Genomic DNA, 102,857 nt, shown 5'->3' on the forward strand with positions numbered 1-102,857 from the left:
TTGCTGAAGGGTGCAGCAGTCCTTGATGTGCGGAAGGAGGAGAGAGCTCTGTTCGCTTGGCACCAGCAACACGCAGAGTGCTTCACACCCAAAACCTGAGCCAAGGTTCCCCTCTTGAGGGATTCACCCACCATCTCTGGGGTAGATCCCACACAGACATCCCTCCAACAGCTCCGTGCTGTGGGAGCAGTGAACTCGGTGCAACCACCCGTCAGTGTAATGCTCAGTTAAATGAGAGTTGGAGGAATCTGGCCCACATAAACCTAGAGATTATACCAAAATGTCAGACAACATTACCACTAACTATTTGCTAATTTTCTGACACAGATGATCCAATTATTGTAATTGAACTGAATGTGCAGGATCCACTTACTTCTATTCCTGCACCTTATCTCCAAGGAAGACAAAAAAACCCCAACCCGGAGCTGGAGGCTCAGTTCTTGCTTGCCACCCACCATAATAAAACTTGGCGAACTTCTCTCCTCTGCTGGCTCAGAGACATTAAACAAATAGCTGGCTTGCCTTATTTGCCACCTTCTAAAAGACGGCATAGGGAGCCAAGCAGTGGTTGTCAGACAAAGCGTTTTTAGAAGGTTTGTTTTAAGGTAGGGTGATACCTCTGTTGTAGCGGGGCTACAATGTATGTGAAATACAGCTGGCCAGCTGGGGATGTGGAACAGATAGTGTATACCACGGTAAGGAAGTTTAGAGAAGTACATGTGAACAGGACTCAAGAGGTCGGCGAGGCCATCCCCCTGCTCCAGAGGAGCTGTAATCGCAAGGGTCGGGCCAGTTTTGCCACATTACTGACATAAACAGGAGCCAGTGAAGTGTGGCTGTGCTGGAGTGCCAGCGCACTGGCTGTCGCCGAAGGACGTCTCCTGTCCTTCGGCGCTGTCACTTTGCGCTGTGCCGTGGCATGACCGAGCACGGTGCCACCTGTTTATTGCTTGATATCTGAGGGATGTCAAGAGGTGCTGCCTGAGCTGCACGCAGGGTGTCCCCGGGAGGTGCACGTACCTTAAATGGAGAAACCGCGCACAACCTGCTGTGCAGTCTGGCTCCAGAAACCGCAGGGGTAAGCTGACTTGCTGCACCAGGAGGCATCAGGTCACAGAGTGGCCAAAACCCTGACAGTACTGTGGGTTAACAGTACTTAATTTGACTAATCTAGTATTATAACAGCTACTTCACAAGAGAACAATACTGCGTTTTCAAAAGAGAAGCTGGTAAAAGCAGAGAATGTGTTCTGGGAATTAAATAGTGTCGTAACATGATATGGGGTACGAGCTGATGGACTTCAGCAATTTCAGAAGAAAGCCAAACTTTATCCGGTGAAGGGGCAGCTAGGGGAAGTCTGAGAAGTCTGAATGTGAAATGTGAAGTGAAATTGTTCATATCCATTTGAAGCTAAGCAGTCTTTTACAGAATATTAAAAAACAACCAAAAAAAAGGGAAAAATGAGGAGGGAGGGGTTACCAGAAAGGGAACGTGAGTCTCAACAGTTAAAATTAATGAACCTGGGTGGGGCAAAAGTTTTATTATTTAAACAGTAACTAAAAAACTTGCATATAGCAGAAGGTATGTGAAGGTGCAGGTGATGAAGTTGTGTAGCTCTTTCAGACCTTGGTTTCAGTACTTAAAAAAGCACAGTGTATAAAAGCACTCCATACCTTGGGAGTGTTCACGTAACTTAGCTTTTTCCTGCTAAAGCAGCACATTTTTCCTATATCTGAAATGAAGTAAGAGGCTGTCATTTCACTTGGATGACTAAGAAAAGAAAAAGGAAGCTTTCTTTTGAAAACAAAACACAACCACATATATACACATCATCACAGTGTCCAGTGTGGTTAAATTTCTTCATTATTAAGTAGCTTTTATAAGTTATTTGCCTCCTCCTGGCAGGAATAAACTATAGCCACATATGCTTCTTCGTGCCATGATGCACTGCTGTGTATGCATATAAGCCCTCGGTTGCATATAGACTGGGGTTGAGAATTGAGATACAAACTCAAAGAAGTGACACTTTTTCGCTATAAATCCCTAGAAATAGCCACCAGCAGAGAGAGGTAAATAACTAATATAGATGTACATTTTTGATGACTTGGCGGAGTTTTAGGGGGCTCTCAACTGAGCGCGAGGCTCATCTATAAAAGGACAGCCTGGCAGTCACCAAGAACAGGCAAGTGGCAAGGTGGTGGCGGTATGATTCTAGATGCACAAAGCAGGCTCAGAGGGTGCTTTGTGACTCAAGTTTTCTGATGAGCAGACTTCCTACTGAAGATTTCAGCTGAATAAACCATCACTTAAGTCAAAGCAAAGCATCTTCTGAAAGAGGGACATAAACCTCTAACATTTTAGAATGAACGCTTTCACAACATAATAAAATAGCAGACAGAGGCAGTCCAGCAGGCTGCATTTATTAGGGTTTGACAAAAAGTTTTCAAGTCTTAAAATATTAAATGGTCCTGAAATAATAAGAAAAGGATTGTCTTGATTTAAGAAGTGGTTAAAGAACAGTAAGCTGAGTCAGAGAGAACAGCAGTTTTTAATAATGAGCTGCTCCAGCACTCAGTTTACAAGTAGGGTTGTTTAGTGCCTTAATGATTTATTAATCAAATCAGCAAAATTTTACAGTTACAAGTGCTGTAACAAAATTATGGGAGATAGTGCGAAGTGCTGAATGAACTTGACAGAACTGAAGGCTGATCAAATTTACCAAGGAAAGAAAAGTTGAACAAAAAACATTAGTGAAAGGAAACTTTTGATAGAACCTGATGTCTCAATGCACAGAAAGTGGTGTGAAAGACATGAAGAAGCATCTGACAATAGTTTAAAAATCAAATAAGGAAAATACATAAATTGTGTGCTGAGTCTTGTCTGCACTCCACACTGGTTGTCTCATCTTTTAAAATATTGTGGGTTTAGAAAATAGAATTGGATAGAGTTAAAAGTAGGGAATAACTTAGATTAGCAGAGAATTTGTCAAGAATAGAGTAGAAATTATTATCCAGCCTTTAAAAAAAAACTAAACTCTTTCAAGAGTAATAGGCACACACTACTCAAAGTCTGTAATTCCCTCCAGCAGTCTGTCAGATACTTTTAAGATTTTTAAGGGCATGATCTTTTCCTAACAACTGAACACTGTTGTTAAATTACGGTGAAGTAGAAAATAAAATACAATGTTTCAGGGTGTACAGCTGATTGATTGCATTAAATAATCAGAAGTTTCTAACTTAATGTTTAATTAATTTAAAAGTTTAGATTTTCTTTTGGCTTGGTTGGTTTTGACTTTTCTCTTTAAATATCAGGGACTGTCCGCAGCCAACAGCAAGGTCACAGACACGATTTTTGAGTAATGGAGTAGACACCAAGCAGACACCAAGGCCTTGAAGGGCAAAGGTTATTGGCTTGTAGAGCTGAAAAACTTGTTTCTGCTTACTACCGTACGGTTTTTAAATTTATCTTATCAGTACGTGGGGAGATTTTGAGGGCAGGTGGAAGCTATGAAGACAATTACCAGTGTGACTGTAACTGTATAAGTCACTTTACAGTACTTCATAGGATTAGAAATCATGATTTGTGTCTGTTAGTAAAAAGGAGAAGCAGCAGATGGCAGACAGGACTCTGATCCTGCAAGTACCTATCACTTGAGCACGAACTCAACATACCTTGGAGCTATGTGCTTCTTAACAGAACTGCAAACAAACTGCTAGTACTTTTGAGATACATTGCCGGAATTTTACAGCTACAGAGCTAACATGGCAAAACTCATTCTTTTGAGAATTGAATTGTTCTAATTTGCTTCTTTCTTTAATTAGGATTTCAAATTGCACAAATTCAAGCATCGGATTAGATAAGTTAGTAGTGAATTCCACTTACTCGGCACTCACTTAGAAAATGCAAGGCAATATCCTTTATCGTGCTACCTCCTGCAACAGAAGACTTGTAGCCAGAACAGATACATCTCTCACTGTTCTTGTAGATGATACATTAGTCAATGCCATTTCACAAGTGTGTAAAGAAATGATAAAAACTGACATTCCAACACAGATTAATTTTTACCTTATTGTGATTAAGATGTAATCCCAGCAATAGATCCGAACTGGTAAATGCATTAGACATTCTGGGGAGCTTCTAATAAAAGACACGGGACCTTTCTAGGAAGTAGAAACAGTTTTGTACAGTCTAAAGTTTTCACTAAATACATTCATATAACCTATACGTGCCGTATATCAGTCAAAAGGAAATAAAGCGTAGAGAGATAACATAAAGCAGGCTGCACTGTGCAATTAGTGCTTGTCCTTTTCAGCCACGGAGTAAGCACTTAAAGACATTTTTGTCTTTACGTAAACTCTACCAGGTAGACAGAGAAGGTGAAGTAGGTACCTCAATTTCATATGCTGCTTATCAAAAGAACAATCCCACTATTAAATCACTGATGTGTAACTCTATCTACAAGTTCAAAAAAAAAAAAAGCAACTCAGGTCGCCAAAGTTGGACTGTGTACTTGTTCAGCTGTCTTCAAAGTGTGCCTTCTGGTTCTGTGATCTGGATGAATTTATCAGCAAATACCCCTCCCTGTCACACCTCTAATCTTCCCGGTAATGACTGCATTTAATTGTATGAGCTGCCAGAAGGCCTCCACTGCCACGACACTGTCCTTTGGACTCCTGTCTCTCAGGGCACGTACCAGTGATCAACTGGTCAGATACACAGACCAGCATTTACACATTCAGGGTGTATTCCCCTGCATAAGGAAATCTCAGTACAGAAAAAGAAAAGGAGCATTTGGAAAGAAATGTCATTATGGCGCGGGTTAAATCCCCTGTGGAAGTTTGACCTTTGTCTGTTTATACGTTTGACCTCTTATCATTTTGGAGGGGAAAAAAAAATCTCACACAAATGGCCAAGTATTTCAAGAACAGATTTTAGCCGATGCCAAACAAACAACGTTGTGTCAGCTTATTTTTCAGCCTTCCCAGTTCAGGAATCCCAACTACTGCATTTCAGCTCTAGCGCCAGTGCGGCTAATGGCAGCTTTTCTTGCACAAGCTTATAAATTGAGCCACAAATCTTCTCCCCACCTGCCAGGTTAGCCAGCGGTTGCCCATTCCCGTACTGGCCGGCCTGCCGTGGGATGCGGCTCCGCGCAGGGCAGGCGGCAGGGCTGCTGGCAGCCTGGCCTTGGGGCGCGACGCGGTGGCGTGGGACACCCATCCGTGGGACACCTGTGCCATCTAGTGGTGCGCTCAGGGAAGGTGTCGCTGGGTCCGATGAGACTGGCTTCCCTGTGCCACCCCACACACCAGCAAACGGCAAGAGATTTTAATTGAGGGCATTTTTAAGGAGTCATCAATGAATTCCAGCCAAACTGTAGGTATTTAAAAATTCTGGCCTTTGGAGGGGCTGGTCTTGTCTCAGCCAGTGATAGGTGGAATCACAGAATCACAGAATGGTTTGGGTTGGAAGGGACCTTAAAGACCATCTATTTCCAGCCCCCCTGCCCTGGGCAGGGACACCTCCCACTAGACCAGGCTGCTCAAAGCCCCATCCAGCCTGGCCTTGAACACCTCCAGGGATGCCAGGGATGGGGCATCCACAGCTTCCCTGGGCAACCTCTTCCACTGTCTTACCACTTCTCTCATCATGTAGTGATAAGTACTGGACAGGAGGCTAATATTAAATAAATAATGAACTAATTTAAAGCAAGTGAAGCTTAGTAAGAGCTTAATAAAAGAAAAGCTCATAAAAATAAGTTAAATACGTATAGAAGTACTCTTTGCAGTACTTGAATTGCATTTTTGGCTTCACAGAAAAATAAAGTCAAATTAGTTGTCAAAAAGACATCTGCAGTGTTAGAAATCATGAGGAATGTAACTGGGAATAAAACTCAGATCATTATATTGCTGTATAAATTCCAGATTTTCCCATATTTTGAATTTCATGGGCAGGTTTTGTTACCCATAAACCTAGAGAAATGTACTGAGAAAGAAAATACAGGCAATCATCAATTTGACAGTCAGTTTGAGGAGACTATATGCATAGTACTTCCAAAGAGGGACTCTGCATTATTTTAAACATACTTCACTGATAGCTTTGGAGCACACTCAGTCTCTGAATTCCGACAAGCCGAGTGCCGCCACGTTGCCATGCTGCAGGAAAATTCCTCCGAACAGAATTGTGAAATTTTTAGCCAGACTTCTGCTTCTCACACAGAACTTCAAATAAAAAAGACTTAAGAGGGCTGTTCTAGTTTGGTTCATTTATTTAAACACTTGTCTGTAGCCTCCTAGCTAGGCAAGACTTGATTAATTTCAGGAGTCAAGGATGAGATTTTAAAAACCTCACTATTTTGCTGCTCTCTTTTTATTGTAACAGATAAGATAATTAAGGGATTTATTTTGGTTTACTTTAAGGAGTCTGAAGAGAACAGCATCTTTGATTATCAGTTCTTTTTGGTGGTTTTCCCAGGCCTTCCTGTAATTGGACACTGCACAGGTCTTGCTAAAATGGAGAACAGCTATTTGACAGTGATCATCATATTGCAGGCAGCAAACAGTTGAGGGTATACAAACAATTCCAGTAAGGACAGGTGCCAGCACAATGCATTTCTAAACTTTGGAATCAACAGCTCTGGGCTTGTTTCCGGAGTCTAGCGTACTTGAATAATAACCTGTGTTTCAGTTTGTTTCTAAATAAACAAATTACTAGACCTTTGCGAGAGGAACCAGGTCTCCTCAGTGGAGTCAGATTATCTCTTTACAGGTAGCGTAAGACTTGAAGTATACCGAGGAAGCAGGATACAAGTCTACATCTTTGCTGCTGGGTTCTATCAGGAGAAAGGAATTTTTAAAAACATCAGCCAAAAGTTGGAGGTTCAAGGATTACTTATGAGCAGATGGAGAGAGAAAGAGCCATTCCTTTCCTACATGTAACAAAGGCAGCCAATTTACAGCGGACTTTGTGATTTTTTTTGCTGTTTTCAAAAATAAACGTACAGCTGCCGATCTGAGATGCCTGCCTTTGCCAGCCTCTTCTCTTGTCCTAGCTTACAGCAGCAAATCTAGATCTCTGTCTTGAAATGTAAACTTTGATTTCCTGATGAAATTGTATAATTGTGTCTTTCTCTTCCCCAATCTCCTTGGGCAGGTCCGTGTCTTCGTGAACCAGCTGTACCAGCCGGAATCAGTGAAGGATGTGAGGCAAAACCCTGACCTGCAAGCCATCCGCATTGCCTCGGTGAACCCCATTTTGGACCCGTGGGTCTACATCCTCCTGCGCAAGACTGTACTCAGCAAAGCCATCGAGAAGATCAAATGCCTCTTCTGCCGCATTGGAGGGGCTCGGAGGCAGCACTCGGGGGCCAATTTCAACTGCGTGGATGGCCGCCGGACCTCCTCTGCCATGTCAAGTCAGTCACCCTCCTTCATCTCCCGCGAGCTGAGGGAGATCAGCAGCACCTCACAAACGCTGCTCTACCCGCCGGAGTTGAGCGAAAGCAGCGTCGGGGGTCGTGTGCTGCTTCCAGGCCCCAGTGCCAGCCTGGCTCAGTCTGACACCACGTCTGTAAGGACACTGCGTAGCTCGGAGACCTCGGACTCTTCACAGGGGCAGGACTCTGAGAGCGTCTTCCTGGTGAATGAGGTCAGGCCTGGTGGTGGGGCCAGCTCTGCGTCCAAGGGCAGCCCTCTCCAGGTCACCTTTCCCACAGAGACATTGAATTTATCAGAAAAGTGTATCTAGATAGCCGTGAAAGGCTTCAACCCTGGGGATACTTCCTGCTATATTGGAAAAACTGGTGCAATAGATAGGTGTTTGGCCTATTTGAGGGGAGAGGGGTTCAGCTGTGCTCCAAAGGGCTATTTTTCTCTTGCCATGTGATGGGTACGTTTCTTTTAGACTACTGAGGACTGTGTGGAACAGACACTGCACTTGGGCCCTGCCATCAGAAATGGTGCAAGGCAGGTCTAATGGGACTGGAAACATGAACTGCCTTATCTTTTTTGGGACACAGGAAAGCTACTGCGCCTCTGGAAATAGAAAGACCCATCACTTCCTTTTTTCTTTCTTTCCCTTTCCAAATCTGGTAGAACTGTGTTATCTCTCCCCATGGTTGCTCAGCTATCAAGAGTTTAAGCTTCTGGTACTAGAGCTGAATGTCAGGCAGCTGCTAGGAACTGGACACAGCTACTCTGAGAGCTGCCTGGGGCAGGATTTTAAAGTGTCTCACTAAAGCATGAAAATGTGAATTTTTACCATTGTATATATATCAATCAGGATTGAAAATATTTAAAAGTCTATTCTTCTCTATGAGAAGGTTTTTTATTAATACAAGGTATGTAGTAACGATTGCCAGCCTTCTCTTCCCCTAGTATTTCCTGCTGATAAAAGACATTCTTGGTTTAGATTTGTTATCCAAACTAGATTCACAGCTGATGAGGTAATTCTCTAGCTGAGAATACATAAGCACTTTCTGAGTGAAATGGGAATATCTGCGCTATTTAGGTAGAATAAGAAGACACATCCTTTCAGTTAATAATATTTCTTTTCAGTATATGTATATACTAAAAAGCCAGGTTTTATTTATGTGCTGAGAATGTTTCTCTGTGTAACACATCCGTGCCTCTCCGAGTACTTTGGCCCACGTTCTGCGCACACTTAGGCACACACTTAACATCACCATCAGAGTAGTCCCTCTGCTGCCAGGGAGACTCCTTACATGTAGAGTTAAGGACATATAGAAGTGCTTTCAATATCAGGGCCTAAAACTTTCAACCCCTGGTTAATAGTCTTAATATTCACTTTAGTTAAAGCACCACTGATGTAATAAAGGTATTTTTTCATAACATTTATCATTTTACTTTAAATAGTAAATAGAATTTTATGACTGTGTAATCTGATACTCCATCAAATAAATGTACAAAACCATGGAAGCAGAATCTTCATTTAAAAGTATAGGTTATATAGAAACATATCCTGGTCTTGCAGCCCTTGATAATCATTTGTTCCTAGAATTTTAATGGCAAACACATCACCAAAACCAGCTGTTAACCACTGACAAAACGGAGTTTTGTGTTTTATGTTGTAAGGGTTAGATCTTGTTCCAGAAACACTGTTTATCAAAGTAATTCTGTACAGGTATTTGGAGGATGTTTTGTCAAATACTAAGCATGTTATGCTGCTTAAAGTGTTTTCATGTGAAATGCTTTATTGTAATCTTGAGCCTTATGTTGGTATGTTTAAGCAGTTGTACTGACCAAAGTAATTTTGGAGACCATGATTAAATGGAAACGTTCTGCTTGATCTTAGAAGTTTGTATGAGTCTGCCATTCAGTGCCAACTCCTTACCTTAACAAGCCTCCCATCTCGGAACGCTTTGCGCTCAGCTGCTCTCAAAACATACTTTGTTCTGTAAGTTTCCAAGTTTCTACAGAGTAATCACCATTAGCAAAAGCCAGACATCTTTCAAAAATGTCCCCAAGAGCACTGACACAACCGTGAAAATTTTTCATGCAAACAAACAAAAATGAAAAACTACACTCAGTTAAATCTCAGTCTTTTTCCATTACTGTCCTTTAACAAGGGAGTATCTGAGCTTATTTGCCGTGATACATGTAGAAAGTGAAGTTAAATCTGTGCACAAATATTTGCAGCAGTAGGTGCTTTTCCACCAGTTAAGCTGGAGAACAGTATTACTCAAGGTCCTACTGCAGCTCCAGATAAAGATCTGCCTGAATTCTTTGCAATTAAACCACTTAACTATGGTCTGTTGCTTACTAGTGACCAACAAATAGAATACACTCATCGTACTTCCCAAGACAGGAAACAGTACCTGGTGGGGCCGGAAGGTGGGACCGTCACCTGCAGATACACCACCTGGACCAATACTGGACCACACCTTCGCAGCTGGCCCGACGCAGCACACCAATGTCATTGGTACTGTATGCAATGACAGAATGAATATCTACAGCGTATAATAGGTATTTAAATAAGTAACGGCTTATTATTTCTAATTGTTTGTATGTTATTTATTATTTTATAATTATTATTTTATTATTATTATTTCTCATCATTACTGAGAAATACATGTGGTCTGGAAGAACTTTAAGCAAGAATAGACCCTCTTAAGTAGCTGACCTTCTAGCTGACCTTAGCAAACACGTACTATAAGCCTGAGGTGTTCCTCCTGCCCACAGCATTGCTGGTGTGTCAGCAGTGGACTGGACACAACATCATCACCACTAACTCCCTCAGTGATGAACTCAAGGATTCCCAACCAGCCCACAGACTACAAAGTCTCCGGAGCAATACTGGGACTGCCTGCCACAACTCAATGGCAATGCACAAAGATAAAATGGGAGCATCTCTACTGCCTAGTTGCAAACACAGATGGGTGTTCAGAAGGAGCCTGGCTAAAAGGACTGGGCAAGCGTGCCTTTGTTTAGGGTGACAGATTATTATTACATCTCCTTCACTTGCCCGACAGTCCCGCTCAGCTCAGTACCCTCCTCCATCCTGACCACACACACACTACTGAATTATCTTCCTCGGCCTCCCTGAGGATGACAAGTCTCGTAAAATAAAGCTACAATTTTTTAGAGATTAATTTTCTACATGGAAGATAAAAGAAAAGGTTATTTTCCTGCTAGGTATCAGGAATAGTTTCTGTATGTTCAAAAGGGCTTCTGTGCTCATACCTAATGCTCCCTTCCACTCCGGGTGCCCAGAGATCCATGCAGCCCTGGAACAGCCTGCCTCCCACATCTGCATCCACCTTCCCCAGTCCTCTGTGTTCACAGAAATTCCCCATACCAAAATTATACCTCCCTGACTCCATCCTGCTAGTCCTGCGACTGGCAGTCGCTCCCTCACTTCCAGCAGTCTGTCCTGCCCACATGTCCCAGACCACCAGGAACTGGCTGGATGGTCACAATTCAAAGAGTTGCAGTCAATGGCTCAATGTCCAAGTGGCAAGCAGTGACAAGTGGTGTTCCTCAGGGGTCAGTACTGGGACAGGTGCTGTTTAACATCCTAACATGTCAGCAACATGGACAGCGGGATTGAGTGCACCCTCAGCAAGTTTGCCGACGACACCAAGCTGTGTGGTGCGGTCAACACGCTGGAGGGAAGGGATGCCATCCAGAGGGACCTGGACCGGCCTGAGAGGTGGGCGCGTGCAAACCTCATGAAGTTCAACCAGGCCAAGTGCAAGGTCCTGCACCTGGGTCATGGCAACCCCAGGCATAAATACAGGCTGGGCAGAGAATGGATTGAGAGCAGCCCTGAGGAGAAGGACTTGGGGGTGCTGGTGGATGAGAAGCTCAACACGAGCAGGCAATGCGCACTTGCAGCCCAGAAAGCCAATCGCATCCTGGGCTGCATGAAAAGAGGCGTGGCCAGCAGGTCGAGGGAGGTGATTCTCCCCCTCTACTCTGCTCTGGGGACACCCCACCTGGAGTACTGTGTGCAGCTCTGGGGCACCCAACATAAGAAGAACAGGGACCTGCTGGAGTGAGTCCAGAGGAGGGCCACGAAGATGACCAGAGGGATGGAGCACCTCTCCTATGAAGACAGGCTGAGAGAGCTGGGGTTGTTCAGCCTTTAGAGCTACTAAATACCACCAGACCTTTCCACTACTAGGCCTTGTTCTAGACCTGCCAGCTTTCCTGGATCTGGAAACCAACTGAAGTCTAAATCACCTGCTTTCTGAACCCAAATAGTCAATGCATTCCCCACCTCTAATCTTTCCCTTTGATCATTTACCCTCTACAATCCTTATAGCTCCTACAGTTCCAGCTCTTAGAAAATCAGCCCTCAAAACCAGGCCAGCACATCTGGCAGGATCCAGCCATCATCCATGCTCATAAGGTCCTCCCACTTCTATAGTAGCCCTCTCTGGAGAAACCACAGGCCAAGGACTCCAATCCATTTGAGAACTAGATGTTAACATGATACTGACCTACAATAAACACAGGGTGTCTGCAACCTGCCAATAAACCAAGCCCACGTGCTTCTGCTTTCCTGCGCCCCAGTTATAACTACGCTTATTATAGTCTTATAGCTATTATATGACCTCAAAATAAACTAAGAGAGCACCTGCCCTCAATATTGGTTCTTACCTCCTTCCTCTTGGTTTGAGGATCTGGGGAGCACTTATCTTGTATGCCCAGGTAGGTTTCCAATGCTGCCTTGCTCATCTTGATCCCCAACACCAATAGATACTCAAAGACAACGTTCAGGAACTAGAAGAGTAGAGGAAACTCTTACACTTGCATTGTTCCCCTCCATAACTATTTTTAAAATCCAATCTCTTAGGGAATTATCAAATTAGAGTCACTGTTGTGCTATCTGATCCACACTTTTTAGCCTCTAGGATTGTCAGAAAGGACTTATTCTCTCTCAGTATAATCTATGTTTAGTTTTTTAAAGACACTTATCTCCATCTATAAGTGCGGAATTCATCCGCCCTGTTTCAGCACTTGAAGTTAATGCCAGTCAGTCACCTCCAGGTTCCTCTGTAGTCAATGGAAATAATTAGGCACCTTGGGAGGCTGATTCAGCTCATGCTAAGATACTTACCTAACAGAAGGCAAGTGAATGGCTCTCTGAGGCTGTGTATTTCTTTCCACTGGATATAAAGGGATCCAAAGGGAAAAATTATATTTAAATGTTTAATTGTAGATTTTAAACTAAGCAAAATTAATCCACCTAACCTACTGTTGTTGCTGAGATTTCCTCTTTAATGACATTGCAACACTTCAGCACTTCAATGTATGATTCATATGGAAGGGAAACACATGGAAGCTACTGCAGCCTCTGCCACTGGTGATGATCAGTAAAAATAAATTCCTGCTGGCAAAGTGTGCTTCATAGATATCCTATTTTTTATAACAAAGGCTTTTTCCTTTGGGTCCCTCATTTGGATACCCCTGAGAGGTTTAAAAGCACTGAGCACTACCTTTTATTAGACATTTTTCCTGAGATTTTTTTTTTCTTCACTAAAACACGTTACCATGTTCAGCAGAGGCAGTAGAAGCCAACTGATTAAATGAGTAACACTCTAAAATGGTCAATGGTAACCCTCATTCTTCTTATAACCAAAAGAATAAACATGCATCACTAAGCAGCAGAGATGTCACTCTTTTATTCAAAAGAGATCCAAAAAATCCCATACATGCAAAACACGGCATGCTGTACAAAAGACAATGTTGAAATCATCAATTTTTGAACATCTTCCCAGTTTGAAGAGAACAGCGTCACAAGAACTTATCTGCTCTACAGTGCTCTACAAGACACCACAGTCCTGACAATACCTAGAATTCATAACCTAATCTAATCAGAAGGAAAACGAGTTTAGTACAGGGGATGGAAACAAACACCCCTCGAACCTGGCACAGCCGTTCTGCCTGATGGTGTGGTGGCTGCACAGCTCTCCATTAGCTTGGCCCAGCAGGGCTGAAGCCAATAGGAGTTCTGTAATCATTTCACTGGAAACTGATTCTGTGATAACATGTCCCTCTGAAAGCCGGGAGGCAGCTCTGCCTGCATGAGTAAATACATCACACTGGCACATGCATAAAGCGCAAAGACAGAAGAGATGTGTTGGATTATAGCTGAGCTCCTTTCAAAATGAAAACGTACCTTACAGCTTCTCACTCATCTCCTCTTCTAGCCAGAGAGTGTTTCTTCTTTGAAGAAATCTGCTCAAATCCTTCTCATACTAACTCTTCCTATGGCTCAACAGATTGTATTATTTAGGTTGTTATGAAAAAAATAAGATTAGGAAATTCTTCAGCTGGGACAACTGGAACAGCTGTATCTCAACCAAATGCCTACTCAGTAAGCATTTAAGATCTATTTCTGAACTGAAAGAACAAATAAAAATGTAGCATGGTGAAGTTTTATATTTCTTAATATATTTTAGTTGCTGTAATTATAATTATTCTGAATACTCAGGAGATGTTAAAAAGTGTAAATTTTTTGTGTGCGTGCGTGCCAGCACAGATCTAAAAATTCACATATACACAAAAATACATTCAGGAAGAATCTTGCAAATTGATGAAAACTTAGTAAGTACAACACAGCAATTAAGTTTTTGAAAGGGATAATTAATTTCAACAAAAAGACTGTAAGCGTCCTCTGATACTCAACTGAAAGTATGACCTGACATAAATTTTTCTACAATACACTTTCTGTTGCAAAAATCACTGTTTCTTGAGCGATGTTATTTCCTTTTAAAATGTGTTATTTTGAAAATAGATATGAAAAAGGAAAAGATGACTGACTTCAAAAGGTTTCACTTGTCTACAAAACTATTACTCAAATGTTTCCATCATGCAAAATGTTATAAAGTAGAAATGACGTGTTCCCAATCCTAAATTCCCCAGGAATTCCTCAGCTGACTATTTTTTCCAGTCCCGTTAGGAGGTGACCATGTCACCGAGACAGTGAAAAGAGAGCAGTCTCAGCACAGAGCGCATCAAAGAAGCAGGGTGACGTCATTTCGCTGAACTGCCCATCCGAGGACCAACAGCCACCTTCCCCTAAAGAAAGACGAACATTAAACAAATCTCCTACTTTATGCCTCTAAGTTAACACAATGTGAATACCCACCACAGCATCCAAAATCCGAAAACGATAAAAAGGGAGACTCAGGCAATGCTGTCCTGAAAAACTGGTTCACTAAGAACACACTTTAAATGGCAGGTCATAAGAATTAGGAAAAACAATTTGACGCCCTTTATCAGATTAGCCTCAGTAGGAAAGAAAAGGCTGACCGCAATACACTTCAGACATACATATTTCCAGCTCCCACCATTTTACTTTTGGTGATGTCTGTAGCACAGCACTCGAGATAAGGACGGGCCAGTTTCAGTCTCAGCTGAATATTCTTTCTTCTGGTGAAACATTTAGTAATAACTAAACACTCAGGGGTGTTTGGTATAGCGTTTCCTTTCATCTAATCAGAAAGCTTTTAACACATTCACCTGTGAAAGCAACATACAGGTCTCCACTGATTTCACTTGATTACAAACCTGTCGTGCTTTGGCCCCAGACGGCAACAAAAAACCACCTGCCGCTTGCTGGGGCCTTCCCAACACGGGAAGAACCGGAAGAAAAAAAGGCAGAACTCTGGGGTTGAGACAAAGGCAGTTTAACAGCACAGCAAGGGGAACAAGAAAACAACAACAACAACAACATGGACAGAGGAATATACAAACACGATTACGGAACAGATTACGGAACAGCCGCTCCCCGCCCCAGCCCGCTCCAAGCGGCTTCTGTCCCGCTCCCCCCGGGCGGCACCGCTCACACGGCGCTGGATACCTGTGTCCTGCGGACAAAACCACATGCCAGATCTATCACACACACACAAGCAAAATAACAATCCATCACTGCTTCACAGGAAACTTCCTCATAGAAAAAGTAGTCTTGATGAAAACAAAGACTTCTGATAACAGAGAGCAGCTCACACTTTAAGTGGAAGATAAATAATGTTAACAAATAAGGGTTGAAATAGATTTTTTTAAAACTTTTTTTTTACAGTGTAAATAAAAGCTTATTAATTACTGGGAAGATGTAGACATTAACTTGTAAAATTATGAAATACATAAAGATAAAAGCAGTTGTTAGAATGTAGTTAAGCATTTTAAATTACATTTGTGCATAAGATTTTTAGAATCAGCTCCTGGCTTTCTTCTCCAAAAATATGGATGGAACAACAACTCTGGTCATTTACAAAAGAAAAATAACTTCCAATTTGTCAACTTTTGTAGGCCCTCCCACTGCTTAAAAAACAAAACCAAAGCAAGCCCAATACAATAAATGACATCAGTTCTTAAAACAGCGTGGCAGCCTCTAAGGCTACCCTATCGGGCTCTGATGAAAAGGGTTTCATCAGGAGTTGCAGGACAATTCTCCTTCTCAGTAACAGTCTCTACTGTGCCTGAAGCAGACACAATCACTACTGTTTTAGCTGCCGGAAGAGCCTTCTCCTTCTCTGCGATGGCAGCACAGACTGCCACAATTTCGTCACTTTCAAAGTCGTAGTCTGGGATTGATTCTTGCGCAAGCTGTTTCTCGTTTGCCAGTGCTTGCACTGCCTCAGTCTTTGTTGCCTTCTGCTGCTCATGTAGTTTTCTTGCCCAGGAAAGGTCCTCTTTCCATACTTCAGGGTTCATTGGAAAGATGTGTAAGGACATCTGGAAGCTTCGGATTGCCTAGAAACAGAAAAGAAAAGACACAAGGATTAGGTCTTTAAAGCCTATTTCATCACTGAAATTACAACAACAACAAAAAAAATACATACATCATTCAAGCAAATACAAAAGTGATATAACTCCAGCCTGTCTCTAGTGCAACCATCCTCCCTCAGATGTAAGTTCAATAGCAGCGTCACCCCCTAACAACTGCGCATAAAACATACCTAAAAACATACCTATAAAGGTAAAAGCAAAAATAATCTGTGTTTTGATGGTTTTCTATCCCCCTTTTCTCCTATCATCAGAGGTATGGGAAAGCAAAAGCAGATAGATGTGGTTTAATGAACACAAAGAAAAGGAATGACTGGGATTTGAAGTATCACTAATATTGCTGCTTTTAAATTAGCATGTAGTAATTTCACAAACAGACCTAATACTACAGCAGTCCTAGCCCCGTGACAACCTTCTGTAACACACTTACCGAAGCAGGCAAAAACTGACAAATAAACTCCCAGCTTGGAGCTGCTCTAAGAAAGAACTACAATAATCTTATAAATAATGTAATACTAATACAAGTAAGTATAGTTGATATTGTTTCTCCTGCCTTTCAGCTCAATTGGGAAAAGTCCCACAAATATAAATACTCAACACAGAAGTTGTTGAATATAAAAAAAAGGTGACCATCTAATTCAGTAGATGTGATATTTGGCAACAAGAAGGGATTGCTAAAACACTGGAAAAATGCTAGACCAAGAATTACAACTGTGTTGTATTTATAGTTATATTAACAGTGAAAAAGTACAGACTTATGTGTATGTACACACAGGCAAGTGTGTATTTCATATTTTTGACTGTATGGTCAGTTATGGAATGGCCACCCGAGTGACAAACTCTTGTGTGACACTGTACAGAAGCTTTCCTGTAGGGTGGGAAAACAGTGGTAATATGGATTTAGATTATATTTGGGAAGAGTCCTAGCAGCTTGCATATAAAGACTTTAAAGACATATGAACAACCATCGAATTCCATATCCTGTTGGAATTTATAAATACTTACAGCATGCAAATTAATGTGAAGAATCACAACGTTTCATCTGCATTGACAGAAACTGCCAATTCATCCTTCTGCTGGCACAGATTAATATACAAACTCTGTATGACGTGAACTCAGCAGACAAGAGATATAAATCAGATTTAGGAAATGCTGATTATGCTATCAGTATTACTGTTGTTGTAATAGGCAGTCTTTCAGTTCCAGGAAAAAAAACATAATACTTTATTATTGGTCCACAGCCAGCTCTGAAGTGTAGGAGCATGCTGAACTTTAAACAGAAGGAGAAGTGCAGTTTAATTCTTGCAAGAGTGTTGTTTTATTCAACTTTGCTAGCCTTTCATTTACAGGGATAGATTAGCTACAAATAAATACTAAATCCCCTTTTTTGTATTTCTGTTGAAAACAAAATATAAACAAACACTATTGGCTTTTAAGCTTTCCATGAAAGAGGCTCCCTAATTGAAACCTGTCAATATAGTTATGGTCATGCACAATAAACAACATTAAATACAATAATTACATGTAAGGTAAAATTTAATAAGCTTAGAAGCTGCCTAAATGATTTATACAATACAGCATAAAACGATCATCTTTGTAAATCTATTAGAAAAAAGATCCTGTATGTGACGATTTTATAAATAAATAATAAAAATACAATAATAAAGTAAATTTTAAGCAAAAGATCAGAGGGATTAATTTTAAAGCAGCACTGTGATACTGAAAAATACAGAATTGACATCCACATAAAATTTCATGTTGCCACTGTAACTGCTTCCACAGCTATTAATTTCTGTTAGGACAGAAGAAAAGAAAATAGCAGTGCTACTTTTAATTCTCCCCCTGACGGATATCTAAGTCTCCTTCTCCAACTGCCTGTCTGGCATTATAGGAAAATGTGGTGGCACTAGATAAACTTGGTATTCCTAGCCTCATTTTAATGGGCAGCTATGGTCTTAGAGACCCTGCACCTAAGGACTGTGGGATTTTAAATCAGTATGTAGTCACATATCTGCTTTTGCTCTGTAAGGAAGACTAGTATAAAATCTACTGCAAGGTGTTCTCACTTGTGGAATTTTAATCTTTGAAGAATTTGCATTTTAAAAATATTTTACATTTCATATCACTATAGGGTATTCTGTAGCAAACAGCCTTTCAGTTGTCCCATGAGCAGAATCCCTTCTGCTTATTTGCAGAGCCTTTAAATACGACGGGCAGTTTTGATCAGACTTCACTTTTTATAACATGTTTTTATAACACATGGACCTAGTAATTGTCACTATACAATGAAAGCTTGTAGGTAAGAATTAGAGACCAAGGCAACAAAGGTAACCTTGTGGCTGGTGTCTACTACAGGCCACCAGATCAAGAGGAGGCTACTGACAAAGCCTTCTTACTCTAGCCACAGGAGGCATCGCGCTCACAGGCTCTCATCCTACTGGGGTACTTCAACCACCCCGATATCTGCTGTCTGTTGCACAGCGAGCTGCAGGCAATCCAGGAAACTCCTGGAGTGCATCGAGCATAACTCCTTAAGCCAGATAATAGATGGCCCTACCAGAGGAGGTGCGTTACTGGACCTGATGGTCACCAACGCTAATTGGTGATGTCTGGAGGTAGCCTGGACTGCGGTGATCATGCACTGGTGGAGGTTGCAGTCCTGAGGTATATGGGTCAGGTGAAGAATAAAGTCAGGACCCCAAGTTTTAGGAAAGCAAACTTCCAGCTGTTGAAGGAGTCAGACAATAGGACCCCCTGGGAAACTCCCTGGACAAGGGAGCAGAACAGAGCTGGCAGATCTTTAAGGATGCTTTCCAGAGAGCAGAAGAACTCTCAATCCCCAGGTGTAAGAAATCCAAAAAGGAAGGCAAGAGACTTGTAAGGCTGAGTTGAGACCTGAGGTCAAACTAAAGGGCAAGAAGAAAATGCCCAGGCAGTGGAAGCAGGGACAGGCAGGGACAAGCAGGAAGGCCAAGGCACGGCTAGAGCTGAACTTGGCAAGGGACGCAAGGAATAATAAGAAGGGCTTCTACAGATATGTCAGCCAGAAAAGGAAGGTCAAAGAAAGCGTACAGGGAGGTGGTATGAGACAGCCAGCATGGCTTCACCAAGGGCGAGTCTTGCCTGACCACCCTAGTGGGCTTCTCTGATGGAGTGACTACATCAGTGTACAAGGCAAGAACTATGGACATCATGTATCTGGACTTTTGTAAGGCCTTTGATATGGTATTCCAGAGCATCCTTTTCTCTGAATCAGAGAGGTATGGATTTGATGGGTGGACTGTCTGGTGGATGAGGTTGGATGGTTGCATCCAGAGGGTAGTGGTCATCAGGTCGATGTCCAAATGGAGATCCGTGACAAGTGGTGTCCCTCATGGGCTCATACTGGGACCAGTACTATTTAATATCTTCATCAATGACATAGACAGTGGGATCCAGTGCACCCTCAGCAAGTTTGAGGACCACACTAAGTTCAGTGGTGCAGCTGACAAGCCTGAGGAACGGGATGCCACCCAGAGGGACCTGGACAGGCTCGAGAAGTGGGCCCACGTGAACCTCACGAGGTTGAACAAGGGCAATAGCAAGGTCCTGCACCTGGGTTGGGGCAATCCCCAATATTGATATGGCCTGGGGGATAAAAGGATTGAGAGCAGCCCTGTTGAGAAGGAGTTGGGGTTACTGGTGGGTGAAAAGCTGGACATGAGCCAGCAATGTGAGCTCACAGCCCAGAAAGCCAACCGCATCCCAGGCTGCATCAAAAGAAGCGCGGCCAGCAGGTCAAGGGAGCTGTCACCGTACACTCTGCTCTAGTGACAGCTTACCTGTAGTATTGCGTCCAGCTCTGGAGCCCTCAGCACTGGAAAGACATGGACCTGTTGGAGCGGGTCCAGAGGAGGGCCATAAAATGATCAGAGGGATGAAACACCTCTGCTATGAGGACAGGCTGAGAGAGTTGGGGTTGTTCAGTCTGGAGAAGAGAAGGCTCCAGGCAGACCTTATTGCACCCTTTCAGTACGTAAAACAGGCTTATCAGAAAGACGAGGACAGACTTTTTATCAGGGGCTGTTGCAATAGTACAAGGGGTAATGGTTTTAAACTAACAGAAGGCAGATTCAGACTAGATACGTGGAAGATTTTTTTTTTATGTTGAGGGTGGTGAAACACTGGCACAGGTTCCCCAGAGAGGTGGGCTGCATCAAAATGAAACCAGTATCTTTTTTTATCCGAGAGCTCACATTGCATTATTTTTCTAATGGACTTTTATGAATGTGTCTGAATTTAAAAGTTCACTCACTATGTTTCCTCACTAACCAGCAGAAAACTTCTACACTATATATGTTACATTATTTACAGCGTATAGCCTATACGCTGAGAGTGATATGAGATAGGGGAAGAGTCCCCCTTTGCATCACATCATGTAGCCATGACAGCACCACAGTATACAGCTGGACCTAGAGAAAAGATGCACTCCAGCTGGTACAGAACTTCCCAGCCTTTTTGCTGTCTTAGTAAGAAAAGAAGCAACTTTAGCCTCCATTTGGGGTCAAGGAGACAGAAGGAAGCAGGAATGAGGACACATGATTTGCTGCACCTGAAGCAGGAGTGTAGGAGACACATAAAACAAGATAATAGAATTTTATTAGCAGGCATGTATAAAACTGAGCCTGAATATCAACTGGGACTTCACAGTACCTTCATCTTTAAATTATGGTGAGCTGCGCTGTAGCAGTACAGTACCCAGAAGGTAGTATGTGCAGTTATGTCAACGGAATTATTACATTGCATAAGGCCGCCACAAAAATACAATATAGAACACAAAAGGCTTTGAGCTAGGCTGGTCTTCCACAAGCCTGGCAACAAAACCACACAGGAAGCATTTGTGAAAAACAACAAAGTGGAGGGAATACTGGACATAAATAACAACAACCTTTTCCCTTGCTTACTTTCAGGTTACATAAGGATATTCAGTTATCTTGGTATTTCTGTACTTTCATTCTCTCACACACAATTCAGAGGATGTGGTTTACAAGTTTAGCATATTAATGTTGTCCATTTTCCTACCAGTGCTATCTCTCCTAATCCAAGCTGGGCACGCCCCAAAGTCTGCCAGGCATCCCAGGAACGTGGGTTTCTCTGGAGAGCCATTTCTGCTGCATGCACTGCTGGGAACATTTCATGTAAAGACATCAGGACCTATGACACAAAAAGAAAAATAAGAGGAATAGGAATAAGCAAATTTGAAAACAGATTTAGGTTTTCTGGGATTACCCAGGCAACCACCATTATTTCAATAACTAAGGACAGGTTCATTTCACCTAGCTTTTTCTAGTTTAAAAGTTAGTTGTCTGATCACAGCAAGTCACCCAGAATCACTGCAACAGGTGAGAGCAACAGGTTACGATAGAGGATGATTCATCTGAACTATTTAAGCAACTCATCAGAAGCAGATTAATTGCTTCTGAAGATGTCCCTCCCTCTCCCTTCCTCCCTACAAACACCATGCTCTGTAAAAGCCTAACAGAATACACTGAAGGACAAACACATTGAGAATTAAATACAATAAATAAGCAAGTATCGTTGAAAAACTCCTGGGTTATATTTCTCTTTTTTAATAGAAGAGTGGAATCTACCAAATTCAGTTACAGTGTGCATGATATAATCATAGAAAAAATCCTGGCAATTCCGCATGGAAACAACCCTTAACAATTACTATTGTATTTGGAGAGTAATCATTCTGCAACAGCAAAACCTAACTTAGACATTAAGTCACCTACACTTAAAAAAAAAAAAAAAAGTGGTTTCCGAATGTGGAAATCTCTTTTACTCAGCAGTACAGCTTAGTGTCAGCCTGTCACCATAGTATTCTATTCCTTGCATTGAATCTCCATAACCAAGCCTATAAATCATACTCAACAATACATAACATGTCTCAAACCTTGCTGTAATTTTCCAAGACCACCATGAGATTGGCACATTACCTGAAGACCTGCATCACTCTGAGATCATGATTTCAGACACCCACATGCTAGGGTGATAGATACCAGTGTAAGAAACAAATGACAACCACATTCCTATAGTATGATGAGAATGTCAACCACAAGAGTAAGACTCATGTGTGGGCAACCACTTTCATCCCAACTGACCTGCAAGCATCATGAATAATATTAGAACATATTAGGACTACTGCTGAAGTGCAAAAAGCATTTATTTAACTTTACTGTTCTACAATATATTATATAGATAAATATGAGCGTGGATTCAGGATTCAAATGCAATAATCTTGAGTATTTATTAACATAAAGTACTTGCACAGCACTGGGATGAGTACCATGGAAAAAAAAGAAAAAAGCTTTACTACAGAAAGTAAACCTGTACCCAAGAAACACACGAAGCATAGCTTCCAATAAGTCCCTTGGATCCATACTCCCACGGTTTCAATAAGACTAAATTTTTTCCAAAGACTAGGCCTATGGGTTCTCTCTTAAATTTGATTTAATAGGCTGTACACTGGAATTTAGAAGTACCTAAAAATCTTTTTAAAAGCCCCCCCATAGTTGTATGTCCTGTCCTTCTTCCTTTTTTCCTTAACAGTTCTCAATGACCATCCTTTGTAAGCAAAGTTTGGTATGAATACTACGTATTTTTCCAAAACTTTCAGTTCAGCTGCATTTTTCTGTACACGTTCTCTTATCTGCAGATCTGTGAATGGAATCAAACTTGGAAGTGGACAGGTATATATCCTACCAAGACTAAGTGATTCTGAATCTATCAGACAGCTTTTACATTAATCTATTAATGTCTTTGATCTCATAAGAGAAAACAAATCCAAGTAGACACTCACCTGAACATTTTTATACGCCCTGAGCATTCAGTATTTCTTACCAGTACTTTCTACTGCAACATAATTCCAGAACTTCTACGTAAGTATTTAAGAAATCTTTTGTAGTTTTTAATGACGTTTAGTGAATTGTGAGCTCACTAATAAAAGACAATTATTCCACTTTCATCTGTTTGTCAGCATTGTGTGTACTAATTTAGACAGTTGCTTTAAAAATACTCTTCCAGATCATGGTGGTAATTACTGTGCTCCTACTACTATGGCATCAGTTTTTCAAGGTACATTCAAACAAACACCACTACGAATGTATATGCATTTTGTCAGCACAGGTGGCATTTTTTTCAGTTATTAAGAAAATGACTCAGATATACTTGTCAGTAATTATAAAAGAATAAACTTGTTAATGCACACTATTTTCCTACACTTTTGTTTTCAGGTGAAGAGATCATCAAAATGAGCACACAATGGCAGACCTGAATGTGTGCAGCCTTACCTTGGGTTACACTACCTGTGACATTATCATCACTTTAATAAAATACCTCTGCATGGCAGATACCACTGCTACTTAAAAACTGAACCAGCAAAAACTCTATTATTCTACATCTGGAAAGCCATGCTGAAAAAGGAGAAAAAACAACACTGCTAGCATAAAGTTTTCTTCTGCACAGCTTTGACAAGAGGTGCTTAGTCCTTTTACCGGGACTGGCCACACAGACAAGACAAAGCCAGACAGGAAGCATGTGTGCGGTAGCCCCCTTTGTCGTACAACGTGCCTGTCACACGCTCAACACACTGTCACATCAAGCACCAAACCTATGTGTATGTACATCATCCCCCCGTAACAGACAGTCTAGTGTGGTCTCCACTTCACTAATATGGTAAGGACCCAAAGGGTTATTGTCACTCCTCACACACGTGCCCCTTGGACAGGGTACATTCAAAAAGGGGGAAGCCAGGTAGTAGATCATGGGAATTATATGAGTAGCCTTCAACAAAACATAGATTTCTCATCCTGACAAAAACTCACAATCATATTGCTAATTCCACAGATAGCATTTCCTGTACAACATATACTGTTGTATTTATATATTATATTTATATATACTGTTATATTTATATCAAGGATTTATATATACTTGAATAATATAATAATCTTGAGTTCAGCATGGAAAGATGTGAGGCTTATTTTCTAGGATGCAGCTACTCTGAAATACTTCCATTGCCTTTCAGATCTTCTTGCATAACTCATCACTAGTTTAAACATAGCTAGAACTGAACTCCTTGCCTCATTCCCAAATCATCTTACTTTCTTTTATCTGTAGCACTGTCATTACCACAACAGTATCATTTTTGAATTTTTCTCTTCCTTCACATAAATTTAGCCTACGCTTATGCCTTGTATGACGGCAAGGCTATTTTGCTATCTGCAAAACTGTTTTTTATTGTCTTGATTATGTTCTCTTTACTGTCGGTTTTCTTGATCCCTACATACCACAACATAATGGACCAAAGTCCATTTGACTTAATAAAAAATTAGACAATCACTGTCCTGTTCAAAGTCTTGCTCCTACTTTCTACTGCATAGAACTTGATTTTCTCCTCTCGTTTTAAGAATCTATATTGCTCGTTTCCTTTTATTTACCTCTTTTTGAATAGTTTACTCTTATTTTATTTGCTACAACATGGCATCAACATAATGGTCTATTTTTCTGCTTCTTAGAAAGACACCCCCAGGTCTTCTTTCATTTCAGCCCATATGCTTGAAATACTTGAGCTGATCAGGAAAGTATTTCTTCATTCAGATGTGTGACTGAAACATGAACCAGGAAGCCAGTGGCAGTCCCTACACCCAATCTGACCAGAATGCTTGCTGCTGCTCTTACCTTTGCTCAATTTTATCTGATTGTCACAGTAATGTATTTCCTTTATAAGTTTGTTTGCACTGAAGACATTTAAATTCAGTAACTGTTTTGAAATAGTTATTCTGTAGAAGATAGAATAAACAGAATACACCCCCAAAAGCTCGCTCTGAAATAAGCACGTTCTCTTCAAAAGCATAAAGTGAACTCTGCATGGGGAGTGTTTCTCGTTGGGAGCTCTGTTGTACTTAATACAACAAACTCTTGACCCTCTTTTAATGTTTTATGGACTACTTCAGGACAATTGACTCTGAACTGCAAGCCATCATCAGCATCAGTCCAGACCTGCATACAATTACATTAACTCATCAGTAATTTTCTGCAATCTCTTTTGATTCAAATTACATTCACATCGATTTCAGTGTGGTTTTGGTGGGGGGTTTTTGACAGCAGAGATAATTATCACCCTCCACTAGTTACTTTCTGCAAAACATTCGAATTGCTAGTAAAAGCAGGAACAAGCTTATTCTAAAAAGGTCACAAACCATTATAATAAGGTAGCATACTCACAAGTAATATTTCTTTTTTAAACAGATGTTTACTTTTTAGAGATACTAGGATATTTTTCAATGACCAGACAAATAGCATGATGCTTCACAGACAACTATCTATCACTGAAAAGTCCATTTAAATGCCCCTTCCTTAGTGTTTTAGCATCAACTTAACAGTCTTTAGATGGCCAGGCATTCAGAAAAAGGACAAATATAACCTTGCATTTGAGAGTATGAAGATATTAAGCTTTTACTTATCAAAATTATGCTGGGGAAAACTTCATAAAAGAGAAAATCCTACTTGAAAAATAGATCTTTAATCTATTTTCACGCAAGCTTGATGCAATTTTGACAGAAAAGGGCTATTTTGCCAGAATCACCGAAGATAAAGATGAGGATGTATGTGTTTGCTTATGAACACCCTTTTAAGAGCTAACAGGCTAAGATTCTATTCCTTTCCTGTTGCTCTCAAATTAATTTCTCAGATGAATTTTCTTTTGCAAACTTCATTAGCAGGATGGCACTCAAGGTTCACAGTTAAATAATCTCATTGCATATTTGATTTATTTTCCAATTATAGTGATGGCACTTCATTAGAAAACATTCTTAAAACTAATGAAACAATTAGAAAAAAAAATTTATAAAACAGAAAAAACATCTCAAGACTCTCACAACTCAAGACAATGCACATATATATAAAAAATGACTAGAGGGCAATGTCTTACAAAGATGTTCAGGAGGTGGATTTTCAGAACTTAATTACCATTATCACATGCATTACAACAACGAACATCCATGTCACTACAATGACTTAGTTTAATAGATCTAGTTTTTTTTAAAAAAAAAAAAAAACTATGGGACAGATAAGAAGAATTAGAAGAACTCAGTGGCAAAGAAAACAATTAAACATAGCAACTTTCATCAGGAGATTGACCAAGTATAAAATATCCATGCAGCAGAATGACCCATCCTGTCCTACCCACGTTATTTTGGAAGTGTTATGAATCTGACTAAGTCCTGGTTTTAGATGAGCTCACTGGCTTGAAGCTGAATCACTATATATAGATACATTCCAAGTCCAGTGAAACTGACCCCATTCCATCCAGAAACCCATTTCAAAACACTGATGAATAAAATTCTTCCTACCCATAAGCAGTCTACATTTATCCATGCTGTAAAACAATTACCGCTGTACCACACAGCAATGCTTTTTGCTATGTAGCTGTCTGGAATTTACATCAATGTTTTGAAGGTAAACTCTTCTTCTTACATCCCAGTTTAAACAAATAAACAAACAAACATTTAAAAATGATCGGCAATTATTAGGTGATTTTTTATAACCTAAACTTGTGACTGTAAGTCCAGTTATGTCTTAGGAACCTTATAATTTCTTAAGCAGGAACAGGGATGGGTGGAAGTTGATATTATTTCTTCATTGAGTTCAAGACAGGGAAACTGAATGATTTGAATACGAGTATGATATGAGTATAATAGGGTTTGGCCTTAAAAAAAAAAAAAAAAAAGGAAGAGACACATACATCTGAAATCCCAGTCCTGTTCAATGAATGCAAATTGAGAAACCAAGGATGCAGGGATGCACAGAAACTAGATCCTTAGTCAACTGATGACAAACATCCAAAAAGCTTATTAAATGGAGATAAACCTGACTTTTTTTTTTTACATTTGTATTTACTGTTTCTAAAAACATTTATAAACAATTGTATTGTGTACTTTAGGAATCCTGTCATAGTTGCACCATGTGTTTGACAACGTTATCTGAGCTCTGAGGTGGAAGTATCACTGGATGAGCGACATGAACCAGGTAAATTCTCAGGAGTGGTGTACAAAAGCAGAGTTGCCTGATTCCCAAGAGAGTTTGTTACACGTATATATGTGTATATATATATATATATACACACACACACACGCATACAAAGTAGTAGTAGTCCTTTAATACCTCTCTTCACCCAAGAAAGTCATATGTGGTCCAGCACACAAACGTTCAGACCCAAATTCAAAGAATTTCTCAAAGCCTGTTCCTCCACCTTTGTAATTCAAAGCAGCAATAAAATAATCCAGTCAATGTTTAAGAAACTTAGCCTCCGATGAATTTCAATCTTAGTGACTTAATTAATATAGGTAGTCTTCATACACTCCTTTCAATTTACTTACAATGCTACTTATCTGATATCATAATCAACACTAAGCTGTTGTTATTTATTTTAAAGATTTGTTGGTTTGGGTTTTTTTTTTTAAATAAAATCATAGAAATGAACTGTTTGCATGAACATTTACTTGCCACTCATTGGTCTTTCAATGGGGGAGCAGTTTAGGCTGGTAATGGAATATCAAGTACAGACACTGAAAGATCTTGCATGCAAAGAACAGTTTCAGTGCACCCCTAGCCTCTCCATGCGCCATAATAATCTGTTTTAAATGGATCAAAGAGTAGCTGAGAGCAAGGGAAAAAAGTCTCATCAACTTTTATGGGGTTTTTGAAGCAGTTGAGCAATTCCACAATTCCCATATGTTTTCCTGGAAACACGCTTCTTGCAAATGTCATTGACAACTGGGAACTTTAAACACTATTTCCACCCCCCAGAAATACTGAAAGACATTTGTCCTACATCTGTTAAAATACCGATCTTTAAGAACTTACCATAAATATTTACAGATTCCCACTGTGTCATTAGCATATTTATCTGAGCTGCATATTAAGCAACAGGGTATTTAAAATGTTAAGTTTGCTGCTGAGAAAGGATATATTAATGAACTGGGAAGCTGCTATATAACCCAACATAAGATTATCTTAATAAATGTAACAGGATATACAGATATTCAAGCCTGTGCAAGACACTCCACCCAATGTTCATTCTCAAAAGAAATTACTTCATGAGGAGATTTTTCCTCACTGAAAAAAAAATTAGTATAGACCATAAAGAATCTTTGCATATCACACAAAGTCATTCTTAACGTGAATCACGTCCTCTAATAGGTGACTCACATACCAAGACAGGCAGATTGTCATAGAGGCAATGCTGGTCAAGCCCTTGCTGGAGTTGGTGTACAGTTTTCTTCCAAATCTGGAGCCACCAAAACTTTCTCATTTAGCTACACAGTAATAGCTGCAGTGTTTGTGCTGGTATGCTGAATTGGAATAATATGGTCAGCTTTAAGACAGTATCATTTAAATATTAACCACAATATTTTTGGAATGAATTACATATTCCTATTTTGGCAAAAATGGATTTTTACAACTCACATTAGTGCCTTTAAAAGTAGGAAGATATCAAATTACGCATTATACTAATCTGCTTCCAGTAAGCATAAGTCATACTGCAAAAAACATCTGTAATAATTACTTGCATGTACTAAAGAGATGTCACCCATTTAAACATCAGAGGTTTTGTTAAAAAGATCCAAGAAATAATTTTATAAATGCATATTTTGTACATAAACTTCCCACGTGTTCTCATTCACAGTGTAACAGGGGTGTTATGCAATATCAGAAAGTCAAACCGAAGAGAAACAGTACAACTGCTCTCCTCCTCCGGACAGGATGCAAAGGTATGGTGGAAGCAAAGGCCTGGGATTCTAATCTTCTTTTAGCTTTTATTACTCCCCAATAGTTTCGTTAGACAGGCAAAGACATTTTACAAGATGAATCAGTGTCACACACCTGGTTTCTCAGCTCATCCTGGTCAGCAGGAAAGCCGTGTACCTTACTCCTCCAACTCACCGTTTAGCTGAAACACAGGGACTGGGGTGCCAAGTAAGCAACCACCCCTCAGTGTGAGGTATTGCAGCTGGAGCACTGATTGAAGGATGTCGTAGTAAGCATCTGTTGGCATAAGTCTCTGCATCATAGTTCGTATCCTGGTAAGCTAACCCTGTTCTCCTATTATTTCCACTGTGAAAATATTTAATTTTAGCATAATTTCCATTAAATAGAGTACTTTTGGAGAGCTAGCTTAATTCCTGCATTCAGATAATACGATAATAAAGAACTGTTACAAGAGAGCTATTCACTAATTTGTCCCACTGAGCATAACTGTCCTTTTCAACAGCTTTCTCTTAAGTCAAAAAGAAGTAATTCTAATGGCAAAATAAAGGCTACTTCCAAAACACCCTGTGTTAAGGAGCCAGCATCACAGCACATGAACCACTTCTTTCCAACCTAGACGAAATCCTGCTAGGTGGTCTGTTTTATTCAAAACAGAGTTCAATCCCTATACTATAGTAAAAAAAAAAAAAAAATAAAAATTATAGGACCAATACCATTTTCACATCTTAACAGAATTTCTTTATTAGTGGAGTTAAAAATTAAATGTACAAATGAATAGCTACATAAGTTAAAAAAAACACACAACAATCTGTAAAGCTGCTAATTAAAGTAGAATTATATTATTTTGTCTCTTCCAATAGTGCGTTATGAAAGCTTTGGAGCTCCCTGGCACAAAGCTCTGCAGATGCTAAAAATTTACATGAGAGCAGAAAGCAATGAGACAAATTTGTTGAAGAAAAAATCTTTCAAGCACTTCTAAACACAGAGAAGTCCCAGGGCCAGTGCCTGCAGGAGGCTGGGAAAAGTAACTCGGGGGAAGTACTGCTATGTGCTTGTACCATCTGTATGACTTTTTCTCAGCCATCCACTGTTGGAAGTTGTCAGGATACTAGGCTAGAAAGATCATAGAATGGTTTGGGTTGGAAGGGACCTTAAAGATCATCTAGTTCCAGCCCACCTGCCCTGGGCAGGGACACCTCCCACTAGACCAGGCTGCTCAAAGCCCCATCCAGCCTGGCCTTGAATGCTTCCAGGGATGGGGCATCCACAGCTTCCCTGGACAACCTGTTTCACTGCCTCACCACCCTCAGAGTAAAGAATTTCTTCCTAGTATCTAATCTAAATCTCCACTCTTCCAGGTTGAAACTATTACCCCTCGTCCTATCACTACATAACCTTGCAAAAAGTCCTCCTCCAGCTTTCCTGTCCAGCCCCTCCAGCAATCCACCAATACAATTCTCCCAAATAATTCAGGAAGAAAAACCTTTACAGCCATAATGTACTTCTCAAACCAAATGCAAAATCAAGTAAGATCTAAACCTTCTGCAGCTACATAAAACAAAAGCCTCCTTTAGCATTACTGTATTGAAATGATTTTATGATTATTCAATTAATTCTTTTGCAGAATCAAACTTTCTTCATTTCATAGGCAACATGACTGTGAGGAGGAGATATGACAGCATCCAGGAAAAAAAAGAGCAGCCACTGCACCTTGGAAAATAGCCAGCTTTGCTTCTTGGGTTTTGTTGTTTTTTGGAGGGGTTTGTTTTGTGTTAGGTTTTGTGGAGGGTTTTTTTGCGGGGTGAGGGTCGTGTTTTATTTTTGATACAATAAAAGAATTATAGTAACAACAAATATTTTTAAAACTAAACAATATAGCAAGATTCCTAAAATTTACGCAACACACTCAAGAACCATGATTTTACTTTCTCTTTTCCTTTCTCCAAACTTCAAACAATGTATTTTGCAGCCATATTTGAATAGCTGCCTTCCTAAAAATAATTTTTCCCATTCTAATCTGTCCAGCTGTTTGAAAGAAGCCATACATTTCTTGTTCTCATCCTCAAACCAAATTAAAATCATTTTTGCAGAAGAGCATTTTTCTTTAATACAGAAAAAAAACCAACTGTTTTTGTACCTTTGCATACAGGTAGAGACAAAAGCTTCCCAATCTAAACAAAATAAAGTATCCTGGCACTTTTGCCATCTAAGCCACATAAGGACACACTGAAATTACAAGCTGATCTCATAACTTTAGTGAGGCATTGCGGGCTGCAAGACTTTTTCCTCAAAACAGCTTTAAAATAAAGGCTCGGTGAAATCAACATCATAAGTATACCCTGTTTAACGGTCTTTTCCAAGACTAATTTATCTGTGTAATACTTAATAGGAAAACAGACTGGAGCACATCTTTTTCATACAGTATCCTGTTTAAAGTTAAAAGCATTAAGCCAAATCTTTAGAAAGAGCAGGCAGATTTTTAATGGTCAAATTTGCTAATTTATCACAGTAAGGCTCTCCTTGCTCCTCTCAATACAATTTTTTAGTATTTCAGTTGCTTTTTCCACATTGTAACATCCTAATTCATGTCTAAAGATGATGTTTATTGTGATTTTTATGGGATAATAGCATTATTTTAATCTCTGTTAAAAGATACCCTGTTGTGTTGGGAAAAATGAAACAAATTGTGCTGTAGTTTATGAGCACAACAACTACACAATGTTGCACTGTGTCTGTTCACAAGCACAATGTTTGTTTTTTTAATTTCTAAACTGATAAAGAATTGTCATGCTTTACCTGCGATTTCATCTCATAAAGCGTAGCATCCTCTGGAGTTAACTGAAGTGCTTCATCCCACTTGTGGATAGCCTCTCGGTACCTGTAGTTAAAACAGTAGTACAGTCTCACTATATTTAAAGATACTAGATATTTCTATTTATATCCTGACATTGTCCCAAATAAAGTGCCACAGCATCGCATTAGTATTAATGATTTTTCTAACCACTTCCCTGTAAGACACGCTGAACTGTTTTCAGGTACTGGCTATTTGTTCTTCTGACCAAATGGATGCTAAGTACAACCGGCCCAAAAGTGAATTTACAAATCAACATTGGAGACCTATGGCAAAGCAACGACTTAAAACTAGAAATCCTGAACTGAATCCACATCCCTCATTGTCAAAATCATCCTTAGTAAGGCATAAAGAAATATAATCTGAGCCCAACATGCCTTGTTACAGTCATAATTTAAAATTTCTTTTCAGTCTAAAAAGGCTGAAACATAGGAGTTTCTCTCCTGCATTTTTGTACTGTAAGATAAGGACATCTGAGTAACTTTGGTATATAAGAAGGAAGTTGAAAGTAAACAGAAATCGCTCAGCTTTGGGAAGGTATACAGTACCTTCATAATATGTTGCAGAAGAGTTGACCAAACAAAACCAATAAAAAGTAGGTCTTTGTCTTGAACAAAGAGGTAAAACTTGGACAAATGCATACGAGGGTTTTGAACCATACCGAAAAACTGTAATAGCATAAGACGCAGTTACAGGGGTGCAGTCTTCCAGCCCTAAAAGTAGCCTCAGATTAACATTTAACGAGTCTGTGGGATGCCACAAGTTCTTTGAATCTGTTTCAAAATCCACTTTTGCTACGGAACTGTGTAGGAACTCTTATATTTAGATTAATTTCACTGCAGATATGAAAGCAGTTACTCTTGGTAGATACACACAATACAATTACTAAAGTAATTTTCAGATGCACCTCATACTAAACAGGTTTTACATTCTCATACTCCCCGTTCTTCCTTCCCTTTCCCTTCCCCATTTTTTGGTCCCCTGGCTTGTATTACACCTCCAGGTTTTCCAGAGCAGTCACATGAAGGCTTCTGAAAGTTCTGATTGGGAATAGAAGAATAGATCGGAAAAGCAATACAACTTCAGTCAAACTCTCATTGTGATTCAGGTATTATTAGTTTTCAAATTACACTGATAAGTATGTTGTTTGAGTGCTAAGCAAAGGATGTTTCAATAAATGTTCGCATTTCCTCAAAGTTTAGATTCCAGCTGTGCATTTTGCAATCTCAGTTCATTCCCCATGGGCAGGTGTTCACACTAAAGGAAACATCACCACATTTTCTACATATGTCAGCAGAAGCCTTAAGCTGTCATTCAAGAGTTTGCAAGAACTACTTTTTGAGTAGAACATTATGATTTTGTTCAAGACCTAGCACAGACATGGCACAATAAAACCTATATGCATAACAGATGTCCTCAGCTCAGCTAGGTGGTGTCCTGGCCATGCAGCAAGGTGCAATATTGTGAGTGTAGCAAAGAAGTTTAGAAAAAGATGATTTTGGAAAACAGCAAATACAGTAACATCAGTAACCAGAAAGGGAGGAACAACACTGTCATTGTGCAAACAGAAAGATACAAGATATAAAAGCTGCATTTCAGGAATCTTCATTTTTACTTCTACAGAGGGGACATCGTTGCTCAAAGTGTCCATCTCAATGGGATAAAAACTCAGCAAGAACAGGCTACCTCTAACGGGAGCACCAAATACAAGCAAATATTCCCCCAAATTCTGTTGGGTTTTGCTACCAATTTGTCAACAGCCCGCCAACAGAATAAAGATGGCCATGGGAAAAGAGTCTGATCTAGTTAAAGATGCCACTGCTTACTGCAGGGGGGCTGGACTAGATGATGTTTAAACTCAACACATTCTATGATTCTATGAAAAGAAGTTGTCCATTCACAGAAATGCTGTGCCACATGTGCTCTGTGTATGAACAGCAATTTACTCAACTCTGCCTGTGAGCCTCAGAAAGCGTGATCCAAGAGCAGTGACGTGTGTGATCCACATCAGTGGATCCTCAGAAAGTGTGATCCAAGGCAGAAATGTCAGAACCACTTTTCCAGACTGAGAACACAACAGAAAAGGGCTGGAGAAGGAAGATTTATCTGCAGGTAAATGATGAACCGCCTGCTTGAAAAGACTGACCATTGACTACTAGTTTACAGCTTGGAGATATCCACGTGGCTGTGAAATATTGATCTTTCCAGTGCATATATTTCCTTAAGAAGAAAGTCTGATAAAACATGACTGTTCGATTCTTTTAAATACTCAGGAAAAGAGCTTCCTGAGTTTCCATTGTTGTTCCAGGAAAAACTAAGGACATCATTCTTATTAAGAGAAAATGAGCCATGTTGCTTTTTCTAGTAACACAAATTTGGGAAAAAAATCCTTTCTATAATCTCTTAATCAAAGAATTTTCTACCTCATTCTTTTGAGGGAAAAGATTATATACTGTATTAAATACCAAACACCTTACTGAAAAAGTTGCCTGGAGATATAAGATACAGATATAAAGTCAATGTTCCAGTAAATGTTTTATGAAAACGATAAGCCTTGGCTGAAATAATAAGTGAGCTAGCACTGGGGTAGTGTTGTAAAATAAATAATTAAAAACAGATAATTTTACTGCCTCTCAGTATCTTTTTTGAGATGAACTGTACGGTACCATTACCAGTATAAGGAGGGAGAACTACTTTTGAAAAGGAAAGCTTCCATACAAATATGACATCTGCTTTGGGTTTTATCAATGCATATTTAAAGAGTATTCCATTTGCAATGTCTTACGTCCCTTCAGAAAAAGGGATATGAAACCTATCACTTCAAAAGTTACAATAACTTGTATCAAAAACAACACCTCAGAAACAAAAATGAGACTCAAAAATAGCATATCCATGCACTAGTGGCGATGCGATAAACCTTCTTCAGAAACCCGTGAAATTTATCAAAGTGGAGATTAATCCCAAGCACCAGTGGGCTGGGGGCCTACTCACTGGAAAGCAGCTTTGCATATAAAAGACCTGGGGATCATGGGGGACAAGAGGTTGAGTAGGAGTCAGCAACGTGCCCTTGTGGCAAAGAAGCCCAACAACATCCTGGTCTGCCTCAGCACCATCAACAGACAGAGAGATGATCTACCTCAGCCCTAGCGAGACCACAGTCTGCAGTGCTGGGTCCAGTTCTGGCCTGCCCAGTATGACAGAGACATGGACATACTGGAGTGAGTCCAGCAATGGGCCACGAAGATGATTAAGGGCTTGGAGCATCTGCCATATATGGAGAGGCTGAGAGAGATGGGACTATGCAGCCTGGAGAATGGAAGGCTCAAGGGCAATCTTATCAAAGTGTAATAATACCCAATTTAGAAGGGGGGCAGGGAGTAAAGAACCAGACTCTTCTCAGTCGTGCCCAGGGACAGGATAAGAAGCAGCAGGCACAAACTGAAGCACAGGAAATTCTTTTTAAATGTATCTCCATTGCTGGAGATATCCAAATCCCAACTGGACAAGATCCTGAGTAACTTGCTCCAGTTGACCTTGCTTTGAGCAGGAGTTGGGGTAGGAAATCTCCTAGGGTTCCTTAGGATTATATGATACCAAGACATCAGCAACCTCAGTGATACGTGATTTAAGATGAAATATGATTATGTCTTGTCTAAATGAAAATAAATTTTAAGCAAAATATAATCTTATAACAAATAGACCCATTAATTTTTTTAATTACTATAAAAATGTATCTGATGTAGCAGTAAAGAAGTCACAAAATATTAGCAATGGGCATATCTCAATTTTATAGAATATCAAATCAGTATTTCCAGCAAAGGTAAAGCTGTAATCTGTAACTAAGCTTCCAAACTCCAGTAATATAAAGCATTTCAAGAAAAGACTATCATATTTTGAAGTATTGAATTACTATGTATGTGAGTATAGAGATACGGTATATTTAATTTTACCTACACAGAGTGATCTCAGAAAAATAGTCCACCTCATTACAGAAACCAAATACAATTATAACCAGAATTTAATTATCATTTTCTATTCTTTATTGCAATGCCATAAAAAGGAATAAATTATTAAGAACTGGATACATCAGGGATGGCTTCAGTGTAGAAGACTTGATGGATCTTGCCAATTTTTATTTAACAGCATATGAAATCCCATAGCTCCCCTAAAGTACTGCAACTGCACTCTTCAGATGTGCTACTGACCATCTGGGAATGACACAGACTTGGCACATTTTACTACCGCTTGCTAAACTTTTGAAACAAACATCTCATGCTTTCACTCTACTTTTTCAACACCACTTCTGGGAAAACACGATCTCTTGAACTCTTAAACAAAATCATTAAAACAAATTCATATTTCCACAAAAAATATTTAATTGGAGACTTCTGGTTTAAAAAAAAGCAAAGCAAACCAAACCAACAAAAAACAAACAACAAAATCCCACCATCAAAGCCTGTTCAAGTTAAACAGAGATCATTTTTTGAATCATACATGTATACATAACACTAAAACCCACCACTGCAGATCATGCCGGATCTAGAGTCCTGTAGCTTTACTCCGACAGGCTTGCTAGACTGAGACAGGGCTCAGACTGACACTGCATATATCTGAAGATATACTGAAGAGATGAGATAGTTACCAAATTCAGACCAAATGAGACAGGCCTGCAGGACAGCAGCAGAGCAGTGTCAGGAGACAGGATAAGGCATTCTTAGAGACTGGGAATTCTTAGAGACTTGGAGGGACATTCCTACAATCAGATGTTGCAGGAAGATGAGGGGAAACATGGTAAGACAGAGCTAAGGGAGGGAAGAGGAAAACAACGTTTTTAAAAGAATATGGCTCATTGTCAAATACTCATATCATATCAGAGAAGATAAACGTGAATGGTCTGTGACCACCAGAAACACCAGCCAGAACAATTTTAGTCTAGTGTAGGGTCAAATTCAGACTTCAGTGGAAGCTAGGGAAAAAGAACACTAGTCGGTAATTATAAAGAGTACATAAAATGGAAAGAGAAATGAAAAGCACAGAAGTTGATTGCAGGAATAGACTTCCCTATGATGCAGGGCAGGACTGTGAGAGAAAAGATTCAAAGAACAGATGAAAAAGGAAACTAAAAAGAATAAAGGAAAAATGAATGTAACATGGCCTTTTTGTTTTTAGTAAGTTCAGAGTTCTCTAACCCAGCTAGGTTTTTACAATAAAATACTCCCCCTGCTGAGGTTGGCGAGGGAAGTGTACAGTACTTTATAGAAGCATCTAGAGAAGACTGGTGTGCAGGAACAGGCAAAAGGAGATTGTTTGCTTAAGTGTGCACAGAAAATTCTTGTCTATGCAGCCATACAGCACCTTTAACCTCACTGGTAACCTTCACAAGGCTGGTAAGTCTTTAAACACATGAAGTACAATATTAAGTGTTCTTTTGAAGTCTCAGCAACTCTACTTTTTTTTTTTTATTGCAGACAATTCTGACACCATTGATGAATCATTACTGCAGCTCAAAAGCATAGCTATTTTATGGTAAATAAAGTGGCATATAATACTTCTGATTACGTAGGGAGAAAATTAAAACCAACTGCTTTACCACCTACTAAAGCTTCCAATAAAACATTTTAATTTAACAGGTTGATTTAGGTATGGCCACGCTAATCACCACAGGTAAAGAGGTGCATGATAATTCTTCAATGGCACCTGACCAGGTTCTCGCCCTGAAGTAAAGGAGAGAGAAACACAAACAAACTTGTGGTAATTACCCATCAAGTTGGTAAATGACACTCAGCTGACCATGGGGTAAACCAGCATGCACACAGTTAATGCACATCACAGGATAAGTATTCATCAGAGTTATTATTCTTGCACATATCAGACCCCTCAATATCAGGTTGTTGACACCTGGACACTAGTAGTCCATATAGTGAAAATAAGTCTGATTTATACAGATTAATCTTTTCCAACGCAGCAAATACAAAGTGCTGTTCTAAGTCAGTCAGTTGAATATGCCACAAAATTAAATAGCTACACAAATATTTCAGAGACTTATCTCACTGAAGAACTTCCACAGAAGAACAGATGGGAAATACCATTTCATCACATGCCAAAAGCAATTACCACCTATCACCACGCTAAACTACAAGATCAAGTTTTTAACATAAGTTCCACTCATCATTTTCCTCATTTTTATTTCAGCCACACATGTAAATATTGACACTTTTTATTACTGCATCTATTGGGCAAATACAGTTTTGAAACTACATTCATCGAAGAAATGGTATGAAATCCAATACTGGAGAAAGATGATCTCGTTATTAATACCCAGGAGTGAAAGCCACAAAATCAGGATTCTGGTGCTGTCTCTGACAGAGACAATCTCTCTCGTGGGAATAAGATTTAAATTCCTCACATACAATATGAAAAAGTGATCTCATAAAAAAAAAAATCACTTGCTACTACTTCACAATTATTTTATTGAGACCCAGGAATGGAATATACTGCAGTAAATACTTTTAATGAGAAATGGCAGAGAGTCATAGAATCACAGAACCCTAGGGTTGGAAAAGACCTCTGGAGATTCTCTAGTCCAACCCCTCTGCTACAGCAGGGTCACCTAGAGCAGGTTACACAGGAACGCGTCCACGCGGGTTTTGAATGTCTCCAGAGAAGGAGACTCCACCACCTCTCTGGGCAGCCTGTGCCAGTGCTCTGCCACCCTCAAAGTAAAGAAGTTCCTCCTCATGTTTAGATGGAACTTCCTATGCTCAAGTTTGTGCCCATTACCTCTTGTCCTGTCACTGGGCACCACTGAAAAGAGCCTGGCCCCGTCCTCCTGACACCCACGCTTCAAGTATTTATAAGTGTTGATAAGGTCCCCCCTCAGTCATCTTTTTTACAGGCTGAAGAGACCCAAATCCCTCAGCCTTTCTTCCTAAGAGAGGTGTTCCAATCCCCTAATCATCTTCGTAGTCCTTTGCTGTCCCCTCTCCAGCAGTTCCCTGTCCTTCTTGAACCGGGAGCCCAGAACTGGACACAGTACTCCAGGTGCAGCCTCACCAAGGCACAGTAGAGGAGTTAATGCGACAGAGTATTAGATAATGATGGGGAGCGAACAGTGTCTACGCTTGACAGTCTGCCCTAAGATGTCTTTCACAAACACATTTTATATTGAATTGTGAGCTGAAGCCCTGCTGCCTTTGACTTATTTTATACCTATCCTTTCAATCTGGTGAATCACCGATTCATGGTCCACCCCACTCAGATACTGCACTCATCTGTAAGGAGACAAGAAAATTTGCAAGACAAATGCAATACATCCATCTGCCCACCAATTCTCTTCCTGCTAACTGAAGACCACTTTCATTCCTGTGCCTTGTACACTGGCGCTACCAGTGTGCACAATTTCAGGGCTTTATCCACAGATGGCTGACAGCTGTTTCTCTATTACCTCATGTTATTACCCTACTGGTTCTCAGAAAACAGTCATGGAAACTAGGTCAAGAAGTTAAAAGCTGTCAAATGCATTAGAAAAGAAAAAGCACCAAAAAGTTTCTGGGATTTAGATACCATTATTTCTCTATCTTTCTCTCTTTCTCTACATGGCTTATTGCCAAAATATGATGCTCAAAGGTAGGGTATTAAGAGGGCAAAACATTTTGGGAGAGATGATACGCAAAAAGCCATAGTCTGCTCCAATTATTTTCTGAGCAGTTCCATTTCATCTAGTTGACATACTCTTGTTATCTGTACTAAATAATGTAATTCCTCTTCATTTTCTTTCCCTATACTACTTCTGGCCTCTTTACAATGTTTACTGATGTCAACATCACAGAGTAATAACGACAGAAGTTATGTAAAAAAAATAAAACACAGAGAGACAGATAAAGACAGAGGAAATATGTAATTCTCTATGGCATTTGAGACTTACAAGGGCAATTTTAATTTATTTTTCATGAAAGTACCAATAAGTTAAGTAGTCAGGTACCCTATAAACCTCACATAGCTGAAACAACTACAAAGTATTACTGTAAAACGACTATAAAGTACCAATGCAAATACTAGACAGCAAAAACCATCAAGTCTTCTGAAACAAGTGAAATACAGATGTGTAGTAAACACATCAACATACAAGGGCATAATATGCACATACATAGATTGTACAGAGAATGGATATTACCATCCAGAACTAAAGGAATGTATCAGACACTTGCAAATCCCAAGATGACTAACATGCAAATCATACACATAGAAGTGGCAAGAAGAGTGGGAACTCACACTACCAGCACTGCCGAGACAAGGAGTGGTGAGCCTCAGTGGCACTTCGCACAACTGTTCTACAAAGGGACGGATGAGGCAAGTTCATGCTCCCATTTCCATGACAGAGCCAGTTAGTCACTGACAATGCTGCTGTGTTTCTATTGATAAGTGACCTTAGAAGAACCAATATACTCAGACTGATGATTTTTGTTGTCAGCGTGATTTTGCATTCATGTAATAGTGCCTATTGAAAGAGAGTAACAGCAAGAACTGTTTGAACTATCTCCTTCAATTTCTCCCATATCACAGCATGAGATGCAAAATAAAACACTGAAGATTCAACAGACAATTAATATTTCAGATGGTTTTATTTACATTAGTAGCTGGATGGGAATATTTAGGGCATTTAGTCCACAGTATCCCATGCAGCTACCATCCGCAAACTCTAAGGAGCGTCAGTGAGTTTTCTTTAGACTGAGAAACATACTCACCTTGGTGGTTTTTTTTTCCAGTTTTACTCAATATTTATAATTTCTCTCTCTGAATCTCAATTTAATATCAGAATGTGATGACCAAAACCACGTAACTTCAGCACCCTCACAATCAGTTCAAATATATTCAAAAACTATAAATTACCCAGAAGAAAAAAGTCAGGTTAAAGATTTCTCCCATACTTACGCAGTGTTCAATGTAATCATTGTTTATACTATAATTTACATAGAATTTCTTCAGGTTTTATGACAGCAATTTATTCTGTAAATTAATTATGAAAGTTTAATATTTATTATTCTAATTTTAGCATTCATCTCTTTCCTTCTGTATGTCAACAACACTTGTGAAATTTTTTTCCAGTATTGCTTAGAATTCCTTTCTCACTTTGAATTCCACAAAAGAAATCAGCTCCTAAAATAACTAATTTCTGAAACCTCATTCATTCAATTCCACCCACAATACAGAAGTACTGGAATTCTGCCACATTTTTGAACGGCAAATACAAATGTCTTAAAATAAAGTTGTAGAGTCATTCTAAGAGAGTTTTCAAAATTCATTCTGCACTCTCCTCATCTCACATCTATGTCATTGCCCCTGCTTTGCACCAGTATAAAAGCTTTGCTTCTTAAATCAAGTCAACAGTCTAATCCAGGTTATGATGTGTCCAAACATTAATTTGTTTTAAAATAGCAAGCATCTCCCCAGTGTAATTCTCCTTCTGGCTACAGGAACATGAAGACGACAGCTTTATTTAGGCAGTAATGATACAGCTATATTATAATGGTTTCACATCATAGCTAAACTTTAATACCTCAAGTATACGTTTGGATGTTGGAGAAGCTCACAGTTCTTACTTTACAAACATTGTGATAGTCAGGAAACTGAATGCATCATAAAAAAAAAGGCATCTTTAGCAAATAGCTTCCTACCATGTTACGTGTAAGCAATACCAGGGAAGGTTAACCTTCTGATAAACAGAAGGGTTTCACTGACAGACTAGATTAAAGACAACTAAAAACATCTATGTCAACATCCAAATCCACTGAGGGAGAATTTATCATCCTCACAAAAGCAATTGCCAGGAAGAAAAAAGCTTGTATTAAAGCTTTCAGGCAAATACAGCTTCCTACAGAGAAGTCTAGTCTGCAGAACTCCTTTCAGTAAGTCTATGCTATTTAATGTATTTAGCAGGTGTCTTCCATTTTTAACAATAAAATAGGACGGTGGAGCCAGCTGAATATAAGCCATTATTCATCGCCAACATCTCTTATCCAAATAAGCTATTTTAAAAGAAATCTACAGCTATGAACTGCATTTTGTCTTAACTGTCATTTCTTAATTTTTGCAGAAGACAAAAAGCTTAAGCCAGTCTACTACATTAGATTTCTATTACCAGCTGATAGGTCAACAACAAAACAAACAATGTTTTTTAAGATTTGCCATTTAGTTGCAAGAGTCAGTACAACTCCAGAGACAGGCAGGAAAACACGCCTAATACACACAAATAATGGCAGCCTGTGAAAATTATCAGTTTGAACTGGTTTCAAAACAGCAAACTTCAGTTCTTCACAAAAACAGCATTTCTATGATTTTCAGAAAGTAAGAAAGAGGGGAGGGATGCATTATCTCTGTCGCTATGTGGTATTAGTGTAGCAAGCACCACCCAGAAACAGAAAAGTATGGTTCTTTGTCTAAAATGTTTGACGTACAGTATTTAAACACTGTATTAGTGTCCTGGTTCCGGTGGGGATAGGGTTAACTTTTCCTGGTATTCCATGCCATGTGAGCCACGCCCACCCTGAGCTGCCGGGGGAGGGGGCAGGAACTTGCTGCTTAAAAGCGGGCTGGGGCGTCCCGGGTCCGGCCGGGGAGCGGTTCCGTAATCGCGTTTGTATATTCCCCTATCCGTGTTGTTGTTGTTGTTGTTTGCCTGTTCCCTTTGCTGTTCTGTTAAACTGCTTTTGTCCCAACCCAAGAGTCTTGCCTTTTCTTACGATCCTTCCTGTGTTAGGAAGGCACGTGCGAGCGGCACGTGGTTCTTTGTTGCCATCTGAGGCTAAACCACGACAGTCCTTTTTGGCGCCCAACGTGGGGCTTGAAGGGTTGAGATAACGACAGAATCCAACTAGAACGTGGAAAAAACGGTTTTGGTTTTTTTTTTTTCTTGTATGCATTTATTTTATTAGGTAAGTAGTCACTGGTCATCATGTTGCTTGGTTTGTTCTCATGGCTGTGTTACATAAATTCCTATATGGCTTATGTACTCCCTGCGATGCTGTTTACCATGTCTGGAAGAGGGATGAGGATTATCATTCTGCTGTCCTGTGCGATATCTGTTTATGATATGATAACATCACTGTTCAGACGGTTATTTTGGGGTGTTTATGTGGTTTTGTTGTCCTGTCCGTACATTGGACACAGTCTCTCAGAATTTGTTAATAGTTTCCCCAGCCCTTTTACCTCCCTTTTCTCCTTCGGGTCAGGTATGACAGCTTTTGAGAATCTTGAATATCCTTGGGATACTCAAACTAGTGTGTTCCTAGTGCTATGTCTCCTGAATACGTTCCAGGTCTTGTTTAGGGTTAAGCGACTATTTAAGACTACCACCCGGAGATCTGCTCCGAGGCTGGATAGTCAGGGGTGGCATGGCATGTGGGAGAGCATGGGCAGGTACCTAGAGAACTACTCGCCTCCAATGGTCTGGGACTTCACCCCTGAACAATTATAGGACCCTGATAAAGTGGTAGAATATTTGAAGGGAAAATGTTGTGGCTATTCTAGAGAGGCACAACTCACCGCGCTGTGCTGGGCCCTGGCCAGTATCTACCAGGCACTGCTCAGAATTATGCAGCACCCTCAAGGGGAAGAGATGGAAACCAGACCGGCGGCCCCTGCGGCTGCGGCGGCCCCTGCGGCTGCGGCGGCCCCTGCGGCTGCTGCAACCCCTGCGGCGGCCCCTGCGGCTGCTGCAACCCCTGCGGCGGACACTGCGGCTACTGCAACCCCCGTGGTAGCCACTGCCACTGAACCAGAGAACCAACCCGTGCCGGTATCAGTTGCCCCCATACAGAAGAAGAAGTACACAAAGAAATCAGTTCGCTTAGTAAGAGATGATGATGAACCAGGGCCATCACGAGAGCAGGAGGAAGAGGCAGAACCAGAGATAATTACTCGATCCCTATCCTTGAGTGAGCTGCGGGATATGCGAAAAGACTTCAGCCGACTTTCAGGCGAGCACATTGTCACCTGGCTGCTCCGGTGCTGGGATAATGGGGCCAGTAGCCTGGAATTAGAGGGTAGGGAGGCCAGGCAGCTGGGATCCCTGTCTAGGGAAGGCGGCATTGACAAGGCGATTGGGAAAAAGACCCAAGCCCTCAGCCTCTGGAAACGACTCCTGTTAGGCGTGAGGGAGAGGTACCCCTTCAGTGAGGATGTTGTATGTCAGCCAAGCAAGTGGACTACCATGGAAAGAGGTATCCAGTACCTGAGAGAATTAGCCGTGCGGGAGATGATTTACTATGACTTGGACAATGCCGACTTACCCACAGACCCTGATGAGGTGCGATGCACAAGGCCCATGTGGCGGAAGTTTGTACGGAGCGCACCATCGTCATATGCCAACTCCCTGGCAGTAATGGAATGGAAAGGTGAAGAGGGACCAACGGTGGATGAGGTAGCTGGCCGGCTCCGGCGATATGAAGAAAGTCTCTCTTCCCCCCTTGTCTCAGCTGTGGAGAAACTGTCGCGGAAGGTCCAGCAACTTGAAGAGAATATGTTCTACTCCCCACCTGCACGGGCCAGCATCTCAGCTATTAGAAGCAGGCATTTCCCCACTCAAGAGAGAGAGTACAGAGGGTACACACCACGAGGCACCCTGTGGTTCTACCTGCGGGACCACGGAGAGGACATGAGGAAGTGGGATGGACGACCTACTTCGATCCTGCGGACACGGGTACAGGAGTTGCAAGGAAGGACAACCACAAAAGGGGATCCCTCCAGGAAAAGTGCCGCCCCAGTTTCCAGTGGGCCGTTCCCCAGACAAAGCAGAAGGCCTGATCTTGCTTCTGATCCTCTTGAAGGAACTTCCAAGTCATTTATGCAAGAAGTGAGTAATGGATACTATGACGAGTATTAGGGGGGCCCTGCCTCCGGCCAGGTGGAGGAAAGGGACAACCGGGTTTATTGGACGGTGTGGATTCGATGGCCTGGCACATCAGACCCACAGGAGTATAAGGCTCTAGTGGACACGGGTGCGCAGTGTACTTTAATACCATCAAGCTATAGAGGGGCAGAACCCATTTGTATTTCTGGGGTGACAGGGGGATCCCAAGAGTTGACTGTACTGGAGGCAGAAGTGAGCCTAACTGGGAATGAGTGGCAAAAGCATCCCATTGTGACTGGCCCAGAGGCTCCATGCATCCTTGGTATAGATTACCTCAGGAGAGGGTATTTTAAGGACCCAAAAGGGTACCGCTGGGCCTTTGGCATAGCTGCTTTGGAGACAGAGGAAGTTAAACAGTTGTCTGCCTTGCCTGGTCTCTCGGAGGATTCTTCTGTTGTGGGGTTGTTGAGGGTCAAAGAACAACAGGTGCCGATTGCTACCACAACGGTGCATCGGCGGCAGTATCGCACTAACCGAGACTCTCTGATTCCCATCCATGAGCTGATTCGTCAACTAGAGGTTCAAGGAGTGATCAGCAAGACTCGCTCACCCTTTAACAGTCCCATATGGCCGGTGCGAAAATCTAATGGAGAGTGGAGGCTAACTGTAGACTATCGTGGTCTGAATGAAGTCACGCCACCGCTGAGTGCTGCCGTGCCGGACATGCTAGAACTGCAGTATGAACTGGAGTCCAAGGCAGCCAAGTGGTATGCCACGATTGATATAGCGAATGCATTCTTCTCAATCCCTTTGGCAGCAGAGTGCAGGCCACAGTTTGCTTTCACTTGGAGGGGCGTCCAATACACCTGGAATCGACTGCCCCAGGGGTGGAAACACAGCCCCACCATTTGCCATGGACTGATCCAGACTGCACTGGAACAGGGTGAAGCTCCAGAACATCTGCAGTACATTGATGACATCATTGTATGGGGAAACACAGCAGAAGAAGTTTTTGAGAAAGGGAGTAAAATAGTCCAAATCCTTCTGAATGCTGGTTTTGCTATAAAGCGAAGTAAGGTCAAGGGACCTGCGCAGGAGATCCAGTTTTTAGGAATAAAATGGCAAGATGGACACCGTCAGATTCCAATGGATGTGATCAACAAAATAGCAGCTATGTCTCCACCAACTAGTAAAAAGGAAACACAGGCTTTCTTAGGTATTGTGGGTTTTTGGAGAATGCATATCCCAGATTACAGTCAAATTGTAAGCCCTCTGTATCAAGTAACCCGGAAGAAGAATGATTTTAAATGGGGTCCTGAGCAACGACAAGCTTTTGAACAAATCAAACAGGAAATAGTCCATGCAGTGGCCCTGGGGCCAGTCCGGGCAGGACAAGATGTTAAAAATGTGCTCTATACCGCAGCCGGGGAGAACGGCCCTACCTGGAGCCTCTGGCAGAAAGCACCAGGGGAGACTCGAGGTCGACCCCTAGGGTTTTGGAGTCGTGGATACAGAGGATCCGAAGCCCGCTACACTCCAACAGAAAAAGAGATATTGGCAGCATATGAGGGGGTTCGAGCTGCTTCGGAAGTAGTTGGTACAGAAGCACAGCTCCTCTTAGCACCTCGACTGCCGGTGCTGGGTTGGATGTTCAGAGAAAGGGTCCCCACCACACATCATGCAACCGATGCTACATGGAGTAAGTGGATTGCACTGATCACGCAGCGAACTCGAATGGGAAACCCCAGTCGCCCAGGAATTCTGGAAGTGATCATGGACTGGCCAGAAGGCAAGGATTTCGGAATGTCACCCGAGGAGGAGGTGACGCGTGCAGAAGAGGCCCCACCATATAATAAGCTGCCAGAAAATGAGAAGAAATATGCCCTGTTCACTGATGGGTCCTGCCGTATTGTGGGAAAGCATCGAAAGTGGAAGGCTGCTGTGTGGAGTCCTACACGACGGGTTGCAGAAGCCAGTGAGGGACAGGGTGAATCGAGCCAGTTTGCAGAGGTGAAGGCTATTCAGCTGGCTTTGGACATTGCTGAGCGAGAAAAATGGCCAGTACTTTATCTCTACACTGACTCATGGATGGTGGCAAATGCTCTGTGGGGGTGGTTACAGCAGTGGAAGCAGGGCAACTGGCAGCGCAGAGGCAAACCCATCTGGGCTGCTGAACTGTGGAAAGATATTGCTGCCCGGATAGAGAATCTGGTTGTGAAAGTACGCCATGTAGATGCCCATGTACCGAAGAATCGGGCCACGGAGGAACATCAGAACAACCAGCAGGTGGATCGGGCCGCTAGGATTGAAGTGGCTCAAGTGGATCTGGACTGGCAACGTAAGGGTGAACTATTCATAGCTCGGTGGGCCCATGACTCCTCAGGCCATCAAGGGAGAGATGCGACATATAGATGGGCTCGTGACCGAGGGGTGGACTTGACCATGGACACTATTGCACAGGTCATCCATGAATGTGAGACATGCGCTGCAATCAAACAAGCCAAGCGTTTGAAGCCTCTTTGGTATGGAGGGCGATGGCTGAAATACAAATATGGGGAGGCCTGGCAGATTGATTATATCACACTGCCACAAACCCGTCAAGGCAAGCGCTATGTGCTCACAATGGTGGAAGCAACCACTGGATGGCTGGAAACATACCCTGTGCCCCATGCCACTGCCCGGAACACTATCCTGGGCCTTGAGAAGCAAGTCCTGTGGCGACATGGTACCCCAGAGAGAATTGAGTCGGACAACGGGACTCATTTCCGAAACAGCCTCATAGACACCTGGGCCAAAGAGCATGGTATCGAGTGGGTGTATCACATCCCCTATCACGCACCAGCCTCTGGGAAGACAGAACGATACAATGGACTGTTAAAAACTACACTGAGAGCAATGGGTGGTGGGACTTTCAAACACTGGGATACACATTTAGCAAAAGCTACCTGGCTAGTTAACACCAGGGGATCTAACAATCGGGCTGGCCCTGCCCAATCAAAACTTCCACGTACTGTAGAAGGGGATAAAGTCCCCGTAGTGCATATGAAGAATATGCTAGGGAAGACAGTCTGGGTTAGTCCTGCCTCAGGCAAAGGCAAACCCATCCGTGGGATTGCTTTTGCCCAAGGACCTGGGTGCACTTGGTGGGTGATGCGGCAGGATGGGGAAGTCCGATGTGTACCTCATGGGGATCTGATTTTGGGCGAGAATAGCCAATGAATCAGATCGTGTGCTGTTAATTGATAAGTAACACTGTCACTGTATGTCCTCATTGCTATAATTGATATCAGTTGTACTACAAGTAAGGCACAGGGATGATGGGATAAGAACTGATCTCAGCAGCTGGCGCCCAGCAGTTTCCTCAAGATCTACATCTTTAGCCCACGGACTGCGTGCATGAGCCACACCGGGTGCACCAGTCACAAGCTCCGAAAAATACAGCATGCAACAGACCAGCACCACCCAGCATCTCACCTGCCCTGAGAGACTGTTTTAACAAATGGAGCCCAAAGCCGTGGATTAAAAGAACTCAACGGACACTTTGGAGGGATGACCCATAAACTAAGGGCATTATATGTGTGTATATATATATATATATAACAGGGGAAAGTGGTGGCAATTCATTGGAACCTGCTGGGCATGGCATAGATGGTATGGAATAAGGGGTGGATAATGTCCTGGTTCCGGTGGGGATAGGGTTAACTTTTCCTGGTATTCCATGCCATGTGAGCCACGCCCACCCTGAGCTGCCGGGGGAGGGGGCAGGAACTTGCTGCTTAAAAGCGGGCTGGGGCGTCCCGGGTCCGGCCGGTCGGCGAGCGGCGGGGAGCGGCGGAGCGGCGGTCCCGTAATCGCGTTTGTATATTCCCCTGTCCGTGTTGTTGTTGTTTGCCTGTTCCCTTTGCTGTTCTGTTAAACTGCTTTTGTCCCAACCCAAGAGTCTTGCCTTTTCTTACGATCCTTCCTGTGTTAGGAAGGCACGTGCGAGCGGCACGTGGTTCTTTGTTGCCATCTGAGGCTAAACCACGACAATTAGAAAATTAAGCATGATATTAAAAATACTGCAACTCCTCTGTTGAGATTGGGATGGATGCACTGCACTCATTGCACAAATGATTGTGGGAAGCAAAACATACAAAGTCTATCACCTATTTCGTATATGTCACACAGTTTACCAAAAGTACTTGGCAACATATTTAACAATCTCGTCTACACCTATCCACCATAAAAAAACGTGTACTTCAGGTACGTACTGCTAAAACTAGAGAAAATAACTGCTCTGCATGTAACACATTAGCACTGTCCCTTAGGAGCTAAGTAAGAGTAACTTGTTCAAGGTCCAGTGATAAAGTCAAAGAAGAATTAGACTCGTTCTCAAGGACATGAACATTTAAAAAGTGTAAAAACTGAAATGTCAGGCCTGCAAATGAAAATACATTTACAGCCATCCATTTCAAATTATGAGTGCAATACAGTAACAAAGACACACAGGCAGCAACTAGATGACAATATCACATAAATAAAAGAATTTGTCTCCACTTTCCTTGCTGTTTGGACACTTATTCTAATATCCGTTTTCCTGCCTGTTTTGTCAAAAGCATTTGTGAACCAGATCAGAACCAGCAACCAGAAAGAGGCTGTTTTTGAGCTGGCTTCTTCTCCGTCCCAGTGACAAACTGGTACTCCCAACTGGTTCCCCCCAGGGTGAAAAAAAAAAGGGACCATTGCAAAGGGGTGGAAGTGAGACACCAGGAGAGCAGGGTCACATTGACCCTGACTGAAACGGGCTTAACCAGCAATGGAACTGCAGCCTTTGACGAGATACTTGACCCGCAAACAGCCAAAGCTAGGAAGCATATATACCATGCTTTCAATTAACTCAGCCCTGATACAATTTAACAATTGTCTACAAAATGACTAAATGGTTAACTCCCACATAAATAAATTAACAGAACAAAAAGCAGTAGAGAAAGTCAAGACCCACAATAAATTTATTTTTTATTAATTTGATGACCACATGGTTGTGTACAAGACCCTACAAGTAATTTTTCTTGTGGTAGTACGCTATGTCGTGAAGTCAACTCTAAAATGATTAGCAGTCCTATAACATCAAGTGTTTCCAGGAAGAACAGAGAATGTACTGCTCCTCATTTTCCCCACACGTTATTTAAACTAACCCTTCAAAAGACCTGACAGAACAAGTCGTTTGTAAAGAGTTTTTATTCTGAGCCTTTACTGCCAATCACCCTTTCCAGTTTAAACGTGATATGCCCTAAGATGTGGAGAACGCCATTTAGGGAACAAGAAAACAAGTTAACATACGTATATAAACGAAGATCTTCGTAGCAAAACACACTGCCATATCCTACTTCTTTAGGAAACTCCTGAAACAAATGCTAATGAGTAATTATGATCCCTTAATTTCAGTACATTTTAATTTTAGAATATATGGACAACAGGTATACATCATGCTCAATGAAGATCATGCAATGAATACCGAATTACTGTTTCAAAATTAAATTCCATGAACCATAAAGACAGTTAAAACGGGGGGGGGGGGGGGGGGGGAGGGGAATATTATCTTCATCAGCAACAATTACCAGGCTTTGTTTAAGAGCAAATGGACAAAGGTATTAAATTAGGACACCACTTCATTATTTTTCCCTGCAGCTTCCCCTATGAAGAGAAATAATATTATCAAAAAGTAGTTTCTAAATACAAAGGTTTTAGTATTCAAGTAAAAGCAACTTGGTGTATTTAACAGTAGACCTGGACAATAAACAAAACCACAAAACTGTAACTTTAAAAAAATTAAATATGATCATATTTTACAGTATCTAAGTTACAATATATAATGTCATTAATATAGGGAATCCTGGATGCTGTGACAGCAGTAGTTCAGCAGTGCAACTCTTGCCAGTGTCTGTCAAGGAAAGAATGTGGAAAAAGCCCCAGGTTGTATTTCTCTGTAAAAACTGCACAGATTATTAATGTAAATTGCTAGATTTTGCTAAATTGTATTATACTATGTATATAAATAGAATTCTCTACTGAAATTATGGGCAAAATCTCTTAGCTCAGGTCAGAAATATGTTCTTTAACTTGTAGATAGTTTAACTTCTGCATGAAAGTATTGACATTAATCTCTAGCCACCATCTACCAGTACAGACCTGCCAGCACAAACTCGTTTCTGTAGGACCGCAACGGTGCCAGTTTTGCTGCCACCGTGTCTACTATGTTAAAAGATGGCCCCTGTCCCAGGCAGTTTATAACAGTAATAGGCAGCAAACGAAAAGAAATGAAGACTGTGTCAGAGATCAGCTCTGAAAACAAGCCAGATCGTGAGAGAAATTCGCAGTGGCACACTTCATCTCAACACAACACTTAGAAGGAATGAAAATACACCAGGTGCTGTACACTTGCATATAATTTACAAGGCTAGAAATATGACAGCACATGTGCTTGCACATATTTTCTTCATTAACTTCTAAAGCACAGCTCTGATGAGTGATGAAAATTAATTCTAAAACATTGTCATAAGTAACAAGAATAAAAATAATAAAATAACAATATTTATATTTTTTATATTATTTATTTACAGTCCACTATGTTACATAGATCCTTATAGGTCTTTAAGTAGTACTACAGAGGTTTTTGGGGATTAGATGCAAATATTCTATTTGGTCATAAACAAAAGCTGTCTGGAAAAAGTGCTAGGAATCAAACAGAAGCAACATAAGCAGCTAGCAATGTAAAAATCCAGAAGCTACCAATTTGTGCCCTACTGATTACTAAGAAGAAAATTCTGCCCCTCTACTGCACCCTGGTGACAGCTTACCTGCAGTACTGTGTCCAGCTCTGCGGCCCTCAGCACAAGAAGGACACGGACCTGTTGGAACGGGTCCAGAGGAGGGCCATGAGGATGATCAGAGGGCCGGAACACCTCTGCTATGAGGACAGGCTGAGAGAGTTGGGGTTGTTCAGCCTGGAGAAGAGAAGGCGCCAGGGACACCTTATTGCAGCCTTTCAGTACCTAAAAGGAGCTTATAAGAAAGACGAGGACAGACTTTTTAGCAGGGGCTATTGCAATAGGACAAGGGGTAATGGATTTAAACTGAAAGAAGGTAGACTAGACTAGATATAAGGAAGACATTTTTTATGATAAGGGTGGTGAAACACTGGGGCAGGTTCACCAGAGAGGTGGCAGGTGGCCCATCCCTGGGGACACGGACAGGCCTCTAAGCAACCTGATCTGGTTGTAGATGTCCCTGCTCATTGCAATGAGGGTTGGACTAGATGACCTTTAATGGTCCCTTCCAACTCAAACCGTTCTATGATTCTATGACTGTGTGCAGTTTAAATAATCTACAATTCTTGCACCCACTCAGAAAAATATGCACTAGATTAGTAACAGTTTCAAAACTGAACTCCTGCTTTGCCAAATAATAATAAGTTGCTGGAAAATAACCTTTGCCAGAACAAAAAGGAAATAGCTACAATAAATTGCAATTTAAATAAAAAGAACTTCTTAAATCAAACATTCTACACGGAACTTCCTACTCAATGAGAGGAGGTATCACCAGGAAACAATAACTCTATCAGTAAGTGAGGAAAAACAATAAAGCTAGCAATAAAGACTAAGTTAAAGGCAAAATCACCATGTTACTTCACATGGCAGTTTACAGGAGGGTGTTAAACACTCTAAAACACTCTCTGCACTTTTTTTTTATTCTGTAGAAAGGTTACGAGGCCTGCAAAATGAACCTAATGCCCCAACTAACAAGAGAGAAGCTGCAACATATGCTTTTTCCCAAAAAATGGGTGTAAGTCCATACTTGTTCTGAGTGTTTTCTGTTTCAGCTCATGTGTTCTGTACTCAAGAGTTACAGTTTACACACCCTTAGTCTCATTTTAGTGACCGTATCATATGTAACACACTTTCAAGGAAGCTATCAGCAATTAGTTTGTATATACATTGGAAAACATCAAAAAGTGATCAGGTATTTTGTCTAAAAGTCACGACCATCTCAATCAAGCCCCTGTTTGTACTATACAGTGTCACTTAGAGTTATAAGCCTACCTATTTTCTCTGAATTTTTTCTCTGAATGATAGACCTTAGAAAACACTCAACCTAATCAGAGCTAATAATTGCTGAGATTAAAAATTTTCATTTTATTTGGAGAACACTGGTATTGATCATTCACTCTGAAATGAGGTAAGCAGTATATGGAATAGCTAATTATACGTGGCATGCAAATTACATCCAAGACTGACACCAAACAGTTATTTTCAGCCTACAAGGAATGGTAGGAGTGATTACTTACTACGTTCTCCTAATTTCAGGATGAACATTTTGAAGTGATTTCTTCTACACTTAATTACAAAATCCAACTCTGTAAGGCTTTCAGATCACTTTTATGGGAGGGTCAACATTCTTGATGCAATATATCAGCAACCTAACAGCTCCTATTCTAGAAGCCAGAAATAAAAGCTAAATTTGCAGACTCCCAGATTACCTACTGAATCAGTCCTTTTAACTTTCTAACTTCCAAAATACATCTTTGCTTCAGATGAGGTCAGTTAGCAGAGAGAGATGGGAAGAAGATGGATCAAAGACTGACCATTTTTTTTGCGTTTCTCTTTGTACCCAAAGCATTCCACCAAAGACACATGGACTAGTGAAACAAAATGAAAAATAAATAAAAGAAACAGAAGTTTTCCACCCAGAGAGAAAGGTTCCATACTAACAACATGTACAGCCAAACTCAAGTGTGAGAAACTACCTTTTGTATTCTAACTGCATCTGTACTTTTAATGGGATATAATTACACAATGGCTGAGATTGGAATGGACCTCTGGAGATCACCTAGTCCAAAGACCATGCTCAAAACAGGGTCAGCTAAAGCAGGCTGCTCAGGTTATTGTCCAGTTGGGTTCCGAGTACCAACAAGGATGTGAAGTCCACAACATCTTCCGGTCAATCTGTCTTCTAGCAGGTTGGCCAAGCATGACTTCTCCTTTGCTAATTGATGCTACCTACTCCCAATAACCTTCTTGTGCTTCCTATGTTTCAAAATGGTTTCCAGAATTACTTGCTCCCTCACCTTCCCAGGGACAGATTTGAAGTTGATAGGCCTGTAAGTCCCTGAATCCTCCTTCTTAGCCTTCACAAAGATAAGAAACATTTGCTTTCTAGCAGCCCTCAGGAACCACCCCAATTTGTCATGACCTTTCAAATGCAGTTAAAGTCTTTGCGATGACATCAACCAGCTCCTTCAGCACTCATGGATGCATCCCATTGGATCCCATGAACTTGTGTATGTCACATTTGTCTAAACATTTCACAGTCTAATCCTCCTCCACTAAGGGTATGCCTTCCTTGCTCCAGACTCTTCCTCTGGTCTCATGGGCCTGGGGCTTCTGAAGAGAAGTCTTATCAGTAAAGATCAAGGCAAAGACAACATCAAGTACATTGGCCTGTTCTGCATTCTTTGTCACTAGATTCTCTACCCCTTTCAGCAGAGGACTCACATTTTTCATGGTTTTCCTTTTGGTGATGATACACCTGTGGAAGCTCTTCTTGTTGCCCTTTAGATCCCTCACCAGATTCAACTCCAGGTGGGCTCTATCTCTCCTAACCCCAACCCTGCATACTCAGACAGGGTCCCTATAGTCGTGCCGGGTCACATGACACTGCTCCCACCTCTTGTATTTTTCCATTTTATGCTTGGATTTTGTCAGGAGCTCCCTGTACATCCACACAGGACTCCTATCACCTTTTCTTGATTTCGTCCTCATCAGGATGAACCACTCCTGTGCTGCAGGAGATAACTTGAAGAAAATGCACCCAGCTCTCCTAAACCCCCCTTCTCTCTAACACACCCCACTTCTCCTAGGCTACTCCATAATGTAACTCTGCCCACTAAACTAATGAAATGTTTCTGACAAAGATAGCTCTTGGATCTGGTAGGAAACCTGATTATTTTCACTATATTACATAAGTAACATCAGTTTTATTGACTGAAAGGCAATTTTGACACAGCGATATTTGCCATTTGCCATGTTAGTTGCACCAAAATGAATTATCAAAACTATCTGAAAGCAATGTTACTACTTTATCACTTTCTGAACTCATTAGCAATCAAGAGTTTATCATCATCTAAACCTGAAAGACACAAGTAAATTGAACAAATACAAATGTTATAAGAACATGACAGAAAGGCCTTTCAACTTTATTTAAAAAAAAGTATTACCCTTCTGCTCCATCTGCTAAATATATTATTTTTTTGATAACACTTAACTTACCATTACACAGAACAGACTTTTTATTTACAGGAATGTGCCTCTCATCATCTGATACTGACACTTAACAGCTTCTAGTGAGAAAGACAAACTCAATTACAGCTTAAATAGTTAGGGAATCATAAACTACACATGTTGAAGTGATGCTGGCATATAAGCATCAGGTGAAAAAAGTCTCAACTACTAAAAAGTGGAATAAGTAGCACTTCACAGAAGTTTGATTTATGGGGTTTTTTTTAGTAGTTTAGAAAATTAAACTAAGTAATTATCAAAGATTAATTCCTCTGGAAATTCCTCATGAAAATTGAACCTATTATCTGGTCTTCGCATAGCACCTTGACACGTCCTTATTTAATTTGCAGAAATTAAAGGAACAAAAGAGTAAAGGCTTATTAATCAGTCTAATTTACACATGAGGTGACAAAGTGACATCAACTACTTCTTTTAACATAGATGAGGCACTATAAGCTCAGACAAAACATAAAAGTGTTCTAGTCGAAAACGTGATCTTCCCAAACCAGTTCTACCTTTAGAGACAGAGATCTTTTTAGTGCAATATGAATAGTAAATAAATATTTTCAAAAGCGAGAGTAGTATTAACTTTTACTTAGCAAAATTTAAAAAATGAATGCAAATCAATAAGATTTTAAACCCAATAGTGTCGATTTGCAAAAGAAAATGAAGTCTTTAGATGAACATTTTTTGCAAATCTTTAGGGTGCTTTGAGAAGAACTCTATCTCCACCTACTGGACCGGCTACAAAAATGTTTGTAGTTTGAAAACAGCGCCAGGAATCGGATTGCCATCTATAGAAGACATCTATATGAACATGCAGCTCAGTTACACTGAAGATACTAGTCTGACAGACGTTGTTCTTCTCCTTACTGTTAGCTCTCTACACGCCATATGTTTGAGGACATAAAACTTCATTGTTTAGTCTTGCCTAAATCTGTTCATAAGGTAGTGTCCGCAGCCAAAGACTACCTACCTACCAGTCAAAATACACTGTAATTGCAAACTGTTGTGCTCAAAATACTGAGACTGAGCACATGAACTTTTATTCTTTTGTATTGTGCTGGATTTAAAACAGTATAAGACTATCAACACAAAAAAACTAACATGGATTATGGTTGGCTTTTTGGTTGGGCTTTTTTGGGGGTGGGGTTTTTTTTTTGGTTTGTGTATGTGGGCACATCCATACTGGCATTCTCAAGCGGGATAAAACACCAGCATTGTAAGTTTCATATAAGCAAAACCAATTTCTCCTCTGGAATATTTTCCGTTCTTTCCACCAACAGACAATATTCTATTTGTTAATTGCTCCTTCCCATACATGAAGAGAGTACACTAATATGCCAATTCTTCCACATACCTGCCTTTTGTTTCTGACGCTGAGATTATTCATTCACAAGTCATCTTCATAACTACCTCTTGATCAAGTTTCTAGGTCAGAATTTCCTAAACCATGTCTTGCGTATTAACAGACCCACTGGGATAATCAACCTAATTCAACACATTTCTGGTAGTCTCTCCATCTTTCTTCCCATCTCACAAAAAGACTGAGACATGGATCAGAAACTGTTCTCTCCAGTTTTTTTGTGTGTGTCTCAGTCTCAGATGAACAGGTTCATGCACACACATTACAGCAGGTACCTCAAGCAGCTCTAACAAAAGCTGATAACCCATGGAGGGCAACTCGTGGAGGGCTGCTACCTCCAAAACAATGGACCCATGCCACTCCTGAGTTTGCCAATGGGCAAAGAAAGCAGTCTGTGCAAATTCTGACTCCCAGGAAGCCCACTATTGCTTCCCCGCAAGAAGCATCGAGACTCGCTTTACAAGCACAAGTCAATCCAATCTCACTTGTCCACAGAAGCAGACTTACTGCATACACAGAGACTAACAAACCCATGGTGAGGGTGCAACACCATCACTGCCTTCCCTTACCAAAAAATAAGGTAATGGACTAGCCAGGCATAAAGATGATAATCCCTATTCTAACTAAGTAACAGTGGACCCGCTTACAAAATTCACCTTTCATCACCAACCAATGAATTGAATCATCATATTGATTTTGCCATGCACATTACCTCGGAGTCTCCTTTCCGTAAGAACTGAGGTTGAATTTATTACTTTCCATTCTTTCCTTTATTTAGCCTCTTGCTTCTTCCCAAGTCTGTTTTCTTTCAGGATCCCCTTCTTCTCTCCATTCCACAAGTAACACCAACTAAGACAAGACCTTAGTTATCCTCTAGTGCTCAGCCTTTGCTTTTCTCCCAGGTTTCTTCAATGGAAGAGATACCATACTTTTACATAAAAGCTACACAATCCAATTCAAAACTCTTTAACTGTTACTATGCTTTGGTATTCCAGGAACCAATCTACAAGTATTTAATTATTTACGTCAGTCTGCTTATGTTGTACAAAAGTATATCCAAGAAATAGACCATGTAAGTCAAACACAAGTACAGCAACCATTTTCCACCAGAGAGAATAAACATTCCTTTCAGCCTGCTTCCTCAAGTTCCCTGCAATGATACGTCAACTATTCCACCTGTTAAAGTAATGAAAGCCTCCCACTATGAGTTTAGCTTCTAACCTATGTGAAATCCTTTTTTTTCTAAAAGAAAGATCTGCCCGAAAGTTATGCACCCTGACAGCAGCATGCTACCATAATTGCCCAAACTGTACAGAGCGTGCTAGAGCAACTGATGGAAACTACAGTTCTAAGTCAGAGCATCTGTTAGGCCTCAGATGTAAGTGTTAACACAAAAGAGTGTGATGAGCCTCCCAAAAGCCGCATTTTAATTTCTTGTTCCTTGTTTGTCATACTCGTTGTAAGCCATTCAGCGTTTCTCAGTAGCTCTTATAAGCACTTCTGATGATGTATACTGCTCACTAAATTCACAAAAACCCCTTATGTTGCTACTTATGGATGGGTTAAGCCTTTGTGTATGGTTTTCTAACTGACAGATCAAGCAAAACTCAAAGACCAATTTAAGAATGTAAAAGCACCAAAAATTACCTGCTGCTCAAAATAAACAGGCAGCAGTCTATGTCTCTCTGCCCTAAACCACACATACAACGGATTATTTGCTGCTGTTCAAGAGATTTATTGAACTTTACATAACGCACAACAACAAATGATCAAATAAGAACACCAAAATCCACTGAGAAAAGATATACAAAGTCCAAAGCAAAATGCAAGGAAGGCAAACATAGAACAGAAAATAAGGCAAAAATAAAAATCATTCTCTTTTTAGTATATGTAAATACAGTAAATATTAGTGATTACCAGATGTAGAATGAAAACATTTACCAATATTTTTATTTTTTCGAACTTGAAAACACAGTCTCTATTTCCTGAAAAGGACAGAATAGACCTGCCTTTCCATAGACCACCGTATGATTTATTTCCAGTGTTAAAAACGAAGATGTAAATAGACTCCTGATTTGTGTATTCTGTGTTTTCAGCTACTAGTATTAATGTAACCAACTTATGCAGCTACTGCATTAAAGGTAGTGATTAATACGATGGCAGCATGTTTAAAACTGATTTAGCTTAATTTGGTTTAAATTTAAAGTCAACTTTTAAAGGCTTCAAAATTTTATTCAGGAATTACAGAACTCAGGAACACAGAAGGATGCAGAGAAGTGAATCACTGCCCCCCCAAAGAGTGTTACCATTTGAGTGAACAGTAAAAAGAGAAATCATATTTAAATATTTGAACAGAAACCTTTTCTCAAAGACCTTTTTTTACTTATTATTTTTTAAATCATCAAACGAGACCACACACACAGTGTGTTTATCATCATATATAAACTTGCCTGCTTTAAACGTACAAGTTGTTCCCTCCTCCATATTGCCCAGGGAACCCTTTTTTAGGATGAAATTCCTTAACACAAAACATTTAACAGCACAGGAGCACATACTGACTAATTATCAAATTATTTCTACCAGGACAATAATGTTATCTTTGATCTGGGAAAATTAATAAAGCTGAGATGCTCATACAAGTAAAGCCAGGACAGACACAGATTTAGATGTCAAGCATTCTGAAGATTTTAAGGGCACTATTCTTGGAACTGTTTTTCCCCCCTCTAGAGAAGATCTAGCCAAATTACGTTGTTAATATGTAATTTATAGTCCCTCTTTCCCAATTTCTCACCCTCCCCCAACTCCAAGGATACTTTCCGCTTGAAGCATAAAAGGACAACAGAACCATCTTTGCAATATCCTTCCAAAATTGCTGAACTCTCAAGACTCAGTAACAGAAGGTGTTCAGAGCAGCTACCTGGACCTGACTTTCCAACAGCATTAGGTGGATTAATAGTGCGTTAGCTGCTTTGCAGTATCTGCCTAGGCACTGTACACACAGAAATAAGCTTACCCTTTAATAAGACACATTTAGAAGAGAGGAGAAAGCTACCAGAGTAGCTAAAGCATTGCTTAAAGAGTGGCTTATCTCACTGTATCTCATTCACTCTTTCAACTTTTAGAGCCAATCACTTTCTATCTCCCTCCTTCTATCATTTTTTTGATACATGAACACTCAAAAATGAGATGAGATGGAGACTTCATTTCACAGCTGCCAACACCACCAAAGGAAACAATGTATTTAGTACCACACAGTAAAGGTAGAATGAAACCAACGATCAGCTCTTTAAATAGGAAAAAGCATGTGAATGCTAGTGGTTCCAGAAGGCATTAAAATATCATTTAACACTTATTCACTCAATGAAAAAGTGTAAGATAACTTTAGTACCTCCTATTTTCAGCCAAATTTGCACCTTCTTCCTTCAGCTCCTTACTTCTCTTTACACAGTCCTCCAGGAGAACTTCCTTTCTCCTCTTGGTTGCGTGCACCCAGTTTGCATCATCCTCATCAGCCAGGTCCTTCTCATCCGCCGCTTCTGCTTCAAACTGCTGGGAAGTAGCTTTGGAAACTTTCTCGCCAATCTTTCTCTTCCACCCAAAAGAAGCCATTTGGAGAACTAGAGGGGAAAAAAAAAATAACTTATCTTCAGTAGTTAGGAAATCTAGGTTTTAAGCACACACAGGGAAAAAATACGCCTCTCATCCCGGTTCTAGGCCAGAGTGCCCTCCCCATCCCCCGTACAGATCCCGCCCATCGGCTCCACCAGGGATGTCTTGTCAGGCCACTCGGTCCACGGCGAACGACACACCGCGGGCCTGGCCACCGCCCTGCAGCGCTGCGAGCCCCGCCGGCCGTGCGGGCCCAAACGCCTTCGGCCCGGCCGCCGGCGGGGGAGCGGCGACGCCCCCCCGGAACGGGCCGCCCTCCCCGGCCGGGGCTAGGCCCAGCAGTGGCGGGGGAAGGTGGGGGAAGGTGGGGGAAGGTGGGGGAAGGTGGGGGAAGGTGGGGGAAGGTGGGGGAAGGTGGGGGCAGGTGGGGGCAGGTGGGGGCAGGTGGGGGCAGGTGGGGGGAGGCGGAGTGCCGCAGGGCCCACGGGGGGAAGCCGGGCGGGAGAGCGGTACCTGCCGCGCTCCGGGGTCCGCACCGCCCCTCAGCCCCGGCCGGCAGGAAGCGGAAGGGCAGGGCGGCAGGGAAGCGGAAGCAGAAGGAAAGCGGAAGCGGCTGTTGTGGGAGCCGGGGGCGGTAGCGCCCGGCGGAGCGAAGGGCAGGTGTAAACCTCTGCGGCGGTAACGCTGTAAATCACGGGGGTGAACGGTGCTTGGCTGGACGGTGGGATTAAAAGGAACAAACGGACCTAAAACCAGGAGCTTTGGCGGGATGATTGCCCAGGAAACTTGTCGATACCGCATGAATCAGACAAAAATGTGCCCTTTAGGTGAACTTGACTAATTACAGCATGAAGACCACCTCTCTGGCAGTGAGGAGACTCGCCTGCGCCTGAGGGCCCTCACCCGTAGAGCCTGCGCCCTCAAACCAGACACACGCTACGTTTAATTGAAAACGAGGGCGTTTTACACCAGTCAGCTGCAAAATAAGGAAGGATGAGCACCAATAAAAAGTGGATAGACAATATGTCAATTATGCCAATTTACAATGTAAAAATTACAATTCCCAATGCTGGGTGTGTTAGCTTTGCGGAGATACCCCTAGCACCCATTTCTGCGCAGAACTGCTGATAAATAGGGAATACCTCGACACTGTGTGTTATTTATTGGCTTCCGCAGCAGATAAACGATCCCACAAGTTTGGGGACAAGAGCAAGGGAAGCTGGGAATGGCACCCATGTGAGACCCACAGCACCGACCATCCCACGGGCAGAAAAAATGACCCAGGAAACATAGCCAAGGCTGGAAGTTAGGGGGTTTCTTCGTAAAAGGAAGAAAACGACAGGGTACAGGGTTTAAAATTACTCCCGAGTTACAGAGACACATACCGAGACACAAGAAGCATCCACGGCAGTGCAGGGACAGAGCAGTGGAAAAGGGGAGAGAAGGTGAGTCACCACAGGTCAGAAAGGGACCTTGGCACTGAGTATCCAACATTCCTTCAATCCCAAATTCCTTTGTTTTTTTGCAGGAAAAGGGTTCACAGGATCTAGGGGAAAACGGACAGTGAGGGGCTGGGCTGGCACCACTGGTGGCCCAACTGGGAATTCTGCAGGAAGCTTTTGTCATGTTGTAGCTTATTCTAAAATAGTAACATAAAAACAAGTGTAGTAGTCCTTATCTGTTAATTTATAACATACATAACACTAGAAGACAGCATGCACACAGTTTCAAAGAAGATAGTTCAGTATTTCATGTTTACTTAGTTTTAAGTCTTGAACCTTTAAAAAGTTATACAGTTACAAACAAGCATTTTTGCCATTCAGCTTTGTCAGAAGAAATTAACAGAGAAAGTAGGCACATCTTTGTTAAAGAACAGGACTTCATATCTTAACAATGGTAATCAACTGGTAAAATAAAATTCATTTCCAAGTTTGTATTCAACACTCAAGACAAACATGTTTGGTTCTTTTTTAAATATTGCACCACCAAGATGAATTTTTATCAATTACCTAGTGAGTTATATCAGACATGGACAATCAGGTTCATCCATGTTTTTTGAAAAAACTGCAATACAAAAGCAAGGTAATTCAAGACTAACATACTTGGCCGATTTGTGTATTTGCATAAGCTGCCTCCTTAAAATCCTGGCAGCTTTCTTAGTGAAGTTATGTTTCACAGCCTACTGGCAGATACTAGTGCGATGCTATAAAAAGGCCTGCAAGATCAGTAGGAACACATGAAGAAAGCAGCATAAACAGCAAGATCTACAAAGCATAGGAAAGTCACACAACAGACAACTGCTCCAGGTGCAACAAAGTTGTCAGTCCCCCTTTCTCCCTCCCCCATCCCCTATAAAAATCTCAGTTCAATCAGAAAGCTTTTGGCCATCAAAACTGATTTATCATACCAATAAAATTTACTTTATTTAAAACTACAAGTAGAGTACACTTCTGCTGGAAGCCTACTTTAACCTCCAGATATCAAGACAAAGGAAAAAACATGGTTCTCTTAATGCATAAGAGGGCCAAAAAAGTATATAAAAATTAAAAGCTATTTGCACCTTGACACCTTGCATTTGTGGTCAGCATTACAAGGAGCAGGTACCATTTATAAGTATTTAGTTTAACATATGCAAGAGTGATCCCAAACCAATTCCAGATGAGGAATTACTACAATTAAAAAAGCTGTGCGTTTGTTGTTTGTACAAGTGCAATATTTAACAATTTCAAAATAAAAGGGTAACAAAAATGAACACCGCAATTTATTCAGTACATCAGAACCAATTCTTACAAGACTAAAAACAGGACTTAAGAGTAGGATTTGCAGCTGGTCCCTCACGTTGGCATCTCAATCTCAGGAGTTTAAACCCAATGCTTTACTTAAGGAAAATCTTCCACCTTCAGATGCAGCAATAGAACCTTGCATTACAGGGACCGCGTGTGACACTCAAGGATAAAGAACTGAAGTTGTAACTTGTACCTAAACACTAGACAGACCACACAATTGCCCAGTTCAGAATGCAGTTACAGCAGTTCCAGGGCTTAAAGCAGCTTTATGTTTCTTCAGATTCTGTGCATGTTCGTAACAGATGAATTTCTGGACTGAAGCCAGTTGGCCTGGATTAAACAGTTCTTGTATCTGTAGCTAGCAGTTTTCCATGGATGAAGTCTCAGTCATTAGCAAGAATCCCCATTCATTTTAAGAGCCCAGGTTTCAGTGTTCATAATGACGACTTGATTTCCAGTCTTTCCCTGGGAGAGCAACTTTTGAAACTGAGTAGGTCATGAAGTTTATTTTGAAGAGAACATTAATTCTTGAATGCAAAACTAAACATTTTATGACATACACTTTACTGTTTATGCCTATTAGTACTAGATGAGAATGGAACTGTGGCTAATTATATGCAATTTACAAGAGACTAAATGTTTTTGTGCAAGTACAAGCTGTGATTTTAACATATGATGTTCAGTTTTCTTCCTGAAACATGGCAAAAACCATAAATGCAGAAGGATTTATGTTATTGGTAATTGCAGTCTACTGTTGAAAACTTTTGGATTATTAGCACTCAAGTTGTCATGATCAGTTTCCAATGTTAAACTGAAAGGTTGGACTATTTAATTTCACAATTAATTTAAATAGCAAAGTCTGCTATAAAGGTGGACTGGGAAAGCCTAACCTATGTATGTAGTTTCAACTGCAAAGTGAATTCTATAAAGTATATGCTAAGTTAACATGTGATAAACAGCTATATCAAAGTATTAACATATATGTTAAAAAAAGTCAATTTTAGATCCTGGAATAGCATGCAACAGCCCTTAGGCTCTGCTCTTAACTACATGCACTTGTTTCAAAGGAAAAGGGTTCTCAGCCTGCAGTAGCAGCAGGGAGCTGCTGTGCTGCTACAACACTAAGGACAGTTCTCCAGCGAGCAACATTTTGTTTTAGCCCAGGGGGTGCCAAGTCTTCTCACCAGTAAGTCCCTCACCATTGCTGTGGACTCAATTGTTCTACTCTGCCCACAGAATTTCACCATTAGTGCATTACAGAGCACCTTCATGCATTTCCAACTGGTTGGACTTGCATGCATTTAATCAAATTTATCAGTTGTTAAAAGTAGTACATTGTGACACTTTAAACTATTCTTTATCAAATAAGGGGGAAGAAACAGTTTTAACACATTATTGTTGGAAGATGTTGATCGTTCTGACTAACTGATGCACAACTGTAGACAGTGACCAAGTCACACTGAGGTCACTGAAGTAGTAAATGTACATTTACTTACAGTGCATCAGATGTATTACCAGTAAAAAAAAAACAAACACACAGGAAGGTCCATCTAACTTAAATGTTATATGCAGCCTAATGTGCACTCAATGTAAAACGTGATGAATGCTGCCCCAAGGGCAAGCGATTTCCTGTACCTGTATTACTCTATTGGACAGCAGACAATCAGAATTCACTCCAGCTTTAAAATATACATTAACTGCCCATAATCATTTCAATCCCTGTGCAAATTGCATTCTGTGGCTAGCTTTTTCAGCGCCTTAGTTAATTTAACTTGATTATAACTGGAAGCATCTGACTATGGTTTAGGCATGCTTATTGCTATAAAAGAAATAAGCCCATCTTCAAAATTATTGTGCAAGTATTTTAATAAGATTTGCACACATCTCAAAAAATTCTATTGTATGACTCCCTGGTCTTGGAGTTAAGTCAGCCGTAGAAGACTCAAGCGAAGAGCTCACTGATGAAGTAAGGGATGTATCTGCAGATTTTCCTTGCGCATCAGCATCTGAATCTTTTTGACAGGATCTATAGTTGCTCACAGAACCTGATCTCTGTGGAGTTGCAGTCCCAGACTTTGCTTCAGTAATTTCATCTGAGATGCAAAGGGAGAGAGGAAGAAAATTAGGTATCAGTATCAAACCAGTTTGTTATAGGAACAGCAAACATCTTCGCCTTCCCACACTTCTAAATCTTGTTTTTTAAAACTCGATTAATACATAAACAGCTTTTGCAAACTATAAATATTTGACAGAAAGCAAAAGCTTACACATATAGTAACACAGAAGCAAGTGTCCTTTGCAAATTATTCCTGTACTCTGAACAGTGTTCCAGAAATGTTTACATCTAGTTTAGACCAGCACTCGCCATATTTTCCATTAATTAATTTCAGTAGCTAATAGTTCAATTTAGGTTACTTAAAACACAAACAGGATAGCATCCTAAGATGAAGTCCAATAAAAGTTCAAACACTTTGTAGATGCCTTTTGCATTTTTACTTTATTTGTAGTCTCTTTTTGTTTTCTTTATATTTGTTATTTATACTTTGATTTTATTTGTATTTTTACTATAATTCATTGATACATCAATTGCTAGCATCTACATTAATTTGTCCTTCGCTTTTGGAAGCTTTTCTGCCATTGTATGTTGTACACTTGGGTTGCAGTAGGTTAAGTTTACTTTCTGTACAAGGAGGAAATAATTTCATCTTAAAAGTAATGTTATGCTGAAGTATCTCTATTCTTACTTTAAATACTGAACATTAGTTTGACTCTCATCTCGCACCAGTAAGGTTATTTACAGGAGAAATTAATGAACACGGGAGAGACTGCCTTTTCACATCAAAGCTACTTTAAACTACTGTTTCTTAAGAGGAACAGGGAACAGTTAACTGTGGTGGAGAGAAAGAAAGTCAAATCAGCTTCACTGTTGGAAGAGAGATAGTAAATCCATGCCCTTGGGTTCTATTTCCTCAACAGCTGAAACCAGCACTGCAGCAAGCTGCCCTCCCCCAGCTGCATGGCTCTAAGCAGTCATCTCCCCTCCCACAGGGATGGCATTTGTCCTATACTACAGTAGAGAAGTACAGGAAAGTGATTATTCCCTGTATCAAGTACCACTGGATCCAATCAAGCACCTGTATTGTCAGGAAGGAAGGAGGCAAGAACTGCACTGCCAAGTCAGATCAGATTTAACTACCATGAGACGCACACAGCCTTAGCCACCTTATACTTAATCCAGCCACATGCCAGTAAATCCTTTTCCATCCATGGCACGTTTCCCCCATGCATGTCATCTACACCATTGGCTGTAGGTAACTCCGCTTTAGTCTACTATGCCCATGAGCAAGCATTGCGGCCAGTCTGTATTAGCTCCTCCATTCATTTTCAGGAAGGTAACCAACTGGGATTTGTATGCTGTGTTACCATCACTATAAGATACATCTTTCTACAGGTTAGATCAATTGCTTTCAAGACTTCAGTTACTGCAAGCATACAACTCCTATCTCAGATTTTGTCCACTACTAGCATTGGTGGGTTGACTCTGCCTGACAGCTCATATGGGTAAAAACATTGGAAGGACAAAAGTGAGAAAACTCATGGGTAGAAAATAATCACAGTTTAATAAGGAGGAGGAAGAAAAAAGGAAAAGAAAAAAAGAAGTGATGCAAACGCAACCACTCCCCACACCTCCAAAGCAGACTGATGCCCAGCCAGTCTCAAGATTACCTTCCCCCAAAGCATAACATTACATGGCATGGAACATCCCTTTGGTCAGTCTGGCTCAGCTCTGCAGGCTACCTGCCCTCCCAGCTTCCCGGTCATCACCAGTCTACTCATTGGGTACGACAGAGTGATGAAAAAGAAAGACTAGATACTATGCAAGTATTGCTCAGCAACAGCCAGAACACTGGTGTGTTATCAACACTGTTTTAGTCACAGATCCAAAACACAGCACCTTATAGGCTGCTACGAAGAAAACTAACTCAATCGCAGCCAAACTCAGTACAGCAGTGTACAGTCCAAGTCAAATTTAAATGCTTAGATGCCAAGCTTTATCTTCACTAGGAAATGTTATTCACATGCTTACTTCAGATTTATGTTTAAATTTGGAGGGGTGAGGGTCCAAAGGCAGTTCAGCCGTGTCCCTTTTTGCACTAGTGGTATTAGTGCTGGTGCAGACACAAAATGGAGCAGTTTAGGAGTTAATATAGCTAAAAAGCTGTTATTTAAGGCATGAAGCAGCTAACCATCTGATCATAGGAACACCAGAGCAGGAAGGAATAAAGAAACACTAATACGGATCTAGATTGGCTTAAACTAATAGAAGGCAACACTTACTTCACTTCTAAACAAGTAAATTAAGACATGTTTGCATTTAGTATTATTTGCCATACAACTCCATTAACTTATGTAAGTCTTCACATACCATCAATGCTACGGAAGTCCAGTAAGTATGTCCTGCTGTCCACCTGATACAACTGTAGACTCATTTTGGAATACGCACTTGTCACTGGATTCTTCCTTCGAACACGCAGATAGTATGGGTTTACAACCTAGTACGAAAGAGATTTGAGTTAGTTACCAGAAGCTTGAGAAGCACTGCATATTGGTTTTGTCAATTCAACTCACTGGTATTAAGTGATTTCAGGATTACCTGTTGGAGTTTTGGGGGCTTTTTTGTTTGTTTTGGGTTTGTTTGGACTTTTTTTGCCAACAGGCAAACATTCCTACAGCCCCAATAGCAAAGTTAAATATGTCACCAAGACTTTTTTACCTCTCAGCAAGAATAGCCTACCCCAAAACACTTCCTCCACAGCAAGCACAAGCAGTCAGCACAGGCACATGAGATTATTTTCTAGCACAGGATAACATAGTTTCAAACTTCTAGGCTACGTAGAAGCTAGCTGAAACAAAAAATTACTGTTGTCTACTCTAAAGACCCTTTATTCTTTTACCTTCCATTCATAATCCAGTTGTTTAATTGCTCGACAAACTTCAGCCATGATATCATTTGGTCGACTCTGACTACGTATTCCCAAGTGCCACTTAGCTCTTCTTACACCTTGGTGTTTTGACTTCTGTGGATTCAGCTCATCAAGAGTATGTCGAGGACGTGGTGCTTCAGCTACTAAAAATGGCACTCTTTCGGGATGAGGGCGAGACAGATGGTGGTCATCAAGAAAAGAATCCGGTGGGCTTGTAGCCAAGTAAAAGTCTTTGGCCTCATTCATTATTCTTCTATTATCTATAATGAGGTGATAGGCAACTGCTAAAGGGTCCTGATGATTTCGGCTGTATAGACAGCTTAGCACTTCCTCTTCAGTGCATTCAAACTTCTCACACACTTCTTTTAAGGCTTCATCATCAATCATGGTAGAGCTATATGATGGGTCTTCAGGAAACAAGTATTTTGGAAGGTCCTGCTTAAACCATTCATGTTCCCTAGATTCAAAAATAAAAAAAGCCTGAGTATATTTATGTATAGCAAACCTTTTAAAATTCTTTTTAAAATAAGATTATTTTTTAGCCTGTACAACAACGACAGTTTTCAGCTCAAGTCCCCTTCTGTGCAGCACAGAAAATAAAACAGTACCTATAGGAAAGTAATCACCACCTTCACAAGATTTTGCTAGACATTTTGCGGGAGACTGAAAAAAATCCTCTTTCCTGTAAGTTTGTTGACTACCTGAGCTCCAAAAATATTTAACTCAACCTTCTTTTTATATAAATAGTATATTTTTTACTGCCACTATGTTAGTTTTGAGATATTTTCAACGGAAATTCTTATACTACCCACTTGAGTTGTCCCTCCCCAAGTGAACACCTAACAATACATAACACAATTAAGAAATGTTAATGCTGAATAACTTTTTGGTAGATATTTGGACACAAATTTCTGAACATTAAAGTCACACGCTCCCCATCCCAAACAAGCTGCCTATCATTTTTTCATTTAGAACGCCCCCGGCTGTCTTCAAGACTTGAAGAGTTGAGGGAAGCTATGGAAGCGTCAATCAGTACCTCTTTACTACTGTATCAATGGGCTTGTATTCATAAGAGGGAAAAGGAAAGATATAGAAGGAATCAAATATTTACGTTACCCAATCATACAGAAAAAAATAAAGATTGTCTTGTGTACCTAGAGTAAGCTGCTTAACTATCCAAAGGGTATGGCATGACATTAATTTTCAAAGTATTCCCACCTATAGCATAAAGACTTGTGTAGCAATTTAAGAGCAGTTCTATGGATGTCATGGTTTAACCCTGGCTGGCAACTAAGCACCACAACACCACTCACTCACTCCTCCCTGGTGGGATGGCAGGGAGAATCAGAAGGGTAAAAGTGTGAGAGTAATTTGTGAGTTTCTCCACAGCTAAGAAGCAGGCCCATAAGATGAGGTAGTCTCTTTGAATTCTTGGAGTTGGCAGGCCAATCCACCCACAGTCGATGCCTCCACATCTGTCCAGCTCATTATCCCCATGGTGTTGGTGTACAACATTGGTGCACTTCATACGAAGTTTTGCCACGTGGACCGAGCGCACCAGGCTTCCTTCAGGTCTTTAAATACCTGGTTGTCATCCAGGTTGCCACAGATCACCTCCACCATGGCTAATTCCCTCAGATACTGGATACCTCCCTTAATGGTGGTCCATTTGCTTACAGAATTTACAAGATCTTCCTCAAAGGGATACCTGTCTGTCACACTCGACCGGAATCGCCTCCAAAGACTGAGGACTCCTGCCCCTTTTACAACTCCTTTGCCAATGGCCATACCCCAGCAAGGGATCCCAGCTGCCAGGCTTCCTTACCTTCTAATTCCTGACCATTTGCCCCAATATCTCAGCACCAGAGTAACAAGCTGAGAATTTGCTCACCTGGTTGACACCTGAAATTTTTTCACATACCTTATGGCTTCCTTAGGGATAGGGATCGAGTGGTTTCCGTCTCATTTATCATGTCAGTCTCTTCCTCCTATTCTTGTGACTGCTCTGCTACAGAACAGGCTACCTCTTGTGATTCTCTCTCTTGCTCCCTTTTACAAGAAGCTTCTTCATCCCTTATTAAATGAGTTGGCTTCCACTTTGTGTGTTTTTTGGTTTTTTGTTTTGTTTTTTTAATTATAGGGACAACCAATATAGTTGAAGCCTGGGTCTCTGGCTTAGCCACAATGTCTGTTTTCAGATCTAGAGACCCTCTCTTCTCCTTGAGGGTGCTGAATTAATATTGAGCAGTTTTCAGTAGGTGTGGGTCAGGCCCCAGCACAGTGCAATAAGTTATGCCTCTTTGGAATAGCCAGGGCATCTTTTTTCAAACATTCTATCCCTTCATCAGGATCCTGCACTTGCTCAGGAGTGAAGTCTCAGACCATCAGAGGTGACAAGCCTTCTAAATACCTGCCCATATTCTCCCACATGCCTTGTCACCCATAACGACACTTTCATGGGGCCTGGGCTTAATAATGATAAAGAATTTATGTAAAAAAATGCAAGAAAAAAAACACATGAAGAAAGGAAAATAAAACCGGAGAAAGACAAGGTATGCAAATGAAAACAATTGCTCACCACCAACTGATGACCAGCCAGTCCCCAAGCAGCAGCCCAACCCCACCAACTTCCCTCCCAGTTTTATTGCTGAGCATGACATCATATGGTTTGGAATATCCTTTGGTCAGCTGGGGGCAGCTGTCCCAACTGTGTTTCCCCCAACTTCTTGAGTACCTCCAACCTACTCAACTGTCAGGGCGTTGTGCAGAGCAGAAGAGGCCTTGACACTGTGTAAGTGCTGTTCTGCAGTAACTAAAACATCCATGTGTTATAAACACTATTTCCAGTACAAATCCAAAACAAAGCCATATACAAGCTACTATGAAGAAGTTTAACTTTATCGTGGCCAAAACCAGTACGACAGACCAAGGTCTAGTCAGTGTGTTCCTGAGAACATGACTCACCACAAATGTGTTGCGCAAAACACATTTTCATCAGAAGCAACCAGTTAATTTGGAAGTAAAAAAATCTCTCCTATAACACTACAAAGCCCAGCCCTAGCTGGGTGACTGAACCCAGAATAATATTTCGTTCCTATTCATTGAGGTGGGCCTCTCCCCTTACATGCACCATCCCCCCAAACCCCTGAAGAATTAAGGTATTCAATTAAACTCAGTTTGCCTTTTAAACTGTGTGGTGACCTGTCTTATGGCTAATTGAATAGAAGTGTTTAGGATTCAAAATCCATCCATGCTTTGTAACCAATATTTTTCAACATCTTTTTCACAACACTTCCCTTCCAGACTTATTTAACATGACTGAGATAAGCTAAGTTCTTACCCACTCAAGTTTTACAATGTTTAGTTCTTATAGTGCTTTGATTTCTTCAAGACAGTACTTCCCATTGTAATAAAGTAGCAAGGGAGAAGTGCACCACGTTTTTTGTTCTACTGAAAGAACATGAACATTGCTGACTTCCTAACTTCTAACACTAAAAGAAGCAGCATTTTCACTAAGGTAGCGTATCAAAGCACCCTCCTTGAAGTTTCTTACAATGGGAACGGGAAAACCTAACTAGGCTGCTGCATGAAGTACAGCTCTATCAGCCAGCACTTTGGGTTTGTTTTTTTATTCAACCCCCCTGCACACTTGTCAATGCAGTCACGTTCTCGTATCATTCATACACAAATTCATGCCAGGGTTTTGAAGCTAGAAAGTGCTATCTTGCATGGGGAATATTCAGAGTCTTAACAGATGATGTTTTAGAGTCTGTGAAATATGAATAAAAACAGCAGTTACCATATTGAAGAGCCATAACTTCCTCTTAGACATTTACAGTACGGTATAGTGGTTCTTATCATCAAAGACTTTTTTTTTCCTCAAAGAAGTCAATACTGCGCAGTTTTTGCAAGCCATTCTGCACGTAAACATCTTTACTATAGCAGTCTTAAACACAGAGTTTTTCAGAATTTCTGTATGCAATGTATATAATTGGTTTTCTGTGACCTACAATAGATACTTCATTGGCCACTGGAGATCAGAACCATCATAGCAAAAGCCAAACCGCCAGAAGTTCCATTTTTCATGTCAGTCTATAAAGCACAGATGACCTGTATAAATGATTTCTTTGTTCTGCATATTTGCATTGACATTATCATTCCAGCATCCTGCGATCAGACATCAGTTAGTGTTTTACCTAATGTCTCTGATTGTTGCTCTCTTCATTGGATCCACTTGCAGCATGTGCTTCAAAAGACTAATTACAGACGGATTCAGGTACTGAGGAGTGTAAAAGATACCATCACATATCTTCTTAAAAAGGGTTGGCACGTGATCATCATCAAATGGAAGCGTTCCACATAACAACGCATAGAGAATAACCCCACTGCTCCAAATATCTACTTCTGGACCTGCATATAATCTGGGAAAAAGTTAATTATTAGTGACTTGTGTTTAATATTTAAATACATTTTTTTCCTCTACTTTCTTACATTATATCACAGTAGTTAAAAGTGTATGAGCTTGGGACAACTAATCTGCAAGTACTATAACATTTCAGTTCTATTTCATGCCTCCCTTAAACTTTGGGTCCTTCCCCTTCAAATATGTAACAGGGCAAAAGTATGTAGTTTTCCTCTCTATTGTATAACAATAATAAAAAATGCAATTTAAGACAATGGCAAACTGAAAGAAATTTGTACCTACCACTAAGAAAATCCATGTTACGCATTGTTATCATTGTTTTAGCAGAATTTGTACGAAGTCATCTATCCCCCAAATCAGTGACGCTGCAAAGTTTAAGATAAATTCTGCTATATGGACTCGTCATGTATTCTTTGCTACTGCCTGTATAAAACAGACATTTGGCCTCCAATCGGCAAGAGGTAATATTAGGGTAGGTAATTGAAAGCAGCAGATTCAACAATCATCGAGTCCAAAAAAAGGGGAAGCTACGTTCAGACTGAGTATCCACTCTGCAGCAGATATTTCAGTGCTACTCATACTTCACAGCAGACTGCCTGTGTTTCTATCTGTACCTCTACTTCCAAGATCTGAGCTCTAAGTGAGACTTTTAAACCAATTCAGGCACAATGTAGACACTGGATTTGGGGCATTAGACATCCTGTCTCTTAAAGGAACTATTCAAAGCTAGTTCGTAGAAGCCTTAAACACTCATGGAAAATTATCAAGACAAAAAACTTCAGCCCACAGTTTCTCAGCCTAAAGCTTGTCAATTGGAATAGTTTTGTAGCCTTTAGAATCAAGCAGCAAAATGACTAAGTACATGCACACATGTATCCAATATAAAAGAAACTACCTTCCTGAAATTACTTCTGGTGCAGCATAGTTAGGGGAACCACAGCTTGTTCTTAAAAATTCTCCATCTGACATCATATTTGATAGACCTGAAAGTGTATAAGAGTAACTACTAAAAATTCAGAGAGCAAAACGATTTCACACTGCATATACCACCTAGAACAAATACTAGTAATCAAATTAGAGAAACAACAAATTTATCTCAGTAAAGAAGTAACATTGTTTCGAGTTACTAATTTTTTTTTATATGAGAATGTCACATAATCCTCCATGTAATTTACCAGAAATTTGAGTAATATCAATCCATTATTGCACACAACCTAGAAATGTTTGAGAATATATTCATCACAAGACAAAAACCAGTCTAATTTAAACAACACATGTATGACAAAAGAATAAAGTTGCTCTAAGGGAGATGCAGCTAGGATTTTGGTCATTAACAAGAAAGTCTGAAAAAATACATTCGCTTCTAAATGCCAAAGTGGAAGATGCTACCACAGACTTGCCTAAAACTCTGCAAGAGTTACACAGAATAAGGGAACTGAGGAGTTCACATGACTTCACCACAATTTAGACACCTACATGCTCAGCTGGTTCCTGAATCACTACAGTTCAGTAGTTTGATTTTAGATATTCTGTCAGTAATTAAAGTATACTTTAGAACTAGACCATCTTCATTCACCAGCCCTCAGTATAGTCTAATACCACTTCTAGAATAGCTGTGGAAAATACCTTCCACTTTCCTCAGTGGAGGCTGCATGACCAAGACTACTGTAAGCCCACGAAGTCAGTGTCCGAGAAGGAATTATGCTCTTTTACAGGGGGAAGGGGAAGATGAAAGAGTTCAGCTTGGCTAGCTTTCATATTCTAATATACAAAAGCTTTTATTAAGCTTTTGTTTAATAAACTAATCATGGTTAATTTTGAGTGCTACAGCTTTGATGACATTTAAGTTACAGGAAGATATTTTTGTAAGTTATTGTATTTCATTTCTTTACCACATAAGCCATTTCACCTAAAGTATTTTCTACACACAAGAAATCAATACAACTCCCAGTGCCCACATACTTGAACATCATACTTTTAAAATATACTTCGAATACTTAGCACCTTTCATCAGAGACCTCAAAGTGCTTTACAAGGGCAGGTATTATCCACTATGTCCACAAGAGATATCACAATGCGACAGCAGCACGGATACCTTACTATGCTCATATGGAGAGGTTTCCCAATTCAGATAGTTCCAAGAACTATCTGCCAGTTTTCTCCGCAGCTGTGTCACAAACAGCTAGTATAAATTATTAAGCTTTCTGATTAGTTAGGCAGGTATGCAGCAAAAAAGCACAGGAGTTTGCAAGATTAACTGTTCTTATTTTACCTTTTACACTTTAATTACATTTTTTCAATCACATCTTGAGAGTTTTTAAAGTGAACTTAGAGTAATTTAATAGGAGGACTAGTGTATTTTAGTATAGCAATGTGGGTCTTCAACATGATGAACTGCCCTTGCACTGTACTTCTAAGACAACTAAACATCTACATTTCATAGATGGTGAAGCAGGCAATAGGAGTGAATTTTGAAATGGAAAGGTCAGGAACTAAGTCTATTTAGCATTTCAGAGAAAATACTGTTTAGCAAAACCAAACAAATCGTCCACAATTTCAGCCAGTCACAGAAAATACCTGAAAAGAAAGCTTCAGAGAAAAACAAGTTCTACACACACAGAAGAACATCATTCTGCTTTACATTCTTACTCTTGAGGTTCTTGTGTTGCGTCCCACTACCAGGTTATTCAAGTATACACATTTTATTAAATATTTACCATAGTAACTAACAGGATCTAAATAACACCAGAAATGTGATCGGATATAAAATAGGAATGCTTACCAAAGTCAGCTATCTTGGCATTCATATGTGCATCAAGCAGCACATTTTCAGGCTTCAGATCTCTATGTACTACCATATGCCTGTGACAGTAATCCACACCAGAAAGGATTTGCTGGAACAGACGTCTACTTTCCTTTTCATCAAGCTAAGACAGACAAAGGTTTTAAACAATTATGAGTGGAAGATATCTCGGTTTTCATTTATATGAATTAAAGAAAAATTTTCCCATGACATAAAGTTATAATTTATAGTTTTGATACTTTATACAACAGATTATGAGAACTTGTAACAGAACGCTTCCTAGCTCCGGTACCAACAAAACGATGTACGCTCTACAATGAGTAAAACAAAACATACCCACCAACTAAGAAAGTCACTTAAATTTCTCAAGCCCTCTTTTGAAATTGGTTAGGCAGATGTGACATACTCAGTAACTAGAAACATTAGCACTCAACATATTAACTTTGCACAACTGGAACACCAATGAACTTTGACATTTAAGCACAGTGTAAAATTTAAGTTGACAAAAGCTGCTGACACACAGCACAGAAGTGAAAAATTTTAGATGCTATTTATGCTACTAGCAGGTAGCCCTAAACAGCAGACTTAGCTGCGCATTTCCTATGAGCATGCCCCAATCCATACCCAAATCCGTGCCAAAGTTTGTTCTAACAACTAACTTAAAGTATCCTATCTGGCTATCTAGATGGTTTGTCAGAAGTGACTTCAGAGCTCTCACAGAAACTGTTCTACTAGTAGAAGAGTGTAATAAGGGCACAATGGTACTTTTCCAATAATGGGTTATACTAAAGAAATAATTTTCAGCTAGTCCAGCTGGGTACATACCCATCCGGTTTGTACCCATTAATTGTAAATTAACAGATCACTAGAGAGGAAAAATGCCATGACGAAGTCATACATAAAGATCTGAAACCTGTTAACATATAACCATTTTTACTTTCAGAATAAGATGTAGTCATAGTATATTTTAATTACTAACAGCAAAATGAATGCTGAATACGTAAAAACAAACCTTCATTTAACAGGGTGTGACCAGTACCCCCTGCTCCCAGGCCCCTAATAATGTGGTTAGCATAGCTAACATAATTTTATGAGGAAAGCAGCCATTCTGTGACCGAGGGAGTCACGTATTCACGCTCTTTCCCTCATCATTAGGCCCTTAAGGTCTTGCAAACCAAGCAGACAAACCAAACAGATTTCTTCTTTCCCTCCCTACTGGCCTCAAGGTTCCCGGGTGGCAGGCTGATCAGTCCCTTCCTTACCAGCTTTGAAGGTCCCAGGCACCTGGCCAGCCAGGTGATAGTGATGACCCCCTCACAGAACAAGGATGTGTAACAGCACACAGAGCACTGTCCGTAACATCAAGTAATTACAAGTCCTAAGTGGGAACCTGGACCAGAACTGCTGCTGGACAGTGAGAACTGTGACACTCCCAAACCCCCCGGGCCCCACCATGGCCAGGGATGCCTCTAGAGTCCTCTGCTTCCTCCCAGGATTAAGTGACTCATATTCTTTCATGTGATTTTTGAGTCTATATTGTAAATGTTATATTGACACAGCAAACTGCATATTAACATTTGACCTGATCTGCTGAGGGTCTAGGTGATTAGAAATCATAACTTGTATTATAAATTCTGTATTATGCTACTTTTAAGTTGTACTACATTGATATTGCTTGTAGAAATCCTGTACCACTCCAACCATAAATTCTGTGCTGTGCTTATCATAATATCCTGTTAAGAAAATAAAGCTTTAATTACCTCATTCTGCCAAGGATGCCCCAAAAGAACCTGTCTCTCCCCTCAGTGTCAGTTGACAAGGGAATGTTGCAAAAGCAAAAACAGAATGTAAGTCATTGGTTTTTAGAATTGGACTACTTCTTACCCTTCCATTTTTACAGATATAATCAAACAGTTCTCCTCCTGAAACATATTCCATCACCATGAAAATGTCAGTTGGTGTACTGATGACCTGGTACCTGAAAAGAGAAGTTATCTGTTAGTCTACACACTCAGTAAGAGATGCTAGTTACATTTAGTTAAAATCAAAGTTGTACAGAGTTAGATAAAAGTATACATTGAAACATCTATCAGCCAGTTTACAGCTACTGGAATGACAGTATTTTTCAGAAACTATTTCCTCTCCTTCCACTATGTGATGCCATCATTGCCAAGACTAGCATGAAATTTGCATTCCCCACCAGAAATATCAACCTCTGTACTTTCAGAGGACTAAGTTTAGTCCAAATGACTTCTATGGAACTATTTACAATGCTCCCTTGCAGACAGCTTCATGCAGTGTGGAAGGAATTTAAGGAACTTTGCTAGTGTCTGAAAAATATACACTTTTCAACCTTAACATGCAGAAAATCTGACTTGCTGTAAATAAAAAGTATACTTCAAGACTAGAAAAAAAATGCTGTTAATGAGCATGAATATCATCTTTTGCAGAGAGACCTAACTTCGTCATTAGTATTTAAGAGTACTAGCACTCTGGGTATTATATTTTTATAATCCTACTTCGATTAAGTTTAAAAAAAAAAAAAAACAAAAACAACCCAAGCCTTTGAAGTTCCAAAATTTATGGCCAAAGTTTATGGCCAAAACTTCCCCATTCAAGAGATTCTTGATTTTGTTCTACATATCCTTACCTAGAAGTCGTTTCCTTGACAGCAGTCAGAAGTCATTGATTTTTTATGAAACAAGAATATGAACACTAATAACACTTCAGCCAAAATTCAGATACTATACTGAGAGGATGGGAGGTAGCAATTGGATGAAAATTAATGTATCAAGGTACTACACTTGAACATGCAAATATCTGATTGTAATACATAAATGAATTCATACACACACTACAGAACTGCAACTTTCTTCAAAATGCTAATTCCAAGACAAAGGGGAAAACAGACACGCTACAGCCTACTGAGACAAGTTATTCTTGAACTACATAGACAACGAGTTCAGGCTATCCAAGTGAATGGGTGTGCACATATGTGTGGCTATATCTATTTTAACAGTTTACTGTTACAGTGTAACATTTCAATAACCTCCATACCCTTCTGATGCAGTTATCAATATGAGATCTTTTAAAGTTAGTTTTACATAAAAACTTATAGTCCAAGATGCTTCACCCTTTATCAATTTTATCTCCAGTATCTTGTCTGAAAGTACCTCATGTACTTTAACAACAATATTCTGAAGCCGTGGGTAAGACATTGCTACAGAAATAGTATTTTAATCCTTTTAATCCAAACGTTACAGCCGTGCTTCTCTATAGTCAGCTAATTTTTCTGGGTATGGAAAAGGAGGTTATGGAATAGTTACATACCTATAATATAAATAAGGTTATCAAACCATACAGTATAGATGACCAGAATGCAAAAAGAGGCGATTTTATGTAGGAAAACAAGATGCATTCTATTGGTAGAGGTCAAAAACTACAAGAGGAGATGCTCCAAAGGTTTTTATTTAAAGTATGGTATAGAAAGTATTGCAACAGGCTTAAAGTTATATATGCTGCTAAAGCTGTGTATGAGATTTTTCATAAAGCACAGCAATGTTCCAAATTAGACATTGACTAATTTGTAACGTTAAACTGAAGGAATCCGTAGATCTTTACCCTAAATATCTTAAGCTACTCCCTAGCAGTTCCCCAATCTGTTTCTTGACAGTATGCACAGCATGATCCTACGTTACCAGCAAGTCTACCTGCGCAAGAGTATCAATTATATCTCAAATGCTATTTACACACAGGCTAATAATCCTTCTGCTTTAGAAGTGCAGGCTTACCAAATGAAAAGTTGGTGATGCATCCATTTTTCCTTCATCTCCTAAATCTTGTCCCTTCCCTCTACGTGCAGGAGAAAAAAAACTCTCCCCAGAGTTCCCCAAGAAAGAAACTGTTAGCTGAAGCTTGTTAAGCTGACTTAACAGTTTAGCAACACCACAAGTACACATTCCTGTTCCACACCCGTATCTCAGCCGGTACGCTGGCACTTCCTATTTTGTTTTGGCTACAGGTATGTCCTTTGGACTCGTTCATGAAATCTGACAGCAGTAGCAATTTTGCAGTCGTATCACCTCAATAGTCTTCTGAAAACTAACCCAGTGAAGAAGTTAGCAAGTTGACCTTACACAATCCAATTTAGCTTTAGTGTAACAGCTGTTGCCAAATTAAAGGGAGTGTATAAGGATGGCACCTGTCAGTGCCACCTAGGTCTTAGGACAAGACTGCCAATAAAAAAAAACCACTAACACTACCACTATGATTAAGACAGTGAAAGTCACACACACTCCAGAAATGCAGGTTCATTTTACAGGAAATTGAAGTTTAAAAAAAATCAATGGCATTTATAATTTATCTCCTCAGACCAGACACAAGGGGTCTACTCTGGGACATATTTAATTGTACTCTGTACTCCACTGATGAACTATTGATCAACTAACAGATATAAACAGTCACACTGTAAATACCACATTTAGGCAAGTGGCAGCAGCTATACTGAAGAACTCTGAAATATCAATCACTTCTAACAAACTGCGTATCTTTAATTCAGAAAAATCTTTCAGAGTGCCATCTGCATTGGAAAAACCATAGATCACTGACCAGCACATCACTAAGAACTTATTTTGAGTAATAAAACACACAGTAAACTTACTATAGAAATGCCCTTTACAATCTTGTTCTTAGTAACTAATTTTCTAAGCAGAAAAAAATATCAAATATAACCAGAAAAAGAAAAGTGAAGTAGCAAATAAACAGAGATGGATGCTACTAGGAGTATCTATCATGTCATTATCTTTTATGTACCTGTCCAAAGAATTTGTAAGCAAAGATCTAATGAGAGCTCTCCAGCCTGCAGAGATCAGTTTTGTAAAAATGCATTACAGAGGATACTGAAAATGGTTGCATACTTGGAACCTGGTTACTTTTCTGACCAGATACTGCTAGCAGTATTGCCCTTTAAACAAGTTTCAGATCAGTGAAAGCAAAAAGAGATTACTACTTAAATTAGTTTGATTATAGCAAGCAAAACTTACAGCTTAATTATATGAGGATGCCTGAAGAGTTTGAGGTTCTGAATCTCCCTGCGGATTTTTCCTACAACATCAAGGCTGCGAATCTTCTGTCGATTCAGGATCTTCACTGCAACTTTATGCCCAGTTAACTCATGTTTGCCAACTGCAAAGAACAAGGAAGTATTTAGTCAGGGTTTTCAATTGCTCCGTAAAGACATTAATTTGCCCATTTTGACTGTAGCCAAGAAATATAAGTTAGGATTCCACATTTCCCCATTACCTTTGGGGAGGCTGAAAACCAGATGGCATGTCATTTCTTCTGCCCTCACACAGTTCTATCATAAGAAGATGAATGGGATATGTAAGAAAAACATTAAACCTAACCCTCAGAAGTCTTACAGCATGACTACATTTTTGCACTATTGCAAACAAAGTGTATCCCAAAACACTGCTACCCTTGCTAATTAGGGAGACCATTTTCCCTCCCTGTGTAAGATACTCCAAGCTTTTGGCTTGCTTGGTAACCCACTCAGACAAGCTGTCCTGCAGCTCTTCCTTTATCTGTAAGGATCACTCTTTCTAAAGAAATCACTGCCATCCTTCCATCAATAAGCCTGTTTCAGCAATTACTCTGAACTGCCACTAAGAATATCTGATCAGTTTACTTGAAAAATAATTATATTTAAAAAAATTACCCTATATAAGCTCCACAGTCTGTGCAGTAAGCATCAGAGCTTTATTATATAAAATAAGTGGCAAAACCTGCAAGAAATGTCCAGAAAGAAATCCAGTAGTAACTATGAGAAGCAATGCAAACATGCAACCTCATACACTCCTCAGTTTCTTTCCTACTTCTAGGAGAGTTTCATTTTTCTTTCAACAGAGGAACCCAAAGTGTAAAATATTCTCTAGACAGTTACCCCTCTTAAAGTCCTTAATTTCACAGGTGCTATGGAAGTAGCCTCAACAAAGTCGCTAATATTTTTCTTAAACCCAACAGATAAACCACAGAAGGCAAGTATCTCTTCCACTAGAAGGCTTTGCTATCTGCACTGGGTTTTGCATGCAGCGATTATAACTACACTACTTTCATTCACCATCCTGATTTCTGTCTTTTGAAGGTTCATCCTTGACCACTTGAATGGACATTGCTAACAGACCTGTGTTGAACACATTACTCACTCCTCTGGGTGCTTCTCCTCACTTGAGAATTTAACTAAGCCCCAGCCTTCAAGTTTTATTTAAATATATCCATGGGAAGCTGTGATAAACAGCAGTGATCCACAAAAGTTTCTCTGCATTTAACAGATAATTTGGATATAATTAGCAAGCACCTATCAATCTGTAAATCTCATTCCGAACACAAGACTTTCCTGCTGCCTTTTGCCTCCATATTGAGTTAACCAACCCAAGTGAGAAGAAATTCTTAGCAGAGAGATGGAGATAATGATAAGCATCTGAGTGATTATTCTTACACTGAAAAAAAAAAAAATAGCCACTGTGTAATATAAAGCAGTTGGTCTAAATTCCTGTAGGGAAGTAACTAAATAGTTTATTACCCAAGACCCTGAACAAACACAATGTGGTGGTGAGATGCCTTTTGTACCCAAGAATACAGAAAGGCTCTGACTGCAAGGTGAAGAAATACAGCCCCCTCATGCAGAGAAAGCCATGCATGAAAACGGCCACAACAACCAAAACACTGGACAGACACATTTGCACTGCTGAGAGAGGTAGGGCAGAGCCCACATCCATCAAGTTCTAGACAAACCACAAAGCATCAGTGGGTGGCTGCCTAGAACTGTAAAATTATGTCAACTATGAAAATATTTGCTTTCAACCAGATCTACAATTAAAGCAATCACATCCCCTTTGTTTTTTTCAGTTCAAGTGTGATTGAAATTTTAAAGGAGTACAACAAATTATATCACCTATGCTCAAATCTTAAGAGGTAATGAATCATTAACATAACACACTAGAAAAGCAACTATTCCATCTGAATTACAAAGTCTTTGTGTATCAATAATGTAAACTGATGTAAACCAGAATTATTTGCAAGAATCTTGCAAATCAGTAAATTAAATTGTAAATCAGTAAATTAAAATTTAACGTTTATTTTTTTTTGTAAGAAAGAGCTTATTGGAAACTAACCAAAGATCAGTTAGACACATGAATTTACATCTTCCTTTGCTTTACAAAGTACATTTAAGAAGGTGTTTCATTTGGTAAGTAACATATATATTTGAGCAATTCTACAGCTTAGCATATAAATATTCAGTTCTGACATGCATCGTGTTATAAAGTTTCATTCATCAGCCAATTTGTTTCATTTCTGATTTGTCAGTCTACCTTACACGAAAACTGTAATTTCATTAGAACTCAGAAAAACAGAAAGTAATTTATTAGCTACAACAACCTATATTCAATATGCAAGGCACATAAGAAGAGAGTTTTCAAAACACATTTTTCATTCAAAGTAATTAAACAGTAACATTTGCAGTTGACTGCAACCAATTTTAGCTGTCAGTGTTCAGGATTCTGTGCCCCAAGCCTTGATCTTATTCATTGACTGGGAGAAAACAAGATTTTCTGCTTCTTCAACTCTGTTTGCCAACTTTGAATAAATTATTGTAATGAAAACATACTGTGGTTTTGTGCGGGTGCAAAAAGATCCCAAAAAGCCCGTTCACTTGCTTAAGACATTTCAAATTTAATCGCTATTTTCTTCAGTAATTTTGCCTCCGTTTTTTAGTTCAATTTAAGATTATAACAAGCCTAGCTTTTTAAGATACAAGTTTCCAGTAACCATCTACTTCATGAAATAAAACTGTTTTCTTGGATATGCTTCAAGGTATCTGTTGTCAGTAAAACAGCAGACACTAACTGGTAACAGAATGCTGACTACTTTTGAATTTGGCATCAAGACAGAACTGAAAGCAAGACTTCTGATGCTAACATCATATGGAAAAGTAAGAAGCCAGAGTTATCTTTCTGAAAGCTACTTTTTATTACCTCTTGATAGAAGGTTTACCTATAAAAGGAAAGGCTCACAAATTAGAAGTAACTGAAATATATTTATGTTAGTCACCCTAATCCTCAACCAGCTATCATCCCCTTGAAGGAATCACTGCAAAAAAAGTTCACTTTACAGACTTAATATTTCCCTGTATTTCTTTATCCTCCGATAATACCAGCTGCCTTCAAGCTTCACTGTGGCTATGCATAGCACCAAGATTTCCATGCCAGTGACAGAGTCTCAAAGCAGCAGTGAGTTCTTTTAACTGTTGACATGCAGGACTATCAGTCTCCAAACTCAGTTCAGCAGATCTTCAATTGGAAAACTGATTACAAGGCAATCCGGAGTAAATACAACACTCTTATGAAATACAGGCACCAGTCATCAAGTTTGTAGAAAAAAAGCTGAACAAGTGTATGTTGTATTTAATGAAACATTCCTGCAACAGGCCAAAAAGCCAACCCGAGGCTCAGAGGAAAGTAGCCTTTAAAAGCATGAGCTAAACAAATGTTTTCACTGACATAAAAAACCACCATGAGTTAATGCTGTGCAAAGGTATATTGCTGCACAATGTTAGCTAGCAAACGGATCTTCAGTGTCTGTTTCCAGGTCTCCCATCATTGCCTTGACCAAGACGACCTATTTACATCAGTTTTGCAGTCTATACAGACTAGGGTTTTTAACCTATTTCTATAGACTCAAACAATTATTGTACATTTACAACCTTAAGTAGTACCCTTCATTTTCTCAGTACAAATCACTAGAAGCCTGACTAATCTTCCTTTTATGAAGGCTAACCTTATTTCCAAAAATATATAGAAATAAAAGTTTGCATTTGGTTTCAACAGGAAACATCAGCAGTGTTTTCTTTTGGGTTTGGGGGGGGGGGGGGTTTATCCATTTAAAAAATGGACAAAAATAGGGATAGATCCTGGTAAAGTTTAAATAAGAATGTATCTCACATAACTGATTTAGGCTCAGTACTCTCTTCTACCCCACAGCTTTTCGCTTCTGTGGCATTTTTGCTTTGCCTAGATATTGGCTAGAAACAGCTCTCTCCTCTGTAACTCTCCGGCTTAGGCACAGTCAAGTGAATTGAGCCAGTCAGTAGTTAATTCAGGCCAGTACAGCCAGATGAACAGTTAAACTGAAAAAACATGAGATCAGTAACAGCGGCAGGGTGAATCCATCTGACAGCTACCTTAACATGAGGAGACCTTTAACAATTACTAAATAAAGCAATGGTTTTCCAGTTCAATCTTTTTGGGCTGCCACCACTGTTAAAATTATAAAGACGCACTTTTAAGACCCCTTGTATGACATGAGCTAAAGGAAAACCCTAACTGAATGTAAGAAAATTAACACATTTGTTACAGTTTTTCCATTTACTGTCAATTGATGAAACCATATCAGAGTCACCAGAAAAGGAAAATGATGAGGATTACAGGAAAGCAATCATAGATCTGGTATTAAATGAAGAAAGTGTGTGCTCAGAAGGAAAAACAGTGCATCATAGATAAAATATGTCCTTTATTAAGTACAGCTAAATAAAAAGCAGTAACACAGTACATCACCTAGGGACAAGAAAAAAAAACCTAAACCAATTTGTATACAGGAACAAACCATGAGTCCATGAACACTAACACTTGATTCTAGATCCTAAATAAATTCTCAAGCCACCTAAGGAAAGTATTCAGTATGCAGAATGATGCTGCAAATCCCCACAAGGTGATTTCTCCCCCATCCTTAATACAAAATATGTTCATATATGCATGTGTATACTCTTCACATAATCAATAGTCACAAAGCAGTTGTCCTGGTTTGAGGTAAAACAGAGCCAATTTTCTGTTTTGTAATTTTACTTTTTAGCTGGGCCTCTTCTAACTGACTAAACTCTGAAATTAACAGCATATTGTTCAGAAACTGTTCACTCTCAGACTGGTAAGACCTGATTGTACCAAAGAATGGTATGCAAGAGGCTCTTGCTTATACTTACTGCTGTAAAAACCAAGGTCAGCTAACTTCGTTATTTGCCCTGTTAGAGGGTCGGAAGCGGAAAAGCATAGAGGGGTCCCACCTGCAGGGAGGAGCGGACAGGACAGGTGACCTAAAACTGACCAACAGGGTATTCCATCCCATCTGCATCACGCTCAGTATAAAAGCTGAGGGATCAAAACGTCAAGTCTCTTTCTTCAATGGCCAACGTCTGAGGAGGATCCTGTCTGTTCGTCTGCCTTTGATCCCGATCTGAGCATACCTGACCCCAGATCCAGAATTCAGCTCCTGTCCATCACTGACTCCAGTCTGGGACCTTCCCTGTATCTGCTGGTGATGTGATTGTCATCCTGGGAGCTGGATACGGTTTTGTATATAATTGTACGCTTTTTTGTTATTATTATTTTATTGTTATATATTATTTCCTTATTTATGATTATTTTAATTAAAGTAGTTTAGTTCTTTTTCTAAACTCATAAATCTCTTTATCTCTTCCTCTCCTCTCTTTGGAGAGGGTGGGGAGGGTCACCTTTCATTCTGATTGTCCAATCCGGCCAAAACCACGACAGCAGTGTAAAAGAACACCTAACATGAATCAAATAATATAATTAGTTATAATTACAAATAAACTGGCAACTCTTTTCAATTAAGTGTTTCAAGCTAACTGTATTTCATGAAATATTAGGAGGAGTGATGTTTAATAATATATTAAAATTATAACAGTATCTCCACAAATTGATCATCTTTCAAGGTTTCAACTTCAGACACATTTTTGCCAGTACAGATAAGAACAGCAGCGGTAGTGCAACAGCATGCTCTGAAATTGAAAAGCATATTAGAACATACATATGTATGCTGACCTTAGCTTTGTGCAGTGCACTGGGGGAAAAACAAACTACAAAAAACAACTACATCTTTGATTCTTCTTCTCCCCTCAAACATCTAGTCCCTCCGTGAGGAAAGAGAACCTGATACCCACCTTCTGCCTTATCTTGTTTCCTCCCTATTTAAGGGGGTGCTAAGCTCCCAAGGAAAGGAATGGTACTCCAGCTGCCAGCCACTGCTCCCAAGTGGCTGTGGGGGTGTCACTTTATAAGCCTGCCTTGAAAAAAGGAGACCCAAAGGCCTCTACTCTCAAAATATTTTCCGCTGCTTTCCTAGATATTTCTAAAGGCAAACATACTCCTATTTTCTACAAAAGGAACATCTACCCTGAAAAAAGGTATCATGTTAAAAGCTTGTTAGCACATTAGACACAAGAGAATAAGCAATGTTTTTTTACTGGTTATAATATGAGCAGTCCACTAGGTTCACCATAAAAACACCTTATTAAGAATACCACCTGAGTGCAGTGTAACTCATTTGTGAAACAATGTTTTCAATTTGCACACCCCATCATTCCAACAATTCTCACAAACAAGGCACCACGAACAGTTTAGGCTAATGCACAGCTTTGCCACCTGGACAGCACCAAGGGAGAGTTTAATTTCCCTTTTATTTCTACTAGGCTTCGAAATTGCAGCACAGCATCCCCACCCTCCTGGGAAAAGTTTTTACAGTCCGAGCTGAAAAAAAAAAAAAAAACTTTGATAACCACTGGTCAACTAGATTTAGCATAAAGTCTTCCCATGCCCATGTGTCAGCTGCGCCGCCAGGTAATCCAATAATCCCCGACTCATCTTTTTATGCTGAAATCTCCCTCTGCAGAGGAAGAAATCTTGCCTGCCTTATAAGGTCATCAAGTATTAGTATTTGTGCAGCAAAAAGCAAGGTACAAGCAGCTCAAGAACTCATACGGCCTCCTTTCCTTACATATCCAGTGCTGTTTTAAATAAATGCAGCATCATTAGCCTCCGGGAACTATTTCCGTAAACACAGAGGAGGAAGCTGTTTCTCCCCTCCGCCGGACCGCCGGTCCCACCCCCGGCACCTCGGCCCACACAAGCCCCGTCCGCACCGGCCTTCGCCGCCCACCAGCCGCCGTTGCCACCACACGGACCTCGGCCGGCGGCCCCCACCCCGCCGGCCGGTTCCCCGGCGAAGCTCGGCCCGCCGCAGCGCCGAGCCCGGGGCCCCCAGACGCCCCGCCCCGGCCCGGCCAGGCCTCGGCAGCCGCCCAGCCCCAGCCGCCGTGAGGTGACCGCCGGCGGCGGCAGGAGGGACGCCGCTCTCCGGCCCGGCAGACGTGTGCCGTACCGCAACGCCCCGCTCACCCTTGACTTTGCCGAAGGTGCCGACGCCCAGCGTGTCGCCCAGGATGTAGTGCCCGATCTTCACCCGCCCGTGCTCGTGCTTCTGTTTATCCGCCGCCGCCATCTTCAGCCAAGGACCGAGCCTGCGCATAGCGCCCGCCCGCGCCGGGCCGGGCTGCAGCGACGGCGGGGGAGGAGCAACCACACAGCGCCCGCCCGCACCGAAACCCGGAAGCGAACGCCGCACTGGCCGCCTTCCCGCCCTCCCCCGGGAAGAACCATTGTGGGGCGGGTGGGGGGGAGGGGAAGAGAGCCGAGGAATCCCAGGCACAAATACGGGTTGGGCGGAGAATGGATTGAGAGCAACCCTGAGGAGAAGGACTTGGGGGTGCTGGTGGATGAGAAGCTCAACATGACCCACAACGTGCGCTTGCAGCCCAGAAAGCCAATCGCATCCTGGGCTGCATGAAAAGAAGCGTGGCCAGCAGGTCGAGGGAGGTGATTCTCCCCCTCTACTCTGCTCTGGGGAGACCCCACCTGGAGTACTGTGTGCAGCTCTGGGGCACCCAACATAAGAAGAACAGGGACCTGCTGGAGTGGGTCCAGAGGAGGGCCACCAAGATGATCAGAGGGCTGGAGCACCTCTCCTATGAAGACAGGCTGAGAGAGTTGGGGTTGTTCAGCCTGGAGAAGAGAAGGCTCCAGGGAGCTGCTTATAGCTGCCTTCCAGTACCTAAAGGGGCCTACAGGAAGGATGGGGAGGGACTCATTATCAGGGAGTGTAGTGATAGGAAAAGGGGTAATAGTTTTAAACTGAAAGAAGATAGATTTAGATTAGATACTAGAAAGAAACTCTTTCCTGTGAGGGTGGTGAGGCACTGGAACAAGTTGCCCAGGGAAGCTGTGGATGCCCCATCCCTGGAGGTGTTCAAGGCCAGGCTGGATGGGCCTTTGAGCAGCCTGGTCTAGTGGGAGGTGTCCCTGCCCAGTTGGAACTAGATGATCTTTAAGGTCCCTTCCAACCCGAACCATTCTGTGACCAGATAACCTGTCCTCCAGGTTGCCTTCCCGCCTCAAGTCATTCACATTGCATTTAGGCCAGTAGCCTTCCTTGCATTCATGCATTGTGTATTTTCTACATGCCAAAGACCATTTATTGTTGAGTGTGACTGGATTATTTTTTATTCACTTTCCAAGCCTGCCTTCAAAGAAACAGATGAAGCTGGAGGAGTGACAATTGGATGGGTGTTTTTGCATGGAGACATCATGGACTGAAGAGGAAGGTTGCAGGCAACTCTCAGCCCTTGACCACTTCTCCCTGGTTCTCCAGACCAAGTGAAGGATATCAGCTAAAATGCTTTGTCTTGCCTACCCTAAGCACAGACCCTGAACATGTTTGCAAATAGATAAATCTATTACAGAAACAATATAAAGATTTTTAAATGTTCAGACATCAGGAAGTTAAACATTTTTTTTCTAGTAATGGTCCTAAATCTGATTCAGAGAGCATTCAGTATTACGTATGTTACAGTCATTAATTTAACAGAAAGCTGGAAAACAGAAATTCTGGTCCATGGAAAATCTTCTTATTTTAAAACATCCCCCTGCCTTACATTTTTTTTTAATTAAAACTCATATATTCATTAATATGGAAGAAAAATTCTGAAATATTTCATAGGAAATATAAAGAATCCTTTTAAAAAAATTAGATAAAACCAAGTAATTTGTTCGGCCAGTGCCAAAACAGGCTGGTAAGCAATGTAGGGACTACTTATAATATTTACGCTGTTAAAATTTGCATGACATGAAATAAAATAACATTTTAAATGGTAAAATAGGAAAAACAAGGAAAGTAAAGATAGTACATAATTGTTATTCAAGTAATTTAGAATTTTAATTTCAAACATTTCAGCCCACGCTAATTGACCAGTATAAAGCTTTAATATAAATGCAAAAAATTAATGTTAAAACATAGTAGTGGTATTTAGTAATATTAGTAGTAAAATAAAAGCATACTTTATAGTATAAAATATGCAAAAAAAGCAAGTGCTGGTGTTCCTCAACCTGCATGATTGTGTAGAGATTTTTCACTTCCTGACTTGTGAATTTAGATATGTTAATTATGCCCTTTCTGGACATCATCTAAAGAGAAGTATTCCCACAGAAACTATCCTTTGAATCACAATTTATGCTCAGTATCAGCAGGTTTGCGAATCATGTTGCTGTGCAATTTTTTTTGTTCATGTAATTAGAAGGCAAGAATAGAGAGTACAGAAATCTGGCAATTTCTGGCAAAAATCTGGCAATCTGCAAAATAGCAGAACTTCCTGGCTTCTGCTGCTGGACCCATCAGTTCCTAACAGAGTGTCGCGGGTGGAGTGATTAACTTCTCTTAGAAGAGAGAAATAGTGAAATATTTATTAACATTAAAGAGTGATTTAACAAAGTTAATAGTGAATGTGACAGTGTTTTACGAGATTCAATGACAGTGTACGCTTGATTATTTACTGCATAGAGGCAGGTGTCAGACAAGCTGTCAGAGAGACCCTCCCACTGAGTCATAAGGTTCAGAAAGGACCCCCTTGCTTTCTAAACTCCTTCTCAGAGAGGAGCCTAGGGGTGGCTGGATCCAATTCTAGTCCCAGACTTGGTCAACGGTTTATGTCTAAAGGATTATCTATGCACAATCAATCCTTATATCACTTAGCTAAGATTTCAAAGTTTAGCATGCTATTGGTCACTTACAGAGAATCTGTTGTGGCAAGGAATCTCTCAGCCTGTAGGAGTAGAACCTTAAGCCAGTGTCCCCACTCAAGGGGAGACCCTGGCGTGCAGCCCGCTGTGGTGCAGGAGAGCTCAAAGGGCTCTTGGGCTGTTCCCTATTTATAGAGTCAGAGAATTGACTTACAGGCATATTCGCAAGGGAACAAAATATCTAGGTCCCCACTCCAGACAGTGTTTTGACTATGTTGCCAGCCATCCCGCAAAGTTCACGTGCAACTGGTAGCAACTCCCACTGATGGCCATGGCTTGAGCACAATCTGGAGGGGTGGGGAGGGGCAAGGGGGAGAAGAAGGAAAAGGGGAGAGCACACCAGCACACTCCACCCCGTGACTATGGTCAATTCATCTGACCTTCACAGGGTGGTGGTACGGTCACCTCTTGCCTCTGTGCCATAAATAGTATACTAATAGTTTGTGTGCTTAGAAATTCACGGTAAGTAGACAGTAAAGCACTGCTCTTTGTTATGTGTTAATTTGTATGTTTTGGATGGTTGAAGTTGGGTTATTTGTTTGGTCAAGTACCAAACTTTTATATACAACATAACTATAAGCAACAAACATACTAAAATTAGAACTATCAAGATCACAACTGGGTGAAGCATATGATTAAACAGTCCTGTTGCTGTTGGTGACCATCCAAGAAGAATTTCCCACCAATGATGTTCTCCATCCTTCTTCACTCTTTCAAAGACACGGTGTATCTCTTCTGTATCATGCTGAACCGTGATTAGAGTTTTGTGTCCGTTATTTTGGATTCGTTCTAGCAGCTGACACAGGTCATCATGTTGTAGTAGTTTCTTCAGCAATGTAAGATTCATTCCGATAGGGGTAGGCAACAAATCTTGATTCAATGTATAATTAGATTGTAGCAATTGATAAGACGTAACAGGAGTTGAATAGTTGAAATCACATCCCATAATTTTATTAAAGTTACAAACATTTGAGTGATTACTTGTATCTACAGTAACATTATCTATGAATATAGTATTACAAAGGGTTCTCATACAAACACATCCTTTTCCAATATATCTAAGTACAGTTTCAGGATTTTCATCGAGGTGTATTTCAAAATGACAAGCATTCTGTCCAGTGTCAAGACAAATGTCCGTGGCTTTGATGGTGTTACTCTCACAAATCAATCCTTGTTGTTCCCGTACAATGCATGCATTAACATCAACGGTCTGCCATTTGTTCCCATTCCGTTGGGCCCATACTCTGTGTTCTAATGGATATAGTTCCATTGTGATTTAATCCTAGTGCAATGATTGGGTATATGGTGTATACCGAAGCATTGCGTATTGTTAGGACCAAAGCTGTAGCCTTTTTGTTGATGGGGTTATAAATAAAACTGACTAAATACCACCAGGATTGAAATTCCCTTTCAAATTCAGTTGCATTATCCCAGATTACTTTTCGAATTTCAGTGGGTAAGGTACCTTCTTCACCTTCTCGTACAATTGCTGTTGCTGTAGATTGCATCCACAGCTGAGCTTGGATACAACTAAGAGCTAGAGAAACATTGGTTTGGGCTACACCAAGTGCATCCACAATCAATTGGTGATCCCTCTTATTCTTTCCCACTGAGGCAATACATCAGATAAAAGCCATTGGTTAGTTCCCAGTGCTAATAGGGAAGATCGCAATGGGTGTTCCAATTTGTTTAAATCACTTATTGTTGTGCTCAGTTTATTTGCAAGTACTTCAGCATCTATACTATTTAAGACTCCTAATCCTATCCCTATGATACCGGTCACATCTCTCCTTGTTTTTCTTGGAGAGGTGAATGTTCGCCCATGTAACTGTGCTAACCACCCCGCATAGGATGTACTCAGGAATGATGAACAGGCTGGTTTGATGGTAGAGATGTTAATTTGCATCACTAATTTTACTCGCTTAAGGGACCATGATGGATTAAATAACACTCGGTTTTGGCCTGTATTTTTGATCACATATTCCCAATATGTCCAATTTCAGAAATTTGTGAGGATAAAGTTTTCTCATCCTTTACAATCGGTGTAGATGTTGTTGTATGAGGCTTGGTGATGTCAATTTTGAATTTAAATGATAGTCCCACACTATGGCAAGCCCAGAGACAGACTACAGAAACAGGTTGTACTAAGGTAAAATTGTACCAGCAGTCCAATTTTTCAGAGGTGCAATGTTTCGTACCATTGATTATTGGGTTTGATACAGTGCTGTACACTGAAATCTGAGATGCTTTCTCATGGGTAGACACATTGGTCATCTGACACCCTATGTGAATTCTTTTCCCTGGCATTCCCTGAAGTCAGAGAAATCTATTAGTTCCGTCTGTATCCCAGATCCATTCATTTTCTAAGTACACTTTGCTTCCATGCATGACCACAGTGGAAAGATTTAAATCTCCCTTCCTAGAGGGTATTCCCATACTCTTGGTATACTTGACACGAGCTTCAGACCATGGCCACTCTAGAGTTCTTTGACCACAGGTTAGAAGAAGCATTGCTGAGGTTTGGAGTATTAATACGAACACAGCAGTTCCGTTTGCCATCCTGCAGGGTGCTGTAAGAGAAAACAAAGACTTATTTTGGTGGGGAGAGTCCAAACAGGCTACCCCATTAAAAAGAAGGAAAAATCCATCATGCACTAATTCTGTGTTTTGCACCACTGCTATTGGTAGCTTCCCAAGCATGTGGGCCATGAGGTTTTAGTTAAGGTCATAGGCGCAATACCTATGGCTGGTAAATTGACCATCACAGGCTGTCCTGGCTGTAATGTTGTCAGATATTCTTTTTGCTCAGTGGATGGGACACTGAGCTCAGTTTTTACAAAGAATGCTTGACTTACAGGGCTTCCAGTGGGCCGATATCAATTTTTTAATTGATGGACTACTTTGGAAAGTCTCCTATCCCATTGAGCCTTGTGTGGTTTGAGACTCTTTTCCAATAAGCCATTAGCTCTTTCTACCATCCCGTTTGATTGAGGGTAGTATGGAATGAAGAATACCCATTTAATTCCCTCTTGTTTTGCCCAATTTTGTACTTCTTTACATGAAAAATGTGAGCCATTATCACTTTGGATAACATCAGGAGTAGATAGATTTGAGAACCATAATGATAGTCCTAGGACTGTATTTTTTCCATCGTCTCATCAACATTTAGTGGCCACGAGTAAGCTGGAGACGACCTCCACTCCTGTGAGGATATATCGATATCTTGCAGAGGATTTGAATGGTCCAATATAATCAATTTGCCATGTAGGCCATAACGTTTTCCCGTCATTGATATGTAGAGGTGGTGCTTTAGCAGGATGGTCTGCCTGCAATCTCAGTCTACACTGGGGGCATTCTGTAAGAACAGTTTCACAAGTTTTGTGGTTTATAGGCCAGCCTTTACTCTGTGCAGCAAAGTAAAGTGCTTCTTTACATGTGTGGCCTAAGTTTTGATGTAACCATTCTCACAATTGATACTACTCCAAGTCTAAGATGATTTTCCTAATTTTGGTTAGCTCATCTACCTTTTGATTCCACTTTGCAGCAGGTTGATTATCCTTAGCATGGGCTTTAACCCGTCCAGTCCTAAAAGGTGTTTTCCTGGCTATATCCAGCAATAGTTGCCAGGCTTTCTTACTCCAAACTGGGGATCCATTTACTTCCCAGTTTAAGGTTTCCCATTGACAGAGCCATTGTGTGGCACCGGCCCATACAGCAGAACAGTCTACATACAGAATTTTTGCTCCATTCTGCGCAGCCAAAAGAACTGCTCTTATTTCTCCTACTTGTGCACTACATTCACCTTCCTTTACTACTTGTCTGCCAGAGGTAATATCTAATGCAACAGCTTTATAGTGCCATTTACCATTTACTCTTTTTGCAGAAGCATCTGTAAACCAAATGTTTTCCGTCAGAGTATTCTCAGTAAGGGGTGGTGCATCCAGAGTGGATGAAGGTTTAAAAGGTTGTTGTAAGGCTAAAGGGTCTGTGTTTACTGGCATCTGTAATTTGGAAACCTTAGTGTGTCCCTCAGTTAATTGCATATTTTCTGCTACTCCTGTTAGGAAGGCATACCATTTTCTGGTAGTGGGTTTCTGTGCGACTGCTTCTGGGGGAGCAGTCCCCTTAAGGATTGCTTCTAGTAAATTAAAGGGTCCTCTAGTTTGCACATGTTGTCCCTGATGTATTTTCTCAACTTGTTTAACTGCTGGGACTAAAGACAAAATCCCTTTTCCCATTCAGAGCACGGTTGTTCTGTTTCTTTAAATACAGTTGAGCTAAACAATGATCCACCAGGGCCAGTTTGGAACAGATTACAATAAGTAGCACGTTCTGTGAAACCCCATTGGGCTATGATACGGTTGCGGGGGTGTACTGGTCCCAGTGACTGGTATGTTTTTAATTCTTCGATTAGAGTGTTTACTGCCTCGTTGTGCTCTGATCTCCACTCCCAGGATTTGCCTTTCCGTAAAAGTGAGTATAATGGACGGGAAATTATAGAAAATCCAGGCACATGCTTCCTCCAATATCCTAAAGTTCTCATTAGTTGTTGTAACTCCTTCCTTGATTGGGGCATTTGCAGCTCTTCAATTTTTCTTAACGTATCTGGAGGAATCACAGCACTGCCTGCTATCCAGCAAGTATCTAAAAATTTTACTTCTTTACTTGGTGCCTGAGGTTTTCCAGGTGGAACCTCAATTTCTGCTTTATTTAGTGCTGGCCACACTGCTGCTGCTGCTTCCCCCAGTGTCTCAGGAGAAGTTCCTCCAATCAGAATATCATCTATATATTGGTACGGTTTCACACCTTGGCAGAGTGAGACTGTCTGTAAAACTTCAGCAAGCGCGGCATGAGCAACTGTGGGTGAATGTTTATACCCCTATGGGAGTCTGTTAAAGGTATATTGTATTCCCTCCCAAGTGAAAGCGAAGATCTCTTTATCCTCCTCCTTCAAGGGAACCATAAAGAACATATCTTTTACATCTAATGCCGCCATCCATAGGTGGGCAGCTCCTTGCAGAGTAGCTGTTAAAGTTGCAACGTTTGGTACAGTGGCTGTTAGCAGGGCTGTATTAGCATTTAGACGGTGGTAATTGACGGTGAAACGCCACCTCCCATTGGGTTTATGAACCGGCCAGACGGGTGAGTTATATGGGGAGTGAGTTCTGGGGATAATTAATCTTTTCTCTAAATCAGCTGTGACTTCAGAAATGCCCTTTCGTGCCTCAGCACAGATTGGATACTGCGGTACATTTGTAATCTTTGATTTGGGGAGTGCAGGGGCTGAGCGGAGCACCCGCACTGTGGCTTCCCGGGTTCTGCATGGGTTAAGGTCAGTGCTTGAGCCGAAGTACCACACACTGCTGTCAGGCAGACACCAGGTTTGGCCGTTTAAAATATCAAAACCTAAAATATTTTCGTGATGAACTTTAATTGCAAAGCAAGTGGACGACGTGTGCTTCTCACCCAGGAGCCATAAACTAATCTTAGCAGTTTGACATACATCAGTTCTCCCATGCACACCTGTAATTCTAACTCTTTGCTGTCCGGATCACACGCCCAGCTTCTCACCATCTTGTTGTGTTATTATCGAAATTTGTGCTCCCGTATCATTAAAAACTTTACTAATTGTCTTCGAGGACCAACTGGAATTAATATGTATGGGCCATCATCACTTATCCACTGATAAACCTCTACTTTCTGGACAGGCAGGCCCAATTGCCTTCTGGACATCACTTGTTTTTTGACTTTGTGTCCTGCAGTTCCTCCTTAAGAGGGAGAAAGGGATTATCCTCCTTCAAAGAAGTTGAAACAGAGTTGAAATATGGTCTCTGTTTCCACTGTTATCTTTTTTCTGGAGTGCTTCAATCAGACGCAAGATAATGCCAGTAGGCCGACCTTGAATCGTGGCTCTGGGAATGCCTAGTGCTCACGCTTTCCTCTACAATTCATTCCTCTGTTCTTGAGATGCTGTTTGCAAGCTTTTATTTCCCTTTGATTTAATTCCTGTTCCCTGTTTCACAGGTCTTACTTTATGATCTCCTCCCCAGGATTTCTGGCTTTGTTTTTCGACTGCTGCACTGTCGTCCCAGCCCATTTCACGGCAGTAGTTAACAGTGTTGTGATTTAATTCTGCCTATGTAGGGATTTGCCTGGGAGGATGATTGCCCTGTGTATTAAATTTGGTATCTCTTCCAGTCTCATCCCGTTTTGCAACTAGGTGAGGTTTAAGGATTGCTGGGGCTCTTCTGATCAGTGGTTTCAACGCTGCAAAATATACTGTAGCAGATAGTGGGACATCATGGTGTCCTCATTCGTGCATGGCTTGTATGCAAGCAGCTTTTGTGATGGTTGTAGATAACTCACTTAGGGATTTAATACAGATTATGGAGGGCTCACCCCTATGGTGTCAATTCCTCCCACCCAATAAGCTACTCGGCTGGTGATAGAATGGGGTATATCTGCCAGGTCGGGTCCTAAGTTTAAGAAAACTGGACCTCAGTAGCCACTGGCTTCATCCTGACTTGACATTATTTGGTGACCACCACTTAAGCATACTCACCACAAGTATTCAGTTTCTGTTTCACCAGGGTTTCTGCTATATCTCTCTTGCAAATTTGTCAGTTGCAACGGATCTCAGGGTCTGGTTCGCGTAGTATGCCATGGATTACCACCCCGAAGTCCCACAGTTATTTCTGTTTTAACAATGGGTCTGGCTTCATATTCGGGAGGATTTGTGGGAAACAAAGGAATGTCTTCTTCTGACTCACTATCATCAGGATCACCCCAAATGTTTCCGTCCCAAGCTTCAGGGGATACTGTCAGTTTCCTAATCTGTACAATGTCAGGGGGGTGGGGACCCTATATAAGCATCATTTCGACCTTTTCTCCCAATTTCTGCCTTTTCTCCTTTTCTTCCTGCAATTGTTCTTGCAGCTGTTCATTTTTAAAATATAGCAGTAACTCAGTTGCTTTCCTGCTCTCTATTTCCTTTTCTTGGTCCTGCTCTCTCCTATTTCTATTCTCCCTGTCTAGGTATGCAGCTTCTAAACAAGTGCCTAAAATCTTGCAGATGACTCCTTTACCTTTTCCATACTTTGTTCGGCCCTTAATTGCTTCTAAGTGCTCTTCAACGGCTTCCCAATTGTGTCAGTTATCACGACCCTATTCCTCTGAGAATTTGGGACTCAGAATTTGGTTCACTCCATGCCTCCATAAATAATCAGTGGTAACTCCTGACATCCTGCTGACTACGCCAGGTGTCACTGGCAGAGTGATTAACTTCTCTTATAAGAGAGAAGTAGTGAAATATTTATTAACATTAAACAGTGATTTAACAAAATTAGTAGTGAATGTGACAGTGTTTTACGAGATTCAATGACAGTGTACGCTTGATTATTTACTGCATAGAGGCCGGTGTCAGACAAGCTTCAGGGAGACCCTCCCACTGAGTCACAAGGTTCAGAAAGGACCCCCTTGCTTTCTAAACTCCTTCTCAGAGAGGAGCCTAGGGGTGGCTGGATCCAATTCTAGTCCCAGACTTGGTCAACGGTTTATGTCTAAAGGATTATCCATGCACAAACAATCCTTATATCACTTAGCTAAGATTTCAAAGTTTAGCATGCTCTTCCTGGGAGAGGAGGAAAACAGGTGGCCATGGATGGCCTGGCTCCATCATGTCTGTCCTGTTCCAGAACAGAAGGCATCCTGTTAGCATTGCTGTTCACGCAGCATCCGTGCAGTCAGCCATGATGACACATAGCTTAAGTCACTAATTCAAATACAATTAGGAGAAGTCAGGGAAATCACTGGACCAATCTGATGCTCAGAAAAGTACCTATTGGGTAATAAGGGCACATGAAAATGAGAACCTTTGAAATTACAATTGTAATTAAGCATAGAATAGAATAGAATAGAATAGAATAGAATAGAATAGAATAGAATATTTCATTTGTAAGAGACCTACAATGATCATCTAGTCCAACTGTCTGAACAAGTTAGTGCTGAGCAAAAGTTAAAGCATCTTCTAAGGTCATTGTCCAAATGCCTGTTAAACACTGACAGGCTTGGGACGTGGAGCACCTTTCTTGGAAGAGTATTCAGCGTTTTGACTACAGTCTCTGTAAAGAAATGCTTCCTAATGTCAAGTCTAAACGTCCCCCTTCAGAAATGGTCACCCCCGTCTGAGGGCTGGAGACAGCCATGCACTTGGATTCAGCTCTGGGTAGGGCAAGATCCCCAAGAGCAAGACAAGTGCTGCCTGTCACCTGCCGTGGGAGGAAGCAGGGGAGCCCAGAGGGCTGGCCAGCCGTGCTTGGCTGTGGGGAGAGCCTGTGGGACTTTGTCCTGCAGCCTCCAAGGGCAGCATGAGGTGTTTTCAAATGGACCCTCTTGCCGCATGTGCCTGGAGACATCATCCACAGCCACAGTGACCTGAGGATGCACGAGGAGGAGATGGCCAAGGCCTCTGTGACTGGCGTGAAACACTGATGCCGAGCACAAGAGAAGGGATTGGGCTATGGAATGTTGCAGTAACGCTGGACATGTGTGCAAGCGCTGCAGGTGAGGATGGCCCAGTGCCACGTCCCTGAGCAAAGGACCATGATGTCAGTGAGCAATGGGTTCTAATGTCACTCAGGGGTGGACCACAACATTTCCAAGCCATGGACTATGATGTCCCCAGGCGACAGATTATAACTACGCATCCCTCGCTGTTTGTATCCGCTGTTTGTTGTTATCTAATCCAGCCGTGTCGTGCACAGACGCCAGCTGAGTGAGTACACGAGGTTGGAGTCTTGAGTGAGGCTGTTGCTGGAGCTGAGGTCGTGCGTGGGGAGTTCTTCACTGCAACTCTCCATGCCTGACCCCAGAGCCATTGGAGGATTTTCCCTGTCCCTGCCAGGTTCAGGCAGCTGGGGCACCCAGGAGGCACGCTTGCAGCAGCAGAGGTGAGCTGTGCAGGCAAACCTCAGCCTGGGGAGCTGGGAGGGTTTCCTTCTTGAGGGGCCTGGACATCTCCCCCATCCCACCCTGGACAGGCGAATAACTGTGACCTCTCTTCCTTGTCTAGCGTGACAGCCGCTGCTGCAGCACCAGAGAGAGGGAGTGGCTCAACATCCTCAGCTCCCCCCACCCACTGCAGCACCTGGAGAGCATGGCCACGGAGCTGGAGGACCGCTGTCCAATATGCTTGGATAGCTGGCAGGAGGCCAGCTACATACTACCATGCCTCCACAAATTCTGCTACCCCTGCATCGTGCGGTGGGCTGAGAGCAAGCCCCAGTGCCCCCTCTGCAAGAGGAGGGTGAGTTCCATCTTGCACTCAGTGCGTGCAGATGATGACTTTGAGGAGCACGTCATCCCACCACCTGCAGCACCATCAGTCGTCATCCGGCTGACAGGAAGAGCTCCTGGACACCAGGCTGCCCAGAGCCTCCACCAGCGTGCAGCACCCCAACCACCAGCCATGCCGCCGCTGCCCGTGGCTCCACTGGGCGGCTTCTCTGCCTACGTCTGGGCATCCATCTTCCGCATCTACCCCACTGTCCTCCAGCCCCTGCTGCCCTGGCTGCAGGAGGAGCTGCTGCAGCTCTTGGAGGATGCCCAGGAAGCAGCAGCAGTGCAGAATCTCGTCGTGTCCAGCCTGCGCTACTTTGGCCTGGATGAGGAGGCTCTGATCCCGCTGCTGTGGGCCTCCATGGGCAGGCGCACGAGGAGCTTTGTCCATCGGCTCATTGAGACCATCATGCGCCGGTGCAGTGGGGAAGCCCGACATCAGATGGGCCTTGAGGACGCCCGTGCTGCCGAGGAGCAGGAGGGCAGCCCCGAGGCTCTTCCCGGCCCTGCTGCCTCCCAAGAGGGGTCTCCTGCCCCGAGCCCAGCCCTTCGTGGGGGTGCTGGCACCCCCGCCAATGCCTCCATTCCCACCCATGAGGAGCGAGAAGAGCTGCAGGAGGATCCAGAGGAGGCTGTGTCCTGGCCCTCCACTCACAAGTGGGGCAGCTAATGCAACTCTCAGGGGCCCCAGTGAGCCCCAGAGAGGAGGGCCAGAAGCCCTGAGGACCCCTTCCAGCCCTGCAAGAAGCCACCCCACCACCGGTGACACTGGGAGGCTGCCTCAGGGGCCGGCCAAACCTCAGCCAGGTCAGCAGCTGGGACTCAGGCCAGTTCCAAAGAGATCCCAGCCCCCTAGATCTAATTATTATGAAAGAAAAGAAAATAAAAGCATGAAAACTGCAGAAACCGTCTCAGGATTACTAACAATGCAGGTGGGGTGCTGCACCTGCTGTTTCCCCACGTGTCCTCTGGGCCCTACTACCTGCTCCCCCCAGAAGCCTTGCAATGTTGGTACAGAGCCTGCAGGCTGGTACCAGCAATGGCACTGCCATGTGTCTGGGCTACGGGACGCAAGGGACAGGGTGCACCCACTGTGGGTCCTGTTACTCTGCGGGGAGAGGAATGGGGACAGGAGACGGGGAGAGGCTCAGGTCTGTGGAGGAGGTCTGTGTAAATCTCTGTCTCCACCTGGGATAGGGTAATCCTGGTTATACGTACAAACTGGTGGACGAGAGGCTGGAGAGCAGCAGCACAGAAAGGGATGTGGGACATCAAACTGTTTGAGTGTGTCCAGAGAAGGGTGACCAAGATGGCGAAAGGGCTCCATGGCAAGACTGATGAGGAGCAGCTGAGGTCACTCGGCTTGTTCAGCTTGGAGAAGAGAAGGCCGAAGGGTGCCCTCATGGCAGCCTGCACCTTCCTCATGGTGGGCAGTGGAGCAGGAGGTGCTGACCTCCTCTAGAGCTCTGGTGACCAGCAACAGAACATGAAGGGATGGAATGGAGCTGTGCCAGGGGAGGTTCAGGTTGGACGTGAGGAAAAGGTTCTTCACTGAGAGGGTGGTTGGTCCCTGGAAGAGTTTCCCCACGGAAGTGGTCACGGCTCCAAGCCTGTCAGAGTTCAAGTGGCATCTGCACGATGCTCTTAGTGATGTGGTTTAGTTTTAGGTGGTCTTGCGAGGAGCAGGGAATGGGACTAGATGATCCTGATGAGTCCTTTCTAACTTGAGATACTGTGTGATTCTGTGATCTGTTTGGCGTAAATCTGTACCACAACCCCATTCTGAATGCAAGTAGGTGCTTTGGGACACAACCAGTTTTGGTTTACATGAAGAAATATTATTTGTCAATGATATTGGTTTTCTGTTGGCTTGTGATAGGCTTAGGTGCTGAAGGTCTGAAACTGCCCCAGTAACTTTAGTGCTGCTGCTTGTGACTGTTCTTCAAGACAATCAATGGCTGTCAGAATCTGAGCATCCAACCTGAAACTGTTCAGTTTGGTGGGAGGTGGGAGAACATCTCAGGAGAAGGGAGGCAGGCACCAAAAAGTGCATTGCCAGGTCGATTGTCAGCCTCCAAGGGTCTCCAGAGCTCACTCCAGAGCTCAGTCTTCACCACAGAAATGTCTCCCAGGGTACGTTCACTGGTGCCATAGGCAGCTTGGGTCCTGCCTGTGTCATTTTAGATGCTCCTTCCCATGGGTAGCCTCAAGGCATGGAGGTTCCTGTGACATAGAGCACCCAATGAGAAGCAGAAGGAGCTGGCTTTCTCTCTGGGGCAGCAGCAGCTCGTGGCTCTCGGTTGCTGCTGCATGGGAAAGGTCAGAGACGATGGAGCCAGGCCATCCATGGCCACCTGCTTTCCCCCTCTCCATTGCAGACCGTCTCTGGGCAGAGCAGCAGAGAGCGGGAAGAATGGCGAGCATTAAAAAGAAACGAGAGCCAAGGGCCCGCCGATGCTGTCTGTTGTTGCAGGCCCATGGGCTCCTGTGGCTCGAGTGGCACCTGGCATGGGCTGTGGGGACACCAAGCCCCGGCATTTGATCAAGGGCCCTCCCAAAGGGCACCAGAGAAGCGTTCAGGAGGATGGCACAGCCATGTCCCCCACCACGTCCCGCTGGGCCATGCCCTGCTCGGAGAGAGCAGGACGCGGCCTGTGTGGGGACAGGCCAGTCCCTTTCCGGGCACTGTCCCAGCTGGGTCCTGTCCAGGCATGGCAGGGGCTGGAGAGAGACAAAATATCTGGGTGCCACTGACGGTGCCGGGCAGGGAGACAGCGTTGGAGCTGTGGCCAGGGCGGCAGCCGCGGTGGGGCTTGTGCCGGCCCGCAAGCTGCTGGGGAAAGGCCTGGCCAGGCCGCAGGAGCTGCGGCCATGGGTGGGGGTGAGGGATGGTGCTGACAGGGCTGACTCTGCCTGCTGGCCTGGGAGCTGCTTGCCTGTGGGCTGGCGAGGGAGCTGGGCCAGGCGGCCATCTTCTGCCCTGGCCTGAACGGCACTGCCAGCAGAGCCCACCCAGGAACCCACAGACCACGCTGAGGCTGGAGAGGGAAAAGGCTCTGCCTTCTGCCAAAGCCTGCACTGACAGCTGAGGGCAGGCAAAGGGGCTGGGGCTCTTTGGCACAGTGTGCCCCCATTGCCCTGCAGACTCCGACTGGGCCCTATGAATTGCGCCACCCAGAAGCCTTGAAAATGTGGCACAGAGCCTGTAGCCTGGTAATAGGAATTGCACTGCCATGTCTCTGGTATATGGGACTCAAGGGACAGGGTTCACCCTCTGTGGGTGCTGTTACTCTGCGGGGAGAGGAATTGGGACGAGGCTCAGGTCTCTGGAGGAGCAGACACACAAGCCTCTCTGCTTCGATTCCCGTGGTGAACGGTGGGAATGCCTTGCACCAACCACTTCCTCAGGCTTTCTGTGATTTAAGTGGAGCTGTTGATCTCTGGAATCACCCCACCCTGGTGTGATCTGGGGGTGTTATAAGTGTTTC

At 41.5% G+C, this 102,857-nt stretch overlaps 4 protein-coding genes across 5 annotated transcripts in view; 1 reads left to right on the forward strand and 3 right to left on the reverse strand.

Annotated features, from left to right (window-relative positions):
- PTGER4 (prostaglandin E receptor 4) overlaps window positions 1-9,310 on the forward strand; it is an 11,104-nt gene extending 1,794 nt beyond the window's left edge. Inside the window, exon 2 of one of the 2 annotated variants that reach the window (XM_074569423.1) lies at window positions 7,153-9,310. In XM_074569423.1, coding sequence (XP_074425524.1) covers window positions 7,153-7,746 — 594 coding nt within the window. In that variant the 3' untranslated portion in view covers window positions 7,747-9,310. The remainder of the gene's footprint in view (window positions 1-7,152) is intronic. The other variant, XM_074569425.1, reaches the window with a different exon arrangement.
- Window positions 9,311-13,123: 3,813 nt separating this feature from the next.
- TTC33 (tetratricopeptide repeat domain 33) lies at window positions 13,124-60,620 on the reverse strand. Its single transcript, XM_074570425.1, has 5 exons — window positions 60,572-60,620; window positions 59,838-60,066; window positions 31,866-31,947; window positions 21,318-21,449; window positions 13,124-16,223 (listed from the first exon to the last, which is right to left on the reverse strand). Exons 2-5 carry the CDS (start codon window positions 60,056-60,058, stop codon window positions 15,873-15,875), a joined length of 786 nt encoding a protein of 261 aa, XP_074426526.1. The 5' UTR covers window positions 60,059-60,066; window positions 60,572-60,620; the 3' UTR covers window positions 13,124-15,872.
- Window positions 60,621-61,730: 1,110 nt separating this feature from the next.
- PRKAA1 (protein kinase AMP-activated catalytic subunit alpha 1) lies at window positions 61,731-87,455 on the reverse strand. The gene is made up of 9 exons (XM_074569957.1): window positions 87,301-87,455; window positions 80,098-80,239; window positions 76,940-77,033; window positions 75,035-75,179; window positions 73,148-73,235; window positions 72,026-72,250; window positions 67,800-68,286; window positions 67,271-67,397; window positions 61,731-64,937 (listed from the first exon to the last, which is right to left on the reverse strand). The coding sequence occupies exons 1-9, from the start codon at window positions 87,428-87,430 to the stop codon at window positions 64,693-64,695; spliced, it is 1,683 nt and encodes a 560-aa protein (XP_074426058.1). The 5' UTR covers window positions 87,431-87,455; the 3' UTR covers window positions 61,731-64,692.
- Window positions 87,456-89,723: 2,268 nt separating this feature from the next.
- Window positions 89,724-92,032, reverse strand: LOC141735722 (uncharacterized; the record flags this gene model as incomplete). Its single annotated transcript, XM_074568857.1, is given in 4 exon segments — window positions 89,724-90,602; window positions 90,605-91,298; window positions 91,300-91,630; window positions 91,633-92,032. Coding segments are annotated over 4 exon segments (1,503 nt in total), but the record flags the coding sequence as incomplete, so codon positions are not given.
- Window positions 92,033-102,857: the final 10,825 nt, after the last annotated feature.

The sequence above is a fragment of the Larus michahellis genome, chromosome Z, assembly GCF_964199755.1.
Source record: "Larus michahellis chromosome Z, bLarMic1.1, whole genome shotgun sequence".
NCBI lineage: Eukaryota > Metazoa > Chordata > Aves > Charadriiformes > Laridae > Larus > Larus michahellis.

What these genes read in the sequence shown, in the direction of transcription:
- PRKAA1 (XM_074569957.1), bottom strand. Translation starts at nt 87,430, where the DNA reads ATGCGCAGGCTCGGTCCTTGGCTGAAGATGGCGGCGGCGGATAAACAG. An exon ending in ATATCTGTAAAAATGGAAGG is followed by an intron (nt 75,180 to 76,939) that starts GTAAGAAGTAGT and finishes TGTCTGTCTTAG; the next exon opens with CTTGATGAAAAGGAAAGTAG. An exon ending in AACTGGATTATGAATGGAAG is followed by an intron (nt 67,398 to 67,799) that starts GTAAAAGAATAA and finishes CTTTCGTACTAG; the next exon opens with GTTGTAAACCCATACTATCT.
- TTC33 (XM_074570425.1), bottom strand. Translation starts at nt 60,058, where the DNA reads ATGGCTTCTTTTGGGTGGAAGAGAAAGATTGGCGAGAAAGTTTCCAAA. An exon ending in AATTTGGCTGAAAATAGGAG is followed by an intron (nt 31,948 to 59,837) that starts GTACTAAAGTTA and finishes TTTTAACTACAG; the next exon opens with GTACCGAGAGGCTATCCACA. An exon ending in TTTATGAGATGAAATCGCAG is followed by an intron (nt 21,450 to 31,865) that starts GTAAAGCATGAC and finishes TTTGTGTCATAG; the next exon opens with GTCCTGATGTCTTTACATGA.